Genomic DNA, 144179 nt, shown 5'->3' with positions numbered 1-144179 from the left:
TGTCTGCATTGGACCAAGAAGAGACCAACCTTCACCTCACTTCTCATCTTTAAATATATGTAAAAGCTGGGGGGGGGGGACAGTTGGGTTGGGGACAACATGGAATATGCAAGATGAAAGTGTCTAATGTAACAAAATAGTTTCGTTATTTCATCTTTTTCTTAGACCGGGGAATAACCCTATCTGTTAACAGAGGTTCTGACAGCAACCAAGGCAGGTCAGCTAGTGCTGAGTGAAGTTGGGTCATTAGATACTAGAAGCAGCAAAAAGAAGTTTACTTAAAAGGCCAGAGACTTCAGGATAGACTGAGAAGTCAGCAGCCAATTATTTGACAACGAAAGTCCTCTAATAGAGGGACACCTGGGTGGCTCAGTCGGTAAGCGTCTGCCTTCAGCTCAGGTCATGATCCCAGGGTCCTGGGATTGAATCCCTCACTGGGCTCCTTGCTCCGTGGGGAGCCTGCTTCTCCCTCTGCCTGCCAGTCCCCCTGCTTGTTCCCATAATCTCTCTCCCTCTCTCTGACAAATAAATAAATAAAATCTTAAAAAAAAAAAAGTCCTCTAATAGAGAGATGACTTAACTACATGGTAGTTAATAACTGAAAATCCACACCTTAAAGAAAGATCAGATAGACAATCACTTGTTTTCTTGTTATCTAATCCCAAGATTTCCTGTTTCCAGGTTTGAGGCAAACCTTTGCCACACCAATGAGAAAGCTCAGCTCCTACTTACCTTATGTTTACTTTCCTTGACTTTCCCAAAGACACCAGGATGGGGATAGGACTCATTTTTTTTTAAAGATTTTATTTATTTATTTATTAGAGAGAGAGTCAGAGATAGCGACAGAGAGCATGAGTGGGGAGGAGAGGGAGAAGCAGGCTCCCTGCTGAGCAGGGAGCCCGATGTGGGGCTCTATCCCAGGACCCTGGGATCATGACCTGAGCCAAAGGCAGACACTTAACCAACTGAACCACCCAGGTGCCCCAGGGATAGGACTCATTTATGGAATAAGAGACTGGAAGAGGTTTTAGAGATCATGAAATCAATCTTCCCTTCCTGTCTTTCAAGGTAGAGAACATTTGGGTCTCAGAGCGGTTACATGAGTTGTCCAGAGCACATGGGTCTTTAAGGCCTAGTTCATACCAAAAGCAGAGGTGAAGTCCCAAATGCCCAGTATAATCTTTGGATTAACATGCATACAGTGAAGTGATTGCTGTAAAGTTATCACAGAGGCAAGGAGAATATTATTCATATTTGAGGGAATGATTAAACAAGTTGAGTTGACCACCTTCTGCATTTCAACAATACTTATGCTATTAACTCAATCTTTTTTCAGTTTTCAGCATATGAATCCAATCACTGTTCCTGTTTTTAAATCATGGACTGTAACCTCTTACTTGAGTAATCGAATAAATGGAAGCCTTGAGAGGTAGCATGAATTGTTCAAGGGCACGTAGTTCCAAGCTGACCCCAGAGAACTGAGTTCTCTCTGCAACTTTCTCCCAAAATACATTTTGTTCAGAGACTTCTTAGATCTTAGAAATGCTGGACTTGGGAGTCATGCAAGAGGACAATTGGAGGTCGATGCCGTGAAGCACAATATCTTTCTCTCTGCTCCAGGAGCACCAAGGCTTCAGAAGTTTAGTACCTCTCCACACTTAGAGGGGCCCTTCCAGAGCCAAGGGTTTTACCCCTGTTGATAATGCTTTATTTAAGATAATGCCTGGTGCCAGGATGTTTTGCCAAAAGGCCATATTGTCACACTGCCCGAAGCCTAAAGGTTGTTTTGGAAGTCCCAGTGCTTGCTGAATTTCAGAATAGTAGATGGTCTGGGTAAAGAGAATAAAATGAGATGGGTTTTTTTTTATCAAAGATAAAAAATGTAAGGGCTTGTGTATTCAAATATCCTCTGAACAGGAATCCATAAACTCATTTCTCTGGTTTTAAAGCAAGAAGTACACTGGAGCATATTTCAACTCAGTGCCAGAATCTGACGTGGAATGGCAGAATGAATGCAGCCAACTACAGTAGAGTGCAAGAGGGATCCCGTGGGCCACAGCTACTCAGCATTTAAGCTACTTTTGCAGAGGACTGCAGGTAAGGGACCTGGTTGCTATACACATTGGTGAACACAAATGAATTGGCTCGCAGGAAGTCCATGCTGCTAGATCAGAAGAATTCAGCCTTCCAAGAACTGAAATAGTAATACCTGATGAGCCGTAGTAACTTATTATGGTTTTAAGGCTTGGGTATTTCACAGGCATAAAGTATAATATCATGAACCCTAAGAATTTGCAAGATTCTGTCTCAAGTTAGTGCTATAGTACATCTTGCCACCGTTGACACAGGCATGCACTGTTCTGCCTGAGGCATTAGATGTCTAATTTGATCAAATTCAGATCCTATAATTTGAATCCAAGCCAAACCACAATCAAATCATAAAATTTCCAAATCTGCCACCATCTTGGAAATGTCAAATGCTGGGTAGGGGAGCAGTAAATGGCTACACAGGGAATAAATGGAGCCCGTTTTAATGAATTATGTGCCTGGTCCCTATGTGAGGCCATCAATCCATTAGATATAATTTAAACATCTTGATTAACATTTCATTACCTTACATGACTGCTGGAAAAAAAAATGCGTCTCCATGCACCATGCATACCAAAATATCCTAAACTCCTTTGAGTTTCAAGGAACTAAATATAGTGCTCTCAGGCCACTTAGATGGTGTCTGAAGTCTGCTTGATGTTAAGCTAAAAAATAAACCCAAGAAAAAGGGATGTTTTTATATGCTCAGATATTAGGACCTGCTTGAAGCGTGGACTGCTTTGGCAGTCACTGTCGGACCTCCCTGGTGTCTGAGGAATTGTACGCTCCTTTCTAAATCCTTTCGGAAATTGCCAGTTTGATAGAATAACATTGCAGGAAACCACTCAAATTGAACATATTTGTTGTTTTATGTTCGGCCAAGCAAATGTCAGAACAATGCCAGGAGACCAGAGTGGATCAAAATTGGAGGGGGCAGGAGAGGAGGTGAAGGGAGGGAACCGGGAGCAAAAGAGACAATGAGATTAGAATAAAAAGTTATTTTAATGGGGAATTTTAAACCCATAAAACTACTTCTTGCTTTTGAGAATTAAAAGCAAAAGAGATTGTGTCTTCTCAACTATCTTGTGGTCAACAGCATGATGTCCAATCTGAGAATTTTTGTTGTAGAATTTCATTATTCTGGTCCATAATTTTCTGGTAAATTGCTATCCACCGGTCAATATGTTGCCAACAATGAAGACTAAATTGAAGGCTGACTTGGAGAACTCATTAATGGAGCCTATTCTTTCAGTTTTATGCCATTTATCTTGAATATGAATCTCCTTTACTACTGGGACTTTTTTTCCCGTTTTGCATTTTTTAATTACACAGCGTGTCATATAAATCATCTTAATTAATTAGGAAAATATTTTGCCATAATCATTTCTTTGGTCTCATGTTTGAAGTTCCAGGGAAACTTTTATTTTTCCTATGTCTGACAGTATAATAGAACTTACTGGTAATGATTCCGAGTATTCCTGCAGGAATTTATTTTTCCAAAAAGATCGGTGTGGGGAAAGGCTGCATGAACGACTGTGTTAGCTTTGCCTTTTTTTTTTTTTTTTTCCCTAAGTGGCTGACTCATAAATTAGGAACTTGATTCTCTCTCCCTGGCTTTGGATGGTTTCCTAATGAGCAGAAGGGCTGTTTTATTTATTTACTAACCAATGTGGATTCAAACCCTTGATAGCACTTTAACACCTTAGTGACTGCAGTATATTAGTATGGCAGGCACACAGTGTTGGTTTGGTTACCAGGAAAAACTTTTTGCCTCATCTCCACTCAAGTATTGAACCCAGGGCCAAACATATGCTCTCAATTTTTGCCAGGTTATCATTACATTTTAGCGCATAGGATAATTTTGATACTGAGTAAAATTAAATGCCACTATAAAGTAAATAAATCTTTCTTTTCCACAGCGGTTAAAAATACAAAACAAAACTGTAGCTTCCTTTCTAAAATATCTAAACACGTTTGTGTGGGTAGCAGCCAAATAGTGAAAACGGTATCTTGTTTTCAAATGTGTAATAACACAACCAATAAATTATTTAAAAGTCAGAATTTGGATTAATTACGTAGTCTTTGGACAGTATTAATGTTTGATCTTAGATACACATTCATCTAATTGCTCTGAAATTGGAAATTTTATTGTGATTTGCATGACAAAATACTTTGTGTTCTCTAAGGGTCACTATGGTTAGGTTTGATGTAGGTATTATTTTTACTTAGTGGGTACAAATGGTTGTGTATAGGAAGTAAAGGGAATTGTCCCATGTCACACACACACACACACACACACACACACACACACACACACACACACACACACACACACACACACACAGTTATACCACTGGAGCGAAAGAACATCTAGGAGTTATTGTCAGAGCATTGCTAAATAAACACACACCTGTGATCTTATTTTTTTTCTGCACTCACATGATTGCTTCACCAAAGTAGCAAGAGAATAAGGGAATCATTCGCTGCTTTCACAGGCCTTCAGGCGAAGGGAGTAAAGTGATAATTACACACAGCTTTTATAAAGAGTCAGTCCAGTCTTCCTGGTAGGCAGAGTAGGTGCGCACATGTGTTGTGTGATTTGCGAGAGAGAAAAAGTTTTTTTCTTGTTCGGTGTCCCCTGGGCTGCTTGTATAGAGGGTAGACAGCTTCAACAGAGGGTGAACTCTCTTCCCAGTGTTTTCTATTACTCATCAGTGCACAATCACACAGTGGAACACTCCAGCCCCGCCCTGCCCCCCCCCAACTCTGCCTTTGTCTGGTTTTTGTTTGTCTCCCTAGCTCTCAGGTCAGGTTCACCATCCTCACAAGGTCTTCTGCAATGCCCTAGCTGTGACCTTCAGCCAAGAATGAGTTTTACATTTTTAAATCATTGGAAAAAGGACGAAAAGAAAAACATTTCATGATATATGAAAAGTATAAGAAATTCTAAGTTCAGTGCCCATAAATGTTTTGTTTACACATTGTCTATGGCCATATTTGCTATATAATGACAGACTCAAATAGGTGTGATGTTCTGTGCGGCACCAAAGCCTAAAATTTTTACCATCTGACCCCTTACAAAGAAGAAATTTGCAGACCCCTGCCCTAGACTCCACAATCAAGTAAACTCATGCCCGTAAGTGCCCATAGCACCGTGATGGCTAACTGTATACCTTCTCTACTAGAGTTTACGTTTCATGCGGCAAGCTTATTTTGCTCAGTATAATATCTCCAGCACCTACAATAGTATGCCAGAGCATACAGTAAGGGTTCAATAATGAGATGTCAAATTAACCCTTCCTAAGAATGTTTTAAGAATGACTTTGTAAATAATGTGATTCATAATGAGTTATGAATCTCCTTTATCAGTTAAAAATTATTTTGCAGAGGGCGCCTGGGTGGCTCAGTTGGTTAAGCGACTGCCTTCGGCTCAGGTCATGATCCTGGAGTCCCGGGATCGAGTCCCACGTCGGGCTTCCTGCTTCCCTCTTGTGCTCTCTATCTCTCATTCTCTCTCTCAAATAAATAAATAAAAATCTTAAAAAAAATAAAGTCATTAAAAAAATTATTTTGCAGATAATTCTGTTCCTGGTTGAAACAAACAACAAATCCACCAACAAGAAAGAGCCATTACCTAGAGTGAATCTATATTATTTCTTACCAATGACCAAGTAAAACAGGGTTAATATTAGGTATAGGATTTTTTTTCCATATATTCCAACCATCCCTTTTTTAGGAATGAAGGAAGAACTAGAATTTAGTGTTAGTGTGTATTTCTGGCTATCTGGGAAAGTCTTCAAATAAAAATATTATTTTAGTCCTTAATAACCACAGAGATTGCAACTTTTCTAGATTCATGACATTGGTATTAAGACACAGAAAGAAGATGCATGTGATCTGTAGCTGAGTTGTAGAGATGGTCAAGTGACCACACACCATGAAACCTAAAGGTAATACGTACTAACTGTGTTAGTTTGCAAAGGCTACCGTAATGAAGTAACCCAGACCAGGTGGTTTCAATAACAGAAATCTATTTTCTCACAGTTCTGGAGGCTAGAAGTCTGAGATCAAGGTGTGGCAGGGTCAATTTCTTCTCAGGCCTCTCTCCTCACCTTGTAGATGACCATCTCCCTGTGTCCTCACGTAGTCTTTCATCAGCATATGTGCCCTATTCTCTTCTTATGACACTGGTCATATTGGAACTGAACCCAACCCAATGACACTTAATCTTAACTACCCCTTTACTGACCCTCTCTCCAAATACGGTCACATTCTGGCATTCTTGGGGGTTAAGACTTCAGCGTATGAATTTGAGGGGGACACAACTGAGCCCATAATACCAACCAAAATGTTCAAGCAAATCTTCATCCACAGATTTTTGTCAAGCCCAGGAAAGAGCACACAGTAAACTATGCCCAAATTCTACCACTTGGGATAGCAATCTTTCTAGCAAAGAAGAAATATATCTTGGACTTTAATGTGCCATACACAAATCTCTGTTCACTAATTCAGGTTTATAGTTTTTGTTCATATTTGCCCTCCTTGATCAAGTAACTGATTCTCTGATAAGCGGTATCCTAGTAAATGTAATGGTAGCCTATCAACATGCACAGTATCATACCATTTTCAAGTATCTAAGCAACTTTCGTGCCTTAGTGAGATATTTGGGTTCAGTATATTCAGTCACTTATTCATCATTACATACTTAATGAGATGATCATGTGAGGTCTCTCTAAGGTGGTGATTAAGAGAGGGATTTCCTGAATAACTCTCTACAGTGGGACCTTACTCTTATTGGCATTAGCTCTTTGCAGTGTAGGTATTTTTCCTAGAGGATGACTTCTTTTTCTCTCTGTTCTTCAGTCCCTGGGGCGTGGGTCTGACTGGCACTGAATACTGTAGTATAAACTCAGAACATTCTGAACAACTTTCAACTTGCTAGAATGGCTGCCATAAAGTTTACATTGATACCTGGAAGGTAACCTACCTGTTGCCCAGAGTTTGTGGTTATTTTAAAAGAATAGTGTAACTAAACTGGCGCCTGGGTGGCTCAGTCGTTAAGCGTCTGCCTTCGGCTCAGGTCATGATCCCAGGGTCCTGGGATCGAGCCCCGCATTGGGCTCCCTGCTATGTGGGGAGCCTGCTTCTCCCTCTGTCTCTGCCTCTCTCTCTCTCTCTGACTCTCATGAATAAATAAATAAAATTAAAAAAACATTTAAAAAAAAGAGAACAAAACCAAAAACACCTCTATCTAATAAGGTCCTTTCAAAACCTTGAGATTTAAAGCTTTCTTCTTTCTATCTCCTTTCTCAAAAAAAAAAAAAAAAATCTGTATTTCTTCTCTGTCTTTCAATCTCTCTTCTTCTGTTTGGAGACCTAAAATAGCTTGTAGAGAGAAGAGTTCTGAAGTGTAGATGTTTTAGCAGGCCTCTAAGGTGGATACATTTTCAGTTATACCCAGAAACCACCCACCAATGTGTCAATTGTCAGATGTTTTCTTCCTTCCTCCTTCCTGTCCTTCCCCCCCCCGCCCCCCCGCTCCCCCCGCATCCTTCTTTTAAACAAATCTGTGTTTTTTTTTTAAGAACTCGTGTTTCTTATTTCAGACAATTGTTATTTTATTTACTGATTCTAATAGGTAATTAAAATACATGAAAAGAAAAATGATGGGTAGGATATACACGAATACATGCATGGCTGGTGTAGAGACCATATTGGAATAGTGAAAGTTAATGGCAGTGAAGGTTTGGGATGGGGCTTGAATTCTGTGCTTTTTTGGTTTTGTTTTGTTTTGAATGAGACAGCTCTGACTCAAATATGGCAAAACATGATATCCGTTCAATCTGTGTGCCTATTATATTATGTACTCTTCTCTATACTTGAGTTCTTTAGAGCATGACAGTTGAATTGCATCTTCATTCCCTTTCCTTGACTTTGGGCCGTCTCTACAATCTCTCCTTCCATGCTGATGACTGGAGCATCATTTAGCATTGCTGCTGGACTGAAGGAGTGGTCAGTCCATTTGGGCTTTTTTGTGAGTTGTATTTTTTTTCTTTTGGTCATCAATAATTCCTGCCAATGATAACATTGTGTCTTTTTTAAGTAGAGAGATATGATTTTGCCAGGAGGGACATGGTGGCTCTGGTGAAGGTGGATGAGGTGATTATGTCTCCGCTAGTCAGGACTGGCCACCAGTAGTTATCTTCAGTTCTCAGGGTGAATCATGAAGGTTTTCTAATATTGACTCAAGAATAATCCCACTTTGTTACACAATATTTGAGATGGAAACGGTTAGCATGCATTTCCTTCCATAACAAACATTTCTCCTTCCAGTACCTACAGAAGCCCTTCCTTTGTGGCCTTAAATGGAACCTTCCTTGCAGTCTTTGGTTCTAGACGTGCTACTCTGAACAACCATCTATGCCCTTTCTTCTCCCCTAATGGCAATGACTCTTCTTGTCTTGATATAAGGCGGCAATATGTTGTCAACTTATGCCCAACACAACTACAAGTCTGTAAGGGGGTTGCCAATGATTAGACAAGAAGTGTAGACTTTTTTTTTTTTTTTTTGATTAGCAATGGAGAAAGGCTCCAGGCTTTACCACTTGGGCTTATCACCCTGAACTCTAACTGGCTAATATTCTTAGAGTTATATTCTAAATCTTTTATTATTGTTTTCAATCCTGGGTAGATAGTAGGTCCCTGGAAATATTTGTTCATTGATAGATTCAATATCATAAGTATATGTGTTCGTTCTTAAATAAGCACCAATATTTCTTTGCTTTGTTCATTTTGTATTGAACATATGTGTCATCTTAGGATATTTAACATACAAAATTTAATTTAAAATTTAAAATATTTCAAATAAGATTAAGATAGAAGTACTATTAATTTTGCTTGTGAATAAGTTTCAGTTGTATAAATGTTAAATGTTAAAAGTCAGTGAGTGATCAGGTAGTATATTTATCTGGAAGTTTTCAATTCCAATGGTAATTCTAGAATAAATTTTTCTTTTTGTTGGGAAATCAGATGATCAAATATGAGGAAAATGTGCACTTTTAAACAGTTCTTTTCAAAAAATCATAGAGTAAAAAAGACTAATACAGATTTTATTATTGCATTTTAAAATATTGACTCATCTGTGGTTAAATCTTATTTTCTCTGAATCAGTCCCCTTGATAGCCTGGCATTAGGATTTGTAACAAAGACTTTAAATGGTTTTGCTTTTAATGGATAGGAACATGGAAACTGAAATAAAAGCTTTTCTTCAAAGCCCTTGAAGCATGAAACCATAATAGAATTCAATCTTATTTACTGAACACTCTCTCAAATGCTGATTTATAGGAGCTTACGTTTGTTCAGTTTATAAAATTATGTTTTTGGTGAGCTTGAGTTGTCCCAAAGACTTTTCAAAATCCATGTCCTTTTGAATGAAAAACTAGTCACATGATTGATATTTCACTTAAATGACTTCTTAATGTTCTTAATCACATGAGTAATTGGCACAAGGCTGTCCTATCTACACAAGGCTGTCCTATCTATGAGATATAGTCCTTTCCAGTACTCTTCCTGTCTTGTGCATCTAAAATACACTAATCAATGAGTCAAAGTAAAGTCACCTTTATTTTGCTTTTTCTATTGAACTTCAAAATTATACTAGAAAAAATTAATTCTAGAAATACATTTAACAGATACTTATAAACTCACTACTTGGCTTTAACAAATCTTAACATTTAAAAATATTTGCTTCTGGGGCACCTGGGTGGCTCAGTAGTTAAGCATCTGCCTTCGGCTCAGGTCATGATCCCCAGGGTCCTGGGATCGAGCCCGGCATCGGGCTCCCTGCTCCGCGGGAAGCCTGCTTCTCCCTCTCCTGCTCCTCCTGCTCGTGCTTGTGCTCTCTCAACCTCTCTGTCAAATAAATAAATAAAATCTTTAAAAAGTAAAATAAAAACAAAAATATTTGCTTCAGAACATGTTTCTGATTCCTCATGTTTGTTTGGGGGCTTTATTATGTAGATATATATCTAAAAGCAATCTTTTGCAAGTTTTAAATTTTTATATAAATACATTTGTATATCTTACTGTGGCCTATTTTTTTAATGTCCATTTGATAGATACAGCTCTATCTAGTTCATTTATCCCCATTTTGTAATACTGCCCTTATTTATATAGCACTGATTGTTTAATTTATTCTACTGTTGAAGATTTTAGTAATGTATAATTTTGTGACTCAATTAGTATCATTGTAAAACTTACTTGTACCTGTCTATTTTGTACATGCCGAAGTTTTTGGGGTTTTGGGGGCAGGCGGTGTAGTGGAGAGTCCTATTCCTAGAAGTGGAATTTAGGAGATAGGTGTGTGGGGGTATATATATATTAACCATTGTCAAATTCTTTCCAAAGTAATTGTAACGGTTTCCATTCTAAGCAGTAAACTTTCAAGAATTACCATTTCCAAATATTCTTGACAACATTTGATACTAGTAGGTTTAACATGTTGCCACTTTGAAAATTTGCATCTTTTTATTATTTTCCTATGTGTTGGCCTGATTACTTATTACTTTTGAATATACATATTCTGTCTTTCTTTTTTTCCTCTCTTTCCATATATAATCCAACTTTTTATTTACAAGAATTATATCTATTCAAAACTTTGTTCATTTTATCTTTTCTGGTTGTTTTATGTATTCCTTATATATTCAATATATGAATTCTTTTTCATTTTTATGCTTAGAATTATTTTTTCACAATGACTATTTTTAAGATTTACTGGTAGTTTATTTTGCAGTTCAAAATATTTTTATTTCAGTGCTGTCAAGATTATCATTACTTTCCTCTGATCTTTGTGCTTTTGTGAGTTTTGTGTCTAAGAAATCTTTTCCTCGCCCAACATTATATTCAATATTATCCTATATTTTCTTCTAAAAGATTTAAAGTTTAGCTTTTCACATTCATAGGTTAAATTCACTTGGAACTTATTTTTTTATACAATGTGAAGTATTTTTTTTTTAAAGATTTTATTTATTTTTGACAGAGAGGGAGAGTGTACAAGCAGAGGAAGTGGCAGGCAGAGGCAGAGGGAGAAGCAGGCTCCCTGCTGAGCAGGGAGCCCAACGCGGGGCTCGTTTGTAGGACGCTGGGATCATGACCTGAGCAGAAGGCAGACGCTTAACCGTCTGAGCCACCCAGGCGCCCCGTGAAGTAGTATTTTAATTTACATTTTTCCACATAGAAAAACATTGTCCCAGCACTGTTTATTTAAAAGTTTCCGGTGACTGTTAATGCCGTGTCTGCCCATATAAGCCTACTTGTGTGGGTCTGTGTCTGAGTATTCAAAGGGCAGTGGCAATCGGACTGTCCGCTTAGTCCTTGACATGCCTGAGACTGAACGATTCACTTTCAGATTACTGGTTTGTGGCTGTATTGCTTGGCATTGACTTCCTCATGTGTTCCTCAGTTCCAGCTTGTTCTGTTTCAGGTTCATCTTGTCCATGTCATTTTTGAGCTCAGTTACATTTCTTAATTTTTTTCTTTCATATTTTTGTTCATTGCTGTGAGTCAAAAATCTTGTATTTATTGCTTGAACCCAAGTTATGATCACTTGAGGCTGATCCCAGATGAGTATTGTCATATATTACACCCAGCTTGTTCTGTAAGAACATCTCAAAAATGCACAGGAATGCCACCTCCCCTTCCCCCCACCCCTCACCCTCCTCCTCCTCCTACACATTCCTCCTGTGGCATCAGCATTCTGCTAGACATGCTGTTCTCTGCTGATTACTGCCGTGGCCCTCAGCACCCTTTGGGGGAAGGGACAAACTGCTTTCTTTACTGAGCATGCTCATTTTCTCACCGCATGGCCAAGAGTAATCAGTCATGGTTAATGATACTCTGCGGAAGTTTTCAAGAGAAAGAGAGACTTTCACAAGTCTGTGATCATGGCTTGGGATCTCTCTCTCTCTCTTTTTCTTTTAGAGAAGGGGGGTAGGGGAAGGGCAGATGGAGACAGAGAATCTTAGGCAGGTTCCACACCCAGTGCAGAGCCCAACTTGGGGCTGGATCTCACAACCCTGAGATCATGACCTGAGCCGAAATCAAGAGTCAGATGCTTAACAGACTGAGCTACCCAGATGCCCCACTGGGATGCCTTTACAGGCACTTCTCTGCCTCACTCTGGGTCTAACTAACTCCATGAGGGGAGGGCTGCCTTACTCTCCACTCTACAGGTATTCTGCTTATCTCCATCCCATGGAGTTTAAGATAGGAGCTCGGAAGCCTAGGAAGAGGAGAAATTTGCAATCCAGGCTTGTCCCCTTAGTTTTGTCTTCCTGATCCTTAACTGATTATCCTCTGGGATGATGGTCTTCAGTAACCTGCTACACTTGAAATTGTGTAAGTTTCCCTTTGCTGTTGTAACAAACTACCACAAAGTTAGTGGCTTAAAACAACACAAATGTATTACATTACAGTGCTGGGGGTCAGAAGTCCAAAATGATTCTCAGTCGGCTAAGCTCGAGGCATTGGCAGGCTGCATTGCTTCTAGAGTCTCTAGCAGAAAATTGGTTTCTGCGTCCTTTCCAGCTTCTAGAAGCTACTTGCATTCCTCGGCTTGCAGTTCCTTCTTCCCTGTCCAAAGCCTGCCATGGTGGGCTGAGTCCTTCTCATGTCACACTGCTCTACACTGCTTCCATTGTCACATCTCCCTCTCTGGTTCTCCTGCCTCCCTCTTCTACATTTAAAGGAGCCCTGTAATTTCATCGGATCAACCCTGACAATCCAGGATAGTTTCCTTATTTTCAGGTCAGCTGATTAGCAACCTTAATTTCCCCCTCATCATGTAACAAAACATATTCAAGGGCTCTGGGGATTCAGGCCTGGACATCTTTGGGAGCCATTATTTCACCCACCACAGGGGACAAACACTGCTCTATGCCCAGGATTATAATGACTGTAAAAAGGCATGAGAATATAATGGTTTAGTATCAGTACCTTTACCAAATTCTATGTTATTTGTCTTAAATATCTTTACCTGTGGGACATCCCTAGCTCTGTCCAGGGTGGGCTGAGTAAATGTCAGTCTTCCTTCTATAACACATGGCCATAAGATGAAGGGAACATCAGGTCATTATGTCTTTCAGATTTCAGGGTCTCCTCACCTGTCATCTGTATGTAGCTGCTTTGGCAAGGGAACATACACATAACTCCTGAGAGCAAGACACAATATACATGTAAAAGCAGTCGAGACCCCCTTTTATGAAAGGAAATACGTCTATCAGAAATAAAATTTGCAGGGACCTGCGATTCCTAACAATACAACCAGTTTAGAACTCTAAACTGAACAACCAGCCATTATGTTGTAGGATATATATTTGATTTAATTCTTTGCACCTAGCTCTTCCCCAAGGCTATGAGTGGTTCCTTACTCTTTCTTGCTCTCTTTCTAAACCCTCCACTTCCAATGTTATGTTTTTTACAGAGCAATGAAAAGAATCTGTTCCAAAATGAAATTTAAGTCTTCATTTTAGAAGACAGAAGACAACTTACATTTAAATGACAGTGTTTTTGTGTGTGTATGTGTTTAAAAATTATTGAAGTACTTTTTACAGTGTACTCAATACGTGCATATACTAGTCTTGCTACCTGTAGCTTTGATGTCCATATGAGACAGACTTCTAAGACTTCCGAAATTTTGAAGTATTTGCTTTTATTCTCTATCTACGTCCAGACCTTACGCTCTAAACATGTCATTTATTTCTATCCTACCTTACATTTCTTTACCTTAAATATTGCTAAACAGAACTTGCCAATGAGTTGACACAATTTCTGTCTTCCTCCTCTAAAACCCCATCTAGTCTCTCCTCAAGGTTGGGTAAGGTTCTTCCACACCCTATAAGGTTTCTCTCCCACTTCCAGCTTTTCCTCAAGCAAGCTCACTTTGCTCATTTAAGGTATTTTTTTCCTTTTAACACCCAGCCTGAGCTATCATCTTTTGTCATATTAAAACCAATACGAGGAATACGTACCAAGAATACGTTTGATCTAGCTGCCTTTCTCTTTTTCCCTCCCACAGAAGCTATAAAGAACAGTTTTTTTTTTTAAAGATTTTATTTATTTATTTGAGAGAGAGAGAATGAGAGAAAGAGAGTACATGAGAGGTGGGAGGGTCAGAGGGAGAAGCAGACTCCCCGCCGAGCAGGGGGCCCGATGCGGGACTCGATCCCGGGACTCCAGGATCATGACCTGAGCCGAAGGCAGTCACTTAACCAACTGAGCCACCCAGGCACCCTAAAGAACAGTTTATCTTAATTGTCTAAAAATATAAATTGCATGAGGGCAAGGATTGCATTTTTTTACTTTCTGTAACCTTTAAACAATTGTGTATAGAAAATGTTCAAGTGCTCAATTAACAAATGAATCAAAGCACTACCATTTCTTCCTTAAATGTCACATATTTTTACCCAGCTAAAAATATTTTTCTGTGGTCTTGGCATTTTGCATGTGACATGGCATCTGCTCTAAAAGTAACAATAGAATTATAACAGACCTCTCAAGTGCTATTTTCAGTAAACTATTTTGCCATTGTAAAATCTTTTGTTAAAATGCAAGAAAAGATAATTATTCTTTTTTTCTTAATGCCATTGTGAATAAAAATGCAGTGTACTGACAATAGAAAAATTATCATTGAACTGTCTAATGAGGTTGATGTGGAGGCATTTTTGTAATGTGTTAATCCTCTTGGGACCACTTTATATATATATGTGTGTGTGTGTGTGTGTGTGTGTGTGTGTGTGTGTGTGTGTGTATGTATATATACATATATATATATTTTTTTGCCCAAGTTATTTCTGCCTCAATAACTTAAACATTGCTACTCTGACCATAATCTGTCCCTCAGGCCTTTCTTTTAAGGGGGACAAATACAAAATCACTTCCTTTCCTGTGTAAATAGAAACTTGGCACTGCAGATATATCTGAATAACAGATTACCTAAACTGCCCCTGGGAAGCCTGGCACAACAGAATCAGACCCAGGGACAGACAGTGACATTTGCTGAGATTTTACCAGATTAAAACGCAGGCCCCCAAGTATTTTAGCATTTCAGTTGCAGATCATCAGATTCAGTAAAATCAAACAATGAAAAGTGGTCAGTTTCACTTGTATATGATACCAAATAAATGCCTGGATTGCTTTTACTCCTATAAAACTAATGGGTTGGTTAATTAATTAGTAAGTTGCTTGCCAAACTATAGAAACAGAATACAGTTGATCTCAGAATTATGATTATAGAGATAAGAAAAGTAAATAGAAAATAAATTAAACAGGGTAATTATGTATTTAAAATTGTGATGGAAAAGCAATCAATTTCTTACCTGAATCCTGAGGATATGTCAATATCAATCAAGTTTGCCATACAAGTCCTTGGTTTCTAGTTTACAAAATATTTCATGCCTCTTCCAATTTTTCTCTTTTTAAACAGTAAAACTAGAGGTGAGAATCAATAATTCTCATTTTCTACATTTCAAAATGATAACATCTTTCCTTTGATTTATGTAGAAGTTGTCTCCCTAAAGTGTTATGCATGTAAGACTGTGTATTTGTAATGTAACTTTATTTCTGTTTATTTCATCTTTAAAATCCATGTGAATATTTCACTCTGTTCCATAACTTAATCTTTTTTGGTGTTTCTGTGAAAATATTGGTTTTCCCTCAAACTTTGAGTAAACTTGATCCTCCAGGAGAATGCCCTTATGCTGTGATCTTGCCTTCTACTATCACAATCTGGGGCAGGTGTCTCCTGGATGGGCTCTTTCTCAGCAGAGCCCTCAGCACTGGTGCCTTCTCTCTCTCACGCTGGTGGGGCCGGGGAGTGGGGGTAGCAGCCAAAGTTTGACTGCCTTTGGAAAATGGAGCCATGACAGAGAAGGAAGCTGTCGTTGGTTTTCTATTTAAAGGTTTGCGGATTTCCTTTTGTATATTCAACATATAATTCAAATGATCATTCACACACAAAACAAATTCTTGATTTACCCATCCTTTCAAAAATCTTCTCCTCACCTAGATTTCTCTAAGTCAGTAGAACTACTCAAACCTTAGAGTCTCTCTTTCCCTGACACCCCACATCCACTCCATCTGCAGAGACTGTCATGTCTGCACCCTCACCCACTCCCTTCTCATCGGCCTCGCCGCCACCCCTAATCCCGCAACCTGAAATACTACTTGGCCTCCCTCACTTTGCTTCGGTCCATCTCACACAGTCTTCCTCAGGTATGGCTTCCCTGATTGTCTCTCTGAAGAAGGGCCTGCGTTTTATCTTTTTCTCTGCTCTTACCTTTATCGTTTTTCCTTGGTAATAAACAGCTTCCCACTTTGTCTCCTTGTTTCCAGTTTTGCCCCCTTACAAAACATCGTCTTCTTAGCTTCCACAGTGATCCTCCACTAAATAGAGAACAAAATCCACAGCCCTTGCTGCGGTTTTTGCTGAGCTGACTCCTAATCCTGGTTTTAGTTAGCTGGTTTCTCAGAGAGGTCTTCTCTAAGCCTTCGCTAAGAGTAGTGTCCTTAAGACACCACTCTATCTATGCCCCAAGTAACTCAGTAACACATCACCCTGTTTTATTTGCATTACAGCTCGAATCCTAATCCAAATACCTACTATTTTGTTTTGCTTTATTATTTGGCTTTCCCAAGAGAATAAAAGCCTTACTTGTTTCATTCAATAATGCAAGTCTCATGCCTAATACAGTGTCTGGCCTATAATAGGTGCTTAATAAATATCTGTGGAATGAATAAATGAGTTGATTTTGATTCAGTAATGCAGGTAGAACATGCCCGTTAAAAGCAGTTCAGGAACACAACAACACTCAGTCACAGGAGTAGAAAACAAAGCAGAGAAATGGCATAATCACATGTTTTGGGGGGGTTGTTTGTTTGTTATTTGTTTCACGTGGAAAATGTGGAAGTGCATTAAAAGACCACTAAACTCCGTCAGAGACTTATGCTCTAATCCCATGATATTAAAAATATATCAAGTACCTACATTTAAAGATTACCACACATACAGGTTTTTCATTTGAATGTTGGCAATAGCCTTGTGTGAGCCTAATAATCCCATTTTACAGGTGAGGAAGCTAGGGCTTGGAGAATTGCCAAGGACACACAGCCAGTTGCAGATCTGAGCTGAATCAAACTTTCCTAAAAGCTGTATACCCTCCATTACATCATATACCAACCAGATTTTGATTCTTGTAGCGTGGGAGAGTCAAGATTGCGTTGGGCCACAGCTTCTTCAACAACAAAGATTGGAAACTAGCCTTGTTTTATAGGATGGTACAAGTTTAATCAAGATGAGGGATCTGCTGTGCCCAGTATGTGTTTGCCTGTCCTACAGACACGAATGGGTACAAAATTCCATTGAAATCCATAAGCTACCAGATATAAAATAATGATTACTTTAAAAATAATCAAGATAAGTTAACATAAAAAATTCTATATTATTATCTAACTTGAAGCTGTAATTGAATTTACTGTAAAATCCAGAGTAAATGCAGATGCAACAAAACATTCTGGAAATTGAAAGGCTGGGCTTTCTTTTCTTTCTCTTTTTTTGGCTTAAATGAATCAGCCTGCATATGCCCAAAAAGTCATTTTAGTTTTACAGAAGCCAAGGTGCCTTATAACTGCCATCTGGGCCCAGTGTTGCAGGGGCTGAACAGGAAAGTTGGAGAGCTTTTTGGATGATGTTGAAATATTTCTTGCTCGGGAATATTTGAAATCCTTCCACAGTATTCTTAATAAGTTTGGTGGATATTATGATAGTCCATTAAAGATACTTGATTTTGCTGATAGCAGTCAGGTAGACACCCTAGAATTTCATTTCATTCCCTGTTAAGAGCTGCACAAAGTTGTACTTGGTCGGCATGAAAGAAACTCATCTTTGCTAATAATGTTAACATAATGTCCTTAACTATAAAAGCAAGTGACATAATTATAACCACCATTTCTTGGACACGTAGTGTGTGCCGGATATTTTACATATGTTATTGCCAGTATCCCACCAACCATGCAAGACTTTAACATTATTAAATGTTAAATGATTTGCTTGAGGCCAAACAGCTAGGAAAATCAGAGAACTATGATTTTAACCCAGTCTTCTCTGATTTCAAAGTCTTACTTTTTCTCTCATTCCACTGTATCTCATTCATTCTTTCATTCATTGAACAAGATTAATTAATGCCTGTTATATAGCAGGTACTGTTTGGGCTATTGAATAAAACAAAATCACTGTTCTTGGGCTTCTAGTACAGATGGACAGAACGAAAATAAACCAATATATGACATAATCTAATAGATGTAACATAATATAGCATAACATTAGTATAGTATTATGTATGTAGTTATACCAGGTATAAAATCAAAACAAAACAAGGGAACAAGCCAGGAAAGTATGTTTGGTAATCAGGTCAGAGAATGTCCTCAGACTGGCCCCTTTAGGACTTTGTTGGCCACAGGAAGGGCTCTTGATTTATATATAAAAAGTTCCCTTTAAAAACAGCAACTAATACACCAGAGAATCCAGATATAGTTGTACAGACATCTGCAATAATATAGTCTGCTTTGGACAGAACTAATTAAATCATTAATTTACATATTCTTTCAGGAAAAGTTTTTGCAGAACGTTTTATATATCAGGCATAGAGACAGTGCGGTGGCTAAAAAGATGAATAAGACATAATCCTTTCCCTCAAGAGGAAGGCGGAAAGGCAAACAGAGAAATTCTTGAATAAATTTTATTCAAACATGAAGTTCATTCAGAAACGTTTAATGAGATTCCATTATGCCCAGATCCAACCACCGCGTGAGACACTGAAAACCCATGAGGAGGTATGACCTAAAGAGAAGGGAGTCTGGAGGGAGCTACCGAGCTGTGTTCAGAGGAGACATGCGATGCTGCCTTTAAAGAACGAGTAAAAGTTTACCACAAAGACGGGAGAGATCATCTTGGTAGAGAAGATGGCAAATAGGAAAGCAGGAACTTGGTATGTTTGGGAACAGTGAGAAGACCCAGGTGCTGGAATGCAAGGTTCAAGAGGGGCAGTGACGGGAGATAAAATAGTGGGTGGGAGTTGACCCTGAAAGATACGGTATTTAAAGTGTGGATTCAGTCAGTCGACTGTGATGAGGGACACTTTGAGTCTCCTTCTGTCATGTCTTCAGTGGAGAAGAACTTGACCTGTCCTGTCCCCCATCTCTTTCACACTCCTTGCCAGAAGGGTGTTCATCAGGGGAAGATGAATTTGGGGACGGAACTGAATATGTGCAGTTCCAACACACTGCTCTCTTACAGGTATGCTGTAAAAGGGGCATGCTCTGTCTGAGGCTACTGGCCAGTGGCTGGGTGGGAAAACCTGTCTAATTCAGGGGTGAAGTAGTAGAAAAGCCATTTGCCATGGACCTAAAGTCACATCTCTCACTCGGCTGGATCACCAGTAAAGCTGACATTTCCATGCCCTGCAAACTATCTATAACTCCTGTTCTTTCTTTCTCAGTTGTTTTCTGTTCTGGAAGAAGAGTTTACTTACTAGCGTTCCCAAAACTTCAATACACCTGTGAAGTTGGAATCATGGTTTCCAAAGATGTTTTCGTGCTAATCCCCCAAACCTGTGAGTAAGTGATCTCACATGGCGAAGGGGACTTGGCGCGTGATTAAAATCAAGGATCTTGAGATGGGGAGATTATCCCAGATTATCCTAGATTCCTCCAATCTAATCACGTGAGCCATTCAAAGCCGAACGTCTGTCAGTTGGGTCAGAGAGAGACAGAAGAATGGTTAGAGAGAGGCAACATGGGAAGGGTTCAGCCACACGTTGCTGGCTTGGAAGATGGAGGAAGGGAGCCACAAACCAAAGAATGTGGGCAGCCTCTGGGTGCTGAGAACAGACTCCAGGACCACAGCCAGCAAGGAAGTGAGGACATTGGTCGTACAACCACAAGAAACGGAATTCTGCCAAGTCAGATGGGCGGGAAACTGATTCTCCCCTAGAGTCTAAACGAAGGGATGTAGCCTGGTTAACACCTTGATTTTCACCCTGTGTGACCTGTGTCAGGCTTCTGACCTACAAAACTGAAAGGTAATCATTTGTGTGGTTGTTTTAATCTACTCAGTTTGTGGTAATTTGTCGTATCAGCCATAGAAAGCTAATATAGTATCACACGGAGCCAATGGGTTTTTTATTGTTGGTGGTAGTGTGTTGTTGTTGTTGTTTTTAAACTGAGATATAATTGGCATATGACATTGTATAGGTTTGAGGTATGCAATGTTAGTTTAATACTTTTATATATTGCAATATTACTACAGTGGTGTTTGTAATAGATAGTATTAGATAACACTTTTATCACATCACATGATCATCAGTTCTTTTTTGTGTTGAGAACAGCTAAGATCTAGTCTTAAGGAGCCAGTGGAGGTTTTAACACAAGAGTGATAGCATGCTGAAATGAGCATGGCAATTCCAATAGCCGGTAGAGTCTGAGTTTGGAAACATTTGTGAGAGAGGGTGGGCAGCATGGGGCACTGGGATGCAGGGCTGGGTAAAAGAGAAAGGGTATTCCAGCTTGGGAATTGGATGGACCATTCACCAAGACTGAGACTCCAGAAACAGAAACAAGTTTGTAAGAACAAACCACGAACTCAGTATTGATATATTAAGATGGAGATATGTAAGCCCTGGTAGGACATTGAGGACAAGAAATCGACAAGTTGTTGGGAATGTGTGCCTAAAGGAAAGTAGAGACAGTGAATTCCTTGGGGGTGAATAAGATGATGCAAAGTGAGAAACATTTATAGCTGGAGATCTATCTAGTCATGACTTGGATCATGAAAAAATTATTTTAAACAATTCATGTATTTTTGTTTCACTACTAAACCAATCATCTGGAACACTACATAAAGGAAATATGGCCAAGGCAAGTTTGGATAAATATATAAATGACTTTCTAGAGGTTATTCAAGAAGCCTGTTCCGGGGCGCCTGGGTGGCTCAGTTGGTTAAGCGGCTGCCTTCAGCTCAGGTCATGATCCCAGGGTCCTGGAATCAAGTCCCGCATCAGGCTCCCTGCTCAACGGAGAGCCTGCTCCTCCCTCTCCCTCTGCCTGCCTCTCTGCCTACTTGTGCTCTTTCTCTAGCTCTCTGTCAAATAAATAAATAAAATCTTAAAAAAAAAAAAGAAGCCTGTTCCATTTCATGCCACATGCTAAACATGGCCTGACATTTCTATTTTTATCAACATTGTTTTTCTAGACCTCCAACTCATCCGTAAGAAGTTTAAAACTTTTCACAGAATTCCACTGATAATCCCACCATGCGCCACTCCCAGGATCACACATCTGACACTGTGATTCACGTGAGCGTTTAATCAGATCATTGTCCACATTACGTGATTATCTTATTTTGGTTTTTCCCTAATGCATTCATACCAAGGAAAATGTTAGTAAGTAATTCCCTCTTAGCTTAAAGGCTATTGTCCCCAAAACTGTAGTGTAATCCCATCGTTGTTAGAGAGTATGTTTAGATAACATCTCTTTTCTAATTTTAAGGTTGAAAATTATCTTTATTTGCTCTCTGTGAGGCCTGACTTAGCTTCATATAACCAAAAACAACATAAGTCTTACCTCTGAGTTTTGCCGTACGGAATTGTATCAAGAGCAAAATGATCAGGAGTTCTGAGACAGAGATCACACTTAAGATTGGCTGGATTATTTCTTTTACATAGCTGAATTTGCAAAAGTGACCCAAGACATAAACCTTCTTAAAAACAGATGAATTTCTTTTCTTATTGACATATAACATTATATGACATATAATTGATGCATAACATTATATTAGTTTCAGGTGTGCAACATAACAATTCAGTATTTGTATATATTGAGGAACGAGATCGCCACAATGAGTTTAGTTAACATTTGTTCCCATACATAGTTACAATTTTTTTTCTTGTGATGAGGACTTTTAAGATATACTCTCTTTAGCAACTTTCCTGTATGTGCTGCCATATTGTTAACTATAGTCACCATGCTGTGCGTTACATCCCTGTGACTTAATTATTTTATAATCTTGTACCTTTTGACCCTCCTCAGCCATTTCTCCCACTCCCTACCTCCTAAAAAAAAGAAAATGAAATTTTTAGAGTTTTTAAAACTTTATTTTGAAAAAATTATAAACTCCAGGAGGTTGAAAAATAGTATAGAGAGTTTCCCTGTGCCCATCACCTAGCTTTCCCTAATGGTAACATCTTGCATAACTATAATACATTTTTCAAAACCAGGAGTCGACCCTAAGACAATACAATTAACTAGACTACAGGTTTTACTCAGATTCCAGAGGTTCTTATATGTACTTTTTTTGGTACGTGTGTGATTATAGTTCTGTGAAGTTTTGTTACATGTATAGATTCATATGAGCTCCACCATGGTGAATACAAAGCTCACCACAAAGGAGCTCCCTCGTGGTACCCCTTATAGTTTCACCTTCTCCTTCTCCAACACCTGGCAAATACTGATCTGTTCTCCATTCCTATGGTTTTATCATTTCAAGATGATATAAATGGACTCATACAATATATAATATATATACTTTTTGATGTTGGCTTTTTTTTTAAATTCAACGTAATTATGTTAAGAGTCATTCATGTTTCTGCATATAATAATAGTTTGTTCCTTTTTATTGCTGAATCGTATTCCATGGTATACATTACCACAGTGTGTTTATCCTTCACCCATTGAAGGACATTTGGGTTGTTTCCAGTTTGGGGCTATGATAATTAAAATCACTATGAGCATTATGTATAGGTTTTTGCACGAACATAAATTTTAATTTCTCTGGAATAAAACCCCAGGAGTATGATCATTGCATTGTGTGGTAAATGTATGTTTAATTTTATAAGAAACTGCCAGACTTCTAGAGTGGTTGTACCATTTCATACTCCCACCAGCAATTTATGAGAGGTCAAGTTTCTGGATCTCGCTTCAAGTACTTCCGGTGCTGTCAGTAAGTAAAAAGTACTGTCAGTGCTTTTTTTTTTTTTTTTTTAATTTTAGTCATTCTAATAAGTGTGTAATGAAAAAACAAATAGATTATTAATGGTATTGTTTTTTTTAAAGATTTTATTTATTTATTTGAGAGACAGAGAGCACAAGAGGGAAGAGGGTCAGAGGGAGAAGCAGACTCCCTGCTGAGCAGGGAGCCCGATGTGGGACTCGATCCCGGGATTCCAGGATCATGACCTGAGCCGAAGGCAGTCGCTTAACCGACTGAGCCACCCAGGCGCCCAGTGGTATTGGTTTTTTTTTGAAGATGTATTATTTGAGAGAGAGAGAGAGAGAGCATGAGCTAGGGGACGGCAGAGGGAGAGGAAGAGAAGCAGACTCCCCGCTAGACACAGGGCTCAATCCCATGACCCTGAGCTCATGACCTGAGCTGAAATCAAGAGTCAAAAGCTTAACTGACTGAGCCACCCAGGTGCCCGTATTAATGGTATTTTTGTCTAGACACTTGAAAGAGCTCTCTAAAGAGCACACAATTTCTTACTCCCATATATGAGTGTAGTGCTTTAGATAGCAGGTAAAAGGTAAAAGGACTGGAAGTTGGATCTTGGCCTTCCATATTTGCAAGTGAACATGAACACAAGATTGTAGAAACTTAAGACCAGGGACAGCCACAAAGACCTGTTTATTTGTAACAGACTCCATTTTGGAAACCTTGTGGTCAGTTTCAGGGGAGAGTAGAATAGAAATCATAGCTTGCTACCTACCTTGATGATTTATTTATTTATTATTTTTTAGTTTTAAGAGAGAGAGAGGAAAAAAAGTGCATGTGTGTGTGTGTGCCTGTGAACGGTGGGGAGGAGGCAGAGGGAGAGGGAAAGAGAATCTTAAGCAGACTCTACCCCCAGCAGGGCCACACTCAGGACTTGATCTCCCAGCCCTGAGATCATGACCTGAGCTGAAATCAAGAGTCCAACGCTTAACTGACTGAGCCACCCAGGCGCCCCTGAATGGTTTCGTTCTTGATGTTCAAATGATAAGGAGCCCTTAGAGACCTTTCCAAAGAGCTCAACCTCCTTGCACTAGAGAATGGTTAAGATCTAGGGGGACTTCTTGGTCTGAAAACTCAGTGTTACTTATTTGCCAAAAAAACAAAAATAACTATTGGAAAATGCAATTGAATACTACCAGTTTTCTTTACGAAGGGGTAATTAATTAGAGTAATGAACTCAGAGTCAAAGGTTATGGATTTTAGGTATTCTGTCTCTTTTCACCACATTTATCCCATTTGTTCTTTTGTTTATCTACAAAATTAACACTTAAAACATTACAGCCTATAAAAATCTTTCCACTTGCAAATGATTACACCGAAATTTCCCAGCGCCTGTTCTAAGAAGCAGTAGTTATAGGCAAAGTTAACAAGCCAAAGAATTTCATGACCAAAACTAATTAAACAGAGATTTCTCAAAGTCGCTATTAAACAGATGAATAGATGTATAATATGAAACTCCAAGAGATCAATGGAGTACTGAGAACTTCCCTAAAACTTATTTCCACAGAACCCTTAATGACACTGACTTTTCAAGGGCTAGATTAGAAAACCCTGGACGATATTGATTGAAAATGTGATTTTGGGAAAAGAAAACTTTAGGAAGAGAAAAGGCCAAAAAGCAGAAGTCAAAGGAGCCAGGTTGATGGAAGCCTGGATGTGTTTTCTTCTGACACATAATAATTAAGAGAATAAATTTAATCACAAAGTTGCACTCAAAAACTCAAGCAAGATAGTGACTTCAGAATAATATTAGAAATTTAAAATTATTACCAGCACGCATATAAAAATAATCAACATACTGAAAAATAGAAATTTCATTTTCTTTAAGGAACATTAAAAAAAAGACAAAGAAATCTATGCTATTTCTTCCTCTAAGCTCTAAGACAAAATTCAGAACTTGCAAGCACTAATCCTGGGGAATCCCAAGGCCCCTTAACAAACCACATGGAATGGAAGAAGACTGTTGAAGGCCTCGTATCGGTAGGCGCTTTTGTAAGTCAAGATAAAAATACTTGTCTTTAAAAGGTCTAAAAGCGTTAAGGAGGATATAAAGGTAAGTTTTCTCTTTCCTGGGGAAGATGATACAATATAGTGGAGAGAGTATGGGCTTTGGATCTATACAGACCAGAGACTGGGTCATCTAAACTTATTGTGCCTTAGTTTACTCATCTGTACAATAGGTATAACGATATCTATGTGAGAGGGTGTTTCGAAGATTAAATGAGATGATAAAAGCTATTAACATAGTGGAGAAAATAGAAGATATACAAAAATGTTTGTTTCTTTTCTTTTTCTTCACAGTGTGCTGACAGTAAGCTATCAGCAGTTACGTGAATAACCCGGATGATGCATGCTTTCTCATTTGATACAACCATTAGCCACGTGAGTGGCTATAAGTTTGGTTATCTGTTTTAAAGTGATGTAACTTAGGGGCGCCTGGGTGGCTTAGTCAATTAAGCAACTGCCTTTGGCTCAGGTCATGATCCCGGGGTCCTGGGATCGAGCCCTGCATCTGTTCTCCCAGCTCAGCGGGGAGTGTGTTTCTCCCTCTCCCTCTGCTGCTCCTCCCCTGCTCATGCCCTTTCTCTCTCTCTCTCTCAACTTGCTCTCTCTCTCTCTCTTTCAAATAAATAAATAGAATCTTTTAAAAAATAAAATGATGTAACTTAAACGATATTCTACTAGAGCAGAGTTGAAATAGAGGATTCTTATTTAAACAGATGTTGCCATCTTCCTTCTAAATCTGTTACATATTTGGAGACCCTTTCCAGCCACCGGGAGTTGTAAGCTTAATGCAACTATGGAGCACATCAGACTTGAAGCCACCAGTTAGAGTTTGTAATTTGTTCAGATTACATCCACTTTGGTTGCACTTCTTGCTGTACAATGAGGAAGGGAAATTCGATGTGTGATTTGTATAGAGAGAGAATTGATCCTCAGAGAGAAATGATAACAACAGAAAACAGTCACTTTTAACATTAATCACAGACACAGCAACAAAAATGTTTTTATGCTAGATTTTATGGTAGATTTATGAAGAGAGTAGAAATGATTTGAAAGTGTTTATATGAACTTATGCTCAGCATATATTCTGTTATGGACCATCAATATATAAATGTAAATACACTGTTCTTAAGTGAGCCTGACTACTTACCCAATGGCAGTTTTGAGCTTTGACTTGCTTCTGGTTATAGTGATGGATTATAAATGATTCTTAACCTACATGGAGCCTGAAGAGCATGCCATGTCTCAGGATCAGTGTGGGGGGAAAAAGGGAGAAAACTTCATTACTAGTTACTAAGGAAGTGATATTCAGATTAGAAGGGAGGTTATATGAAAGTAGATACTCTAGAGATAATGATGGAAAAGTCAATATGTGTCACCTAAAAGGGCCAAGGCTCTCCATGGAAGGCAGCATTGGCTTTTACGACCCAGAGCCTTGGGAACTTGCGGGATATGATATACTAGGAGCCAGCATGCTGGTCCTACACATTCTGGACATTTTCCTTTATAAACCACCTGAAAGTACAGCTGAATCGCTTCTGTGAGAAACTCTTACAGGCTAAGGAGCCATTTCAAATCTTTGGAAGTCTGTGTACAGCGACAGGCATATCTTTGCAAAGAATCCTTTCGAAATTGGCATGTAAGCCCCTTTCTCTCCAAATATAACCGAATCATAAGTTCAATATTATTTGGGAATTTGAATTCTTCATATAAATGGTTTAGCCTTTGTGTTTAATTTTTAATTTTCTTCTCTCTAATTTTACTAATTTTATGAAGTATAATTGACTTGTAATATTTCCTATTAGTTTCAGGTATTAGTATCATAGTTAATTCAGTATTTATACATTACAAAATGATGTCTACAATAGGTCTTGTTACCATCTATCACCACACAAAATTATTACAGTATTATTGACTATATTCCCTATGCTGTATATTACATACCCATGACTTACTTATTTTACAACTGGAAGTTTATACCTCTTAAGCTCCTTCTCTTTCACCCATTCTTCAACCTCTCTCTACTCTGGTAACCAACAGTTTGTTTTCTACATCTATGAGTCTGTTTCTGTTTTGTTTTATTTATTCCTTTGCTTGGTTTTTTTAGATTCCACATTTAAGTGAAATTATACAGTATTTGTCTTCTCTGTCTGACTTATTTCACTTAGTATAATACCCTCTAGTCCACCTATGTTGTCTCCAGTGGCAGGATTTCATTCCTTTTTATGGCTAATAGTCGTGTGTGTGTGTGTGTGTGTGTGTGTGTGTGTGTTGATACCAGATCTTCTTTACTCTTTCATCCATTGACAGACACTTAGGTGCTTCCATGTCTTGGCTATTGTAGATAATGCTACAGTGAGCATTGGGATACATAATTTTTTTTCAAATTGATGTTTTTATTTTCTTCGAATAAACACCCAGAAGTGGAATTGCTGGATCATAGGGTAGTTCTATTTTTAATTTTTGAGGAACCTCCACACCGTTTTCCACAGTGGCTGCACCAATTTTCATTCCCACCAGCCACGTGTGAAGGGTTCTCTACACATCCTCACCAACACTTGTTATTTTTTTGTCTTTTTGGTTCTAGCCAATCTGACAGGTGTGAGATAATATCCCATTGTGGTTTTGATTTCCATTGTTCTCATGACTAGTGATGTTGAGCATCTTTTCATGTGCCTGTTGGCCATTTGTACATCTTCTTTGGAAAAATACTTTTACTATTAAGGGAAAAGAATTATGCAAATATAGTCATAATGTATATATGTATATATGAATATATATAATGACTAATATGCATATGTATTGAATATATATTATAGAATACATATTTTATAAACATAACTGAATATATATCATCAAAAAAGAATAATGGAGGGACCCACAGATTGGTTTGGAAGTCTCAAGAGATTGAACGGGTTTATATTAGATTTACTTACGCAAACATTCCCAAGGATGCATTTGCTGCCTTGAGCAAGGGCTGTGTTAAACTGGAAAATTTATCTTTATCTGGACATTCATTATTGTGGACATTAAAAGCCATAATGAGGGGGCGCCTGGGTGGCTCGGTGGTTAAGCGTCTGCCTTCAGCTCAGGTCATGATCTCAGGGTCCTGGGATCGAGCCCTGCATCGGGCTCCTTGATCAGCGGTGAGCCTGCTTCTCCCTCTTCCTCTGCCTGCCGCTCTGCCTAGTCGGGCAACTCTCTCTCTCGCTCTATCTCAAATAAATGAATAAAATCTGAAAAATAATAAATAAAAGCCATAATGACAGTCAATGCTTTTTGTCTTTTCCCAATAGGAGATTAGAGTAAAAGACATATGGAACTCTCTTTTCTTAAAACCAGAAGTGTTTGCCTTTCAATTTCCACTGCTTCTCAGCCATTTAGCCATGCCTCATCTATATTTCTCAGTAATAGGAGTATGACCCAAATCCAATAAAAAAGTGATTCTTTGAAGAAAAAATATGTTTCTTTATTCTATGAAGAAAATACATGTTTGTTGCTTTATAAACAGGATTTTGAGAATTAATCAAAGAAAGGTTGTATTGGGTTAGGAAAGCACCATTTGCCTCAACCACAATGGAACTCCTTTTGGAGACAGTCCCAGACTCAAAGTCCAGTCTGGGTTTTTTATACAGTAGCATCTGGAAGTCCACAATGTGAATTTCTCAGGTTTCCTACTCAGCCTCATCTATGAACTGCATCTTTTAAATAGTAAGCTAATGACCTCCAAGTTTTTCACAAGTCAGGAAATAAAAAGGTATAGATACTTTCTGTTATGTTCTACTTTATTCATCAATATAGCTTTAGTTTAGCTACAACAGGACATTTCTTCTTCCATAAAATATGACAGATATAAATATTGGCATATAAGCACATTTGAACTTATTATACTTTTATATATAATAACATTATAATCATCCAAAGTTAGCAAAGGGCTATGGCTTGCCTTTCTTTCAAGCAATATATATATACATAAACATATACAGGCAAAATATATATATATATACATATATATATGAAATACATTAGAAAACAATTATTCTACAACATGTTGGAAATTTTTTTCATTTGTCAACTAGTGTTAAATTTCATCAGAGCCATAATCAGATGAATCCCATAAATTTTCTCAAGAAATATTTTTATTAGTGTTTAACTTTACAGATGTCAAATAGATAACCCAAGAGTTCTGTAAAGTAATCATATTCATTCTCTGAGACAGATAGGTAAATGAGCACATAATTCTGTGCCAGCAAAGAGCATTTCACTTTTCATACATATTATTAACCATGACCACCTTTACATATATGGTGCTTGGGAAACATTTTACTAACTTTGTCCCCAGATCATCTCACAGGACTGATTTTTTAAGTATTACATTATTTTTTTTTTTTACAGAGGAAAAGGTTTGATCCAGTTTATAGCTCTTTTCCTTTTAATCCCTGGTCTTTTTCCACATTTGCTTCCTTTAGTGCTTATAACACATTTTTCTTCTTTTTTAATCTGGGAAAATTTAGCTTTGGAGCACCATCTGTTTCCTAGTGAAGTGCTTGTATTCAGCTTCCCAGATGGGTTGAATAAGAAAAAAAGGTTAAATGATTTAACTTGAATCCATACTGTGAGTCATCTGCCCTCAGCCCAGTCCTGACAAAGCGAGGGGTTTTCTTCTTCATTACACTAACTTGAAGATCACACAACTTTCAGCAGAGCTTTCTCGAAACAGTAGCAAATATACTCAATATTGTTGGACAATAATTTGGATTTCCAATTTATTCCTAACATAAAGCTTTTCAAAAATTGAAAAAGTAAATGTTTCCTTTCACAAGAAATTAAAACTTAACTTTTTCAGTATCAGTGCTTTCTGTCATTCCAATCTCGTTTCTCTCCCTTCCAGCACATCTTGTAAGTTTCTCCCATATTAATCTTGTAACAACACCCCCCTTTTCCCCATCTCTCCTGAAGAGTAGGCAGTTTCTTCCAACCAGCAGTGCACAGAAACTAGCTTTCCAAAGAGGGACTGAAATCCATATTCTTTAGTACTTTTCTAGTTTGAAGTGTTAGTACTTCCAGATAGTTCCTGAGTTTGTAGAGCAAACTTGCCCTGTTACAGAGTTTGGAGAGCAGTGATGCCTATGTTAATTAAATTCATTACATTTGAATAGTATGAGGAGAGGGTCAAAGTTGATTTATTTAACTTTGACCAAGTTTCACTTGGTCTAATGTTCTAGTCTGGAGGCTGTGATGAAGTTCAAAGGAAGTAGAGATGAAGACTATCCTTGAGGAATTTAGTCTCTAGTAGGAGCCATAATCAAGGTGTCCCTATTTAGGGCAGAGACAGATTATTTCTTTAATGAACTGAATTCTGTGACAATCAATCTAACCCAAATCTGAAGGACTAACTTTTTTTTTTACTGAATTGTTCTTCCTAACAATTGATCCAGTTATGCCTTCCAATGTGATCAATAAATAGGAAGTCACCTTGCCCTTAATGTTTTGTGGCAAGATGTCCTGGTTTCTTAGTTTACCATAAAGTTATTATTTCTACTCAATTAACATGTAGACATATTATAATATTACATACTTGAAACTACAATGATTCAATATAATTTATCTCCCTCTTAAAAAATCTGAAATAAAGTCTTACTTTTAGGATTAATTTAAGTTTGAAAAAGATAAAGTAACTTCAGCACAGAGGGTTTACATATCATCATAAAGTAATATAGGGATAAAACATAGCACTAGGCTTAGCCCATAATTCAGTGACTGTTCATCATCTTCACAAGAAATGTGAAGTCAGATTGACCCCTCCAATGATTCCACAAATCTAGAAAACTAATCTGAATATTTATGTCATACAAAAGTATTAATAATAGCAAGAACATGAAAAGATTTCCAGATTTATTTTTGTCTAAATGAGGTTTCCAGATGTAGTTATTCCCCCACTGAACATCAACTTGAAGTGTAATTAGTTGCCCAATTTTTTTCTTCCCAGTTAGACTGTAATCTTTTTAGGGCAAAAATGATCTTTGCTTATTCAAGACCGTCTCTGCAGGCTCTAGACTAGTGTGTGGAATATGGTAATAATATTTTGTTGTACTGAATTGCATTGGAGACCATCTGCCTTCCATTGTAGGAGCTCACAGATTATAGGAGAGGCAATATTTAAAGAAATCATTTTAATCAAAGTAAACAAGCATTTTTATACCAGTACGAATAGAGTTGTACAAACAATGCAGAGCTGGGGTTACAGAGAATTCACTAAAGAAGCAGCATGTGACTTGGGTCTTGATGGATGACTGAGGCCATCCAGGTGAAAGGGCGGGCAAGGTATTCCAGGCTGAAGGAACAGACTTGATTTTTAAGAAATGGAAATGAAAAAAGATCTCCTTTACCTTATTATCGTCCTCATTTGGCCAAAGAGTTACAAAATGTTGAATACATTTCTTTCAATCACATACAATTTAGAAAGATGCCAGCATGACCAGATGGATAGTTTTCAGATTCACACTTTGGAAACACATGGTGCTTCTCCGAAGCAATTGTGTACTGTTTCTTTTTAAATAGCAGAAAGCATATGGGAACAGGATTGGATCTGTCAGCCACTATCAAAAGAATGGTGAAGCTTCTAAAATAAATTAAATCAAAACCTATAAAGTGACAAAGATTTTTATCATATTTTGAAATTCTAGTTTCACATTTGCAGATACACGGACATTTAAAAAGAAAAAAAAAATCTTTTTGTAAAAACCACAATCCCCGCTACCACTGCCAAATCTGAGGCAAAAAAGAGAGAAAAGGTCAGTGTAATGAGAGTCTGGAAGAATTTCACTGATCAGCGATTAAGTATTTCTACTCTTCACCAGTTTCCAAATTTCTTTTCCTAAGCAAAGCATGTATTTGTCTATTTTCCGCCATTGTCTGTTTTCTGAACACAAACATAAAAACAAAAAAACAATTACAACACCAAACATTGTATGTATGAAAATGCCTGCTTTAATTTAACTAACTTAGGAATTGTGGTTGTCCATTGTTTTGTGCAAAGGCCTCTCTATGTCCTGTTGGTACCATTAAGCAAGTGTAGAGGTGAATGAATTCGCATCAATTCTAAGCACAGTGTTTCCATGGCTGAGTTTTCTAACCAGGTCAAATCTCCCTAATGCTAGACTTACAATTCAACCATATTCTATGTTTTCTATGGCGATGTATCTTTCCCCAAATTATTATTATGGGTTTGGGGATGATTAAACTTCAAGAAGAGTGATTTCATAGGGCTGAACCCAAGGAATTAAAGGAGCTTTAGATAGCAAACCTCTATTTTAAGAAAACATTTGTTTTCAAGGAGTAGGACTTCCTTTGCCTTTTATCCATGCAGAGTCCCTGATCCCAGATAAAGTAAATGGTCTGCTGGTGGCTTTGAAGTCATCAGCTATCCTTCATTCATTCAGGAATGCACATTACTCTTCTTGACCTCCACGTGCATAGAACTTTGCTTCTAAAATCTGCTACGTGCCAATATGAATTTGTCAATTTTAGTTCTGGAATGGTGATAGAGAAATAACGTTGTCTGTTATTCTTATTTATTCATCCACTCCATAAACACTGACTTCTGGGATAGGTGTTATGGGGCACTCAAAGATAGATTAGGTATATATCATGACTTCAAAGTGTTTACAGGCTGTTGGAGAAACTAAGATACAAAGAGCTATAATACAAGGAATAAAATGGTAAGTATTGTAATAAAGGTACAAAGGAAGTATTTTGGGAGTTCAAAAAAGCATTTGGTGGTCATAGATGTTTGTTTAATAGTATTAGATATCTGGCTGATTTTTCAGGGAATTCAGAAAAATCTTTTGACACAGTCAAAATGTTTGCGTCAAAGCCAGCATATCAAATGTGCACAAGTTGCATGAGATTTTATATTTCTACATGACACTAAATCATCATCATCATCCCAGCTTATTGGCAACTCCTTCCTATATTTTATCATAACCATAGGCTAAAACTAGAAAGTGATTACAAGACGACATGTACTTTATTTTTTATTTTTTTAAATGGGGTTGCCTGCATTTCAAATTCTATTTTTATATATCAAAAACTCTAATAAAAACTATTTTTAAAAGAATTAGTGTTTGATCTTGGTCTCAACTTTGGAGACACAGTATCCTCAACATATCTGATTATTAATGCTATTTGGCTCTTAATGGATAAGCTCCATTTATGTTTTCAAATTTACTCTTCTAAATTGCCTCCAAAACAAAAGTTCAAAACCTGGTATGCTAAGAAGCTGCCTAACTCTTATATTAATATGAATGAAAAATACTGAAGGCATGTTTGTTAATTTCTGTGTATTGTGACAAATTGAGATGTTTCCTAAAGCAGTACTGAGTAAGAATGAAGAAACTGAATTATTGCCAGAGGAACCAAGGCAATAGAGAACTGGGCCTAAAGGCCAGATGACCAACTAAGGAGAGGAAGAATCAAGCCTCCAGGTGAAGGGTCAGAATGATAAGAGGAGCAACATCTCATTTGGTATACAGATTGAGAAGGCAGTTCAGAAAGTGGGGGGTCTAAGGGTTTCTTCACACACTGTCTGGTTCCTGTTGTGTGGGTAGACATAGTAACTTGAAAGAATTGCAACTTGGGAACTATTTTCATTTAGTTTCTGCATAAATATATTTCAGATAGTCCTGCCACTAAATAATTATGTCAGACATAAGCATTTGGTGGTCATAGAGGTGATTTGTCATCACCCATGCCATTTCAATTTCAAACTCTTCAGCATATTTCAAGAAATTGTGAATGATCCCAGGGTACTGGCACCAGGCTTAGCCAGCTGTTATTCTCTCACCATGACTTTGCAAAGATAGCACCCCCATTTCCAGAGCTTCCAAATCAAATCATGGTGACTGGTGAATTTGCTAACTCAGAGGCACTTGTGAAAAAATTAAATTAGTATTAGATCAATGATCTAAATTGATACCTAAATTCCAACATTAAATAACACATGGCCCTCAGAAAACAGTAACTTCCAGCATACACTTTGTTCGTAGAAGGAGCATTTAAACTCCAAGTTTCTAGTGACTATGCCAAAAAGTTCAGTTGTGCATATTCAATTATAATATATGCAAAATACAATAGCATAAAGTAAACACAGGCTAATAAATAAACTTGTGTGCCATAAGTAATGCTTTAATTATCTGAGAAATAGAGGAACTCACATTTAATAAATTTACTTGACCATCAGGGATTTCTTTGGTAACCATTCTGTTGTTGACCAGAACGTTATCACATTCCATAGGTTTAAGCTCCCACCCTAAAACACAACCAGAAAACCAAATCTCTTTGCTTCCAAGAATACTGGCCTCTAGGTAACACACACACACACACACACACACACACACACACACACACACACACACACACACACACACAAAAGATAGAAGAAAAAAGATAAAGCTTTTTATTCACAGCAAAGTTAATACTGACTTCCTGTGTCAAATGCCTTTCTCCCTTCCTCCCACATGATCATCCCAAAGTCACTCATGAGCTTTGGTGGAAAGCCACCAGCATTACTCCCTGCTGCTGAGGTTTCTGTGCTGGGACAGAGCCATGGACACCAGCAGTGGACACCAAGCAGTGGGGTTGCTGTGTCTACACATCTCTCTCATCTAGAGATTTGCCTCATTTTGCACTTCCAGATGGTTATTCCATCTCCGGTATATTACACTGCATTAAGTAGTGATGTCCATTTGGATTTCTCTTAGTGAAAACTGTGACTCTCTTGAGGACCAACTTTCTTTTACCTTCTCACCCCCAAGATTCCCAGGACAATGCCTTCCATACTATAATGAAAGAGACGAGTTGTTAAATTCAAATAAATTCTATAAGCCCTGTTTCTAGTAGCAGCCAACAGTAGGGTTGGAATGTCATGTGAAAGAAAAACTGTCTCTTTCCCATCAAGCCTCATGGGATGAACTTAATGAATCTCCCACACACTCTTGCAAGCTGAGGAAGCTGACTTTGTCTCATGGACACAGAGCTATATTAACCTAGCCCAAGAAACCAAAGAGTGAAATCAAAATGTCCATGCATTACTTTGCACTGAGAAATGTGCACACATCCTTCTCACCTCACATTTCTAACTTGGACCCTCTTTCCATCAGATTTAGCCTATAGCATGATAGAAAGATACTCAAGTTGTCTTTAGCACAAAGTGGCATTAATAGGAAGAGGCAACGCATTACTATAATTTAAGTTTAAATTACGTGGTTTCCAGTCACCCTACTAGTCTCAGTATTGTTTCCAAGGAGACAGTATCAATTATGGTTTGAGGAAAAAAGTATTTCCAAAAAATAAATAACTTTTATAGGAATTTAGAATTTACTCATTTGGTCTCTTTTTGTGTAACTTTCTAACTAAATTAATAACATTATCTTATTTGTTACTTAGCTGAGATTTTATTCCATTTGAAAAAAAAAAAAAGCCTTCTAATTTTAATAGTATGACCTGGAGAGTAGACAACTTTCCCAACATAATAATGGCATGTAGGCTTTTATCTTCAGATAAATGAAAAATTATTAGGAGAGTTTTGAGCAGCTAGATAAGAAAAGCTTGGGAGAGGGATGTACCTTTGTACATTCATTCTTATTGAATCTACTCTGCAGCTTGGATCAAAGCCCTTATGGTATCAACAACTAAAGCACAAAAACATTTTTAAATCTCTGCAAATTAACTATATTTTAAAAATATGGGCTAGACATAATTTTAATCACTAAGTTAATCAAGTACATGCTTAAACAATATCCGTTCCATGCCCTATACTGAACAATGGCTTCAGCAACAACTTTCTAATACAGTTATTAGAAATTTTCCATGCTACTAAGACTCTGAGTCACCTTTTTTTAAAGTTTTTATTTATTTATTTATTTATTTACTTACTTACTTACTTAAGTAATCTCTGCAGCTAAGGTGAGGCTTGAACTCAAGGCCCTGAGATCAAGAGTCTCACGCTTTTCTGACTGAGCCAGCCAGGTGCCCCTAGCAGCACTTCTTTATTTTTATTTTTTTATTTTTTTTTTTCTAAGTCACCTTTAATAAGTAGCTCAAAGAGAGTTTTTATCCACTGCCCCATCACTTCTTTGTATGATAATCATCTAAGGATTTAAGATTAAAAGTTAAGGGCCAGAAAAAAATCTGGTTTTTACCAGTGTCCAAGACAGGAACCTCACAAAAGTTATCTTTCTAAGATAAATGTTAAGGACTGAATTGTGTCCTATCCCACCCCCCAAAACTCGTAAGGTGAAACCTTAATCCACATATAACTATATATTGTTTTTAAGATTTTATTTATTTATTTGACAGAGAGCGAAGAAACGGGGAGCAGCAGGCAGAAAGAGAAGCAGCCTCCCCTCTGAGCAAGGAGCCTGATGTGGGACTCGATCCCAGCACCTTGGGATCACGACCTGAGCCGAAGGCAGATGCTTAACCTACTGAGCCACCCAGGCATCCCCATATGTAATTATATTTAGAGATAGAACCTTTAGGAAGTAATTTGGGTTAAAAGAAGTCACAAGGGGAGAGCCCTAATCCAATAGGACTGGTGTCCTTATAAGAAGAGGAAGAAATACCAGGAATGCTCAGGCACAGAAATAAGAAAAAGGCCATGTGAAGATACAGCAAGAAGGCAGTCATCTGCAAGTCAGAGAGAAGCCTCAGGAGAGGCTTGCCATTGCCTTGATCTTAGACTTTCAGCCTCCAGAGCTGTGAGAAAATAGGCTTCTGTTGTTTAACCCACCTAGTCCGTGGCGTTCTGTTATGGCAGCCCTAGCACACTAAGACAATAATGCAGCAGGCGCTTTTTAGGGATCTGTTCAGTCATGCCCCACCTTTGCTAAGAACTAGCCACAAACAGAGTGGATCCCTAAAACCATATATAGTGAAAGACCTCGGCCTCCTGGTTACAGAGGCTCAGTTTTGTGGGGGGTCCCCAGCACAGGTTGGGACCAATCATATTTTCCCTCCTGGGAAATTGAAAATGGGCATCAGAAGTGTTCATCAACCTCTCTAGGGCTTGGACTTGGGTGATATAAAGTGGAGGTTGTGTTGGCCATGCACACAGACTATCCCAAGTGTCAGAGATCCGTACAACAGGAACCACCACCCCCACCACTTTCTTTTTTTTCCAGTGAGTACTTTCTAGATGCTAGATAGTGCCATGAGAGTTTTATATATATTAACTCATTTAATCCTTACAACAACCTTCTGGGAGATAGGTTTTACAGAGGAACAAATGCAGTCACGGAGAAGTTAAATAATTTGCTAAAGACTAACTAGCCGGCAAGTGGTAGAGTGAGTTTCAAGTCAGACAGCCTAGCTCTAAGGTCCAAGTTCCTACCCACCATCTATACTGCCTCTCCCTTTAAGGAGGGAAGGAAGGGGCAAAGGGAGGAAAGTGAGGAGGGGAAGAAGAAACTTCCCCAGCTTTTTCAGTCATAAGTCCTGACCAGAGCCCAAGTGAATCATGGAATGTGGCCATGGTGGCACAATACAGCCTCTGAGTGACATGGCAGCCTCCCCCTACCCACCCACCCCACTGCGTGTCTACCTCAGAGCAGCTTCTTGGTCCTTTAGATCTCATTACTGTAAAACCTTTTCCTTGGCACGATGAACATCAACTCAGAGACACGATTGTGTGAATGCTGGAAAGGAGGCTGCATTTGCAGTATGAGGATAGATGTAAGAAACATGTCAATATGTCGCTGTGAATGAAAATGCAAGTCAGCAGAAATCCTGGAAGGAGTAGCCCAAACATTTTAGTGCTTGGAAATTTAGTAAATTAAGATTGTTTCCAGACAATATTTCTGGAATGTCCAGAGTCTTCCTAAGATTTATCTGATTAATCAAATTAGCTTTGAATGCTTGGTATTTGGAGTTCTTTACTCCCCTATGAGACTCCCCTTTTAACTGAGAGTTTGGGAAACTTTATATATGGGAAACCCAATGTGCCTTAACATGTACTCATTTTTCACTCATTTTTTAACTCTTCACATTTGAAGTGTTTTACTAAAAAAGAAAAAATGACAGAAAAAACAGATCCAAGTATCCTTCTAAGATTATGTAGAAGTTAATATCAGAGGCATGATAAAGTTATATTGGAGAGGTTTCTTTGTTTAGACATTTTATTATACTCAGTAATTTTATGGCTTTATATTGAGGTGCTAGAATAATGTGACAAAGGACACTTCCACAGTGCTTTTAATAGCAATGACTAACAAATCTGTAAACTAAGAAATGCCTGACCATGAAGAATGGTAACCTTCAAACATGTACAAATATCAGCATACTGAATTTGAAGGGAAAAAAAAAAACATGTTTGCAGGATACACGCACCTAAACTAAGGGTCCTTATGTGTCAGGACAAAAAAAAAAAAAAAAAAGAGGGATCTCTTACCCTCTTCCCCAAAAAATCTTAGACCATTCTTTACCTAACACCGTGAAAATGCCAAGTAGACCAACTCATGGGTCTCATAGTCCATCAAGGGTAGGATAGATTTCCATCTTTATGGAGCTGGAAGGAGGTCAGCATACAGAGAAAATGTAAGTGTCCTGGTATTATTTGAAGAGAGAAGAATAAAGGTAGGCTCAGAACCCAGAAAGTACATTTAAATTCTTTGTCAGAGTAGGATAGTCCTCTGTTGGGCTTTTCCATTAGAAAAAAGCCTACAGATTTCTTCAGGCTACTGGAATAGAGCAATTTCTTATTTGTTTCTTTGTTTATCTCTAAAGCTGTAGAATATGCTCTACACTATGGCTTCTTTTTTTTTTCACATAGCTACAAAGCTTACTTGAGTATCTTTAGTCAGTTTAGAGGGGGCATCCTTATGCCCCCAAAAGCAGAGAGCAGTTTTGAAACTAACAGTGAGAATCATGGATCATACAACCGTGGATATATTTAGATCTTGCTTGAACTGTATTTTGTACCAGTTGACCTCTTAAGTCTCCCCCAGCCGTCTAGTCTATGTTTCTATGTGATATTACATTGCAGCTACTCCATAGAATATTTTATAAGGGACTACCCTAGTATATTTTCAACTTGGAAGTTTAATATCCTAAGATAGACGTTACCTATATTGAAAAGGGATTGTTTGCCTTCATATACAATATACTCCTTGAAATTTTTACCACAAGATTCCTATTTTCTTGCTGATGCATTTCCCATAAATTGAGCTTAACCAGCTTACTTTCCTACATGGGATAAATCACTAATGATAAAATATGTTTTGTAGTGTCACAGAAATGACTAGAGCCAGATTGGTTTTAATTTTGCACATGCTTGTCATCTAAAAAGAGCAAGTTAGAGGGAAATAATGAAAACCCAAGGCTGTTGTTAATTCTACCACATCTTAAAGTCTTCCGTCCAGACCATTCCTGGAGTTCTAAACAGCCCCCAGTTTGACACCTCACTTTCTTGAGTTACAGACAGTTGCATTCCTTAAAACCAGTGACTGTCACAATGAAAGAGAAAAGGCTCTCAAGAGGAAGTAGCTGTCAAGGATGGCTAGACTGGAAATTGTACTTATCTTGACAGCGGTTTTGACTGTAATGGATTAACCCCCAGGATTAACATTTGCCTACTTTCGCCTTTTCCTATCTCCCCCTCTTATAAGCAAATGTCTGGATCCCTGTGATGTTGTTCTATTGTCTGGAGACATTTTTGTTTGTCACAATGGGGAGGCGGGTGCTGTTGGCATCTGGTGAGTGAAAGTCAGTAACGATACTAAGCATCTTACAATGTGCAGGACAGCCTCCCTCCTAAAAAAGAATTATTTGGCCCAACATGTCAATAGTGCCAAGTTTGAGAAGCCCAGTTTTAGTCCTACCTTACAAATATCAGAGCATGTGTGTCAATTCAGAGTAGTCATTTTGCCTCAATTTGTGCTGTTTTTCATTGTTGATCTCCTTTAACATGAAATCAATGGACACCATATCTTCTGTAAAAGAAATATCCTTCTGTGCTTAAAATATTATCTTCTTGAGCCATAAGAAATACAATTTAGTGTAGCTGACTCAGGTATGAGGTCAATGAATGAAAATTGCTTGCCACTGCTGAATAACAGTAATTTGGACCCAACTAAGTCATTCTCAGTCCTGGCTGCACAATTATAATCACCTGGGATACTTTCAGACATATTGGTGCCACGGCCCCGCCCCCTGAAAATGCTGGTTTAATTGGTCTCAGTTTGGGTCTGGACTCTGGTGGCTGGCAAAGCTCACCAGGTGGTTGTAATGCACAGCCAGGGTTGAGAATGATTAGTTCCAGCCCGTGCGGCACCACCAGCGGATTCAGAAAATTCACTCGAGTGGTCAGGCTGGGACTCATTTTGGCAATGAGCTAAGTACATTAAACAGTTTCAGAAATTCATTTGTTCTAATCATCTCATCAGTTTTCTCTGGATGGCCAGGGGTTAGAGTGATCCCCAAGATGTTCCTAAAGTCCATCAGTACCTGCTAATAACCATCTGAAAATCTCCCAGGGAGAAACTAAACCGCTGAATGTAAAAGCAACACCATCTGTGAGTGGTGGGTGAGCATACCCTGCTAACTTTCTATGTGTGTTTTTCCTCTCCTTGCATCGTTCTCTCTATAGCACATGAAGTAGAGGGAATCATCACAGCTCTTGCTTATTGACTGCTATCTCAAATTATACATTTTCTTCTTTTTTTGGGGGGGGGCAGGGGCGGAGGGAAAGGAAGAGGGAGAATCTGAAGCAGGCTCCACATCCTGTGCGAGCCACGTTTGGGGCTCCATCTCATAACCCTGAGATCATGACCTGAGCCGAAACCAAGAGATGGACGCATAACTGACCAAGCCACCCAGGCGCCCTGCAAATGACGCGTTTTCAACAGTGAGGATCTGATGCTAATAAAAACCAAAATATTAGGGAATACAAATATATTTCCAAAGACTACTGTTTCTTCTTCTCTTCCCATAACCCCCTGGAATGAAAAGGATAGCTTTTCCCTTTTGCACTACTTCCCTCCTTCCAAATGTCTCCCTCCTCTAGGCTAAGCCTTAACAGTAAATGTAGATATTTTCTCTACAAATCTGGAGGACCCAGTGATGGAGGTCTTCCTGTTATTGCTGCATGTGTGCAGAGAGGACTGCGTTAGAAGGAATTAGGTGAAGCAAGGTCTGCTCAAGAGATTTAGCAATTCCTGGCCTTGCTCTCCACCAAACCGACTCTCGAGTGTATTGCTTTGTTATGGTATCACGTCCCTGTTCACCCCTTTCCACTCCATCATGAATTGATAGGCTATGGTCCAGCCTTAAGGGTGGACTATGCCAAAGAAATTTTACTTAAGGGAAGCGATTTAAATGAATCAATATTTGCAAAATTATTATTCATTTAATAAAAGCATGTATATATACCAAAGTTGAGTCAAATTCAAGAGACGTAACAAGCATTATTGTTCAATATCAATTTGGAAAGCACCAGAGTATTCAATAATAGCTCTTTTATTTGAAGGATGATTTATATCAAGTGCAAGGTATAACATATGCAAATCTGATATTAAAAAAATACAGAAATATTCCTGACTCTGGACAACTCCAGAGAGTGTGGTTGTTCATTTAGGATGCCCTCTCATGGTTTTCATATCATCTCAGGAAATGCTGAGAGTTGAGGAAGCCAATAGAACCAAACCAATGAGAGTAAGTAGTTCTCTAATGGCCAGCTGACACTCTTCCCACGACATCCTCTGCTAGTTTTAAGGCAACTCTCATCAGGAACCTTAGGAGAAATGGGATTGTGTGAAGAACTCTATATTAACTCTCATCAAGCACTTCTATTCCTTCAAATAACTGCGCTAGTTAAGCTTTATGGAAGATTCAGCTGGAAGAGGTAGTCAGTGCAGAACACACATTTGTAGTGACCAAAGGGATTTGGGGAAGTGCTAGTCTATACCTCCGACTTAGCTCTTATGGATCCAAAAGAGAGTAATGATTGTCTCAGCTCGTTCTCAAGATCTAGAGAATAAGGCACATATGTACTCCTCCAATAATCCAGTCTTTTGGTAAACATTTAGATATGATGCATTCGGGTCCTTTTAGTTTTTTATTTGCCAATACCCGCCTCTAAACTATGATAAATGATAGTACTAGAAAATCAGTAAAACTATTAGAGAATAATATGATCAATTATAAAAAAAAACAAAAATTTTGGAGTCAGATCTGTTTAAGTAACAATTCTTGTACTTCCTGGCTATTATCTTTGGCATGTTTTTTAACCTCTCTGAACATCAAGCTCAAAATAAGAAGAACTGGATACCTGCCACCAGCATTGCTGTGAGAATTATAGGCAAGGCACCTGGCATGAACTTGACCACAGAGTAAGCCATCAAGAAATAGAGGCTGCTGTTGTGACCCACACTGCATTCTTGCCCCAAGTTTTACTTCTTTTATCTCCCTTCCAAGATGCTTCAGATCTTCTGCTTTACTGAATGAAATGGGTTTGAACATGCAGAAATAGAACTGGATCAAATGACCCAGAAAGAGTGAGAACAATCACAGGGGCACTGGGAAGTGAGTCTTCATTCATTAGGATAAAGAAAATAAGAGGGATGGGAACCTCAGATTGTGGGTCGATGGGAACCTCAGATTACGGCGCTAACATATCCTCACTTACTCCTTGGCTTTCTTTGCTCATTCTATGATAGGACTCTTCATAGTCCCTAGGAACTATGAAAATTTCCAATTTTGAAGTTTCAGAAGAAATCAATATTGTGTCTTTAGATAAATATACCTTTAGAATTTCCTTGAGGATCCTCTTTCTGACTGGGTTTCACTTTCTAATTTTATGTTTCAATATTGTGTGATATGCTATGAAAAGCACCTTTATCTGTTAAAAAGTGAATAAATCTCCTTTGTGATTGATCAAATTTGAGATGACTGACCTTCCAGACTTTACTAATTACAGCTTTGGTTTGTTAATTGATAAAATTAGGATAGCCATACCTACCCAAAAGAATTATTGTAAGATTTAAATATTTAAGTGTAAGTAAAGCTTGGTACATAGTATGTGCTCAATAAATGGTCACTTGCTTCCATCTTCATACAGTGGTTACTCAAAGTATTTTTACTAGCTGCAAATGATTTGGGGGGAAAAAAGGAAGAGAGCTATTAATATCTCTTCAAACCCACAGTCTAAATTGTTGGTTTCTTTATCTTGCAGACCTGCCTATAACTTAGAGCTGCCATTAACTTTAAAAAAAGTCTTTGAGGCACGAAGCTAAAACTTAGTGCTTTGTACATACAATATGCCTCAACATTTGGGATTTGCTTTCTCAGTAAGTTCTGACTAAATGTATGGAAACCTATTAACATTTGGCGTGGTTTCTACGAAGAGAAACAGCTTTCAAAATTACAAGAAGCTTCTAAATTATATCTATTCTGGAGCAAGAAAAAAAAATCTAGGTAAGCCTGGATTTTATTCTAAAAGGCAGCTATTTTCCATCCTTTAACATAAGCCTCATAGGTATCAAACCGAAGGTCAATTTAGAGGCACTCTCCTTGGAAACAAGCTGCGTGCCATGCTTTGGAAGCAGGCAGTAGCCTCTGTGGGCTCCCACCCCCATGGACTAGGCTACCACAGTGTTTTAACCCTGAGTGGGCATTGTTTTGGGACTGGGGAAAGGACCTACCTTGTATCGAAGGCATGTTTAATATTTTAAGTGAATTCAGTGCCATATTTCTATGCAAACATTCACCACATAACTTTTATTCTGGGTTAAATAAGAGAAAGGCAGAGGCATTGTTGGTGAGACACAGTGGAGTTACTGTTTAGGATGTATAATGGCTCCGGGGCTGATTAGGAGGACATTTGTCCAGGAACCCAGAAATGATAATGGTCATCAAAAGTAGTTCCAGATGTCCCACATAAACAAAATGCATCTAAACGCAGGTACTGTAGGGAGTGGGAGGGGAAGTGGGCAAATGTAAATGTCATGCCTTCACTTTTAAATCCATCTTGACATCTAGAGGTAGCTCATCAACGAGGGCTCATGCACTTGGAAAGAGCATTAGTAGGGTTAAGTACATTATAAGGCTAAGGGATCAGGACTAATTCTTTTCTAGTTTGTGGAAAATTCAATTGCCAGAATATTTACTTTCAATATAAAAGTTAATGAGTTAACCATAAGAATAATAGCATAGAATTTTCCTTTCAGTTTTTATTAGAAACAGATTAAGTTTAATTTTTGACAAATAAATATATCTCAAAAAATAGAGCAGCCAACTATTGCTTTTAACGTGAACATGTACCTATTCCAAAATTGCCGTTAATTAAAATTGCAAAATTAGTATTTTGCAGCTTTAAACTTATGTATAAGGAAAGACTGAATAACACGATAAATGTTGGCTAAAAACAGTAAACCAAAATTCTACAGATGGTTAAGGTCTCAAAAGTCTATTTTTAAATATGTTGGAAGAAGACTGGAAGAAAATAAACTGAAGTGTTCATGATGGTTGCCTTCGAATGGTGGTATCACGGTCGAATTTGTTCAGTTTTGTATTTCTATCTCTGTATTTCATAGAATCTATATGTTTTATTTTTACAATTTTGGGGGGAATAAAACAAACTTTCCATGATGTCATAATCTAGAAATACCATATGCATATTTCTGTTTCAGTAGAGATGGCATTCACATACCCAGGAGTTGGCAGCTTTCTATCTTTCTCTTTTTATAAGCTAAATTAATCAAATCGTGCCAGGATATTTTTTATTTCTTCTGAATCTCAATGAGAATTTTACTTTGAGACAAGGACCTCTAATTTTTTTTTTTTTTTTTTTTTTGGTCTACCCTCACACAGTGTTTGTGCTTTTTCTGGAATCCAAATTAGATGCCTTCCACAAACTAATCTCAAAGGCAGTAGAAAAGCAGCCCCAGTAGAGCCCCAGCCGGCACACTCCCTGTTACTTTAAGAGTAGCACTCCACCTCCCCCTCCCACCCACATACTTGTCCTCTCACAGCAAGTGCCAAGCAGTGACATCGACTATAGTTTCTAGGACACCATGGTCTCTGCTATACAGGGAAAAAAAGGGAGAGCGAGCGAGAGAAAGAAGGCGGGTGGTGAGGGACAGAGAGCACAAATCCAGCTATGTTCCCAGAGGATGAGTCACTTCCTCGCAATAATCCTGAGATGCTGTTTATGACTGGGCTGCTGAGATGCAGCCCAGCTCCATTTCTCAGCGGAGCTGAGGGACACAGCCTCCCCCTGGCTGTCCATTAATCATGAGGGGCTGTTACCCAGTGTACACAGAGTGGGAGTTCTGCCTACGAGTGGCCTCTAGCTGTCTCCAGCTCAATGAAATGACCCTGTGTGAAAACTTGTTTTATGAGAGATTGGTTTATTTGTAACTAAACTACTTCCTCCGTTATTTGATAAGCTCAAATATTTGCTACTGATAGTCTGAGAGTGTCACATTTATTATCCTATTTCAGTGGTTGCCCAACTTCTTTCGACCTGGCTCCATTAACCCTTGCAGGGATAGCAGTAGCTCTTAATAAACCAGCTTCTGTTTTCTTCCAGCAGAGCCAATGCCATCTTGTAGGCAATCTGCATTACTTTAGATCAGCTATGACGTGTGACTCCAAGAGAGGCCTTTCTATTGCAAAACAGAACATAGACAGCTCTAGAAACAGGGGGCTCTGTAGACCGCCGGGGAGGTTCTGAGGGCACCATAAAGATGAAGGGAAGGTATTCTCGCTCACTAACATAAATCTAAGATGTTCTGCACACATTAGTATTTCTGAAATGGCAAATTTTAAATATGTTGCAATGACTTTCTATAGTTTCTTAGACCCCCCAAATATCATTTGTGCAGGGCATGCTGTCTTAAATACTGTAGCATTCTGCATTTTGAAACTTTGCCTTTTGGAGTCTGAGCTCATTTGCATTTGGCAGAACTAGATTTCCTGCTTCTACCGCGGGGGGGGGGGGGGGGGGGGGGGGGCGGGGGGGATGGTGGTGAAAGCCTTAACAGTGCTCCCTCAAAGGGCTTTCTGAACATATTAAACTATGTTTCCAAGAGTTAAGTGAACCAGAATGAGGCAGATTTCATTTGAAATGAAAAAGAAATACAGGCTTTGTTACATGCAATACATTTGAAAAACCTAAATTGAAATATCTTTCCTCACAAACCCATATTGGGACTATTTTTCAGTTCTCTTGCTCTCTGACCAGCTACACAGAACTCTCAGTGAATGCAGAAGAGGCTAAGGAAATAACCACTTATGTGTGGCAAAATGTTCCAGCCTTGCAGAGATTTTCCCAAAATCATTAGACCCACCAAAACGCTTTCCATTGGCTAGGTCCACACCTTCTTCATCAGATTTTCCACACTTCTCCAGACTCCAAGTTCTGTCCATCTGTATTTCCTAAGAGAGCCAGTCATTTGTAGCTGAAAATGTAAGAGTTTATGCTCATAAACCAGAGATCTCCTTGACTGTCAATCAAAAGAAAAAAAAAAGAAAAAAGAAAGGAAGAAAGAAAAGATAGAAAAAGCTTACCTCTTAACTCATTTTAAGAAAGTAATAATGTGACTTTCCAAGAGAAAAGTCATACAGACTCACCATCCCCCTGCCCCAGAAAAGGAGGTGAATTTAGGGCAGCTACACTCTGAGGTCATATAAAGATGAACAGGAAAGGAGCCAGCCAAATCGACCCCACTGGGATGGCAAATGGCAGGCGGGGTGACTGTTAATGGCATGGATCCCACCTCAGGTCACTTTTAGGTCCAGCTCTCACCACGTGGTCTCCTGCATCATCACCCCAACTGCCTGTCAGTGGAGCAAAGACGGGACCTGAGTGATAGTCGGAATTGTCATCTGCAGTGGATTTGTATTCAGAAATAGTCTACTAACTTGTTGACTGGATTTTATATTTCAGAGTTCCCATCCCTTTCTTTATCTTATTTGTTTGTTTATTGTGGTAAAAAAACACATAACATGAGATCTACCCTCTTAACAAATTTTTAAATGTACAGTACAGTATTGTTAACTATAAGCCCAATGTTAATTACAAGCAGATCTCTAGGACTTTTGCATCTTATGAGACTGAAACTTTATACTCATCGAACAGCAACTCTCCCCCCAGCCTCTGGCAGCCACCATTCTCTTTTCTGCTTCAAGGAGCTTGACCACGTGAGATATCTCATATAAGTGGAATCGTGCAGCATTTGTCCTTCTGTGACTGGTTTATTTCACTTAGCATAATGTGGGCTAGTTTCATCCATGTTGTAGCACATGACAGGATTTTTATGGCTGAATAATACTTGTGTGTGAGATACAAACATACATTTTCTTTATCCATTTATTGATGGATCTTTAGTTTGTTGCCTCCTCTTGGCTGTTATAAACAATGCTGCATTGGACATGATAGTGCAAATATCTATCTGATAAGGAGTTAATATCCAAACAATGAAAGGAACTCCTGCAAATCAAGAGCAAAAAAGCAAATAACCTGATTAAAAAATGGGCAAAAGACCTGAGCAGACATTTCTCCAAGGAAAGCATACAAATTGCCAACAGGTATACATAAAGATAACTAACATCACTAATTTTTAGAGAAATGCAAATCAAAACCACAATGAGATATCACCTCATACCTGGCGGGAGGGTCTTTATTAAAATATAAAAGGTAATACGGGGTACCTGGGTGGCTCAGTCGGTTAAGCATCCAACTCTTGATCTCAGCTCAGGTCTTGATCTCAGGGTCTTGAGTCCAAGCCCCCACTGGGCTCCATGCTGGGTGTGGGGCCTACCTAAAAACAAACAGGGGTGCCTGAGTGGCTCAGTCAGTTAAGCGTCTGCCTTCGGCTCCCGTCTTGATCTCAGAGTCCTGGGATGGAGCCCTGCATTGGGCTCTCTGCTCAGCGGGGAGTCTACTTCTCCCTCTGCTTCTCCCTCTGTGTGCTCTCTCTCTCTCTCAAATAAATTTTAAAAATCTTTATAATAAATAAAGAAATAAAAATTTAAAAATTTAAAATAAAAGATAATAACAAGTGTTGGTGAAGATGCGGAGAAATTGGAATGTTTAAACACTAGCGGTGGGAATGTAAAATGGTGCAGCCACTATAGAGAATAGTTTAAAAAGTTAAAAGTAGAACTACCACATAATCCAGCAATCCCACCCCTGGGTATTTATCCAAAAAAGTTGAAATCAGGACCTCAAACAAATACCTGCACCTCCAGTTCATTGCAGCATCTTGGGCTTTTGTTGGTTGGTTTGTTTATTTAGAAAGTCTACCCATGCAGATTTTACATTGTATCAACTGAAGGGAAGTGAGGATGGGATGGAAAAGGAAGCAATTCAGTCCACGCACCTGGGCTTCAGTTGTCCCTTCAACTTTACCGTCAACATGACCTCCCGTAGGTTACTTAAAATGCCTGGGTCTTGATTTCCTTTGCTCTCAAAGGATTATGATACCCTCTACCTTAAGGGCTGTTCTGCTAGTTAAATGGGGTAACTTGGGTAGGAGTTGTAAAAACTGAAGAGTACCAGCAAAATGTTCATTGTTGTAATGTGAATGAACAAAACAAAATTCTGCTTATCCCGTCCCCCTACGCAAAATAGAAAAAAGTCCACTGTAGAATTTAAGTTTTCTAGTCTTCATCAGTTCTGGATTATTAACTGGATAATAACTAACTTTTCATGTCTCTTTTGCCATGTAGATAAACAAATCTTTTATTCTTTTTTATATAAAATTTTTTAAAGATTTATTTATTTATTAGAGAGTATGGGCCAGCAGGGGGAGGGGCAGAGAGGGGGGCAAGTAAACTCCTGCTGAGTGTGGAGCCCCAGGCAGGCTCAATCCCACAACCCCGAGACCCCAGCCAAAATCAAGAGATGCTTAATGACTGAGCTACCCAGGCGCCCCACAAATACTTTATTCTTAAAAAAAAAATGAACCACAAAGCATATGTGGATATTTACATAATATATTAAGTTTTCTTGGCTGTACCTTTCCAAAACTGTGTGCTATTCTTATGTAATAAATTTATTTTCAGGCAAGGTAATTTAAAAAATATATTTCTATGTTAAAAACATACCTGATATTGCTATTACTTATGCTCAGCCAGTGAGTCACAGGTTCTAGGTTAGAGAACTAATAATCAGATTTGAAATAGCTATGAAATGGAGCCGAGGTTCTCCTAGTCAGGGTCTCCAGCACTAACTTTCTGCTGCAAGCACCTGTGCTGGGAAAGGGGTGTCCCAAGATGGTGCCGTTTATTTCACCCTCTACTTTCTGTAGTTCTCTTGCATTACCCATTCCATCACATCATTTTCTTTTTTTAAAAAAAATTATTTATTCGAGAGAGAGTGAGCGAGAGAGAGAGAGAGAGAGAGAGCACAAGCCGGGGGGGGGGGGGGTTGGGAGGGGCTGAGGGAGAAGTAGACTCCCCTCTGAGCAGGGAGCCCGATGTGGGGCTCGATCCCAGGAACTCAGAATCGTGGGCTAAAGGCAGATGCTTAACCTACTGAGCTACCCAGGTGCCCCTTTCACATTGTTTTCTGTAACTTGACATACCAAGTCAGTTCAGTGGTACAACAATGCTTACTGGAATGTTGAGACACCTTGTTGGGATAAGCTACATAGAGCTAAAGCTGACTTCTTGCACAAGGTCATATGGCTTTGTTACCTTGATAGTTCCTTCCAAGCATTTCCAGTTTTCCCTTCACTCCTTTTAGTTCACAGTGCCTGATGCGTATTAGATACTCACACTGAAGAGGTTGTTTTTGTTGTTCTTCTTGCCCTTAACCCTGTTTTCCCTATCCTGGAGATGAACTTGATGCATTGATTAGCACATCTTGATTCTGATGCCACCCTCAGTCCTGTCCTTTCTGGTGTATGATATTATAGAGATTCAGAACAACGGTTAAGATTTGGCATTAAACTTTGATCTGGATTTAAATGCTGTTGTTTTAATCTATAGCTCTGTGACCTTGAATAAATTACTTAATCTCACTAAGCCTCAGGTTCCTCATTTGTAAAATGGCAATCATATTACTAATTGCAAAATGTTTTTATTAAATTTTATGTAAAAAGGCATGTAGAACATGCTTATTATTTGCTTTCTGCAGCATGCATTCTTTATTAAGAAAAACACAGATATTATGGGGAATGATGCAAAATTCCCACTAAGCTTAAAAAAAATGAGAGATTTGAAAGAATTTTTATGCATACTTTGTGCTTCTCTGGGATATACTTTCAAGGTGCCACATATTCATTTTTATTTTCCTCTGCCACTTTAGGGGAAATTTTTGAGAAGCACTATTTGTGGGTTAAGATTTACCTATTACAAATGGCAGAAACATCAACTAAAATGGACATTAAGTAGAAAATGGAATGGGGCGCCTGGGTGGCTCAGTTGGTTAAGCGACTGCCTTCGGCTCAGGTCATGATCCTGGAGTCCTGGGATCGAGTCCCACATCGGGCTCCCTGCTCAGCAGGGAGTCTGCTTCTCCCTCTGACCCTCTTCCCTCTCGTGCTCTCTCTCTCTCTCATTCTCTCTCTCTCAAATAAATAAATAAAATCTTTAAAAAAAAAAAGAAAATGGAATATAGTCATTCACATCGCTAAAACATACAGGTGTAGAATTCAGACGTAGCTGAATCCCAGATTCAAAAAATACCATAAAGTAGGACTTCAATAAGCCTTTGTTATTCAAGATTTTTTCATTAATTATTTCTCTGATCTGGATCAACTTATTTTCCTTCCGTCTGTCTTTCTCTCCTTTTTATTTCCAAGTCTATGTTTTCACTAAGAAATTTTATAAGGTCTTAGTAACTCTGATTCCTAAGTGTCATCTTTTTCAAGTTTGATTTAAATCTAAACTTTATCCTGAATTGTACTGCTTGTTCCATTTTTATCAAGCTAGCGCTAACATCAAAGCACATGAAAATACTGAAGGAAAGCTTTACCTGACAGGGTAGTTGCTGCAGTGTTCTGTGGCAGGTTTAAGTCTCAATCTTCAATCAAGAAAATAGAAAAGAGCCAAGATTCCTGCTCTTCCCTCCTTTCTGCTCTGAGGTAATGAACAGAAGGTAGATCATGGTCTTAAAGCATTACCCTACTCGATCTAAAATATTTCACCTGAATACATTTGCAGATATTTACATTTTATTTATATTTTTCCAGCATTACCTGCTTGTTCTCCTGACTACAGAATGAGTTCCCCAAGGGAGCAGAGTGTTTTCTTTATTTTTACATTATTTCTAAAACTTAGCACAGTGTCTGACATGTAGTGGGAAGTCACAAAATGGGAATATGTTTTATTTTACCCCCAAATCAAAAGTAATATACTTGACCAAGGTTAATTACACATTTTCAAAGTTAATTTCCTAAAATGATACTCTCTTAATTGCATAAAATGTATAAATGAAAATATGGGATGTAAAAATACAGAATTTTTTTTCTTTAAAGAAAACAGTAGTAAGGTCTTTGGCTTTACCGGTCGTAAGATCTGTTTTATCTTTGTAGTGAGAAAGCAGCGATAAACAATACATAAGTGAATGAGTATTGCTGTATTCCAGTAGAACTTTCTTTACAAAAACAGGCTATAGGTTGATTTGGCTCAACGGCTATAGTTTGCTGACCCCTGTTCTAAAACAAAGCATAAGGCATACAAAGTAAACATTTTTTTTTTTTTTTTTTTTAGATTTTATTTATTTGACAGAGAGAGACACAGCGAGAGAGGGAACACAAGCAGGGAGAGTGGGAGGGGAAGAAACAGGCTTCTTGTGGAGCGGGGAGCCCAATGTGGGGCTCCATCCCAGGACCCTGGGATCATGACCTGAGCTGAAGGCAGACGCTTAACGATTGAGCCACCCAGGTGCCCCCAGAGTAAACATATTTTCAAGAGTGACCAATCATTCAAGTTGCCAGGTACTGGAGTTTCCCAGGACAAGGGATTTACAGTTTGAAAAACAGAACAATCCCGGCAAAACTAGAATGAGTTGGTCACCCTACTTGTCCTAGATCCTAACATCATTCATTCATTCGCTCATTGAACAATAAGTACCTACTAACATTAAATCAACACTCAAAGTTTCAAATTAAGCCAGAGCACTTGCAATATTCTGCATTATCTGGTGATCGTATAACATGTAATTCTGAAGCTAATTGTAAAAGGCGTTACTTTTACTTTATTCATTATTTAAATTTAGACAGCTTTAGAATGAACATATGGCAGTAATTATCAACACAAAATAAGATAAAAGGATATTAAAAGAAAAAAATCCATGTAACAATATAAACTTTTTTCAATTTACGTCATATAGAAGTTCTTCACTTAATCTGTTTCACTAACACATATTTTATTCAAGCCATAAATGATGTCTTCCTGTAATAAAAATCCCAAATTAGACTTTTTTATAGGCAAGAAATTTGAAGAGGTTGCCAAACGTGCTTAGGAAAATCCCAGTGACTTCATGATTCATCATTTGTATTGAAAATTAGAAGGTGAGAAAATTGAGAGGAAAAAAAATCTCACTAATAAGGATTAAAAACAAATGATTCATTTCTTAAACTTTTTTCAGAGAAGCAAATTATAGCCAAATTATAGGCCTGACAAACCATAATTAAGGCATAAGAGGAATTAGGGGGAATTGAGAGGTGAAGAAGGCCATGTTTCAACTTAAATATCAATTTCATTTAGCATCGTTAAAATTAGCTCTTTCCTGCTACAAATTCTTTTAGTTTCTGAAGTCACTACTTAATGAAAAGGGAAATGGAATGTTAGAGCCTACCTATATAAATCAAATGGGATGAAGCATGGAGAGGAATTTATATAAAGTTTTAAATAATGTCCATACACAGACATGGATAGTATTTTTACCTGGAAATTAGAAAATAGTCTCCAAGTCCAAAAGTCAAGAGAACAATGAAGTGCACACATTTTTCTTTTTCACAATTTGAATGCTTCAAGAGAGTTTCTGAAATTATCATGGCTCTGAGCAGTGTTTCTCTCTGAATAGTTTTAAAATTTGGAGGAAAAAATGACACTGATTTCTGATTTTCAGTCCAAGCATTCATACAGCAAAAAATGTAAAATTAAAAACTCAATTTATTGGAATATCTTGAGAATGGATGGACAGAATGACGTTAAGATAAATGTTTGTTCAGCTGATTATTAATCAGGAGCATTTTGTTTTTCTACTTTCCATTTTGTTACATACTATATTAAAATGACAGAACCATACTTTGCTTTCAATAATTCAGTAATAACCACAAAAGAAGCTTTCAACTGAACGGCATTTTTATTTTATATCGTTGCGTATTATGAATAGATACTGTGTACAAAATCTAGATGCTTTAGGTGTGCATTAAATGAGGGCAAGAGGGTTTGGTTTTTTGCTTTAGAATTTTAATTGCATTCATTTGTAATCCGGTAGAGGAAGTAAACAGCATACTAGTAACATTCATCAATGCGAATAGGGTAAAAAGTGATTTCAATAGAGTCTGGCTGCGTCAGCCTAATCAAATGAGGCCAGCAGTGTTCATACTGTCTTCCATTCTCTCAGTAATAACAGTTCATTCATGAAAAACTTTATAATCATTTTATTAGCCATCCTTGTCAGAGGTCTAGTAACTTTAAGAGTCTTTGACTGAGGCAGAAATGGACGTATAAAAATGTAAAGAGGGCACTTGTGGTCTGAATGTGGTCCATACAGTTAGTATATCCCCCTTTTCCTGCTGGATAACATCCAAAAGCAACAAGGAGAATGGGAAACAAAAATGAAAACGCCATTTTCAGCAAAAGTAAGAGACAGCTCAAATCTCCAGAGCCCAAAATAGGTGTAAGGGCTGCCAAAAGCCGTAGAGACAGAGCAGGGCAGAGTAGGGGCTGTGTGGGAGGAAGCCGGGTAGAAAATGCCTCGGAGTGAATTCCCTAGCAGCAGGCGGGGGGCCAGCTTCTGCAGCTAGCAGAAAGAGCAAAATGACAACTCTTAGACACGAGCAGTGCGCTCCGGTGGTTAAATCTAGGTCCTCGCTTGCGGCGCAGGATTTGGGTGCACCGGCTGGCAGAAGGAGCCACCCTGGACCCGAATTGATTTTGAGACACTGAAGGGGGAGAGCTAAATAAAGAATCAGTCCTAGAACAGCCATATGTACAGGGAAGCAGTTTGTCTTGTGACTACGGGGTTCAAGATGGTCTTCGCGCTATGTTGCACCTGCCTATACCACTGACGGGGGAGAAGCCGCAGCCACATGAACCAATGTGCAAAAATGCTGCAGCCTGTGACTCGGCTCCAGCCACTCCTCCACGTCTGAAACTCCTGCAGTCCTTGGTCCAGAAAAATGCATCTTTTCAATGATGAGTGCAACAAGAAAAACAAAAATGGGATACGACAAGAAAAAAAATGAAAACAGAAACAGTAAACAATAAATAACAAAGAGCACTCACCTGGAAGGCAGCATAGCTCAGGCATTAATACGATGGAGTCTGGAAGCAGACTGCCTGTTTATGAATCTCTAGAATAAGTTCATTCACGTCTTAGTGCCTCATCTTCCTCGGTTTGTAAAACAGAGTCCAAGGTAATACCTAGTACATGGGGTTATCACAATGATTGAATGATTAATATTTATAAAATGCTTAAAATAGTGCCTTCAGCAGAGTAAATTGTATGTAAATGTTATTTTTTTAAATTATACTATGAAACACATGTAAACTTACTTTGATTTAAAAAAAATAATAATTTGGGGGCGCCTGGGTGGCTCAGTCAGTTAAGTGTCTGACTTCAGTTCAAGTTATGATCTCCGAGTCCTGGGATCCAGCCCCCCACAGGGGGTCCCTGCTCAGAGGGGAGTCTGCTTGTCGCTCACCCTCAGCCCCTCCCTCTGGTCATACTCTTTCTCTCTCTCTCACATGAATAAATAAAATCTTTAAAAAATAATAATAAAATAAATAAATAAAATAATTTAATGTATAATTACCACTGTGAAGCAAAACCACAAAATAAAAATATAAGAATTAAAGGAAGTAACAGTGAGATATTAGGAGGAAAGGAAAAATGAGTTAGGTTTGCTCAGGAAAAGGGTAGGAAAAAATATCTAAAAATAAGGGCAACATCGGACAGATTGCAAGGGAGAGTAGACACTGTCAAAAATACAGTCGTTTTAAAAGGCTTGGAAATTATTAAAATGACAAAATAAAATTAGAGATTTTGTTTTTGATTTTATTTTGGATTTCCTACAGTCAAGTGGGATGCCAGGTATACTGAGGAGATCTGATCAGTCGAGTGAAGTGTGATATCACAGGCGTGGGAGAGGCAAATCGAAAAAAAAATCTGAGTCTCAGAGAAATTAAGTAATGCCCCCAACTTGGGAGAATCTGAGGCCACTCCTGTTGGACTCCAATGGCCATCCTTTGAATGATTGTGAGACATAATATCATCTCTGTCTCACAGGCTTGCTGTAATGATCAGACAAGAGCAATTTTTCCATAGCACTTAAGTAACTATAAAATGGGATACAAATATGTGTTATTATATAATACAGCTACTGCATACTAGGCTTCACTCTAGAGAAAAAGAAGATATATAAGTCAGAGTAGGTACAGCTAATCAGAATGCAATTAAATTTTTCTGTCTTCTTGAAGACAAAAAGCATTTCAGCTCAAAACTATTCCCCAAAAGTCAGCAAATGCATTCAAAGTCCATGCCTCTGATGATCCTCTACCTGAGCTGCTCTATGCCCACAAACCTCCTAGTCTCTCTCAAACATATTCACCTAATGAAACCTACTTCAAAATGTCACCTCACCTGGGAATCTTTTCTGAACCCGTCCAGAAACATAATGGTCGGGCTACCACTTGGCCGCATTTATATCTCTAAACTGATGTATTGTGATGTGGCTTTTACCCCTCACTAGCCTATGTTCTCCTTTGAGCACAGAAACCAAATCTAATTCTTTGTTAAACAGCCAGGCTAGCACAGTGATTAACAACCTATCCAGCATTTGGTAATGGCAGAACAGACACATGACTTTGCCTAGATTATTGGTGCATGTACAGTTTCCTCATGGTTATTTCGGTGGAAGAAACCATACACTGATCCTCTAAATTTTATTAGTTAATATTATACTGAGGCCAAGATTGCCAAGCACTTGTTAACCATTTCTATTCATTTTCTAATTTCGTCTTTCTTCATGTCAACTATTAAAAACCATAAATTGACATATATTTCCTTTTACTGGAAAAAGGAGCTGAGTAAAGTGATGGTATAAGCCAGAGCAAGAATATGGGATGACAAGACAAGAAGGTGAGAAGAAATGGAAAGAGATTTCAGGCAGGATTTCAGGGCTCGGGGTTGGAGGTAGGCTGAGACCAGAGGAAGGGTGCTCTGACCAGCATCAAGACTGGGGAAAGCGATGCAGTTGGTCCTAGGCAGGAGGCCTGGCTGCTCGGTCGGTGATAAGGAGTCTTCTCTCTGTCTTGCATTCCTCTACCGCTGATAAAGAGTATGGCTGACGTCAAACCCTCATATGGACCTAATCCAATCACCACTGAAGAATTTTACCAGAAGACAAATTACAGTTTACAGACCATTTAAGAGACCAGTAATATCATTTATCAAGAAAAAAAATCATAAAAACAGTTGTTAAAAGAAAAACTGAATGTGAGAATAATTCCAGGAAATGTGAAAGCTGAATGAAAGATGCCAAAACTGAAATACGTCATTTATCAGATTTTATTCTTTGATCTTTAAACCCCAAATTCTGTATTCACTTAGATATTCCAGGAATATTTTAACCACAAATTCAAAATGTTTTGTAAATACTTTCTCATGATATTTCATAAAAACCATCTGTGGGAGAGAGCATGATTTGTAGTCATGCCCATTTTATAGCTGTGGAAATACCAAGTGAAAAGGCACAGGGAGGTGCCCTGAGTCTCCAGGATATACCAGGTGGGGTTGTGTTTACTTTAATTGTGACTGGCCAATCTGAGAGGTTTTATCAAATATATGAATGCTTTCTCTCCAAGCAGTGTGCTGACATTTTCATACAAATAGGATGAGTCTTGGGCCCCCTGGGTGACTCAGTCAGTTAAACATCAGACTCTTGATTTTGGCTCAGGTCAGGATCTCAGGGTGGTGAGATAGATCCCTATGATGGGCTGGGCTTCATGCTGGGTATGGAGTCTGCTTAAGATTTTTTCTTCTTCTTCTTTTTTTTTTCTTTAGTTTTTTTTTTCTTATGTTAATCACCATACATTACATCATTTGCTTTTGAGGTAGTGTTCCATGATTCATTATTTGCGTACAACACCCAGTGCTCCATGTAGAACGTACCCTCTTTAATACCCATCACCAGGCTCACCCATCCCCCCACCCTCTCCCCTCTAGAACCCTCAGTTTGTTTCTCAGAGTCCATCCTCTCTCATGGTTTGTCTCCCCCTCCGAGTCCCCCGCTTCGTTCTTCCCCTCCTGCTATCTTCTTCTTCTTCTTCTTTTTTTTTTTGACATATAATGTATTATTTGTCTCAGAGGTACACTCTTCTCTTCCTCTCCCTCTGCCCCTCCTTGCTTCTCCCCCTCCCCACTCACACTGGAGCTCTCTCAGAAAAAAGAAAAACAAAAAAGCCCCCCAAAACTCAGGATGAGTCTAATCATACACAGCATTGCAGATGACTAGAACAATTCTCTGAACTTTGTTACCTGTGACAGAAAAGAAAGGTGATAAGAATAGAATCCTATTAATGTAAAAAAAAAAAAAATTCTAACTCTCCTTGAAAACCATCCCAAAGTAACTCCTCCACAGAACTTTGCCATGTTCCCTCAGTCATTTATGGTCCTTCTTCCTTTTATTCTGCACAGCATTTAGTTTCAATGGGCTTATAGTGACTTACTCAAACATTTATGTCTCTCATATTCATCGTAATTCTTACCTAAATAAGCATATGTTTGCTGATGCATTTACTTATCTGTGTGCCCCATATGGTACTTAGAATGTTTTTTATATGAGAACTCTAAATATATTTTAATTAAATCATAGAATAAACCTTAAAGGTCTTGATCCATCAGTCAGAAAACAATTCCCAATTATGTTAACTCATAATAATTATTTCCTTTTTGGGGCGCCTGGGTGGCTCAGTCGGTTAAGCATCTGCCTTCGGCTCAGGTCATGATCCCAGGGTCCTGAAATCAAGCCCCACGTCAGTTCCCTCTCCCTCGGATGCTCACCCTGTTTGTGCTCTCTCTCTGGCTCTTTCTCCCTCTCAAATAAATAAAATCTTTAAAATTATTTCCTTTTAAGGAATTGAAAAATTAAAATATCCTATAATATAAATAAATAAATAAATAAATCTATAACTAATTGTATTACTTATTCATTCAGCAGATTTTATTACCTATTTATTATGTGCAAGGCTGTGGAAATACAGCGGAGTACAATAAACAAAAGGTTTTAGCATTCATAGTGCTTAAACGGTAGGGAGAATAAACAAGTATATAAATAAAATACATTATTATGATAAATGCTGTAAAGATCGTATCATTGGAAGTGATCAGGTGAGTGGCTACTCAGATAAAATGATTAGGAAGGGCCTCCATAAGGAGGTGCTATTTGAGCTGAGATCTGAATGTAGAGAGAGCCTTGCAAACATGGGTGAGGAGCTCTCTATGTATAGGGATTAGCAAGTACCAGGGATCTGAGGTGAAAAGAGCCTGTGCTCAAGATACAGAAAGAAATCAATGAGGATTGAGGTTATTGTGCTTAGGGAAGTATAATACAAAATGATGTTGGAGACAGAAGTAGAAGTGAATTCATGTGAGGTTTTATAAGCCATAATTAGATTAGGTTTTCTAGTTGTAACATCAACCATATGCTTGTCTATAGAAGATTGGAGTGTCACGTTTGGGAGCGTCTGGGAGGGCCCCGATGACCAGTTCTTACCAGTGGAATGTGACCAGAAATGCTCTGCGTCACTTCCAGGCCAATGTAATAGAAGACTGTGCCTCCTCCACCCTCCCTATTTCTTCTCTTGCCGAAAATAGATGACTCTGATGCCCCAAGCATGTCCGTGGAGGTAATTAGCCTGGAGGAAAGCTTCTCATCAATTAGGAACACAGGCAAGAAATAAATTTCTATCGTCTTAAACCATCGAAATGGTTTGGTTTGTTATAACGAATTATATAACGCAACCAATACAGATACGATGTGACTTGCATTTACAAATGATGACTCTGGCACTGTGGTCATAAAGAATATAGGGCTTGAGCATAGAATCAGGGAGGCCATTGAGGTTGTGGATGTCTTGATGAGCAATGATGCTCATTTGGTTTAGGAAGTAGACATGAAGATGTGGAGGGCTGTGGACCACTTCAGGACATATTTTGAAATTAGACCCATCAGAAGCCACCAATAGGAGAGAAGGAAAGTAAGTAGCATCTCTCACTGGTGTCACGTTTTATGATTTCTCAAAAGAGGATTTATATCTGAACAGTTTTCATTTTCCTCTCTTCACTAGTGTGACAAGGAACAGCTTTGCCCTGGAAAGTTCTTATAAAGTTCTTACTGGTTTTACTCATATTTAATAAGCTTGGGAGAATTATTGAAATTGAAATTAATTTGGAAACTGTTAACATAACCTAATCTTTTCAATGATGGTTTATGTCTTGACCTGAAGAAAATACAATAAAAGTACAATCTTCTTTGGTTTGGAGGATGCATTTCTATTTAGGTAGCCTAAATTTACAATTTAAAATTATATTGCTGCCTCGTCTTGAGCCAACGGTTAATACAATTTCCCAAATCTTTTTTTTTTCCCCCACTAAACTGCTTGGGAATAAGTTTATCCATAAGGGAGAAAAATCCACCTACAAGTTTGTTTGTTTGTTTGTTTTTACTTTTCCTTGAATAATTAGAAACCCCAAGGTAGTGAGTCCAGGGTTGTTCTCAGGAGCAAAGCCTTGCCTAATTCAAATTTATGAATCAGTGTTTTAGTTAATGTGTGCCCATTCATTACATTGATAACCTGGAATGTCATAGGTAGGAAACACAAAACCTAACAGTATTTTAGGCATTGTGAGATGAGGACTATGAATTTTCAGTACAGTATTTTGCTACAACAATAGCATCATAAATGGTTCCCAGGCAGGAAAATAATGATGAAAGACAAAGGGGAAAAATGACATATGCTAGTGTAGTCTATCCTTTTCTATCAGGAAAATAATATTTGCTGGAAGCCCCTCCCAGAAATATTCCATTCATATCTCACGGCCCAAAATGGATCTTACGGCCACCAGTTGTTGCAAGGGAGTTTGAGGAGGTAATGAATTTTAATTGAGCACATAATCATCCTGAACAAAATTGGTTATATTTAAGGACAAAAGAGAGTATATTAATTAGGGTACGGGCTAGTGTGCTATAATAGAAAGCTCCCAAACTATAGAGACGCTTCACAGTCCAGGGTTCACTGGATATTCTAAGGCTGGTAGGTATGTCTGTCATCTTCTATGAGGCCCCACTTATAGACCTAAGATTGCACTCCAGTTGCACAATTTCCCAGGCATCTGCAAAGGGAGAGGAGTCTGAAGGAGGACACATCCAGTTATTTTAAGGGTACACCCCTAAATGGCACCCATTAATCCTAGCCCCAAATTATTGGGCAGAACTTAGTCATATGGCCATATCTAGCTGCAAGTGAGGTTGGAAAATGTAGTGGTTAGCTGAGCAGCCATATGTTTAGCTGGAACTACTAATTTGAAAGAAGGGGAAAATGGAGATCAAGCAGGGTGGGGAGAGTGCAACAAGAAGTTGCTCAAAAACATCTCTCTTCCCTTCAGATACACAGGGATCCTTCAGTCAGCTACCTCTGGACAAAATTGTTCAGCCATCCAATGCATACTACTTCTGTCAACACCTAGCTTGTGGTCCTCCATCTTATACAAATATATAATTAATGAAGAAAGGATAGGTTCATTCACTCCTTTATCCAACCATTGAACAAATACTTATTGAGCCTCAAATCCCTGACTGGAACTAAGATCCAAAGGGAGGAACAGTGCAAAAAGATGAGTAGAAACAGTACAGGAGGGCATGAAAGGTCACGTATGCTCAGAGAAGGATAAGACTGGCTTGACAGGCTCTTCTCACACAGGACAGCAACAAGAGAAAAGTTTGGATGTACAGGGAAACCAGAGGCCAGCCTGTAGAGTTGAAATATATTTCTTTCAACAGCACAAAGCTATGACAGTGTTGTAAATATGAGCACAGCATTATCTGAAGTGTGTTTTTGGAAGATTACCCTGGCTCCAGCACAAGTATTTGCTGCTCAGTGGAAATGAAATTGAGCAGGGATTCATAGCATTGCAATGGTCCACATGGGAGATGATGAGGGATGTCTCTTGGGAGGAAGAGAGCAAATGCAGGAGAAGCAGATGGAGCAACTCGCTGTATCTGAGGAAACAAGAGAAAGGATGGAGAGCATCAGACTGGCTAATCTGTAGGACTAGAGGTTTGGTGCTAAAATTAGCTGGAAGGTAGAAATGCAGAAAGAAGAACACATGTGGGGAAAACAGAGTGAGCTTAGTTTCAGACTACAGTTTGAGATCTCATTCCAGGAGGCAGGGGGAGATAGAGTAACTATGATATGTGACTAATAAAAATAAGCATTTTGTGCTTTGCAACAGTTTGTACTATGGATATTCTCATATTTTTCTGGGAAACTCTCCCAACTCAACATTTGGCTGCAGTCATTCTAAGCCCTTGAGAGTCATTCAGGAAATTCCGTGCACGTATGACTACTTTGAAAGTGCACACCCAGGAAAAGACCCAGTGAGTTATGATACACTTTGTAGAGTCAGGGCTATACTATGCTAACAATAGACCTACAGAAGCCTGGAGCCCTCTAGGGACTTGCTCTAGGAAACACCGTATGGGAGGCTAGATTCCATGGGTGATGCAGATCTAAAGGCAGACTTGAAACTTGCACCCAGCAGGACAAGAAAAAGTGGCCGTTTAAAAAAAAAAAAGAAAAGAAAGAAAGAGAGAAAGAGAAAGGGAGGGAGGGAGGGAGGAAGAGGGTGGAAGGGAGGTAGAGAGAGAAAGGTAGAGAAAGGGAGAAAGAGAGAAAGAAAGAGGAAGGAAGGAAGGAAGGAAGGAAGGAAGGAAGGAAGGAAGGAAGGAAGGAAGGAAGGAAGGAAAGGAGGAAGAAAGGGAGGGAGGGAGGGAAGAAATAAGGACTCAAGAATGCTAAATCTAAAGAACCAGCTGAGTCTCTAGAGACCCAGTGGATAGTTTTGTAATAATATGGCATCAAATGTCAGGACAAATTTTCTCTGACATCAGTCATCCATTAAAATATACTTTTATGTATAAGCCATGTGTCCCTGCCTTGATCAAGTCGCAAATGGCCATCATCTCATGATAAATTATTGATGATTTGTGAATCTTTAACTTAACCTAAATCAAACTCTCTTTATTCCTGTGTCTTCATATACCATACTTTGGCCTAGGCCACACCCCTCCTTATACTCCCTTAACTATTTTTCTGACTTCCCCTTTTCTCCTATTTCTTTCCTACTTGGCGTTTCCAAATTTCTCTTACTGCTGAAATCCTGTTTCAGCTCATCCTGTTCTCTTTTTGTCTGGTTTGCTGCATTTGGAAGATCTTGTTGAAATTGAGCTCTGGCTATGCTCTGAAACTCTTCTCTTGAAAACTTCCCCCCCGGGGCACCTGGGTGGCACAGTTGGTTGGGTGTTGACTCTTGGTTTTAGCTCAGGTTGTGATCTGGGGATCATGGGATCAAGCTCAGCCAGGAGTCTGCTTAAGACTCTCTCTCTCTCCCTCTCCCTCTGCCCCTCCCCTCCATGCTCTCATTCTCTCTCAAATAAATAAATAAATCTTAAAAAAAAAAAAACCTGCTCCCAAGGTCACCCCATCACAGCATTGCCCACTTCAGCACCAGCCAAGATGGAAGAAAAGTAGCAGTGTGTACTTGGATGCCGGTGCACTCCAATTTTTAACATTTGTCACCTTAAGTTTGGAACTAATTTTGTCAATAAAGTATTAATGTCGTACCGTATAGTTAGATTCATCACCAACAAGTCAATAAGTCTGTGGGATATCCTCAGTCTATCTTATTCAACAAATTTTAGGCTAAGGATCCAGGAATGGTGTTGGACAATGAGATCACATTGATTAAAAAAAACATGATCCTCTCAATAGATGCAGAAAAAGCATTTGACAAAGTACAGCATCCTTTCTTGATCAAAACTCTTCAGAGTATAGGGATAGAGGGTACATACCTCAATATCATAAAAGCCATCTACGAAAAACCTACAGCGACTATCATTCTCAATGGGGAAAAGCTGAGAGCTTTTCCCCTAAGGTCAGGAACGCGGCAGGGATGTCCACTCTCACCACTGCTATTCAACATAGTATTAGAAGTCCTAGCCACAGCAATCAGACAACAAAAAGAAATCAAAGGCATCCAAATCAGCAAAGAGGAAGTCAAACTCTCACTCTTTGCAGATGATATGATACTGTATGTGGAAAACCCAAAAGACTCCACCCCAAAACTGCTAGAACTCATACAGGAATTCAGTCAAGTAGCAGGCTATAAAATCAATGCACAGAAATCAGTGGCATTCCTATACACCAACAACAAGACAGAAGAGAGACAAATCAAGGAGTCGATCCCATTCACAATTGCACCCAAAACCATAAGATACCTAGGAATAAATTTAACCAAAGAGGCAAAGAATCTGTACTCAGAAAACTATAAAATACTCAGGAAAGAAATTGAAGAAGACACGAAGAAATGGAAAAACGTTCCATGCTCATGGATTGGGAGAACCAACATTGTGAAGATGTCAATGCTACCTAGAGCAATCTACACATTCAATGCAATCCCCATCAAAATACCATCCACTTTTTTCAAAGAAATGGAACAAATAATCCTAAAATTTGTATGGAACCAGAAGAGACCCCGAATAGCCAGAGGAATATTGAAAAAGAAAAGCAAAGCTGGCGGCATCACAATTCCGGACTTCCAGCTCTATTACAAAGCTGTCATCATCAAGACAGTATGGTACTGGCACAAAAACAGACACATAGATCAATGGAACTGAATAGAGAGCCCAGAAATGGACCCTCAACTCTATGGTCAACTTATCTTTGACAAAGCAGGAAAGAATGTCCAATGGAAAAAAGACAGTCTCTTCAACAAATGGTGTTGGGAAAATTGGACAGCCACATGCAGAAGAATGAAACTGGACCATTTCCATACACCACACACAAAAATAGACTCCAAATGGTTGAAAGACCTAAACGTGAGACAGGAGTCCATCAAAATCCTAAAGGAGAACACAGGTAGCAACCTCTTCAACCTCAGCCGCAGCAACTTCTTCCTAGAAACATCACCAAAGGCACGGGAAGCCAGGGCAAAAATGAACTATTGGGATTTCATCAAGATAAAAAGCTTTTGCACAGCAAAAGAAACAGTCCACAAAACCAAAAGACAACCGACAGAATGGGAGAAAATATTTGCAAATGACATATCAGATAAAGGGCTAGTATCCAAAATCTATAAAGAACTTGTCAAACTCAACACCCAAAGAACAAATAATACAATCAAGAAATGGGCAGAAAACATGAACAGACATTTTTCCAAAGAAGACATCCAAATGGCCAAAAGGCACATGAAAAAGTGCTCAACATCGCTCGGCATCAGGGAAATCCAAATCAAAACCTCCATGAGATACCACCTCACACCAGTCAGAATGGCTAAAATTAACAAGTCAGGGAATGACAGATGTTGGCGGGGATGTGGAGAAAGGGGAACCCTCCTACACTGTTGGTGGGAATGCAAGCTGGTGCAACCCCTCTGGAAAACAGTATGGAGGTTCCTCAAACAGTTGAAATTAGAGCTACCATTTGATCCAGCAATTACACTACTGGGTATTTACCACAAAGATACAAATGTAGGGATCCGAAGGGGTACGTGCACCCCAATGTTTATAGCAGCAGTGTCCACAATAGCCAAACTGTGGAAAGAGCCAAGATGTCCATCGACAGATGAATGGCTAAAGAAGATGTGGTATATATACACAATGGAATATTTTGCAGCCATCAAAAGGAATGAGATCTTGCCATTGGCAACGACGTGGATGGAACTGGAGGGTGTTATGCTGAGTGAAATAAGTCAATCAGAGAAAGACATGTATCATATGACCTCACTGATATGAGGAATTCTTAATCTCAGGAAACAAACTGAGGGTTGCTGGAGTGGCAGGGGGTGGGAGGGATGGGTGGCTGGGTGATAGACATTGGGGAGGGTATGTGCTATGGTGAGCACTGTGAATTGTGCAAGACTGTTGAATCACAGATCAGTACTTCTGAAACAAATAACGCAACATATTTTAAGAAAAAAGAAAAAGAAGAAGATAGCAGGAGGGGAAGAATGAAGGGGAGTAAGTCAGAGGGGGAGACGAACCAGGAGAGATGATGGACTCTGAAAAACAAACTGAGGGTTCTAGAGGGGAGGAGGGTAGGGGGATGGGTTAGGCTGGTGATGGGTATTAAAGAGGGCACATTCTGCATGGAGCACTGGGTGTTATGAACAAACAATGAATCATGGAACACTACACCAAAACAAATGATGTAATATACGGTGATTAACATAACAATAAAAAATTAAAAAATAAAAAATAAATAAAACCTTAAAAAAAAAACACACCAGCAGCAGTCCACAAAGTTAAGTCAGTATTGCCAGTTAAGACAATAAAAAAATATATATATGTATTACAACGTTCCTCCCTCCCTCCCTTTCTCTTTCTTTCTTTCTTTTCTTTTTTTTAAAACTGTCTGCCACTTTATCCTGTCTCGCTGTGTGTAAGTTACAAGTCTTATCACAGTGTTAAGTTCTGTGAGAGTTTGCACAGAGAGGTTTTCTCACCTTGCTGCATATTTGTATATCTGTATATCTAGAGAGCCCGCTCACCCAGAGAGCTAACAGTAGAACCAATTACAAAAACACCAACAAATGAGCTATTTAATTATAACCGATTATGAAGACTTGATAAATAAAAAAATCCAAGCATACTTCTTTCCATTAACTTTATTTACATTGAACAAATATGTTTGCCGGTAGAACATTCATTATACTATAGCAGTGACAAGAATAGCAATTTTCAGAGTTCATACAGGAAACTCTGGGGAGGGAAGGGGTATCTCCCAAATATTGCAGGGGATCTGCAGGTTTAAAACTATTTTCATAATTCTACTAAGACATTTTCTGCTGTTTTCACTCTCCGTCTCTCATTAACGTTGAGAATTTTCTCCAAGGTCACATGAGACATGATATTACAGATTGAATGCAGAAGCAGGTATGAGGCGTTGTCTATTAGCTATACATTAAACAGATTTTTTGAAAATGTTAAACAATACCACGGCATTTTCTCACTGCATTTTTGTTTTCGAAAATATTTTCCTGGAAATACATTATTGATTTGAACAGGTAATGGATTTATTTTTAAATGAATTGATAAACAAATACCTTTCTCAGCTTTAAGACCTAATAGGTTAAATATTGAAAGATATGTCATATAATCAAAAGGGCCTTGGGGTGCTCAGTAATTTTTTAAGCGTGTACAAGGGCTTGAAAACAGTTTCAGAACTGCTGCCCTAGATTGGTTAATGGTTATCAGAAATATATGGAATGACTTCTGCTTTTTTAACAAAGAAAAGGCAAGAGTCAGAAAGTTTGGAATAGAAAATAAAAATTTATATTAGAGAGTGTCACATAACATTGTTGAACAAGGAAAGCATTGTTTTCACATAAGGGAAGGAGTGAGGATAAAATTACATTTCTTGGCAATCTGGAAGAGCTTCAAGGAGGAGGTGAGGAATGGATTCATTTGACCCTTAGAAAATCAATAACTATATATTTTAGTTTATATCTACTTCCTTAGGAACAACATAACTTGGGAAGATTCCAAAATATGAGGCCAGAATCAAATAGATATCCCTTTAAGTTCAATAGTCAAAGAGCAAGTAAGATGTCGATACTGACTCCCCAGGCCAGGCCCCAGTGAGATGCCTTTGATCTGAACAATAACTCTTTTGTCATTAACACAAATGCTGCGTATCTTCCTTTCTCATTTTATGGGCACAGATCTCATGGAGCCAAAGGGACTTCAGTGCTTGTGTCAAAGGAATATCAGCCTGGCGTTCGAGAGTGTATTGATCAAAACCTACTTTTCACAATGGGCTCTATGATGTCTTAAAAATTTATATCACTTTCAATTTTATATTTCAAATAAATTTTATTCTCACATGTCTATCATAAGAAATGTTGCAAATTCTTTTGAAACGAGGCTGAATATTGACAGCATTCAGAGAAATGCTCTATGCATTCACTCCAAGTTCAGTCCCAAGAAATCAATAAACAAAAATTGCTCTTACCTGAGACAGAAACTTCCTGTAAAAGCCAGAACTATTTTAACATCTGGATCATGAAAGTTTATATTAAATACCGTTTTACAGTTCAAATAGTACTTTAAGTTTATATGATAACTTGTACACAGATATTCATGGCAGGTATATTCACAAAGCCAAAACCAGGAAATAATCTAAATGTCCTTCAGCAAGCGAATCGATAAAATTCACATCCATATGATGGAATACTACTCAGCAAATAAAAGAAATGATTCACCTTTACAACAAATGAAGAAATCTCAGAATTGTCACACTAATTGAAAGAAGCCAGAGGCAAATAGTACACAATTTGCAATTTCATTTACCTAAAATACTAGAAAATACAAACTAATCTATAGTGACAGAAAGCAGATGAGAGGTTTCAGAGTAGGGGCAGGGGGCGGTGGTTCAGGAGGAGGAGGAGCAGGAGGGATGGACTGTAAAGGACTGCAAAGATTCTTCTAGAGTGATGAAAATATTCTGTAATTTGATTGTGGCGATGGTTTCACAGGTGCATGCCCTGTCAAAACCTGTAAAATTGTACACTTTAAATGGATTCAGTTTATTGGACATAAAATTATACTTCAGTAAAGTTGATTCTTAACATGCACTGTAACACAAATAACCTCATCAGATCATCTCAAAGAGCCTGTGACATCGCAGAGAAAACTGTGATCTCATTTTGCAGCTGAGGAAACTGGAGCTCAAGAGATACAGTGACCTTCCCAGAGCCAGGAACTCTCTGAGCTTGAGAAAGACAGTTGTAAAGAGTAGTGACTTTCAAACTTTTTCCTGTGAATATTGTCAAATGCAATGTTCTGTAGATCTCCATGGTAGAAAACAGTAAATGCTGGAATGCCGGGATCGGGTGTGAGTGTGGGCCGGAAGGGGTGGAGGTGACGCAGACACCTCTATGGGACCCTAGGGCTCTGACACACCTTGACCACCTGCAAGTGATGGCACAAACATGGATGCTAAACACTGAACACCTTGCTTCAGACCTCTGCTCTGTCATTTACTAGCTGAAAGTTCATGTTTGCGCATCACGTTGACTCTAGTCACAGGATTAGTTATGTAGAATTTTTCAGTGCTTATGCCCCTGAACGTTTCAAATAGTTTATCTGTTGTATTTTAGGTTTCTGTTAATTTGCTTATTAACCAGGCAAGACTATCTAGGTGTCTGATATTTTGAATACTTTCAAGAGTGCAGAGGATGAAGATGATCCCATGCAGTAATGTTCCACAAAAGTAATTACATAGGAGAATTCGTGAACTTTGGGCCAATGGTTTTATATTTGTGACAGCAGGGAAATGACTAAGCAAAACCTGAGCCTTAATCCTTGATTCCAGTCTCTCACACCTCTCAGTCACTGCCACAGATTCACCCAACTGATTCTCACTTGAATAACATCTCTTTAGCTCCAAGGTCAACCACTATAATTCTGAACAACCAAAATCCTTCTTTATGAGAGCAAAGGGCCCGCTTCAACCCCCATCCAGCCTATTCCACACACTGCAGGTGGAACATTCATTACAAAAGTGCAGTCAATCCCCGCCATTCCTCTGTATCCAGTCCTCTCGTGGCTCCCCCTTTCCTTTAGGAAAATGTCCAAACTCCTTCTTAGGGTTTACAAGGTCCTAATGAACTGAATTCTACTTATCTCTCAGCAACATCTTCTACCACATGAAACCCTAAACTCTACCCTTCAGCTAAATGAAAGTTTTCCAGTTTCTCAAACCCAAGAGTGATGGGCTCTCGAACATGCTACCACTGACTCTCCTAGAACACCCTTCCTCCCTCGTTTTCATCTAACGCAAGTTCATGCCTCCTCTTAGCTCTCACTCCTTTTGGAAGCCCTCCTTCACGTCCTCCATCTTGGTCAGATGCCCTTTCTAGAGCTGAGTTTTCCCATCAGAGTGGTTATCACAGTATTATACTGAACTGGTTTTGTGTATATTATCTCAGAATCATTAACTCTGGGACACACAAGTATCTTGCTTTTTCATATCTAGCATAGTGCCTGGCATAGAGGAAGGACTCAGAAATATTTCTGGAAAGAATTGACTGAATAAGACAGCTTAACAAAAGGCTAGAGTGCGTGGCCCTGGGCTGCTGGATTGCACCGGCTTAAGATAGCACATTGGCTGCCGATGGGACACATTGCTTTCTTCCAAAATTAAGGTAACAGAAAATGAGTGTGGGTTCATGACTCAACATCTCTTCTGGATGAATATTATATGAAATGGCTGAATTTAGTTGGAAACCAAAGTTTTTCACCTCTGTAGGAAGCACATGCAGAAACACGGTCATTTTCCAAGATATCATTCTTTCTTTGGCAAGAAGGATCCTCTAGCTTCTAATCCATAAAGCACTTCCATGATTAGGTTTAAGGTTTGCCGTGGGTATAAGGGTCCCGTCCAATGAGACTAATGCACCAAGGTTAAAGAGGAAAAATACTGGTAAGCTTTAAGCATGTTAGGATAATTGGGCCCAACATGCGTAAATTGCTTTCAGATGAAAGGCTCTAAGCAATTGTTAAATTATAAATATTGAAAAAAACAATTCTCTGCATCCAATCTAGAAAAGAAAAGGTTTCCATTTGTACAGCAAATTAGATTCAGGTATTTCTGTAGGTCAGCATTTTTTTTTTTTTTTTTTTAAGGCAAGGGAAGCTCTTCTGGCGCAGGCCGCGTCTGACTCAGAGATGGAAGGACCTGGTAACTGCGGAAGGCTTTTCGCCTTGCACTTGTGCTACAGCAATTACATTGGAAGGGGTCCTAGACCTGCGGGGTGTGGGATGTGGGATAAATTTGGAGAAAGACCACAATATGTAAACAAAACCTGCCAGTTTTCCAAAATACCTAACCACAAGACTTCACATTTTGGCAGCTCAGAAAGAGTCAAATGTGCTTTATCCTGACAACAAGTTTTATTCTCAGCAGGGAGAGTTATGAATCCCGGTTAAAGCAAGCAACTACCAATAACTGGAGTTAGAGAAATTTTAAAATATAGCCTATGTAATAAAACTGAGCAAGCGCCTGTTCAGAGATAATAGACATCAAGAAAACCAAGGGCATCGGTGAATCTTTGAAGTGTATGCGTGTTTTCAAAATCTTTTAGGTTAAGAAATCCTCCAGAAGGAGTGTTATTTCTGAAGACAGATTAATAGCATTAAACTGCTCACTTTATGTAAATTAAATCTTCTAACTTGCAATACCATCTGCTGAATAATAGTGTTTTGAGTCTTAGATAAGGTTTTATTACGACTTTTTAGTTTTCAATGTCCTGAAAGTGCCATATTTCATATTGTTGGTATTTGGCTTTGCCGAACTAGCACACACTTTAAAGCAATCAGAAAGTCAAAGAATAGAAAATCCGTGTCCAAGCTTTGTTGTATTTTCCCAGAATTTCAATATTGCTGTTGCTCAGAGAAAACAACTGCTTCAAATCCCAAGCAGCTCAAAACTTGGACCCTACCCATTGCCAACTCACATGTAAACAGGCCCCAGGGGGCTGTTCATCTTCCCTGCCTTCTGGAGGGAAATGGGGGGCAGGCTTTCGCCCTTGGCCAGAGGCTCTCACCCTCTCCAGAGCTGGGTCTTAGCAAGTCTGGAGAGCAAGGAAAGGTAAACAGCTCAGTAGCCTTTAAGAATGCTGATGACTTTGCTTTAATCAGTTTCCAGGGAAAAGGTAAGCACAGACTACGTGGTCTATGGTCCCTTTGCTAAAGTCTAAGGTTCCGAAGTAGGGGTGGGGGGCGGGCTTGGGAAGCCCCATGAAATAAGCAGAGGATGGGGAGCAGTTCCAGGTACTGTCTCAGAAGGGAGTTAGGAACTGTAGATTTGGACCAAGTAGTTTATTTATTTTTTAACTTTTAAAACATTTATTTTTCTTTAAAATAAATATTCCTTGGATTTTTTTTGTCCAAGGATTTGGACAAAAGTTGTGATTTTATTAACTGGATTGTTGTTTTGTTTTTGTTTCTCAAGGTTCACATTTTCTTTAAATGTTTCAAGTTCTTATTTAAATTCTAGTTAACGTATAGTGTAATATTAGTCTCAGGAGTAGAATTTATGATTCATCACTTACATACAACACCCAATGCTCATCACAAGTGCCCTCCTTAATACCCATCAGCCATTTACCCCTCCCCCACCCACCTCCCCTCCAGCAACCCTCAGTTTTTTCTCTATATTTAAGAGTCTGTTTTATGGTTTACCTCTCTCTCTCTTTTTTCTTCCCCTATGTGCCTCTGTTAAATTAAATTCCACGTATGAGTTAAATCATATGGTATTTGTCCTTCTCTGACCCCTTATTTCACTTAGCTCTGTCTACTTTGTTGCAAATGGCAAGAGTTCATTCTTTTTTTTTAAATATTGTACAGCATAGAACAATTCTTTTTTTTTTAAAGATTTTATTTATTTATTTGAGAGAGAGAGAGTGAGAGAGATAGAAAGCACGAGAGGGAAGAGGGTCAGAGGGAGACGTAGACTCCCTGCTGAGCAGGGGGCCCGATGCGGGACTCGATCCCGGGACTCCAGGATCATGACCTGAGCCGAAGGCAGTCGCTTAACCAACTGAGCCACCCAGGTGCCCCAAGAGTTCATTCTTTTTGATGGCTGAGTAGTATTCCATTGTACTTCTTCTTTATCCATTCATCAGTTGATGGACACTCGGGCTCTTTCCATAATTTGGTTATCGTAGATAATGCTGCTGTAAACATAGGGGTATATGTTTTCCTTCAAATCAGTATTCTTATATCCTTTGGGTAAATACCTAGTAATTTTAATTATTCTCTCATAGGGTAGTTCTATTTTTAATTTTTTGAGGAACCTCCATAGTGTTCTCCAGAGTGGCCGCACCAGTTTGCATTCCCACCGAAAGTGCAAGAGGGTTCCTTTCCCTCTCTCCTCATCCCCACCAACATCTATTGTTTCCTGTGTTGTTAATTTTAGCCATTCTGACAGGTGTGAGGTGGTATCTCATTGTGGTTTTGATTTGTATTTCCCTGATGCCGAGTGATGTTGAGCATTTTTTCATGTGTCTGTTGGCCATCTGGATATCTTCTTTGAAAAAAAATGTCTATTCATGTCTTAGGAACTGTAGATTAGGACTAAGTAGTTTAGATTTATTAAAATCCTATAGTGATTAGATATAAAATACTTTTTTAAAAAGGCACTACCATTCATTTATTTTCCCATTCATCCAAGAAATATTTGCTAAGTACTTACTCTACCCTTGTCTGGTATGAACTCTGCCTGATACTGAGGATGTGACAGTGAATGAAAATGAAACGCTCTCTACCCTCATGGAACTTCCTGTCTGCCAGGTGTATAATTGTGTGTGTGTGTGTGTTTGTGTGTGTGTGTGTGTGTGCGCATGCGTGCATATGCGTGTGTGTGTAGATAAAAATATAGAGATAATTAAGTGCAAAATTCAGAATTTAAATACCCTTTTAATTTTTTTGACAAGAAACCCCAAAGGGTTGGAGCAGGAAGGGAGGGCCTTGCTTAACTGTGGAAGTTGATGAAAGATAGCCCTTCCTTTCTCATCTCCTAGCAGCCAGGGTCAGATGTGCACTCTCCTAGGAAGGTGAACTTTGAAGGCACATGACAATGGCTCAGAAACAATTAGAAATCCATCAAGAATGCCGTCCCAGCAGTGTTTGGAATCCACAGCGCAGAAGCAGTCTCAGCGGTGAGGTTCTAAGCACACAGTAACCCTGATGTGTGGTGTGATCTGGCTCAGCATTTAGCTGCCCGGCCTCCGGGTTCCTACCAATTTCCTTTCCCTGGTTTTTCTGTGATCTCATCAATCTGTCTCCTGTACCTTTTAGTGCTCCAGTTGAACAGAGTGCATGTCTGTTGGTTGCCACAAAGAATAGCGACTGGCTGAAGGGGAGACATTAATCAACGAGGGCTGGCATTATCAATTAATTACAGCCACGGTTAAGTGTTGTAAAGAAAAGATATTATTTGTCCTTTCGGATAGAAAGCAAAGAAGATATTTGGGAAGGGTGAGACCCATGTCACATCTAGGCTGGAGAAAAAATTTCCCCGAGAACCAACAAAATGCTAGAGTTACTGGAGAGGAAGCCTCCCAAATCCCAGGACCCATGGCAAAGGAAGGAAATGCCGTACTGCAGTCCAACAGGAGTCTGGGAAAATAGAGGAGCAAGACCTCTACAGGGTTACGACATTCCCATTTGGGTCACCTTTGCTGTTCATAAACAGCAACTCCAGAAAAGCCTCAGAAAAGATTTATACTCCTCTTGGCACTTCACACAATTCCTGTGTCCAAATGCTGACAGCTTTATGTCTGTTCCGTTCACACTAGGCTGGTCCAGGGCAAGCCCCCTTGACCGCTCCCAGTTTCTTGTGTCCCACCTGTCAGACCTCTCCATTTCTTGGGCATCCAGGTGATTGCTCTAAAATGCTGTGCGATTATGGGAACTCTCTTTCTTAAAATCCTTCCAGGCCATTCCACCATCCCATCACCAAAAGGAGGAAGCACGTGCTCCTTAACTGACATAAAAGCTCTCTCTAACGTGGTCCTGACAATCTCCCCAGCCTTACTCCCACCTCCCTCTTCCCTTAGCTTTGTCTTCTAGCAACTTACAATTCTCCAAACATACTAGTGGGTTCCATTCTTCTGTCCTTTTGCTCGTCTCCTGAATCTTCTAAGCCTACCTCTCCTCTATCCCTTACTTCTCTGCCTTCTCTTAATTTTAATTCATCTTTTTTTTAAAGATTTTATTTATTTATTCATGAGAGACAGAGAGAGGGAGAGAGAGGGAGGGAGGCAGAGGGAGAAGCAGGCTTCCCGCTGAGCAGGGAGCCCGATGTGGGACTCGATCCCAGGACCCTGGGATCATGACCTGAGCCGAAGGCAGATGCTTAACCATCTGAGCCACCCAGGCACCCAATTTTAATTCATCTTTAATGAATGAGCTCAGTTATCATCTTTTCCTTCAGAAACTTTCCCTGAAAGAACTTTTCATGGGTTGCATAAAGAGCTCCTGGTAGCAACTGTTTAGAGATAAAGACAGAGCTAAAAGTATCTGTCATGATACCGCATTTTATTGACATTTTCTTTTTACATCTCAATCTACCCATTGTCCTGCCAACTCAGGCTGCTTTGACAAATTACCACAGACTGGGGGCTTAAATGACAGAAATTTATTTCTCCCAATGGTGGACCCTGGGAAGTCCAAAATGAAGGCGCCAGCCCCTTCGGTTCCTGGTGAAGGCCCTCTTCCCAGCTCATAGAAGTCTGTCTTGTCATTGTATCCTCTTGTGTCAGGAGAAGATAGGTCATCTCTCTCATGGCCCTTCTTATAAGGACACCAATCCCATTCACAAGGGCTCCACTTCATGTCCTTATTACTACCCAAAGGACCACCTCTAACGTGTGAGTTTGAGGATGATAAAAACATTCAGTCCTTAATACCTGAAAAGGTTTGTGTCCGGTTTCTTTTGATATCCCCAACCCCTAGAATAGTTTCAGCCAAAAATTAGGTTCTTAAAAAATATGTTGAACAAATTCATGTATATTATGTCCTCATTAATATCAGTAACAAAATTATAACCTCTGGTTTTACTGAAGACCTTGACCTTTTTAATGTGATTTCTTTTGTTTCCCCAAGAACTGTCTCCTCTACCTTATTCTCTGATAATTTCAATAATCAATAGACTATTTCTAGAAAAGTTAAAAGACAGAGTTGATGGAGAAAATAGCAAGACAAGAAAAAGAAATATGAAGGAGTAGTGTTGCTGCAAGAATGATGAGTCACAGTTGGAGACATTTGCAAAATGAAGAAGGAAAGAGTGGGAAATTAGAAGTCTCAATTATGGTGCGTGATTCAGCCACAGATTAGAATGCTGTATCTTACTTCCAGTTTCCTTCACTTCTATTTTAACTGTACAGATCTGACTTCCTGAAGTAACCTATTTCTAGTAACATATATTCAGCCCTGACACATATAATTCCTGTCATGGGCCACATCAACCTGTGAAAGACAAAAACTCGATTCCTGACGTTGCTTGGTATGGGAGCCCTTACTTAATTTCTGAGCTGATCAGGAAGTAAGTATGGCAAAGGCCTTGGTGGAAGGCCATCTCCCTAGCCAGTCACAAATCCCCAAGAGTACTGGCCTTTTCCCTCTTTGCACAAACTCCATTAATACCCCTCTCTCTTTAACTGAGGATGAAGAAGGATCAAAAAGCTGAGAGCAGAGTTTAGATGATAGACAGCCTGGATTAACCCCCCATTCTATCACTTCCCAGTTTGTGTGACCTTGAGTTTATTGATTAAATTCTCCAAGCTCAGTTTCCTTATCTCAGAAATGGGAACATAATAGTGCCTAGCACAGGGTTTTGGTGACAAGTAAGTGCTGATAATGTATCTGTGATGCTCTTAGCACTAATGCCAAGAACACAGTGAGTGTATTCAATAAATGATACATGCATTAATTCTTTCCAGCTGTCAGGAATTCATTTTGGCCCATGATGACTTACTGGCTCATGTAACATGAGGCCAGACACCAATCTCCTCCATCCAGGTGGCTTCTGCTGGGCCTTCCAGGTAACCGAGTTTGCAGCAAACTCTGCCACAAAGTCCCTAGTTAACTTCTTAGGAGATGATGAGGCTCTCATTCTCTGGCCTGAAGCATCACTACCTCTTTGGAGGACTGGGAGGATCCTGTTACCACCCTGGAAGATCCTTCTCTAAGGCATGCTAGACTCATGGCATTTGCACTATCAACCTTTGAGAGTTTGGCCATATCTAGGTGTGCTAACACATGGTTCATGTGTGGAAACAAGTACTTAGCCAGTAAGACTGACTGATTATTCAGTCTCCATATCTTAATTAGTATGTGCAAATTTAGGTGTTCTGGAACATCTCAAGATATTTCCTTTGCAAATGTCAAGGGCATACCATATATGTAGAGCCCCATTTCCAAGAAAAGTGTCACGCACCAACTAGAAATAGATGTATCTTTTTTTTTTTTTTTTGAGAGTGTGGGTGGGGTGTGGAGGGGCAGAGAGAGAGGAAGAGAGAGAATCTTAAGCAGATTCCATGCTCTACAGAGCTGGACGTGGGGCTTGATCTCATGACCCTGAGACCATGACCTGAGCCAAAATCAAGAATCGGAAGTTTAACTGACTGAACCACCCAGGTGCTCCTAGAAGTAGATGTATCTTAACTGAATGCAGCTTGGAGAGTCCTGTATGAGATTTCCTCAAGTGGGTTTTAGACCCACCCTTTGAGGTACACATCAAATGCCACCACCTCCTCTGTGAAGTCCTCCCTGACTTTTCTCAAATATGTTTGCTATTTCTTCTTCTTTGCTACCATAGCATTGTATGCATAATCCATCATAACATTTTTACTTTACAGTTGATCTCCTTAAGTAACTTGAGAGCAGAGACACTACCTTTGTATTGCTAGTACTTACCTATTACAGTTTCTGACATATAGTTATCTCTCAATAATTGTTTTCCTATAAGAATGAGCCATGGAAGGCCATACTCATTCTGTGGTGGCAGCTCTACAAATCATACACCTATGGAATTTGGTTACACCTGCTGTTTCTGCTAGACTCAATTGGTCTGTCTTTACTTTAACTATGCAATGTTTTCCTGGGCTCTTCTGCTACCATATAAGAGGATTCCATCTAGACTATCCTAGTGTACCTTAGATTGGTATCTCCCAAGGCCTTGGATCCTCTGGCAAAGTTTAACCTTGAGTTGTAACCTCTCTGTGCCTCCTATTGCTGGTAGATGCCATAGAAACTGAACTGACAGCTAAGCAGCACACTACTAAGACTGCCAGAGCAGGCTTTATAGAAGAGAAATTTTCAGAGATAGGAGTAATAGTAGGTGTGCAATTTTCCCACTGCCTAGAGCATCCTGGAGCAGTACACAGGGACTCCAGAAGGTCTGGGTGCCAGTCTCCAGAAGAGAAACCTCAGACCTTTGAACTGGGTGACAGGGAAATAACAGCTCCTCCCCCGACACAGTCAGGGACTGAGATCCAATAGAAATTTACTGGGTGAAACCTTAGTTCCAGCCCTGGTTCATCAGCCAAGCACTCATGGTTAGAGAAGCAAACATTTGAGGGTCCCAGCTGTGTGGTTTCAGCTCTATGATATGCCTGGGTGGTGCCATGCCTTGTACCTCAGCATTCATGGTTGGGGTAACACCAGCCCTTCCCTGGCATAATCAGGGGGGTTGAGGTCACAGCTTACGTAACGTGGGAGACGAGTGACGTTTCTCACCGCGTCAGCCCTCTATCAGGATCCAGGACCTGAATCACTCAGCTATTGCTGCTTTCATGGAGATTTGCAGGAGGAAAGCCTGTAGGTGATTAGGCAGGACAAGTTAAAACCTGATCTTCCAATGAATTTAATCCTTATATGGTTCTGACTCATTAACATCTGCTGGGCCTAAGTAAAATTGATGAATTAAATTCAACCAGACTGACTTACTTCTTATAGACAAAGCCACTGACACTCCTCTCTCTGAAATAAAAGTGATCATTAAGCCCAGGAGGGCAGGGGCTCCATCTAACACCCTGATGCAACCCTAGCGCCCGCGCTACTGCTTTTGTTGAGTCAATGAATGAATGAACCTTCAGTTACGGGATTTAGACTTCATTCTTGGTTGATTTTGACATGAAAGGGGATTCAAAATGCGTTTATTATTTGTTTATTGTTTCTTGAAATCATTATGTTACCACAATAAGGGCTAGTACTATGTAAAAGGATCATCCTTTTTATACCATACTTCTCTACAACAGCTGTTACACAGTATGCTAATATCTACTTGCTGCCTTTATAGAGTTCCTTTAGAAAATATTGTCATTGATTTGGTGAGAATTTAAGAAACGACTGCAGGATGAAGGCCTGAGTGCTGGCTGGACTTAGTGGCTCGCTTAGTGAGTAGAATATGAAAAGGGAAAAATAGTAGCCTTGCATGGGAGAAACCTGGCATACATGACCTTAACCAAGTGATCAAGGGAAACATCAGTGTGGTAGAGCACTTTGATGTCATATACCCTCTGATATACCTCTGTGACATTCTTTTCAAAACCCATAACCCCACTCTATGGCAGAAATTTCACATAAACCAATATTGATGAACATTCTACAAAACACTTTACCAGGACTCATCAAAAACGTCAAGGTCATTAAAAACAAGGAAAGTCTGAGCAACCGTCACAGACAAAAGAAGCCCAAGGAGACATGATGACTACATGTAATGTGTCCTGAGTGAGATCCTGAAACTGTAAGAAGGACCTTAGGGAAAACAAGTGAAATCAAACAAAGTGTGGAGTCTAGTTAATAGTAATGTCTGAACATTGGGTCCTTGGTTGTAACAAATGTACCATAGCAATGTCAGATACTAACAGTGGGGAAAATGAGTGAAAGCTATACGGGAACGCTGTTCTATCCTTTCAACTATTCTGCAGTTCTAAAACTATTATATGCTTTTTCAAAAGTGAATGCTACTTGAGTATATGTAAAGGTGTTTAGAGCCACTTGACTGAAAGCCAGCAAGAATACAGTGCCCAAAACAGGGTCCAGCACACAGTGGGCAGCCGACAATCCCTACTGAATAAATTTAATGGCTATAAAATATTTATGCATCATAGAAGCTATTTATTTGCAATTAAAAAGAGTTTTAAAAATCCTTAAATTGTAAAGTTATGGGAGAAGTTACCCAAAAGGAGGAAAAACAATGTTTTCATTTACTGAAAGTTTCCAAAAGATATTCAAACCAGGGATAATTTAAGGAAAGTTACAGAGGAGGTGGCATGTGCAATCGGTTAGTGAGCTGCCCAGCCAAATGGAACATTGCTGTGAGGGAAAATGGAGAGGATCTGATTAAAAGTAGGTATGTTTTCTTATGTGAACTTTAAAAATTGATACCATTTTCTCTTCTGCCATTTGTTTGTTGTGGTGAACTCGTCTTCTTGCTTTCTATATATATATATATTTTTTTTTTCCCCCTTGTGGCCTTTCTCACATTTCATTTTTCTTCTTTCTTACTCCTCTGATTATCTTCTGTCTTTCTTTTTAATTTCTCATGACCCAGCAGCCTCAGGATGAAGGCTGATTCCCTTTCACGTGAATGACTTAGCTCCTGGTCTTCTATTCTCAGGCACCTGGCTTTGGGTCTTCCCATTGCTTATTAGCATTTTCTTTAGGGACACTCGCATACATCTAGAAAGTACTTTGATTCATTTTTCTTAGGTTGTCTATATCTGAAAACAGATGCCTCTCCTCAGGTTTGTTAATTTATAAATCTGGAAAACAGTGTAGACTTGGTGGCAGAACATATTTTCCTAGGAGTAAAGTAGCAATAACAGTGCTATGCTCGCTTAAAATATACTCAAAGCAGAGTTATGTAAAAAGACAAATACATTTTTATCCCTTTCATTGAAATATAATTTTTAAACTTTCATCAGTTTTGATATTTTATTACCCAACGAATCAGAAAACTCAGTTTTTGCTCTCCTACCTGGGAGACTCTGGACAAGTCATTTAATTCTTCAAGTCTCCCTGTGCCTAGTGGTAAAATGGAAATGATCTATGTAACCCTTGACATGCTCAGAGAAACAGTCAATCCTGATGCCCTTTCCAGATGTAAAATCTATGATTCTATACTTGAATCAGTATTTGAGGGGCACTTCTATGCACATTTTACTTTGCAAGGCAATGAAGATGGAGATGCCACTGAGAATTATAGAGAGTCCAAGAGGGCTTGTCCATTTGACAGACAAGGTGTGGAAAGATGAGGGGAGGGAGATGCTGGAGGTTTCGCTGTGTTTCAAGATCAAGCACACCACTAATGTACCAGTTCATATGGGGATGGGGCTGTCCTGCCAGTTACTCTATGGACAAACGTGATTACGTCCCTCTGAATCTCCTAATGAGAAATCCCTAATCATATATCTATGTTGATCAATAATTTGTATACTTGAGCCAGATTTTTAAAGAAGATAGAAGTATGTATTTAGCTTTGCTTATATAATATATGTTGCTGCTAAGGTGTAAGTCTAACCATTTACTGATACATTGTTATTTGTATGAAAAAGATTTAACTCTTCTCTTTTATTCTCATTCTCCCTGCCAAGCAGCCCTGGGACTGCATAGTTACAATTTCACAATCTGTGGTTATCCCTTTATTTTATTATTATTCTTTTTCATAAACCAACTATGTAATTAGCCGGCATTTTTGGCAATCTGACTGTTTCATTTTTAAACAAAATGACAAATTTCTTACATACTTCTGTTTTGGATAGTAAAGCATAGAACTCACAGTTAATGGAGTGGAACAGTAAAGAATTTTCACAGTGTCAGTGCACAAAATGACCATTTCATTTTCCTACTGCCTGGGCATATCTCCTTCCTGAAAGGAGAAATTATAGTAGTACGTTGCTTCCCCTGATTGGACTTACTCTTAAGTATTACTTGATTCTCTTTTTTTAAAGATTTTATTTATCCATTTGAGAGAGAGAGAGAGAGAGAGCACGAGCCGGGTGAAGGGCAGAGAGAGAAGCAGACTCCCTGCCGAGCAGGGAGCCTGATCCCGGGACTCTGGGATCATGACCTGAGCCGAAGGCAGATACTCAACCAACTGAGCCACCCAGGCGCCCCTATTATTTTTGATTCTGTCCTCATACTAACCCTATGATGGATAGAATACTACTATTATCCCCATTTAACATAAGAGGGACTAGAATAAGAATTTTATATAGAAATAAGTGGCAAAAATTTGAGATCAATGTATTTTTTGTTTCCTTTTTTTGTAATTTTTAAAAAAAATTTGAGTATAGTCGACACAGAGCATTACATTAGTTTCAGGTGTACAACAGAGTGATTCAGCTTCTCTATATAGTAGGCTATGCTCACCACAAGTGTAGTTGTGTCTGTCACCATACAATGCTATTATAACATCATTGACTATAATTCTCTATGCTGTACATTTTATTACTGTGTCTTATTCATTCCATAACAGGAAGCCTGTTTCTCCAAATCTCCTTTACCCATTTTGCCCATCCCCTCACCCCTCTTCACTGTGGCAACCATCAATTCTCTGTATTTATAGGTCTGATTCTGCTTTTTGTTTGTTTATTCATTTGTTTTGTGTTTTAGATTCCACATGTAAGTGAAATCATATGGTCTTTGTCTTTCTCAGTCTGACTTATTTCACTAAGCATAAAATCCTCTGGGTCTACCCATATTGTTCCATATGGCAAGATCTCATCCTTTTTTATGGCTGTGTAGTGTGTGTGTGTGTGTGTGTGTGTGTGTGTGTGTGCGTGTGTGTGTGTGTGTGTGTGTGTGTACCACAACTTCCTTATCTATTTGTCTACTGATAGACATTTAGGTTGCTTCCATTTCTTGGATATTTTAAAAAATGCCGCAATAAACATAAGGGTGCATGTATCTTTTCCAATTAGTGTTTTTATTTTCTTTGGGTAGATATCCAGTGGTGGAATTATTGGATCATAGGGTATTTCTATTTTTAATTTTTTGCGGAAACTCCATGCTGTTTTCCACAGTGGTTGCACCAGTTTGCATTTCCACTGACAGTGCACAAGGAGGGTGCACCTGGGTGGCTCATGTGGTTAAGCAACTGCCTTCAGCTCGGGTCATGATCCCAGGGTCCTGGGATCAAGTCCCTCATTGGGCTCCTTGCTCAGCGGGGAGTCTCCCTCTCCCTCTGCCTGCCACTCCCCCTGCTTGTGCTCTCTCTCTTTCTCTCTCTCTGACAAATAAATAAATAAAATCTTAAGAAGAAAATAGTGCACAAGGGGTTTTTTTTCTCCACATCCTTGTCAACACTTGTTATTTCTTATCTTTTTCACTTTATCCATTCTAACAGGGTGTAAGGTAATACCTCACTGTGGTTTTGATTTGCATTTCTTTGATGATTAATGATATTGAGCATCTTTTCATGTGTCTCTTGGCTATCTGTATGTCTTCTGTTGAAAAATCTTTATTCAGGTCCTCTGTCCATTTTTTAATCAGATTGTTTGTTTTTTGGTTCAACATGAATATTTAAACTTAAGGTAGTCTACAAATCATGACAACCCATTTATTGGAATACTATATAGCCATTAAAAATGGTTCATAGAAAAATATTTGTGACTAATGCATGTACACTGATGTGGAAAGTTTCAGTATGTTATCATAAATTCATTTGTCCAGTATTCTCTGTTTTTAAAATGTGCATTTATATATAGACATTTATGCCTAGAAATAAATATTTGAAAAGATATCTTGGGAAATGAGTCAATACAGCAAATTGATCACAGGAATGAATTTGCAATAAAATAGATCAAATTATGATTTCTGGATTTAATGACATGATCATTGACTGTATAATTTTGAATCAATTATTTGTTCACCCTAAGTCTGTGTCTTACTCTATATAAAGTAAGGATAAAAGTAACCTCCTTCTGTGAGGATCCAATGAGGCGGTTCATGTAAAACCAAGTCTAGTTGTCCACGCATAGCAGTCATTCAATAAACTTTGCAACGTTAACGTAACATCCCTGGGTCACTGGTTATAAATGGTTTTGATACTGTTTCTCTTCTACGCATTTTCTGGTTCCTTAAAATGATTTAAAACTTTCATTTTATCTTGTTTTGACTTTGAAGAACACAACCAGAATAAGACTCTGCCTCTTGGCTCTGAATATGGTCTTATTTCTATATCATTCATGTCATTCAGCTGAAAATGTGACTGGGGATCTGGGAAGTGGTTAAGAGCTTGGGCCCTGGAGGCAGCCTGCCTGGGCTCCACCATTCTATCTGTGCGACATTGTGCATGTTACTTAACCCCTCTCAGCCTCAGATTGCTCATCTTTAAAAAAGTGATAATAGCAACTTTATCATACAATTACTGTGAGGATTGAATGAGATAAGGTATATAAAGTGCTCAGCTGAGTGCTTGGCATGTAGTAGAATACATTATGACTCCAAAATATTTCTCAAGTCTGTTGAGTCTGCATTTGAGTATTATAACATTATTTTAGTCATTGGTAGAAAAAAAACAAATACAAATCTGTGGCTTATACAGCTCTTTTTCTATGACCTGGATGCTTCCTTATGCTGCTAATGGGCTTAAAAACAGATGTTATGAGGCATCCCAGATATTTAGATAATCTTGACATGATTAAATATATGTATTCATGAGCACTTCTATCTTTCACCTTTCTTAAAGTCAAAACTCCATTATAAAGTCCATGGCATATATTATAAAACCCCTCCACCTATCCCTCAGCATTGCACCACAGGCAGCCCCCCAATACCTACATTCAAAGCCTCAACTCTGCAATTCTTTCATATTCTTCCTTGCTTCTGAGTTTGTATACATATTTCCTCTACCTAGAACACTTTTTGTCATTTTTTTCCCTCTCCTGTACCAACAACTGGTGGTGACTTGTATACATTGACAGGTCTCCACTTAGATGACACTTCCACTGGAAGTCTTCCTCACCACCAAGCATGGATCCTGTGACTCTCCTATGTTTTCCCATGGCGTGGCTTGTCTCTTAGTCCTCCTCGTGTATTATTGAAATGTCCTTTCTCCTTTCTGATTCCACACTAGCCTATAAATAATGACAGTGGGGTTTCTGTCTAGGCCATAGTTGTATCTACATCAGTCACAGTACTTTACACCATATTGGACATCCAAGAAATAGTTATTGGATGTGTGATTTTTAGCTATTTGTTCTTCATTGGTTCTGTGCTGCATAATAGCATTTCTGATGGAGACAGAAAGAAAGAGCAAGGAAGGAAGGAAGGACGAAAGAAAGAAAGAAAAAGAAAGAAAGAAAGAAAGAAAGAAAGAAAGAAAGAAAGAAAGAAAGAAAGAAAGAAAGAAAGAAAGAAAGAAAGAAAGAAAGAAAGAGAGAAAGAAAGAAAGAAAGAAAGAGAGAAAGAGGAGGGGAGGGGAGGGGAGGGGAGGGGAGGGGAGGGGAAGGTTGGTTATGTATGAGATTGTTTTGCCAGCAGAATGATTCTTTTTTGAAATTTTAGGCATGAATTCCATTAAATTTTACTGAAATTGTTTCAGTGGAAGAATTAAACACTGTTATTCATCTTTGTTTCTCATATTTAGAAGCATATTTCTATAACTAGATATGCTGGTTACATTGAATATAAGAGGCTCCCAACATACAAATAATCAGGTAAATTATGTGGATGAATTATTGTGTATGTGTGTGTGTATCAGATTATTGTATAATGTCTTTGAAGAACAAGTTGATATTTTTTTCTCCATTAAGAATTCTTTTGAAGAGTCTGTACTGTACATAAATGTGTACATACATATAATTTTTTACAGCTGTCTCATATTTGAAAGTAAAGCCATTTCCTTTCAAAATTAGACATCTATTCAAGACAGACAACTACTTTTAATGGTAACAGATTTTGGAGTTATTCTAAAGCACTATTATTGCATTATTGATGTTTGACTTGTAAGAAACTATATAAGATTGTTGAAAATATCAAATAGCCATTTCCAAGCCTAGGCTTTCACAGAACATAGCACTGCCTTTATTACTGATGACACATATTCATCACTGAGACTTTTAAAAAGGTATCTTTTGAGACTATCTGTGGGGCCTGGAAGTGTACTCCTTTATTAGAGATTTAAAAATGAAAGGCTTAACAAGCCGGTTAATAGTTCTAGAACTAGGGATAGGTCTTTGGCAACATTGTAAAGAAGTGTAATTTGCCTTTGGTGCTCTTGCATCCTTCTTTGGAAGACTTCTAACATCTCTCCCAAGTGCCGGGCACCTCTCATTGCCCTCTGAGGCCATCTCCCCCTGGTCATTCTAATGGACTTCCCCCATACCTTCACTCTCCACAGCCCATCTCCTCAGCATCAAGGCTGATGCCAGACAGAGCTGCCACTCCTACCTCCCACTGTCAATTTCCATAGAAAAGAGTCCAGGAGGGTCCTGCTTTTATTGATTCCTGCCATAGCAAGAAAGCATAGTGAGACTGTGGGAATGATACAGAAGCTGGCCTGACTCACTAGGATCTAGGTTTTGGCACCCCACGTTTGTTCTCCGAAGTGTGTTTTCTTTCGGCTTCAGTCCTGTATTTTCTCTAGGTTCCTATTGTTCTGTTGAATTTCAGGCCATCAGCATTTGTGTCCTCTGTTTCTTGGCTGTCTGCTTCCCTTGTCTCTGACCATACTAGAGATTTCCCTTTGTCCCTTCTGTGCTTGTCTTTCTGTTCCTGTCCCATGGCCTTAATCAAACGTCTGCACCTTACATCTCAACCCTGGAGTTATACCTTGACTCTCAGTATCCAAACTTTGTGTTGGGCCGGACAACTTCCATTTCTAGTCTATATTCCTTGTCACTAGACTTATTAGCACTGATCCCTTTCTCTACAATTCATACACTTCACGTTAGGTCAGCTAAATCAATGATCTGATTTTTCCAAAGTCTTATGTGATCATGTGTCATTGCTAACATCATATCATGCATCTTTCCAGGAAATCAATGGTGGTGTGCCATAAACAAGTGATGGGTGTGAAAAAAATATTTTTATCTGTTTCTACCCTGCTAAAGCCATTGATAGAAAGAGAGTGGTTTGAAGTGGAAAAATATGTGGCTCAGAAGCAGGGCAAAGACCTGATCCCTAGTTCCTCTGCTTCAGAGCAGGGCATCAATTTAGGGAAATGTAAGTGCCGTTGTTCCATTTTTCCCACATCCCAGTGAGAGCATTCAAGTGACTATATACACAGTATTGGTGATGGTCGGAGTTGCAACACTTTTGCTCTCATCTGTATCTCCTTTTGTTTATATCTATAAATATTTACAAATTGAATATTGGTAAGTGGAAATTCTTGTGTATTGAAACCCTATTTCTATTAGCCAAGCAACTCACCTTTTAGACATCGTCCTAAGACATTTGGCTATCTGAATGCTCTGCTCACAGCTTAGAAATAAAAAAATAAGAAGTAGAAATAGTAAAAACAGAAGAAGAAGAAGAAGAAGAAGAAGAAGAAGAAGAAGAAGAAGAAGGAGAAGAAGAAGAAATAGTATAACAAATAAACATGTTGAAATGTGGCACCAGACAGCTAAAACACCCTGGCCTGGGGAAAGGGATGCAGAAAAAAAAAAATGAATAGAAGTTTGGTGTCATTTTATATAAAGACAAAAAAAAAATCGACTATGTTTCTCAAAGGACGATGAGGGCATTACAGCATTGTAGGACAATTCAATAACAGATTAAATTAGGTTAATGCTCTCTCTGAGGAGACAGACGAGTTTGCAGTAGTTTGGGGATTGTCTCCAGCTTCTTTCCTCCCAAGCCCTCCTCCATCCTACAACCAGAGCTCAGTTTCTAAGACACATATATCATCCCATCATTCCCCTGATTAGAACTTTCCGGTGGTTACCTCCCCTTTGTCTACAGGATAATCTAAACTTTTTAGCTTGATGTACAAAGCTCTTCAGTCAGATTGTAATTTATATTTCTTAACCATTTCTCCATAGGATAGAGCCTAGGTAGATTTAAGACTTAGAGTAGGCCCTGGAAATAACAATCATAATACATACATTATTGGACTGTTTGCTATATTCCATGGATGAGGCTAAGAGCTTTTTGAACACTGTGTCACTTATATAATATAAAAAATATGGATGTTGATTATTTTATAGATGAGGAAACTGAAGCTCAAATTAAGGTTAACAAACACATCCAAGAGTTGATAGCTAGTAAGTAGACAAGTAAGTCAATGTTAAGTCCAGGCCATCTAATTCCTAGAAGATAGTGGTCTCAAGCCTTTGCCTGTGAAACCCATGGGCATCTGTGGTCACTCTCCCACAAAAGAATGGCCCCCACCTTGCCGTCGTGTAAATCAGGATTTAAAATATATATATATATATAATTTCAGTAGGAGGGATTAAGATGGTTTCTACAGGTTGCTCAGCAAAATTTACAGTTCAAAGGGGCATCAGGTAAATGTGTAACAAAATGTGTTGTCTTTTTGATGGGATAGACAGCAAACAGAGGTCCTGATCCACTTCAGGTAATTAAAGGGTCTGTGACACATCTTGAAAGTGAAGAGGTATGAATTCCAGGGCCCTGGAGGAATTCCAAACCACATAATTATACCTTGTACTTTCTACCTAAAAATTTTCCTCAGAGTTTCAGCTGAAAAATAAATTCTTCCCTTCCCCTTCTAAATATTGCCGCTGTGGCTTGTGAGGCATCGTTATGCTTCTTTAAGCAGACCCTTCCTCTATTTCATTGAGGTTTCCCCTGCAAGGTGGCCCAGAATAAAAGGTACTGTTTTACAAATCTTTCCTTACCCTGTTGGACCAATATAGTAAGCATGGCCAGCTCAATCCCAGGAAGGAGGTAGATAGGTGATAGATAAAATAGATTGATAGATAGATATGCAGGCATTAATATACAAAAGTCAAAGTAATAGAAAATTATAAGTATTGTATTTCTTTTAATTATTGTATGAATGGTTCATTTAAACTACAACTCACCTCTTGCACAACTGGTAGTTCTAACCTGTCAGGATGGTTGTCAGCATGAGGAAATAGAAGAATTATTTTAACTGTAACTGATTGAAATAAAGATCAAGGGTCATTTGCAAGTGTCTTTCTGAACTGGATTATGCTTCGCTTTCAAGTGTAATTGAAATTTGTCTCAAATAATTATGCTAGAAGTGTTGTGACAAATGGTACATAATGTAGATGTCTCTTTATTAAAATTGATTGCATCGTTTTTACACTCTGTAAATGTAAGTAGAATCCTTGCTAAATATTCATAGAGATGAAGCATAGAAACAGGGAAAAAAAAAGAAATTAGTATGATTATACTGTCATTTGAAATGAACCACTAATCAAATTTATTAAAATTACATACTTTATTAAATTAGTGAACTGCTAGCATTTATTGAACAATGTCTTCAAACCTATGCTAAGTGCTTTACACACATCATTCTGAGAAGAGGACTCTGGGCTTTGCTGAACTGCCAAAGGGGGAAAATGGGTCAAGAGCATCCATTCATTCTACTCTTAAGGAAGAAGAATCAAGTAATTCCAACATTACTTTTTAATTTCCAAATAAACACATTGTATAATGGCATAGCTTCAAATTTTAAATTAGTTTTTGAATAAAATAACGTTTCAAAGGAATGTTGTAGTGAAGCTGTTTAGTAGAGGAAGAAGGAAAACAGATGATCAGAGTAACCACAAGTTGAATGAATGATCTGTGGACAATAATTGCTTTGATACTATAAAGCCGTATCTCATTCCAGGTCAAGAAATCTCTAGGTTTTCAATCTTTTTTTTTATAAAATCTGAAATTTTAAAGTGTGCTAATCCACATTTTATAGAGTTGATTCTCTCAACCATAGCAAGACTCCTTGTTGTTATGAATAGCTCAGTCTATAAAAAGCATAGTAAATATCTATACCAGGAATTAAACTCCCAATCTAATCATTATGCAAAACCATGCAAAATGATCTATAGGGGTTTCATTGCAGAATGTGTGTTGTTCATACTTGATCTGCTGTGTGTACATGTGTCCGTATACTTAACTATTACACTTTTTCCCAAAGGAGCAAAAAAGCTAGTATTAAGCAGTTTCCATTTGTGAACTGACATTTTGATTTTTTAAAAATCAGTCTTTTAGGATTTCATTGTTCTGTTTCATTTCTTTCAGTTCACAGTTATCTTTTTATGATGCACCTTGTTAATTGTTGTTTTCTTCTTAAGGTAAATTACAGCTTTGTGAAATGGTCAGTGCTACTCACAAAATGCTGTCAAACTGTGAATTACAGAAGCCTTTGATGGAGATAATAAAGATCAAATAACATTGCCTTTCGTTTTCCAGACTGCATTTCTTTCCAAGATTTGGTTTCAATCAATACCATTATTGCTACCCATGCATTTTTGTCATTCCAACAAAAAAATAAAATTCTTCGTCTTTTTCTAACTTGTTAGATAACTCTGTTAGCCATTAGAATCTTTTTCAATTTATACTTTTTAATGGAAAGATATTAATTTTATAACCACTATGCTTTGCCCAACAGAGTCATTGTCCTTGGGTGTAAAGATGGTAAGTTGTTTGCAGCATTACTGAAGTAGGACCAAAACACCAAATCTTGGAAAGAGAATTAGTTATTCTACTTCTTCAGCACGTTTTTCCTTGTATACAGCACCTTGGTAGCATGAACCATTTTAGAAACAATCCGCGATTAACCATAAGCCCTAAGTCATGTCCCAGGGCCGACCCTAGGCAATCCTGGGGAGACCTAGAAACTCAGCTTACATTTATTGAGGAACATTCCATGATGCCCCATCAGGTTGGGTCAGCAGATTCAGAGTCCCAAACAGTCAGCATTTCAGGTTGGGTCAGCAGATTCAGAGTCCCAAACATTCAGCACTTCTCCAGCATGTTACTACACATCATATCATATCATATGCACTTATCATTATTTACACAATATCTGTCTTTCCCTTTGGATTGTAAGCCCCATGAGAGCAACGACTGTAACTTATTCAGGTCTGTCTCCCTAGGACTTAGCAGAGGAGCTGGTGGCTATACTGGTTGTTTAATTAATATGTGTTGAGTGGATACATGAAATGAAACAGAGTATGCCTTCCCAGTTTAGATCACTGTTTTCATTTTTCTCATTCTTGTCTAGAACAAGCCTACTTGGTTATAAACAGCTGTCAAAATGTGGAGGGCATGCTGAAATTTCTACAGGGTCCAGACAGGGCTGGACAGAGAGTTCCACGGTGAGTCCTGACAAAAGAGTTCTACTTAGTCCCGCCTGTTGTAGCCATATGGCAATGCCCTAACTAATTTATTTTAGAGAAACCAGATCTTATATTTTTACATGAAAAAGCATTTTCTGATTTTTTAAAATTCACTTTAGGCCACAAGAATATGTCAGCTCTCTATCTTCAGCATATATAGCAAATTTATAATCTCTGATCTATGTCTTCTGTTTTTCTCTAGTGTATAAATTTGTAAAGAAATATCTCTTGGTGGTTAACGAATTCCATTTGCTAAGATATCTAGTATGCATATTAAAAATCAAGACTATTACCAAATTCTGCCATGTTCCTTTCCATGCTGTCTGGTTCTTTATTTCAATTTCAACTTCTGTCTCTCCTCCACCAGTGGGGTGGGGTTCTTCCTATGATAAATGTCGCTACGGTTCAGCCCCAGTGGAGTCATAGTTTGAATGTCTTCAACTGTCTTGAGATCAGCCTGAAGTAGCTACTTCCACACTGAAGGTGGCCAAAGACAGGCACAAACCCGATTCAACTTTGGGGTCTTTCTCTCCAAAGTTAGTACATTCACTGTCATCCTACAAGTCATATCAATAAGATTATGGTTAACTATAATCAAAGCTACATCAGACTTCCATTTCTGCCCCCATTACTCAATTTAAAGGTTGTTCATGTGGACTTTACATGAGTTCTAGCCTGCCTTTTGAACCCTATTCTTTTCCTATGGGAGAAAAAAATCTTTAGTTGCCTCTGATCAATTTTGTTCTAACTCTGACATCAGCATTCAGAAGCAAGAACTTCCCCTCTTCCATAGATCCTTCACAACTGGCATCAGTTATAAACCCAAGGCCCCAAGCCCCTAGCCAATGAACACTTCCTATTGGGCCTCATTCTAGAATAACAGCTGCATCTCTACCTGAGAGGTACGCCCTGCTAATCCCACGCAGGGTGTATCTCTGTTCTTCAGTTCTGGCCCTGAAGAGACAAATGGCCTCTTGCAGTGAATCATGTGCTCCTGTTGACCACAGTTAAAATAGTTACTGCCTGCTTTCTTCAGGCATTCTCATTTCTCCAGCCCCCTTGAAATGATTTGTTTTTTTCCTCTCTTCTGGAACAAGTTATGTGCTACATTTTTTGACACTCATATCCTAGGCTTTATTCATTCCACTGTAAATTAGTTAGCTTTGCTTTTGATTGCCTGAGACTTATGTCTTGATTCTTTCTCTAATGCCCAAAGATATCTGTGATGGTAATGTTGACCATGCTCATTCTAAACCACTTGTTTTCCTCTTATATCTGCTTTGGTTTTCCTTATCATCTATTCTAATGTTCACACATTTTAGCTGCAAACTATGATGGACTGCCTGACCATTTGTGGATTTAGACACCAGAACTTCTGTGCAAAGAAATCTGAAATTGAACAAAATAGTTTACATTTTAGCAAATTAAAAGGAGCAATGATCTGAAGTCAAAGACTCTAGTGCAGCAACTTAGAAGCAGATTGGTCTTTGACAAATTAATTAATCTCTCTACAGTTTAGCTTTCTTATTCGTGACTTGGATGTGATTTTTGTGGTGTTGCTATGAGGATTAAATGGGATAATATTTGTGAAAGTACTTGAAAACCTAAAAAGTACCACCCAAATATACAATATTATCAAATAATGCAGCTTTATGTTGTACATTTCTTACAGCCTTGAAGGATAAGTCATGTACAGCTGCAAGTGTCTTGATGCACAGATAGTACATATTTAATGCCATATCTGCTCAGTTATATAATGTCTCCTCAGGGAAACCAAGACATATATGTTGCTTTTGGCTATAATCTAGAAAGTGTGTTGTGGTCTGGAGGGTAGGTTGTGAGAGGAATAAAGAGACAAGGAGATTTACTTTTAGCTGTTTGCTTTAGGTCTGCTCTTTTCTCACTTAAGCTGCTTTCCTACATTAATAGTTTCTCTGACTCTATGTCAACTGCTCTGGTGTTTGGTCAGTGCATGGTACCAGGCTTCTCCCCACCAGGCACACTGATTTGGCTGGACTTGGGGTCCAGCCAGCCCTTTCTCTGATCATATCTCTGCCCTAATCAAGGACCCCTGGCCTCATAAGATATTACCTCACTGCCCATGGTATGAAATTCCCATACCTTACATGCAATTCCTTGTATATCGAGTCTCACGCACACACCCCAGGCATATGAATGCTCTGTGCCTACATCTCAGCTCTTATATTCCTGTCCCTCAGGGACTCTGACTCAATCTGCCTACTTGGACCTTACCCACACCATGTACTAACTGTCTAAATTAATGACCCTTTATACTTTTTCGTTCTACACGGTCATGTTAGTCACCTGCTTCTCAAACTTCCCCCTCTAGACTGTGAGTTCCTTGAGGACCAGTTCCATTACTCACTCATCATCTCATCCCCAAATCCTTCCCTAGTGTCACTGGCACACAGCATTTTGATCAAAACTTTGTGCAGCTAGTACCTTTCTGGTAACTGCCCTGCTGCCAAGACATGCTCCACACCTCTGGATATCTAGACTCTGGACTGTCCTGAACTATGGGGTCCTGGAACCTTTGGTTTATACCTGACTTTCATGCAACTGGACCACTGACTTGCTTGCTCAGTCTGCTTCCTGTTGGCTTGCTCCATATCCCAACCCAATTTGGTTGTCCTTGTTTCTCCACTCTTCTAATCTGGGAGAAGCTCAGATGTGGAGATTAAACTTGTTGTAGTTGAAAATAATTGAGGAAGCCAGATTTGAACTCACATAAAGCCTCACAGCATTGGCATCCCCCGGGAAATGGTTAGAAATGCAGAATCTCAGGCCTCACTCCAGACCTACTGAATCAACACCTGTATCTTATTAAGATTCCAGGTAAAATGATGCATATGCAAATGAAAGTGTAAGAGTCACTGACTTAAAGCACACACACATACAGTGTATAATACAATATATAATGTATAATAAAGCACAGCTAATATACTTCAAGATTTATAAACTATATAAATAATATATTCCATAAAATGAAAATAGAGTGTAAAAATATTAGAGTACCAATTGATTTATTTAATTTTCTTTATGAAACTTATAAACTACACAAAATTTTTTTAAAATCTCTGAAAAGTAGGGGTGCCTGGGTGGCTGTCAGTTGAGTGTCTGACTTTTGATTTTGGCTCAGGTCATCACCTCACGGTCCTGGGATCAAGCCCCATGTCAGGCTTCTCGTTCAGCGGGGAGTCTGCTTGAAGATTTCTCTCCCCCTGCCTCTGTCCCTCTGCCTGCTCATGAACACACTCTCTCTCTCTCTCTCTCTCCCTCTCCTCCTCTTCCCCTTCCCCCCGTCAAATAAATAAATAAATCTTAAAAAAATAAAATTTCTGAAAAGTAAAAACAACAAGCATTAAAGGCAGCATGAAGTAGTAAAATATCAGAGAATTCAGTTTTGTAAGACCTGGTTTCTAGTATAGCCTTGCTGTGGGTTAAGCAGTCAACTCTTCTGGGTCTCATTTCTGTGTTAGGAAAAGATGTAATGCAAAATTAGGTGAACTCAAAATGTTGTCTAACGTTTGTGTTTCTTATAAGTAATTCTCTATGATTCCTTCAACTCACAACATTGTAGTTAGATAATTACTGAAGCTCATCTTAGCAATTTAAACTTTTATCAACCTATTTATTGGTTCTTATCTTTCTTCTGTAAGTGGGATTTACTCTAGTCAGGGTTCTTTCAGCTGCAAGAGATAGAGACTAACAGTGACCAACTGTCCCAGTTTCCTGGGGAGGGAGAGGTTTCCTAATAAAACCAAGATGGTCACATGCAAACTGGGATGGTTAGTCACCCTACTCTGTCCAGATTATGCCAGAGAAAGGAGTTTATTGAGAGAACATACTGGCATAGAATGCAGGAAAGCTTAATAAAACCTCAAAGGAACCATCATCACTCAGTTCTATAGCCCAGCCACCCAATCTTCTCTCTGTCTCTCTGTCATGGTGTCTTTCCTTTTTCCATATATCAACCCCATTCCCCTCTGTCTACTGACTAGCTTCCTTTGCTTAATATTTGTTTTTTGTTCCTGCACAATTTCAATCTTTATGAAGATGTAGACTTTGTGATTACATCCTGTCTTTAGAGCCAGGGCATAGATTTTTAATTCCAAGTGAGCTATAAACAGGCTGTTCTTAGATTCAAATGGGCCATGACCAGAGGTGGATAAAGAAGTTAGGTCACGTGTGACTGAATACTGGGATTTTGGAGAGCAGAGCCTGTGTGTTTGGACTAGCCCTTAGATGGAAACTTGAGTAGGGAGTGCTTTTCAATTTGTATCTAGTATACCATTTTCATTACTCCCCATTTTTGCCTCTATTAGTTCAAGCTTATTCTCTGATGCAAGTTCACGTACAAGTGTGAAATACAAGCATAGCACTTCTCACTCTGTAGCCAAATGCCTTTAAATGATCTCAACATTTCATAGCACAGCCTATTCTTCTAGTAGTTCATTGTGAAGCCTTCCTTGAGTATTCAGCCATCTGGTTCCAAACTTCATGATCTGATCTTACAGGCTTCGAACTGCCAACTTCAAGGAGAAGCATATCACAGTCTGTCCCAGGTTTTCCTACTTCATTCACAAGCCTTATGCCTGCACCAATAAGGTGACTTGTTTGTATATTTTAACATTCTGATTTTATAAAGTGCAAAGCCTTTTTCTCAAATACTTTGGAAAAAAAGTGCAACATGGTTTTCCACAGTTAAGCTTAAAATCTTACATTCCTCAAATTATCTGTAATTACTTAGAAAAATTTAAGATTCATAACAAATTTCTATGAGTCAGGGTAAGAAAAATCATCATAATTGAAACTTCTGATTTGGTAGCTTTTTCTGTATTTGAACTCTACAATAAAACCAAACAACAAGTTCTATGCCTGCCAGAAAACCCTCTTTCTTGCTATTTCTTTGCATAATGTGATTACTGATCCATTTCAGCTTCTCATCTCAGAGCTTTAATTTGCTTTGACTATTATGTAGATTAATATAGTAGAATCAAATTTCAGGAAATACTATTTCAATAGAGATTCATTTCTATTACATATAGGAAGGTATCCAGAAAAAGGAAAGCTGTAATTATAACTGATGTATTTTAACCTTTATAATTATCAAAACCAATAACATCTATCTTCGCAAGAAATGTTTCAGATACCTTTTCAATTTCCATTTGTCAAGAAATCTCCTTTAAACAATAAGGCCTACATTAGGCATAAGTGATAATTTACTGGATTTCTACTGCTGTTCTAAAATAGCCATCAATAATAGCCTTAATAAAATGTATGACTTACACTCTGGCATCCAGTTAGAATTTATTAAACTAGAAGAACTGAGGTGACTCATTGATTCACAGAAAATGCCCTCTGAAATACTTATTTTATGATCAGCCAGGTACATTCAACCTTCAGACATACACATCATCAATCATTCAAAAGATATAAATAAATAAGAACTATTCATTTATTGGGTGAATATAAACATTCATCTGTAAGTCTGTGATGCAGTTTTGTAAGCTCAAGACCACAATTCATAGACAGCTTAGAAATTTTCCTGAACTGGTAAATGAAAATCTCCTACTGGTTGCACTGACTTTACCATATATCCATTTTATTTAGGTAAAAATTGATTTGCTTTGTAATCAATATGTTTCTCATTTGTCCTTTGCCCAACAACCCTAGATAGGCCTTCATCACTCTCAACTAGATTATTTCCCTCATAAATAATAAAATTCTCTACAGTTTCTTCCCTCCATAATCCACACAGTATATTCTGCCACACTGATTTTCTTAAAACCCTGATCTTAAAATGGAACTCCTTTCCCAATGGCCTCTAATTTTATATCCAAAAAATCATCTTGAAATACTAAAATTGTGAAATCATGAACACCTTAGACGGAAATAATCCTCCCAAAGCATATATGCTTTATTTATAAAGTATATGCTTTATTTATCCTAGCATATGCTTTCTTTATCCAAGCCACAAATATTTATTGTGTATCTACTATGCTTTAGACATGAGTATAGGCCTAAAGATATGGTGGTGAACAGAACAGACTATAGTTGCTTTTTTGGAATTTACATTTGGGTGAGAGAGAGAAAAATCAAGGAAACAGGAAAAATAATCAAGCAGTGATAAGTGCATTGAAGAAAATGAAACAATGTTGGTCAGTGCATGGCTACTTTATTTTTTAAAAAGATTTATTTATTTATTTTAGAGAGAGAGTGGGGGGAGGGGCAGAGGGAGAGGGAGAGAGAGAATACTCAGGCAGACTCTCTGTTGAGCTGGAGCCTGATGCAGGCTCCATCTCATGACCCCGATCTCATGACCTGAGTGCAAATCAAGAGTCAGATGCTCAACTGACTGAACCACCCAGGTGTCCCTACATGGCTACTTTAGATGTTCAGTGAAGATGCATTAGTTTCCTAGGGCTGCCTTAATGAATGGCATATACATGGCGGCTAAAAAACAACACTGTCTTATGGTTCTGGAGTCAAGAAATCCAAAATCAAGATGTCACCAGATTTGTGCCCCCTCTGAGGGTTCTAGCAAGAAATTCTTCCTTGCCCCTTCCAGCTTCCAAAGATCAGACATTCCTTGACTTGTGATTGCATAACTCCAATCACCGCCTCAGTTTTCACATAGCCTTCTCCTCATCTCTCCATGTCTCTCCTCTGCATGTCTCTTTGAAGACACTTGTCATTGGTTTTAGGTCCACCTGGGTAATATAGTTCATCTTATCTCAAAATCCTTACATACATCTGCCAACACCCTTCTTCAAAATAATTCAAATACAGTTTCCAAGATTATGACATGGACCACCATTCAGTCACCAAAGAAGATTTCTCTAAGGAAGTAATAAATTTAAGTTGAAACCTAAATCAAATGAAACCATCTCTGTGAAGATTAGGGAAAGAGATCCCAAGAAGAGAGACCAGCCAATACAGGGAACCTAAAGCAGAACGAAGCTTGACATATTTGAGGAAGCAAAAGAAAACCAGCCTGGCTGAAGCTTCATGGTGGAGAGAAAAAGTCATACACAATGAGTTCAGAATGCTAAGCTGATCATGGATATCATGATAGATATTTAAAGAGTGCCCCTCTTGCACTGTTGATGGGAATGCAAACTGGTACAGCCACTCTAGAGAACAGTTTGGAGGTTCCTCAAAAAGTTAAAAGTAGAACTACCCTGTGATCCAGCAATTACACTATGAGGTATTTACAAAAATACAGATTCAAAGGAGGTACATGAAAATGAGGATACAAAAATACAGATGCAAAGAGGTACATGCACCCTGATGTTTATAGCAGCATCATCAACAATAGCCAAACCAGCCAGACTATGGAGAGAGCCCAAATGTCCATTGACTGATGAATGGATAAAGAAGATGTGGTGTGTATATATATACTGGAATATTATTGAGCCATCAAAAAGAATGAAATCTTGCCATTTGCAAAAATGTGGCTGGAGCTAGAGTGTATTATGCTAAGTGAAATAAGTCAGAGAAAGACAAATAACATATTATCTCACTCATATGTGGAATTTAAGAAAGAAAACAGATGAACATATGGGAAGGGGGGGAAAGAAAAAAAAGAGAGAGGGAAACAAACCAGAAGTGACTCTTCATGATAGAGAACAAACAGGGGTGATAAAGGGAGGTGGGTAGGGAATGGGCTAGGTGGGTGATGGGTATTGTCGTGATGAGCACTGGGTGTTGTGTGTAAGTGATTACTATTTCCTGAAATGAGAAAGACTGACAGGAGCACGTTTGCAGTGGTGAAATTAGGGGTTTGATTTTGGCCATTATCCATGTGGAAATGTCAAATAGTTGGATATAGGAATCTAGCATCAGGATAAAATCTCAAGAGCTGAAAATATAACTCTGGTGGTTACCTTACCTCTGCTTGGACAGTACTGATTATTACTTAATTTTTAGGAAGTCAGTTGTATTGTTGACTTGTAATTAGAACCAGTTTATAAGACATACAAGCTCACTGCTCTCTTTAAAGACTACGTGCTCTCTCTACTATGCTGCCCCTGATCATTAAGCACAACAGAAAGAGATTTACCTAATTCCTTTGCTTTGTCCCCTAAACTCAAGTTTTCACTGAAATCACAAGATTTCTGAAAGAGACTCCAAAAAGGAATTGAAAAAATTGAAATTATGGTAATATAGTCATCATGATTTATATGGCTTTCCACAGTATCAAACTACTCTGAAGGAAGCTGTGCTCATTTGGATATGTAAGTTCAGGGGTATTTTTAAAAAGACTCTTTGCATTCAAATATTATATAGATTTCTACCTATGTGTATGTGTATATGCAAACACAAATATAATACATATGTAAGACATGATCTAAGTGTGTGTGTGTGTGTGTGTGTGTGTGTGTGACAACAGATACAGGTGGAAGAAAAGAAGAAATACATCACTGCTTTAACTAAGAATGCTGTAGTAATTATGTGAAGAGCTTATACCCATTGACTTAATGTTGAGAATAAAATTAAGTTTAGTGATTAAACCATCTAAGTTATCAGATTTGGTCTGGGACCCCTCAGTTTTACTTCTGTGTCAGCAACCATGAAGCACAGTTGCTTCCAGGATAGGCGAACTGACAACATAAAAATGCGCAAAGAGCTGTGAAGCACCAGCGTGGAGAATACTTTGATATAGAAACAAATAAACCTGTGTAACTTATCTGTCCCCAGGGCCATCACTGGAGAGTGGCAATTGCAATCTCCACAGCTGCTTAATCTCTCTGGGAGACCCTGTGATATTTGGGCTTTGAACCAAAATACCTGGGTTTGCATCTGGCTCTACCACTTAGGAATGTGTGACTTTATAAAATTCATATAATTTCTCTGAATCTTTTTTTTTTAAGATTTTATCTATCCATTTGACAGAGAGAGAGAGAGAGAGAGAGAGAGAGACTCAGAAAATCTGAGTCCACTGACATCAGTTTTAGGAGCATTGTTTAAAATAAAAACTGTGGGAAATGACCCAGGGAAAGGTGTTGGATCACAAAAAGAGATTAAAAGCCTCTCCACCCCCCACAGGGAAGAAGAGATGGGAAGAAAGATAGGAAACCCTCAGAAGAGGGAAAGTACAGACTTTGAAAAGAAAGAGGAAAACTTTAAAATTCCCTGCTGAGGGTGGCTGCTCTCAAGTGAACTGGGCCACTAAAGATGCAGTGCATTGCAAAGTGATCAAATACAACCATAGAAGACCAGACGAAGGTTGTCTGCTTAGGATTCAAAGAACATCTGTCCACAAAATCAGCTTAGCTTTGGTCTGCTCTGTGTATGGATATGAAAAAGTAAGCTAGTCAGAAAAGAAAGAAAAAAAAGTAACATAATGGTTAGCTTGAAAAGGGGCAAAATGTGGACTCTTCTAGATTAATTAGGGTATTTTGGACCTCATCACTCTGTTTGAGTAAGTTGAGATGTACACTTTATACTTACCTCAAGTATCTCTGTTAGGTACCTGGGGATTTTTTCCACTATAAATATAGACTAGTTGTGAATTTTTCACCAGCTAATTGTGTAGCCTATAATAATATCAGAACACCCTGAGCCAAAGGTACTTCAAGAAAAATAAATAGGAAAATGGTACAAATTAAAGACTTGTGGAGGAGTCATTGCCCTGAATCAAGAAATGAACCAAACAACCAAGAACCTACCTTAGAAGTCTTCTCTTTGGAAGACTACCCAAAGAGGAGTGAGAGAGGTATTTATTCACAGGAAGAAAAATAAAGAAAGTATTTGCAGAGGGCATCAAATTTTTTGGCACCCAGAATTTTTATTGGTCCATCACTGTTGTGTAGCATAGTGCCATTAGCTAACTTCAGAGCTAAAGGTGGAAAGAGTATTGTGCCTACTTAAAATTTTAGTGCACTGAGGCTCCAAATCCACTAAAGAAGCAGAACCAGTCCTGTCTCAGAGACAGTTCAGTAATTTGAGAAAGGCCAGATGAAATTCCAAGTGAAATAATGATCACAGAGGAAGGAGGATGAAGCAGACTATAGCCCACAGCTAGGTTGGTTTGTTTTTCATATTATCAGTGAATTCACGATGCATATGTATCCAAATCGGAAATCAGCTGCCTCCTTTCCAGCTACTTACAAACTCTTAAAGAAATAATGGAAGTAACAAAATTGATTATTCATTGGCCCAAGATGAAATAAATTGTATTAAATGACCACAGGATAGCAGTCTAATTCTACAAACATTGGGTTATGACTTTGGTACCAAGAGCTGCAACTTTGATACACCCAAGGCCATGGCTGCTTAAAATACCCTCATCCTATTTGGTGTAAACTTACATGCCTTCTCTGAGAATGGTTTCTGAAGCCTCATTTTCTTCTTCATTCTCTGAGTCCCTTTCCTCTTGAGTGAAGAAAAGGACACAGGCAGCATCCATCTCTTTTAGTGCCCTGATTCATACTTATACCTGGACCCCATATCCCAAAGTAACTTGAAAATCACTGTTCTTCTCATTTTCGTTAATTATCATTTACCTTTGATTATGTGGAAAGAGCCTGAGCTATCGAGTAATTTCTAACTGTGCTGGGATACCATTGCTCTCCTCTACTGGCTATGTGGCTTGAGATGTTTTCCCCTTTCTAGGTCTCCGTGGACCTTTGGTAGGTAGGCTCTATTGCTCTTATCCCAAAAGTGCTCTGTTGGTGGTTGTTGCTGTTCTCTCGCTCTGATGGAGCAAATTAGAAAGAAGATGGACATTGTCTCTGAGGGGAAATAATGAGTTAACGTTTGGACACACTGGGCTTGAATAGGTAGGAATGTAAGGACCAGGTGAGCCCCTTATTGTTTCCAGTCTTACCTGAGGCTCAGTTGAAGATCTAAAGCCAAGTAGCCCTGGAGTGGTAGGTACATTATCTGAACTTGTTCAGTGCAGAGAGCCCTAAGACCTTCCGTGGCTCCTAACTTTCTTCAGGCCCAAGTCCAAATACAGCATGAAGTTTAAAGCTGTCTGTGCATCCCACCTCTTCTCTCCAGGTGTGATGCTGTGTATACACAGGGTTTGAGATGACTCTGCCTTGCTGGAGATTACAGTGTAAAGCAAATAATACTCCCCTGGGTACGCACGCATAGACCAGAGATTAAGGGTCCATAGGTATCAAGGAAAGCAACCTGAGGGGTGACCCAATCCTTAATTTTGGAGGGGAGAAAAGTCTCTCATATTATTCCCTTCAAACAATGAAATATATGTCCTTTGTATTCAGTATCTTTGAAGAAAAATCCTCAACATGCTGTGTATGCAGCTCATTGTTGATATGCTTCCAGGTATAATGCTTTTCTAGTGTCTAAGTCCCTTGCTATAATAGAGGCTTCCTCCCTACTCTACTCAGTGAAATAAGAAGTCCACTTAAACAGCATTCCTCTGTGTATGTTTACATTATTTGCAATAGTCTTTTTCAATCTTCTCTTCTGCAAAATCTGCAAACCCCATTCCTTTAGCTGCTCTTAGTAATGTAATAGTTCTAAAACTTTTTTTAAATTTAATTTAATTTATTTCTAAAACTTTTTAGTGGAAGTGTTTCTCTTTATCAGAAGTCTCTATCAGAAGCCAAGGACTATTTCATTAAAAGTAGATATCACATATTACAGGTAAACAAGCCTCTGTGAAAGTAACAGAATGACCACGTTCTGTCAAAAAAACAATATTCTGGGAAAGATTCATCATCCCAGTGGAGTCGGTATTTCTCTTGTGCTTTTTTCTATCGTGGTCCTGCTTTTCGGTAAAATGCAAAACTTCCATATTTGTCTTTTCTTAACCTAATTTTCACACATTTCAAGAAAGCATTAGTCAACCTTATCTTCAAATCTTACTCTTTACATTACTCAAATGATACAGATGACATTTGAGTTCTATAATAATCTCATTCTGGTTATTTTTATTATTTAAAACCAAGTTATTTTAAAATCCATTCTGTAATTTTTAAATACAGGCTAAGAAAAGAGATCTTGTCTGAGAGGGATCATTTTCATTTCTTCCACTAATATTGAAAACTTCAATGATTTGTCTAGGTCACTTAAGTGTGTGTGTTTCCTAATTCTACTTGACCTTACAGGAGTCTTTATTTACTCTTTTAAAATATTGTCTCTAAATTTATTTTGAACTGCCTTATATTCACAACACATCCATCAATATTTTTGACCTGCTCCAGTATTTCCAATAAATTCTTTACCCAGGCAGACATCAGTATTGAAATGAGGTTTTGTGAAGGCTTCCAATAGGCCTGATTTTCTTAGGGATAATATGTGATATGGTAGTAAACATCTTGCTTTTGCTTATGTGGTACTTCTGGGAGCTGAGCAGTCTGCCCTCAGGCAAATGCATCCCACGCCAAGGAGGGATGCACCCTCATATTCTGTTAATTGATTGAAAGGGCAAATGATCTATAGGAAAAGTTGCATCATTAACTTAATTGAGGGCAAAGCCTAATTAGAGGGGAAATGAAGTAGACAGTGCCAGAGACCCAGCAGGCCTTCATCTGTGATGTCAACAAACAGACCTTGTAACTAGAACCAGACAGAGACTGCAGGCCTTCATTTACATCTTCAGTTTCAATGTGAAAACATTCACTCTGTGTGTATGTGTGTGTGTTTGGCCAGGAGAAAGGCAAAAATTTACATAGTTAGGTAGAAATCAGTTTCTTCTAGGTGGAGCTGCCTAGTGGGGAATCAATAGGTTTTAAACAAGTTTAACTGGGTTGTATGTGTTTGAGAGGGTAATCTGAAACACATTTGAACTTTAAATTTGGGGAAGGGGTTGATCTTATTGTCAAGAATGGCCTTAGAAGTAAATCAATCAAATATAAAGTTTTTTTTTTTTTTTTCCCCCAACTTGAGTGTAGGCAGATTACAGTGGGAATTTATTTGGGACCTGATTATATTACCATAGGAACAGATATGAACTATTTGAACACATTTTGATTGACACCAATTTATCCTATGATAAATAGCCTTTCTGAAATAGGTACAAAATTATAGTCATTACAGAACATAAGAGAGATTGATTCCACTGCGATGTGAGTTGGAAGTGAAGATATCTAGCTTCCTCTGTATTCTGTAACTGAACTATTTTCTAGCAAGTCCTGGCAACTTGGGTATCTTCTTAGAATCAGAAGCTGCTGAATCATAAATTAGCAATATTAAATTTTAGATGCTTCTTAGGTGTTTTAAATTTAGGATTCAAATCTGAACTGAGACAGGTGGTGATGGTCAGAACATGTGCTTTTTATTCTTCCAGGAAACTTTCCATGTCCAACTTGCCATTGAGTGCACTTTTCTCTGACTGCGGCAATACAAAGAAAATCTTTCACAAGAAACGCCACTTAAAAGAAATAAAGAATGCAGGCAGACATAGTGTGGCTGCAGACCTAGTTGTTTAAATACATAGGTATTATTTCTCAATTCAGCTATAGTCCTTGACTATAAAAATTGGGACCCATTTCTTATTTCTCATGCATAGACAGATTTCTATATTTAAATAAGAAAATTAATAACAATGTTAATAATTAGAAAGGATGGCTAATAAAATAGTTCAGCCAAGAAAGAGAAAAGTCACACATTCATTCACTAAAAGTTTATTTAGCTGAGCATACCGACCAGATGAGCAATAAAATCAGACCTTTGTATATGTATTTAAAAATCTTCATGACATTGCGCAGGACACTAGTAATAATTTGCACCCATAGGGACTTAAAATTGTATCGATACATTGTCTTAGAAATCTAGATTGATAATATTTTCAGACTAGGAAATTCTCTTTTTCTTCTACCATTTATTTCTCTGAATACTTATACTTCTGCTTTTCAAGTTTGATTCATGCACAAACTGCTGAAGATTTTCAAATTGTCAAAACTGTATCAACAGAAAGAACTAATCACAGACAAGATTTGATCTTACTGCTCATGTGGTCATAAAGAAGGAATCTAGTTGTAGCCACTAATCATCAGTAGAAACATGCATGCTTTATCTTCCACAATCTTTTCCTTATAAATGCTAAAATCACAAATTTCATCCAAAAAATAACAAAGGAATCAGTGGTCTATGTTTTGATGATTTCTTTCAGCCATAGAGTTAGACTCAACAACTGAATGTTGCATTTCGTTGAAACTCAGAGATAATCTCCTTTTCCTCTCAGATTGCATTTACTGAAAGATTGTTGTCAGATAATACAACAGGTAATTTTTAAAGTAATAATAACAGCATATTCATTTTCTCAAATTGAAATCCAAGGAGTTCTTGGCTTGTTATGTTTAGTAGTAATGTTTTTGCTACAAATCCATAAAACTCATGATATATTTTTAGCATTTTTCTCATCATGTCTTTAAAAGAGAAAATGCAAATCTGGGATAATAATTCAGACCTCTGCCAGAGTAGTAGTTCTGGACTAATTAACGTAGGTTCCACATCATACTGCATTTGCTTCTGGAGAAACATTACTGAAGGCTTTTGCTACCTAAAGGGCATTGGTGAGGAATGGGAAGGCCAGGTCTCCTTGTGGCTTAGATTCTATTGCTTGAGCTAATAATAAACACTGGCTGGAATTGGGCAATGAAGAATACACAGCGTAGACCTTCCAAATCATAGGACTCAAATGCCTCCCAGAGTTTTGGATTCCACTATTAGAGAATCCAAATGCCATCACCAACCAGTACTACATAGAAGACCATAGCTTACATTTTTAAAAATTCATGTAGTAATCCTAGTAATTTGTCTACACAGTGTCAAAATCTATATGATTAATATTTTTATTTTCTTCAAAATGCTTAATATTAAGTCATCATAATGTTCATCCTCATATTGGGTCCTTCAAGGAAAGAGTTGGGAATTCTTTTTATTAGGAAGACCTGAATTTGAATCTGAATGGTATTAACACTAGTCATGTGTTCTTGAGCTACCTCTGAAACTTTAGCATTTTTCATATATAAAATTGGAATAATAACATGTACCTTATTGTATAATTGTAAAAGTTCATGAAAGTTAAATGAGACAGGGGTGGGGCCAACGTTTTTATCTAAGCACAACTATTCTGTCAGGAGTCACAACCTTTGTTTCCACTTCACAATGAAATGATTCCAAGTAAGTGGAAAAGGGAATAAACCGATAACAACAGAGGGAAGATCAAGAGTGGGTGTAGTCAAGAGCAAATAAGAGATTTCAACAAATTCTGGAAAGATAGGAGCAATGGACATCTGCTGACCATGGAAACAAAGGGAAAGAATCCACATTCCAGAGAGGCCTGTGAGGAAGCTTGATGGGGGCTTCAGAGTTGATAGCATGGAGAGCAGGAGTGAGGAATGGAGCTAAAACAGGGGGATTAAAAGAACTTCTGCCTACAGTTTGCTCCACCTCCCCAACCCCAGTCCTCAGCCTTGCTGCAGGCAGAAAGATTGGAATTGCAACCCAGCATTTATTTACCTCCAGGCTAAACAGTGTAAGGCTTTATGAGAGCAGGGGGAGTTGGGGTGTAGTTCACAAACTTCCCATCTAAAGCTAAGACTTCCAGTATGGATAAGGAAGATCAAACACCCCCTGCGCTAGCCTTTGAAGGCCCAGCTGACCTCTGGCCTTCCTCCTGCACACAACACCACACTGTAGTGAGATGAAGTCTGCCACCTGAGCTGGAAAACCTCATTTGCATCTTGAGGAGCTTTCATATTTGGGGGAGAATTGTGGAAACTGACCTATCTATAGCATAGCTACCTCTATCTCCACTGGCCACCTATAATAAATCAGGCCTTCATTTTTCAGTAAGAACAGAAAAACATGGATCACTAGGGCAATGTGGAGAACCAGTAATTACAACTACGACGGATTAGTACTTATTATATGATAGATACCAGCAGCCCATGTCTTTACATTTTTTTACTGATTTAATCCTTTTAGAATTAAAATCTCTGTTAGATATGTACTATTATAATTACTATTTTACAGTTGAGGAAACTAAGTCACATTAGAAGCATAATCACTTGTCCAAAGCCACATAGTTAATAAATGATAGCGCTGAGATTTAAAGCTAGAAGTCTAACTCCCAGAAACCTACATTCTTAAAAGTTATAAAGCACTATCTAGCTCTCTTTTTCAGTTTGTTTTAGAAGTTTTTTAAAAGAGTAAGATAAGGAAATATAAATAATTTAGAGAATAGAAAAAAGGTTTATCTTTAATTAGAGATTTGAGTGCTTATTTCATGAACACAGAAATAGAGAAAAAGCAGAGTTCTTAGAAGCTAAAAATATGATTGCCAAACATAAAAAAAAATCGAGCAAAAGCTAAAGTCAAGAAAATCTTATATAATGTAAAGCAACACTGAAATAAATGAAATAAAACATTAAAAGAAAACATTAGCAACATAGAGAACCATTCCTGGAAATTTAAAACTTAGTTAACAGTTGTTCCAGAAAGATAAAAAATAGAAAAATTGGTGACAGGAAATTACATAAGGTTTATTAGAACAAAATTTCCAAGTAGTGAATATTTCAACTTTGGGTTGAAAAAGCCCATTGTGTTTCCAGGAAGATGAATGGGGGAAAAAAAAGACTCTTATCTAAAATATATCTTTGTGAAATTTTCAGCACAAGTTAAAGAAGAATGTTGAAAAGTTCTGGACAAAAGTTCTGCTTATAACAGAAGAGGGACCATGACACTACAGACTAAGAAATTTTTTATCACCTCTACTAGGTGCTAATAAGTCTTTGGAGCAAACTCTGTCAGGTGCTGAGAGGAAATTTTCTTGAGATCAGAATGCAGTATCAACTCAATTATAAATCAGGGATGGGGGCAAAAGGAAGATATTTTCACACTAAAATTGATGAAACAAGATATAGTGGTATAAGCATATCATTTATATCTATGTATGTAGCCACCAGAAAAACTAAAAATATCAGTAGTTGAAGGTGTACATTCTTAGAGGTGAGTATGGGGATAAGAATGTATGAGTCAGGAGACAATTTTATTGCATGCCATTTTGTACTCTGATTTTTTTAAACCATTTTCAACTATTAATTTATGTTATATGCTTTATTAAAATTGAAAATTATATTGAAAGTACCAAGTCAATTCTTAGTATAGGTATAGATAGCCATTACATGTTGGTGACTCATGCTATATACCAAGGTACCATTTACATACACTAGGTCTATCACATATTTGCTGTATGAACTTGAGTGAATTACTTAACTTTTCTCCACCTCAGTTGTGCCTTCTATAAAACTGGAAAAAAGGGGTGGTAATTGTACTTACATGCGCTTAGAATGCTTTCACCATTCAGTAAATTTTAACAATTACTAATACCATCTATTTTCCTATGTACCAAACTCACTCTGTTCTTTATGATTTTACAGAAATTTTACATTAGCCCATTGCTTCAAAACTGGATTTACAAAGATGCTTTTTAGTTATGCAGTGGGGTTCTAAACCAATTCAGAGAAACAAGATTTTTAAATGTTAAACATTACCTGCTTCTAATTTAAACAAATTAATGCCATTTAATTTAAAATTTGACTTTACCCTATCTAAAAATTTATATCCATACTAACATCGAGATTTCATATATTTTATATTAATAGAATGTAGTTATTAAACAGTTTTTGAGTCTCAAGAATTTTGACTCTTACCACATTTGCTTTATAATTTTCCTAAAGATTGTCTTATAGGATATGACTCTTTCATACATAAGGATTGGCACACTGTGGTTTTTAAATTGTATTCATAGCGGCGCCTGGGTGGCTCAGTCGTTAAGCGTCTGCCTTCCACTTAGGTCATGATCCCAGCATCCTGGGATCGAGTCCCGCATCAGGCTCCCCGCTCTGCGGGAAGCCTGCTTCTCCCTCTCCCACTCCCCCTGCTTGTGTTCCCTCTCTCACGGTCTCTCTCTCTCTGTCAAATAAATAAATAAAATCTTTTAAAAATAAATAAATACATAAATTGTTTTCATAGGTACTTATCAACCTTGGAAGAAAGTGTCATCGTGAGAAACCTATTTAATTTGTGTCTACAGTATCACTGCTCCAAGGATGATAGTTTAAATAGTAAGGCAGAAGATATCCATGACCTGAAAGAGTTACAAACCATTAGTCTTCATTAAAGTACTGGCAACCTGAAGTTTCCATTTGAAATATGATTCTAAAAAATTATCAAGGTCTTTACCAAACCTACATCATTTTTTCAGAGATGACCACATACAAGCTACAATATCTTAGTGAAATATTGCTCAATCAAATTTGTATGAGGATTTGCTGAATGTATTAGTTCCCTATCACTGCTATAACAAATTACCACAAACTTAGTTGTTTAAAACAACACTAATTTATTATTTCATAGTTCTGGAGGTCAGAAATCTGCAGTGCATTTCATGGGACCAAAACCAAAGTGTTTGCAGGGCTGCATTCTTCTAAAGGGTGTAGGAGAAAGGGGCCTGTTTCCTTGTTTTTCCAGCTTCAAGAGGCCATATACATTCCTTGACATGTGGCCCCTCTCTCTATCTGCAAAGTCCATTACATCTCTTCTCTGGCTCTCATCCTCCCACCTCCCTCTTTTAAGGACTTTTTTGACTACATTGAGCCCAAGCAGATAATCCAGGAATCCACCCCCATCTCAAGATTCTGAACTGAATCATATCTGCAAAATCCCTTTCACTGTGTAAAGTTCAACATATTGGCACGTTCCAGGGATTAGGATGTGGGTATCTTTGGGAGACTGTTATTCTGTCTACGACACTGAAGTACGAAATTAATCTCAATAATAGTAATCTAAAGGCAGCAGTCATCTTGAAAGAAACCAACAAATGTAGTCAAAATGAATAAACAAATGATACACATTAGAACCAACCTTATTCTAAGACTAACACCAAGAAGAGAAAATACTACTTGACATATAACTATTATATTTGATTGGCATGGTGACTCAGGAGTTCATATTTTTAAAAAATACTTTACCTTCCTGGATGCAATGTATTAATGAATTTGTGGGAGGTAAGAAGAGGATGGGGAAGTTGGGGGGGGAGGGAGTATAGCATGACTCATTTATCCTTTTATATCTAAATGACTCATGAAAGTTATAAAACGGAAACTTTATTATCCACTAAAATAATTGCTCAATGAAATCCAAAGTAAAGGTCAAGAAATCAGATTTTGAATGGCATTGGGTGGGAAGAAGAGCTTTGGATCCAAGACCTGTCTCTTATACATGACCTTGAACAAGTATCCTAACTCTCTAAGCTTTGTAGCCATTTCAATAAAATGGTGCAGTGATATCTGCCAGGTAGATAGGATTAAGGGTCTAATGGTGAACAGTCTCATGGTGAACAGTGAGTTATGGTCTCCTCAGTCTCTACCAATTCATTAATCCTCAATATATAACCATCCAAGTTTTTTATCACATCAATTATCTGTCTTCAGATAAACTACATCAGACTACTCTCATTTAGGAGTCACTAAGCTGGAGAGTCATTTATTATTTTTTATGGTTTCATTGAGTCTCAACAGACATTTCTGAGGTTAATTCTAACCAATCATCCAAAATTAATGTAAAAGCCTCCTGTCCGATTCAGACACATATATAACTTTATTACATTTCTGTTTTGTACTGGTTGCACCAAAATTTAGGGCTAAGTGATTTTAAGTAGCTGAATGACATGATGTTTTCTCTGGTGAAATACTGTTCACCATCATTTCTAGGACTCCCTCCAATTGTCTAACTTACATTAGTATTTCAATAGAATACAATATATACTCTATCTAATGTAGTATGAAGTACAAAATCTTTACTTTTTTTCTCTTAAAATTTTGCAGACATATGAGCATTATTTTTTCTACACGCTATAATTGGAAATTGCTTTCCCTCTATCATTGGTTTTGACCTCAGCATCTGAACCAGATATTCAGGAAAAATAAAGCCACATGAAATTATAGAATCTCAGCATTATAAGTCCCCTTGACAGTCATTTAGTACAACCTCTTAACAATGTTTAAATTTTCCATGGGCTAATGGTACAAGTATCCATTTTTTAATGAAACGTGTGATAATTAAGGCTTATTGAAGACAAAACCTTCTGACATTGTCATCTAACACATAGAAAACTGTGTGGTATTTTAGAACTTCTCAAGTCATACCCAACATATGGCATACAACCTACATGCACATTTCAAAGCTGATTGTAATTTGAAATAATGAAAAAACAGATTTGCAAATAGGGTTTGCATATCTCTCATGAAACCTGAAATTGTTCCCCATTTCATAAACCTGAGTCCTGGAAAGCAGCCCATGAAGTTTAGTAAATCATCCTTAATTAGACAATTGCTTGCCCAGATCCAAGGGAGACTGACAAATGATCAGGTTTGAAGGATTTTTACCATTACATCTTGAGATATATATATATAAAAACATATGTAATATATTTAACTTTCTTTAGATATTAGATATTAATATACATAAATATAAATAAAATATATATTTAATTTTTTGTTACCTACAGATAATTACATTCATATAGTCCAATGACATTTATACACCCTCTGCTCAGAAGACAATTAATTCAAATATCAAGGTGGATTTTTCAATATTTGTTTTATATTTTAAGCAATGTCTACACCCATTGTGGAGCTTGAACTCACAACCCTGAGATCAAGTCACATGCTTTACTGACTGAGCTAGTCAGACGCCCCAGATTTTTCAACATTGGAAAAATAATGAAGGCACTGCAATTTTTTTAATCAAGCATTAATTAAAATGTATTTAAGGAGGAAAATTATCAGAGAAGTTTTAAAGAAATTAAGAAACACAGCAGTTTTTCCAGTGAATGGTCTGAGGACTGCCAGCATCAGGTGGCCAAGGGAACTTGTTAAAAATGTACCTGCCAACTCCGCTAAGTCAGATTAGGGGGTAGATATCAGGAACTGCTGCTTTAATAAGTGAGTATGACTCCAAGTACACTGTAGTTTGCAAACTATTCATTCAACCACAAATATTTGTTGAGTACCTACTATGTACTAGGCACTGTTCTAGACTGGGGATTAGCAAACTACCACCTGAAGACCAAATCCAGACTGCCACCTATTTTTATACGGTTTATGAACCAATAATAGGTTTTATGTTTTTAAGTGGTTTAAAAAATCAAAAGAAGAATATTTTCTACCACATAAAAATTATGTGAAAGTGAAATTTTAGTGTCTATAAATGAAGATTTATTGGCACCCAGCTACACTCATTAATTTCAATACTGTCTGGAAGGGGGCACTGGCTGGTTCAGTTGGTAGAGCATGTGACTTGATCTCCGGGTTGTAAGTTCAAGCCCCACAGTGGGCATAGAGATAACTTAAGAAAAAAAAATCTTTTTTTAAAAAAGTATAAGGAAATCAATATTGTCTGCCTGTGTTCATGCTACAAAGGCACAGGTGAGTAGTTGTGACAATCTATGACACATTCTTTCACTTCACACTGCTGCTAAGCACAGTGCAAATAGTGAGTTATAACATAACTCAACAGCACTGCAAGTATCATACATATCCCCGTACTGAGGCATTTTATTCTGATTTTTATTACCAACATAAATCCATCCTGTCAAAACAAGACAATAAAATAAAAGGGGACTTTGAATGTCACACATTTAAGGCACAGTTGAGTGTGGGTTATTTTGTTATGAAATTAAATGGCAGGGGCACCTGGGTGGCTCAGTCACTAAGCATCTTCTTCTTCCACTCCCCCTGCTTGTGCTCTCCCTCTCTCTCTCTCTCTGTCAAATAAATAAATAAAATCTTTAAGATCTTTAAAAAGAAAAAAAGAAATTAAATGGCAAAGCACTGTTTTGTTATTCAAAGACAATATAACTATACTAAAAGAATACAGTATGCTTCAACATTACTAGACCAAGTACTAATTACAATATTTTCAACTTGCAGGAGAGCAGAAGGCAGGAAAATTAGAAAAGTTAAAATACCTGATCTTAGCAGAAATTTTTCACAAAATAAAGTATTACAGTGAGCTGCAACCAAAACGTTATATTTGTTAACCATGCAAGAAAACATATTTATTGAGGATGATGTAATTAAATTGACTTTGATACAATAGCCGAGGTAACATGTCTGGAGAAAACAAGCTTATTTAAGAGTAGTAACCTACTGGTGCGAATGCTTAGTCAAAAACTTGAGAATATTGAGGTAGCATCAATAGCCAAATAATATACAAAGCAAATGATTTTGAATAATTTTACTTGGCTCTTGATGAATTGACAGATGTTAAAAATGTTGCTCAGCTGTTTTTCATTTAAGGAGGCAATGCTTAGTTTGAAGTGGCTGAAGAATTAGCCTTTATGAAGGGTTAACATATAACAACTATAGCAAGAATATTTTCAAAGATGTTGAGAAAACACAAATTCAGTACAACCTGAATTGGAATCTGCTAAGATGTGTTAAAACCAATAGTGGTAAAAATGTGCATGGAGCAGAAAATGATTTAGTTGAAAAAATGTGGAAAGTTTGTGAAAATGTAAAATGTTTAAAGCCTATGTTTATTCATTGTATTATTTCATCAGCAGAGCTTTGCAGAAAATTAATCTACCATATGCTTCTGAACCAGTAGTGTCAAGCAAACTTCATTCACTCTTGTGGGCTAACCATCATTATCAGTTCTATGAAATTTTTGTCATAAATAGGAGATGAATATTCTGACTTGGCCTATCACACAGAAATCTGATGGTATAGCAGTGAGAAAGTTTTATTGTGATTTCTTTTTTTTTAAGCTCAAGGTCAAGATTTTAAAATTTTTCTGAATGAGAATTACCTTCAACCACTATTTTCAAACACTGAATGGCCTCGGAGGTTAGCTTTTGCTGCGGACTTGATGTTGTTTCTTTATGAATTCAACCTAAAATTACCAGGTCAAATAATACCGTATGAGAAACTTGTACTGCAATAAAGTCATTTTGACAAAAACTAACACTGTTTGAATCACAAGTCATGTCAAGCTACTCTGTTCACTTCCCATTCTATCAAAGGTTAAAGTAAGGAGCAAGATCTCCATTCCTACACAAATGTGTAGTAGATATATCTTCTGGACTCCGTAACATTTCTGAAACATGACTTAAGTGTGAGGAAATTTCCATATTTCAAAAATCCATTGAAATGTGTAACTGGGGAGCTTCCAACATTCAAGTGGAAGTTAATAATCTGCAATGTGATCATATGCTAAAATGAAAATATCAAGAGAAGAATCTAAAAGAATGCTATAAATGCCCTCCAAATGATGAATATGCTCAATTAAAGTCAGATGCTAATGGATAACTTCTGTCTGAAAGGACATTTTTAAGGGAGAAATATATAAAATCTCATACACATTTTACAAATCAGCATTAGCAAAAAAACATTTACAATCATTTTTGATGATAGAGAACTAATTTTTTTAAAGATTTTATTTATTTATTTGACAGAGAGAGAAACAGTGAGAGAGGGAACACAAGCAGGGGGAGCAGAAGAGGGAGAAGCAGGCTCCCCACTGAGCAGTGAGCATGATGCAGGGCTCGATCCCAGGACCCTGGGATCATGACCTGAGCTGAAGGCAGATGCTTAATGACTGAGCCACCCAGGTGCCCGAGAACTAATTTTGAACTAATTTTTAACCCCAAGTGAAATGTTATCACCTCCCCAAAAGAATTGTATTCTTATTAGTAGATCTATATTACAAAAATTATACTTTGTTGTTATTATCATTTAAAATTTTATCAATGCAAAATTTGTGGAAAATTTTACTCTCTTACATAATATTCTTGATTTTGCCCCTTTGCCCACAAAGCCTAAACTATTTACTATCTGGCCCTTTACCGAAAAAGTTTTCTGACCTCTTCTCTGAATCCCCACTGACTATAATCTCTTTGGGGGAAAGGACTGGGCCCTACACATTTTGCTTCTTCCTCCGTGACCAAAACAATTGTTGTCACTCGATGGATGATAATGGTGTCTGTAACTAGACAGAGCTTTGCAATGAGTTGAAAAAGCACTCTTTTGCCTGTTATACTGATGATAATTATTATGATTTTGATATAATATTAGGTAGGAATTGCTCTCTTTAATATGTTTTTGGAAATAAATTCAAATTAAATTAATGATAAATCATTAATCAAAGCAATTGCAAGCAATTTCTAACAAGTTAATTCTGTCACCTTCTCCACAGAGAATTAGTGGATATAAGGGATATATGGATAATATGCAGAATTTGATTTAGTCTGTTTGTTTTATACAAAGGAAAATGATTTCCACCAAATGTAACTTAAACATTGCATTTTAAAGGAGCTTATTTTATGGTGTATGTTTATATTTCGAGTGGAAAATTCTATTCTAGAAATCCAGTAGACAGTGGATTTCTAGATGTCTAGAAATCCACTGTCTAGATGTCTAGATCTAGAACCTGGTGGTATTTGCTTTTTTCCAAAAGGCACTGTTCATTTAGTAATTTTTAAAAATAATAATAACTAAAGGCAGAGCAGAACAACAAAAAGTTGTTGCTAAATTAGGACAGGAAAAATAAGGCCTGCTTGTGAAAAGAAAGGAGGGGTGCTAGGAATAATGCTATTTCCATACATTAAATTTACATAATTGAGCATGCGCACTGAGGATATTTGAAGTACTTGCAAATTATCCCCTTTCTCCCTCAATCTTATACATATTAATCTATTTCATAACTGATTGTTCATCCCTACTTCCACTGCCTTTTTATTTTTCTCATTTTTCTCCTGTCTTGGTCTCTGAATCACTTGACTGTACTCAATAAATATTTATTAAACTTTCAGTGACCAAACCTGAACTGGGTCCCTGTTGAAAGTACGGTTATCAGGTTGATCCCATTCACTGAACTCTTCCCTATCCATCCACCATACTCAAAATGATCTCTCTCAAATTCAAAACAGATCTTGTCAATCCCTGGCATAATGATCTTTCCTCGGTGCCTTCAGTTTAAAACCCTAAATCTTTAACATGATATATAAGACCTTTCAGAATATGACCCACATCTACTTCAGCTTAATTCCAGCCACATCCTGTACAGTTTTCCCTTGTACCTGTTCTCAGTGTTCCCAAAGCATCAGGATTTTCATTTTTCCTTTAAAATGCAAAAGCAAAAATGCTTTTGCTCATGTGGTTCTTTCTATTTACATTCTTGCCCCGCTCTTTTCTTGTTCACTTTCTGCATAGTTCTTTATTTTCAAAGGTCTTGTCCTCTGAATATATTTCCCTCAGTCCATGCTCCCTGCACCCAAGTTATGTGCTTGCCCATAGCTCCTATCACGCTAATGCATAAACATGTGTTTATTCATCTGGCTCACCTATCCAACTTGAGCTCCTTGAATGCTCCAGTCATTCCTTCATCCATCCATTTATGTGTTGTGTTCTCATACTTATTATAATGCCTGGAATATAATCAGCTCTCAAGTATATATCTTCTGAATCGAAGCCAAGCCTCGTAGGAAGTAAGGCCCTGGGCTTAATGGAACAAAGAAAGTAACTAATATTTACCAAGTGCTGTCTATGATTTAAAACAAACCTTTCATATTTTATCCTCACAGCAACACTCTTAGGTGGGTATCTTTGCTCCCTTTTCACAAATGAAGGAACTGAGATTAAATTATGGACTCAAAGTCATAGCAAGGGAGGGTTTGAGCCAGGTTCCAAGCTTAGGTCTGTCAATTATACTTCCATGCTCTACAAATCCGCCTACTGGGCAATGGACTTTGACAAATATGTTACTTTTCCCCTTGGTTTCTAATTTGCTAAATCTGGCTAATCTAAATCTGAACTAACTCCTACCATGATGTTAATGGGTTCATATGCTGGCACTCATTATCACTTCCCAGAGAAAATATTTTAACATCAAGGAAATACTCTACAGACGCTATTTTCAGCCTAACTGGGGAGATATTTGGGGGGTCATGATCTTTCCAAGGCTCAAGGAATCAGGGAAGAAGTTGCCTGGTTCAATTAGTGGAATGCAGATATGTGACTTTACATAAAAATTAACACCAAGAGCATATATTGACACTGTTACTTATAAAGAGTAATAAATGTAATATACAACCCTCAGGTATAGTATATAATCCACACAGCTGGCCCCAGAAACAAAATAAAGAAAGTACCGGATCCTCAGACTTGTTTGCTAAAATCCCAGGGAAACTTACATAAATATATTAAAAAAAAAAACTATCCATAGCTGCCATTTGTAACATTAATATCTTCTTCATTTACTGAGTGCTGTGTGCTAGGTAAGGTGGTAGGTATTTATTTTTTACACAAACCTATAGGAGAGGTACTATTACATAAATTACCTTAACCCTGGCATAGGCAGGTTTTGCGTGCTAAAATGTCTAAAATTTATCTAAGAATACCTCTCATATAGGGTTATATAAACAGGAAAATGTCAAGGTTCAAAGTCAATGCCCAAGTTCTTTCCACCATTTCATGCTCTAGGGTCCTAGACTTCTTAGAAAATAATGCACCATCCATCTCAAGACACACTCAACACAAGAATCAGATCAGGGCCTTTGCAGGACTGGAAGAGGAATAGGAAGGAAGTGGGGGGTGGGGCGGTGAATGTGAGTGTGGGAGGGTGTGTGGAGAGGTAGAGGGATGCATGCACAATGAAAGAGCTCTGGAAGTAATGGAGTGTGATAGGCCACTGAGGGGATACAGTTTTACCTCTGTGTACCCCAACTTCTTTCTGACCCCTATTCTGAGTGTAAAGGAGACACTCACATGCCCTCAGAAGGTCAGGGTTATTTGCTGCTGTGGAATGTAGCCAGCATTCTCAGTACCCATCTCCACTTTTTACTGGAGGGAAATAAGGAGTGAAGGAGGACTTGGGCCATAGTCGGCCATTTTCCACAGACCATTCCGGAGAGGAGATGTGTCCTCAGAAAACATCCCCTTACGGGTTTCTAACACAACAGAATCAATATATTTATTGAAGAAATAAAAGATTTGCTGACACCCACCAGCAGCACAAATCAAAGGTGTGTGGGTCTAGAGCACATTTTCTTTTTGTTGTTCTGCTCTGCCTTTAATTATTATTATTTTTAAAAATTACTAAATGAACAGTGCCTTTTGGAAAAAAGCAAATACCACCAGGTTCTATTAGGCAAATAGTGACAATGGCCTCCTTATGTCCTTTACTGTGTCCTCGGAAACGGCCTGCTCATGAGCTGGTACAGAACTCTCCAGATTTCTTCTGTGTATACAAACATTTATATGGGGTTTTGTTTTTTTAATGACATTTTTCTATACATATTATTTGCTACTTAACTCTTTTCATTCAAAAGTGATCATGGTCATCTTTTCACACATTATAGACCCACCCCTGTCTTTCTCTGTTCCTTCCTTCCTTCCTTCCTTCCTTCCTTTCTCTCTCTCCTCCTCCTCTTCTTTTTAATGGCAATGTGTATCCCATAGTTTGGTTATGGTATAATTTATTTAACCAGTGCCTGTTTTTGGTTGCCTACAGTACTTTATAATGAAAAAGAAAAAATCTGGACAGAACATATGTGGCTCTGGATGAACTTTTCTAACATAATTTCAGGGACAAAGGGTATTTGCAATGCAGATAGATTCTCAAAGTGTTTAACATCATCTAAATGAATTATTAGAAAAGATCTCTGAGAAAATTTTAAAGCCTGACAAGGATTACTCCTGTGAATTCTTGCAGATGTAATTTTGACAACAATTTTTAAAGAAAGAGTGAATAATGAAGATGTGCATGCAACCATTAAAAACTGAGGAGAAAATGGAGTAAATAACCTGAAAATCAAGCCTTTGTAATCATTCTAACCTTTCTCCTCATAATCTACTTTGCTCTTCAAAATCTACCGTTTCCATAAATCTTTAATATTTGATTTCTAAATCTGAGAATAGCTTTTGAATATAGTGGTTAAATTCTTGAATATAGTAGCACCACAAATCAAGAATACTACATTTGTATCTTGGAGATTTAGAATAGTACAAACCAAAAAAAAAAAAAAAAAGGACAAACTATCTTTGCAAAAGTTTCTCTTAGATCATTCACAATACTTGTATTAATTTTATTTGAAGGAGAATTTGTATTTAAGGTGTAATCCAATTTGCTTATAATGCCCATCATATCAAATATTCTAGAAAATGTTTAGTTGGATTTCTACTGAAAGAATTTCATTTTTTAAATAGCTACTATAGTTTTTCATTTTACTATAGTTGTGATAGTTTGCATAGTACATTTATTTATGAGTATATCCTTGGTAAAGTGTAAATTATCTTAACGATTGCTATGTCTTACTTATTTTTACCACTCCCCATCTCAAGCACTGACCTCAATCAAGTCATCAAAAATGGGTTTCATATATCTTTTTGGAGCAAGAACTGTAGAAATTGTGTACGATGAAAGGTTTTAACTACTGTTAAAGAGAAAAAGAAATGGCATGGTTTATTTTTAAAGTGCGCACTCACACACACAAAGTAGTAGAGTTGAAAGGAGAGAAAAAAAGAGTAAAAGTTCATTGGAACCCTGTGATTTATAGGAAAAGGCTCAGCGAGCTCACATAAAAACCAAAGGGGGGAAGTGGTTGGACATTGGGTCAAATCTCCATTCAATGTTGTGTAATAAAAGGCTGACTGTAGCCTTTCAGCCTTGCTTCTAGTCATAGACAATGGCAATTGCAGAGCAAGACTAATAACAGGATTTAGCATAAATCCACCACAGGAAGTGAACAGTTGTACTGGCAAATAATTAGCCAGGAAACATTTTATAGCAGCATCAGGATGCGTCCATGAGCTTTCAGACTCTCAATGCAGTTGTGATCATGAAAACATAATTAGTTCTCAGTGATTGTAATTTTTGTGTGTGTTTGTTGAAGGATAGTTCTTTTCCCCTCCTTTCTTTTCACAAGCAGGCCTTATTTTTCCTGTCCTAATTTAGCAGCCCCAGTGAGGGTTTTGAAGTCTCAAGGGAGGGGTTTAGAATGTTCTCTTTTTTCTCCTGCTGATGCTTTTTTATTGCAAGGTGGATGGTGTTTATTTTGCACGGCTAACAAGTGAGTTCAAAGCAACACGTTGCTCTTGAACTCCTGCCAGATTCCCAAAGCTGAAAGCCCCCCTGCTTGGTAGAGCCGACCTGTACTATCAAAGTCTGACTAATTTGCAAAGGAATGTCAAAATGACTGGTGCACCGCATTTTCCACCACCCGCTTCATTTGACACTTAAAGGAAAGCTAAGTGGGAGTGTAAAAGGAAGGAAATTCATTCAAGGCAGCACACCCTATAATGTGAATTAATTTCACAAGAAAAATGGGAGCTCTCTGCTGAGTACTTCCCGTTTTCCCGTTTTCATCTTCTTTGCTCTTTCTTTTAGCTATTGTTTTCATAAGGGCTGCTAATAAACATTACGTTTCTGTTCTCACATCATCCATATTAAGAGTAAACGCTGTCATTAGACTTGGCTCTGAAATTCTCTGTGTCAGAGTGCCTACGTGAGGCTGCTTCATCTGAGTCAGTCACACCACTTAAGCAGCAGCCCCAGACAAATGCTAGATTGAGGCCAATGTTTTCTCCTTCCAACACTTAAAAAAAAAAAAAAATTTCAATCAGAATCAAGAGATCTATGTTTATGAGCAAATACAAATTATTGTTGGAGGAGGCAAGACTGGTGAAACAAAGTCTGAAGGTGTAATTCAGACATGATTGGAAATTCAATTCAGCTCCCATATGTATTGATGCTAAAAGGAAGGTCAAGAAAATACAAGACTTTGATTTGGTTTAGTCAGATTTTAATCTGTGTCCTGATTGCACTTTATAATCTCAAACTTTATTTAAAACTTGTATTGAAAATATGATATTGGCATATTCTCACCAAGTAAGATCATCTACAAATCATTTCCTTGGCATGGGCCCTAGAACTTCATTCAAAACTGATTGTTTTCCCAATGCATTTGCATGATTTCTATAAATTACTGTGGTCATCACCTCGGTGAACAGTAATCTCACCTTTAGATTGTCCCCCTTGCTTGAGTTTTAACCATGTATTTCTTTACTGTTACCCTGTGCCTGACACTGAACTCTGTATCTCCACATGTCTTCTCTCTGTTATCAGAATGTGAGGTAATCTGGAGGTGAATCTTCTGGCAATGCCTCAGTTGCTTGGAAGTGAGTTACTGAGGTATGGTCATGCTGTAGTTGTCTAAAAGTGAGCGCATGTCAAACAGAGTACCATGCGCTAAAGGATGAAGGCTGTAGTCCGACAAACCCAGGTTTGGATTACAACTGAAGCACTTAATAGTTATGTGACCAAGACTAATTAATGAAATTTTTGAAGCCTTAGCTTCCTCATGTGTACAATAGGGCCAATAATAGCCCCTACCTTGTGGTTTATTGTGCTCCATACTGTGCATGTCAAATAGTAAGCACTCGATAAATATTAGCTATTGCAAAATCATAGCAGTTCGGAAATTCTGTGCTGCAAGAATCAGGAATTTCCTCAAGTGGGCTTTAAAAATAAGAAACACCTTATCTAATGGGACAGGAATCTAGAAGTAAACCAGGCTCCAGGTCTGGTGCAATCAGATCTTCAGTTTTATCTTGGCCTTCTTTTTGGGGTGAGTTTCATCCTCAGGCTGGTTCCCTTGGTGGTTGCAAAATAGCTGCCAGCCAAAACTAGGAGAGCCATCTCCTTTGTTCAGGTTCAGCAGAGGAGATAGGAGATAAAAGTGCCTCCTCAGCCATGAAATAAAACTTCTCCCTGCCGTATGACTGGGAATACCTTAAGCTCTATGCCCAGCCAGTGTGGCATGATGGCAGTCATCAGGTACCCTGATTATTTTAAGCCTGGTTTCCCAGGCTCATTTCTAGTAAGGGGTGATGACCTATACCAGTAAGGATCTCACCCTGGAGCTGAAGATGGAGGTCATCTTTTCCTGGGTCACATGAGCTGGAGGCAGAAGTGTGGAAGCATAAACCAAGTTGGAGTTCTATTGGGATAACTGAAAGGAACGATGGGGTCTATCAGTCTGCATTCCAGAAGGACAGAAATGGTACACTAAACTGTGTAATGTAATCACGTTCTAATGATAAAGATGAGAGAAGGGTGTTTGTTTTAGTTAGCAACAGACAGGAGCTCTTCCCATCCCTAAGCCTGAAGGAAGAGGGAGAGAAGTAGGGCTAGAACTACATCATTTCTATTTTTTCTACAGTGAGTATGTACAGTTTTTATAACCAGAGAAGGTGATAAGTTATTTTGTAAAGGCTATTTTCATTTGTTGAATCGTTGTGTTAATTTTCTATGAAATTTATGTGTGTGTGTACATATATACCAACTTATTCAGCATTTGATCCTTTTATTTTTTTTAAAGATTCATTTATTTATTTTGGAGAGAGAGAGAGGGAGAGCCTGTGCGAGCGGGGAGAGGGGCAGAGGGAGAGAGAGAGAGAGAGAGAGAATCCTGAATTAGACTCCCCGCTGAGCATGAAGCCTGACAATGGCCTGATCCCAGGAACCCCAGATCAGGACCTGAGCCAAAATCAAGAGTCAGACGCTTAACCAGCTGAGCCACCCAGGCACCCCTATATTTGATCCTTTCAAAGATAGAAGGCCCTGAGATAATTAGGAAAAACTGTTTTCCTATTTAGCTAATATAATAAGGGAACTAAAAGTGCCTAATGCTGTTCTAGGAGACTTTTTTTTTTTCCTGGACATACTTAATAATACTTAAAATCACCAGTTACAACTTAAGCTTCAATTATGTTTAAAGTTCACGGAAGTGCTAGATGATTTTTATGGGCCAGCAATGGGACAGCAAGATGAAAAAGATAATGCAATTATCTTTGAAGGGCTCACAAAAATGTGAACACAGATGTAGACGTGCACATACACATACATGGCTGAATTGGGAATGGGATGAGTGTTCCGGAGTCAGGGAAAAAAAAGGTCAGAGCAGCACAGAATGGCATCTGAGTGAACCTTGAAGGCCGAGTAGTAGCTCATGATACTACTGCATACTCAGCATACATGATGCGTGCAGGAGATGCTGTTAAGTTTGGTGAGAACTTGAGCACATGCGAAGGTGTCGAATGAGATGAGCCTGTATTGTCATGTTGCAAAGTTGGGCGTAAGCTCTGTACTCAGTGAAGAAGCATTACCAGGCTTTACTCACCAAATTAGATGATCACACAGATTGTCATTACAGAAAGACAATTCTAATGGCACTAAAGGAGGAAACTGGGGGCAGATAATGTTTTCAGGAGGATCTCTGAGATGGAGAGAGCCAAAGGCCTGAATCAGGATCCTGGGATGGGATAAGGTAATAAAGGGCACCCATTTGAAAGATGTTTCTTGGTGAGCAAACAGACTTGATAAATAAGGGTACCAGAGAAGTTAAGGGTGCACTGCTTTCCCACTCAATCAATGCTTCGTAAGAGATGTCCTTCACATATGGTCAGCTGTCACGTATCCGCTTATATCCTCCGGACTTCTGTCTTCAGGACTGATGTACATTATCCAGCATCTACCCGTTATAATCACCTGGCTGTCCCATAAGCATTTCAAAGTCAACAGATTGGATTAAAGCAGAGATTATAAACTTCCCTTCTAAATACACTCCGTTGCTCAAAAGGAGTCTCCATGAGTCTTTCATTTGCCTCCACCCTTCCACTTAATCAACAGGTCTGGCTGACATTTACCCTTGAAATGTATTTTTCCAAAGCTGCCCTTGTTTCTCTGTCAATACCATTGCTATGTCCGAGTCATCCATTTCCTTGAACATCCTCCTTACTTTATTCCATCCAATTCATCCAAACCTTCCAGTTTTGTCTCCTGAAATTCATTTTACTTCTGCCTCGGTTCAGGCCACCGCCATTGCTAGCTATTATTAAAATAATAAAATAATAATTAGAATAATGCTTTGTAATCTTCTCACCAGTTCACTTCCTCAGCACATTTCACCTAGCCCATTAAGGCATCTATCACCAGCTCCTCTGCTTCTCATTCAGGCCATCTTCCATCTTCCACCACCCCTCCCTCCCTCCCCCTCAGCGTGCCACCTAAAACACAATCTGCCTACACCACACCTCTGCTTACCACCTTTCACTGTCTGCCACCAACACTAGGCCAAGATTTGTAGCAGGGCTGACAGTGTTCTTAAAGCCTCCACCTCCTTCTCCCCACCAAGTCCCACTGCTCTTGGTTTCACTAAGTAGTTTCTAATTACATACATTAGCATAACCATAAATACAAGTTTCCAAAATCAAGGCTATTTAGTCATTTCCTGTTCTTTTATGCACAACCTGTGGTTCTTCAATACCTCTAATTATTGAATTAGAATATATTACCACATTCTGTACAGAGCACACAGTAGTCCAGTATTCTGGGATAGTGATAATTACAAATGTAGTTCTAGAATTCTGTATTAAGATCCTGAAACTTTAATGGCAGTTCCACAATTGAATTATGGCACAAGCACTATGGTTCAAGTTTATCTGGTTTATTTTTCACCCTGGTAAATAATAATAGCAATAATAATGATGATGATAGCTACCATGTATTGAGGACCAGCAATGCCCCAGCTGTTGGTAAACACAGTTTACTCAAACAGTGCAGGGGTTGTGGCACCAAGCCCCGTGCAGTTGAAAATCTGTGTATAACTTTTGACTCCCTAAAAATTCAACTGCTAGTAGCTTATTGTTGACTGGAAGACTTATCAGTAACATGACAAGCTGACTGGCACATACTTTGTATATTATATGTGTTACATAAGGTAAGTATGGAGGAAAGAAAGCTGGAGGAAAGAAAATGTTATTTTCATTAAAGTAAGCTGGAGGAAAGAAAATGTTATTAAGAAAACCAGAAAGGGGGCACTTGGGTGGCTGAGTCGGGTAAGTGTCTGCCTTTGGCTTGGGTCATGTTCCCAGAATCCCAGGACTGAGCCCCAGAATAGGCTCCCCGCTCTGCAGGGTGTCTGCTTCTCCTTTGACCCTCCCTCTTCTCCTGCTCTCTCTCTCACTCTCTCAAATAAATAAATAAAATCTTAAAAAAGAAAATCAGAAAGAAGAGAAAATGCATTTACAGTGCTCTACTGTATTTATAAAAAAAAAAAATCCACATGTAAGTGGATCCATGCAATTCAAACCCATGTTGTCTAAGGATCAACTATACTTTATGATATCTCAACAACTCTCAAAGTATGTATTGTTGTCTCCATTTTACAGATGAATAGACTAAGTCTCAAAGAGCCTCAGGTTCTTCCCCAAAACAGTAATGCCAAAATGAAGATTCAACCCCAGATCTCTCAGATTCCAAGGCTCATTCTCTTGCTACTGTGAGACAATATTTAACAAAAGTTTATGAAATCAATAAATAAGTACATTAATTATAATAACAAAGTATATTAATTTATTTTTACCTGTTTTTGTTGAACAGTTGGCCAATGCTTAATCACTTACAGTAATGTTCAAAGGATAGCAACATAATATCTGTAACTTTGCACTTGGCTGTAGAATTCCCACTTAAATTAATTGCATGTCAAAAAATCAACCTTAAACATACCTGAGTGTCTGCCTGCATCGATCCGCAAGTAAGGTTCTGGCCATTATAAAACCTCTTCAGGGAAGACTGGGTCAAATGCTCTCCCCCCATGCACATTAAGTCAGAACCCCCTCCTTGTACAATGTTGCAACCCTTGGTCTTCTTCCGACATACAATTTTTTTAAATTATAATCCAGTAAATTTTTCTATAATTATTTCTTCAGGAATATCTCCCACAGAGAGGAGGGAACTGGTCTGCCTTCTCTTTGTCTCCTCTCATCTAGCCCTATGCCTGGCACAGTGCATTTGCTTTGCATCTATCAGATGAGTGAATGCATGCACAAAAATGACAAGGAATACAGATACGTGAAAATCCTTTCAATGTTAGGAATCATCAAACATGGGTCACAGGTACTGAGGAATGGGAGCTGTTGAGAGAGGTAAATATTCAATTTCAGAGTGCCATGCTAGGTATAAACAATAATTAGCAGGAAGTACAGTGACTAAGCCAGTGTGTTGCCCATAGCAGTCTTATGATGGAAATGTAAATGATCAATTTGATTACAGTCAGTTCCTATTTATATGAGCTTGTTCTTTAATGGCTTCACTGAACGATTCAGAAAGTTCTCCTGATAATAACTACGTATTTTTTCACTTACTGCTTTGTAGGTAAAAACATTAACCACATTTAAGCTCCCTTAAAGACACCATTCACATTGCTCTCTCGTATAACTTAAATATCTCTGCGCTCATGACATAAAGGGCCTTTGCAGTCACAACCTTCCAATCGTATAATTTCTGGCTTGGCTCATGTATAAAATGAAACTAAGGAGGAGAGTGTGATCCAAAATTAAACAGGAGGTATTACATTTTCTATCTAAATGGTGTCCTAGCTCAATGTCTGACTGGGAAGAATGGCACATGTACAGCAGACCTCACTTTGTTTCAAAAACCAGCCAGTCAGAAATTTAAAAAAGTCTCATGGAATCCAGTAACTTAATTTTTTAACTGGTACCTTTTTATCATGATGTAGAAACCAATGATTATTGGGGGGGGGGGGATCTTGTGAAGAACATGAGCTTCTCATGTAGAAAATTTATTGCTACAGTCAAAGCCATAAAATTATGTGTATGATCTACAACAAGGCAATTGCTTCCCAGGGCCGCAGGTGGTTTATCTTTATAATGTCTGATTGCTTTTTGTGGTAGCCAGACTCCCAGACGACCTCCAGTGATCTTCACCTATTGGAGTTCCCACCCATATAGAGCCCCCTGTCATATCATGCCAGGGCAGGTCTCTGACCAACAGCATTCAACAGAAGTGATAGTATGTTCCTTCTGAGATTAGGTTATTAGATGATGATGCCTCTTCTCCTTCTTAGAAAAGCTGCTTCCAGATTGCAGACCCTCAGGAATTCTGAGATAATAAATGGTTTAAGCTGCTAAGGTTAAGCATAATTTCTTACACAGTGCATATCTCAGAAAATCCTTAGGAGGATAAAGTAAGAGAAAATGCTTAGAAAAATGATAATAAAAGTGCTATTCGGCAGCCAACACATCATCATGGCTAATTCCACCTCCCACTAACTCTAATAGTAGAGACAGTATCTCAAGTGTCTGAAGAGAGATTTCAGTGTAACAAATTTCAGCTATGAATATGTTCTCCTCCTCTCCTAAAATAAAAGAAATATCACAAGCTGTGTTCACTATTTTGGACAAACTAAAATTTACTTTTTTCTGCTTTCACAATGAAAATTATAGTGATTTGTTTCTCTAAGAAATTTTTTTATGTTTATTTTTCCTCAATAAAAAGATAGTACTCTTTAGCACTAAGAAGATAACCCTGATGGAATAAAAAAAATACTAACATTCCATTCATAATTTTAACATTCACTTTAAAATAGATACAGTGTGTGACCATCACATATGTATAGCCAGAGATATCCCCCAAGAAATGCTTATCTTTTAAAGCTAACATCTTGGCATTGTTCTTCCAAACTGAAACTGGTGATATCCCCAATAGTCAGCCTGTAGGAAAAAAAGATAAAGGAGACAAACATACCATTATCTAAAGTAACTTTAGGATGAAAAATTATGATAACAGTTCATGCTTCATGGCTTTAAATTCTAGGATTAATATATTTCAGAAATGATTTAAACTCCAGGATTAATATAATTCTGAAAGTAGTTTAAAGAAAACTATTTCTGGCAAGAGATGGTCTACTAAAATATTATGCTTCATTTATGACTCATTTTCCACATGAAAAAAGTTTTAACAAATACATTTAGAAGAAGGAAATTGTAATAAATAAACCAAAGAAATGCAAGTGCTTTATAAAGCTGTAAAATATCATATAAATAACAGGTATTATAATATTGGCAACGTTATTATGAAAGAAAACCATAAAATGGCATTTGGAGAAAAACATGGACAGTGAGAAAAATAAAAGCTACATAAAAGAACAAGGGAGGAAATTTAGACTCAGTCGTGTCAGGAGCAATGTGCTTCTTAACCACTGAAAAAAAGCATTTCCATTAGAAGGACAGATTTAAGTGGTTTAACATTGGAAGACCATAATCTTCTGAAGGACGGAAATCTATGAAAAGATCTGTGAATAATAAAGGAATTGGAAATAGAATAAGGGGCAGAGGGAGGACAAGGAGGAGAAAAATGAGTAAAAGGATGCTTCTTAACAATATGATTTGAATTTAGAACTGAGAATGTCTGCTTTTATAAAAATTTGAGTGTATTGGCTTATAATAATTAGCATCTTCAATTGCAAGGAAAAAATAAAAGGGCTATTAGGGAAAAAAAACCACCATCTTGAGGACAATAAAGTTTTCTCTGATTCAAAAGGGGAGCTTCATACAGACCAGTAGCAGCTGTATGTACGTCTTTCAAAGGGCATTCTTCTGAAAGAATTTAGATCAGACCGTCCATTCATTTTTGGTAATAAAAAATTATATCTGTGAAATGATATTTGTTCTCTATTTGACCTTCTTTTCCAATCTTACCATCATTTAAGAACTCTGCACAATAAAAAGAATGATCTCTTCTGTTTAAAAAAGTTAAATTTTTAATTTCATAAGCTCTTCAAGCCTTTCAAAGAATGGTTAGAAATACTCCTTATCTAAAAAAGAAAAATCAGTTTTTTGACTTCCCAGTTTTATTTCTCATTCAAGGAAATGAATTCTTCTTTTGGCAATAATTGCTAATAGAGTATTTCCTTTCTGTAAAGGCAACTTTTAAACTGTGTTTTCTGGGAATTGTGTGATTTATTTTTATTAATTTCTGGGAATAAAATACATTACTATAAACTTATTTAGGTTTTGGGGAAAAAATACCTAATAATAATATTTACTTCCTGAGAATATAGTTTTTCCCTTCTTGATGTAGCAAAATTCTATTACCCTCAGACTCTTATTGGTTTTCTACATCTGGTTATATTCATCTTTGATTTTATATGTGTTAAAATTATTATTTTCTAGCTTGCTTTTACAAATCACCATGTTTATAATATGCCTGAATCCCCTTCCAGATTTCATATAGTTTAGAAAAACAACAGGCCTTTCTAGTATTTGAATATTTTGTGATCACATTATTTTTCATGTGCATCAGGTAAGCATAACCTGGAAAAAAGGATCTAATTAGAAGGAAATTGCAAGACAAGAGGGTCCAGACAGAGCAATCTAACCCATCAAGTGCAGATGCATAAAAGTTTTTATCTTCACTCTCATCAGTCCAGCCAGGCCTGCAGATTTCCAGCTACCCTACTTAATGCAATGGCTTGAATTGTCTACTTTACTGTCCAAATGATTGGCTACTTAGCAAACCACAACCTTGCTTTAGAAAGAACTCCTTACGTAAAATGGGGAGTTAAGAAATTATTGAGATAATTCAGGGCAAAAGAAATGCACTGAGAAAAACCTGCCTTTTTTTTTTTTTTAACACACAAGTCTCCCAGAGAATATATTAGCCAATCATGGTCTCCATGTAAGTTGTTAGTTCTGTAAAAAAAAATTTATTGTATGATTTTTTTTTAATTCATGTAATAGAGCTTACTCTATGCTTACATGTTAATATAAATCCTCACAATTATCTATGAGATAAGAACTATTATTATCACCCCACTCCTTCACCAAATAGTAGTGGTGGTCACAAATGGGCCATCTAATGCTCATCCTTCTTGGCACATGGTAAGTTAGGAACAAATGAATGACTTCTTTAGTCAAAGAAATGTGTGCAAAAGTAGTCTCTGTTATTTCCATGAAAAAAATTTATGATTTTTTTCAAAAAATTTATGATTTTTTTCCAAAAAAAAATTTTCAAAAAATGTATGATTCTCAGTGTCCCTTTCACTGCCTTAATAATCATGGAAACTCTTAGGATGGTATTTTCACTAACCTGAATCCCAGAGTGATTACCATGAGTAAAGGCCCCCTGAAGAACAGTTTAAACATGTAGAATAATTATGGGAGGGAAATGTTTTCTGTGGACTTACAGGAATTTGGAGACTTGTTTGTTGCTGCACATAACCTAGCTCTTTCTGACTGATACACCAGTTATTTCTTGCAACTTCCCATTGTTAGTCTGGAACACATAAAGCTAATTTTGCTTGTTTTAAGAAAAGGTTGGAAGAGAGGTGATGAGCAAGGAAGGAAGAAAAAGGGAGGGAGAAATGCCTTTATGATGCTTCTTCTCACCTTTTCCTTCTTTCATTTTCCATCTTCCTATGATAAATCCTGAGCCCTAAAATGGAATTTTATTGATTCAGGGGCAGGAGTGGAAAGAGTTTGTTTCTGGATATGGAAAAGAAACATGGAGTCTTCCCATTTAGGACTCAACAGAAATATTCTTATTTGTTATGTTAGACATATGATGGGAAAAAAACAGCTGACTCTAAAATATCAAATATCTTCTCTTTCCTACTATCAAAAACTCTGAAGAATTAGCTTGCACCATGTGAAATTAGCATTCATATGAGTCAAGATGATTAAGTAATGGTAAAAGAACTTCAAGATAGTCACCTGTGAGCCCTTCATATAACATTGGAAAGAATACAGATTTCATAAGATAAACTTAGGAATCACCTCAACTGAGAAGCTGGGTAAAGGAGATTCTTTTATTACTATTATTTCCATAAACATATACTATTTCTGTAATATTGATATCTCCATAGAAGCCTATTATCTTATGTCATTGTTATAACAACTCTGTGACCTAGGTAAAATAAGGATTAATTTCTCCTATTAGTGAGGAAACTGAGGCAGATGATGAGACAAAGATCACACAGTAGAATTCAAGAGAGATCCCAGGTGATTAGTACTAAAACATCATGTAGTACCCAACAATAAAAGGTTACATGTTTCCTGATGGGACAAATATGTTTTATTTTTAAGTTATGCACAATGCCAAAATAACTATTTAATGTAAACAGTCTCTTCAAGATAAGAAGAAAATGCAAGCCAATTATTTACTGAAGTCTAGTTGTTTCAGTGAATTGACTAATTCAGTACAGATGATATGCTATATAGATACTATGTCAGCTTTATAAAGTACATAGTCCCTCCTTCCAGACTGTTTCTGAGACAGCTTCATGACCTGAAATTTCAATTTCAATTTAAAATGCTCAAGATTAAATGTAAGTTTATGGGGCATCCTGTATCTGTGCCTAATGATGTTATATTTGTTAGTATCACTGTAGTCTTGCTGATTTCACTTTCATCACTATTTTCCACGACACACGCTATCTTGGTTCTCCTAAGTTGGGGCTGCATTTTCTTAGTTTCTTTTGCTAGTTTATCTTCATCTTTCCAACCCCTAAATGTCAGATGGTCCCAAGGCTCATTCCTAGAATCTCTTTTTTTTCTATCTGCACTCATTCTCTAACTGATCTGCATTCTCATGACATTAAATACTGTATATAAACCCACAAATTTCAGTTGCAATCTGAACCACTTCCCTGAACTTCAGACTCATGTATCCAATCACCAACTCATCTTCATCATTTGTGGATTTAACAGGTATCTCAAGATTAAAATGTCAAAAATCCTATTTCTGATTTCCTGCCAAAACGCTCCTCCTCCATGTTCCCCACCCCTCCAGTTGTCTCAAGCTAAAAACTTTGGAATGAGCTTTGACTTGTCTTTTTTCATGCCTCATAACCAAACCACCAGGGAATCCTCTTAGTTACATTTAAAAAATAAACCTACCATCCTATCATTTCTTACAACCCTACTACTTTCCACCTCTACCACTTTGAGCCACAGTATCTAACGCTTGGATGTCTGTAATAATCTTCTAACTGCTCGCTAAACAACGTTTAGTGTGTATACCACAGGCATGGGCATCACCGGGAAGCTTGTTAGAAATGCAGAATCTCAGGGCGCCTGGGTGGCTCAGTTGGTTAAGCGACTGCCTTCGGCTCAGGTCATGATCCTGGAGTCCCGGGATCGAGTCCCACATCGGGCTCCCTGCTCGGCAAGGAGTCTGCTTCTCCCTCCGACCCTCTTCCCTCTCGTGCTATCTCTCATTCTCTCTCTCGCAAATAAATAAAATCTTAAAAAAAAAAAAAAAAAGAAATGCAGAATCTCAATCCTCATTCTTGATCTAGTAAAACATAATCTGCATTTTAACAAGATCCTCTGTGATTTATATGCACAATAAATTATGAGAAACTTCATCCTAACTGGTCTCTCTGTTCCTGCTCTAGAACTTCTACAGTCCATTTTCAACACAGTAGCAACCAGAGGAATTCTTTTAAAATTATGAGAGTAATATTCTATCCCTGCTCTGCTTAAAACCATCTTATCTTCCTATCTTGCTACAAGTAGTAGCCAAAGTTCTCACAGGGGCTGACATAAGCACCAGCATACCTGCTACCTCTTGGCACTCAATACCTACAATTCTCATTCATTAAGAACATGTTGATTGGATGTGGAAAATTTCTAACTCTTCTGGGCAATTCCTTAGCAATCCTCTCACTATATCTTACTTCTACAGACCGATAACTTTATTCTGAACGTTGGGTTTAAGAGTCCTTAGCTTTTACAGAGATATACTGAAACACAGATGTAAAGATACAATGGCTAAGATTTGCGTCAAAATAATATGAGAGGAGGGGAAACAGATATGGGTATAGACGAAACAAGATTGGCCACAAAGGAAGATGGTTGAAAGTTATAGGAAGATTGCTTATGTTTCCCTATCACTTTTTGTGTATGTTTGAAATTTGTCATAACCAAGTATTTTTAATGTGTATACATTATACAAAAACAAGAAATCATTTTCTTCCTTTTCCTGATACCAGAATAAAATTATATGATGTCCAAATTTAGCTCTGGTGATAACAGTGAAAAAATATGTAATAAGTAGTACTCTAATAATTATTGTCCTTTGTGTTTATGATTTTGTCTCTCCCTAGGTTTGTCTAGATTATATATCCTTGATAGAGTTTTCTAACAGCAGATGACTTTAATGGAAGATTCTATCCCCTGTGGAATTAGGAGAAACAAATAACTATAGCTACTTTGGCAGCATTAAACTTGGAGGAAACTACTGTATATAGTTTCTTCTGGAAGAATACTAATATATTATTATTTAATAAGCAGCTTTAGACTTTCTCATTTATTTGGCTATTTTCCTGGCACAGAGTCTGGCACGTGGAGGTAGTCAGCAAGTATTAGAGGAGCAAATGAATAAGTGAGTAAATTAATGGTGGTGATTCTTAAAAATAAAATCTAATCTAGTTTTTCCAGCTGTCAAAATTGAATTATGGCAAAATTGTCGTTTCTCAAATGATTATATCAGCAAAGGAATGTGTATTTCTCACCTGGTTAGGATTGTAACTCAATATTTGTTTTAGGCTGCATTCTCAAGATAACAGATTCTAAGGTATATATCTGCATGTAGGAGGTTTGTTGGAAAGGACATGAGAGAAAAACACTTGTCAGAGTGAAGAAATCAGGGCCCAGCAAAAGGAGAAATGGAACCAGGGGAGAGTTGTAACAGAGGCCTCAGCCAATCCTACCTGGAGTTTTGGAGCCGGGTGGCCCTTCAGTGTCCCAAAACAAGGCAAGGGAATCAGCTGTTTAAATCTAAGGGTTTTTATGAGATTGTTGGTGGGCTGTTTTAATCAATTAACCCTCCATGCGCCTAATCACCCAATCAGGTTTTGGTTGACATGCTCATCTATCTATCAGGTAGTTGTTTACATGGGAAAGGGTAGAGGGCTATTTTCGGGGTAGTATAGAATAACAAGATGGGGTCTTTTTCCTTTTAAGTGTAGTTTCCTCTCAGGACGGGGGCCCCTTGCCCCCGCCTGTCTTTTTTCCAACTATCCTCCATTAGTGGAATATCCTGTTCAGTGTTGTAGTCTCTGTATATCTATATGCAAGTGTGTGGGAGGAAGAGTAGAAAAAATTATGGTATCTCCTTAATTAGTAAAAACATTCAATGGATTGGCAGACTGGAAGTTGGAAAGGGAAAAGTTAAGGAGGAACAAAATTTGAAAATCATTGGAATTTCAGAAATAGGTACAAATTACACATGTTCAGTGACAGCCAACAGGGTAAAGAACAGGATTGTAGACTAAAAGGTTATAGGACAGGTATGTGGAATTTAAGAAAGAAAACAGAAGATCATAGGGGAAGAGAGGAAAAAATAAAACAAGTTGAAGACAGAGAGGGAGACAAACCATGAGAGACTCGTAATCATAGGAAACAAAATGAGGGTTGCTGGAGGGGAGGGTGTGGGGGATGGGGTAACTGGGTGATGGATATTAAGGAGGGCACGTGATGTAATGAGCACTGGGTATTATATAAGACTGATGAATCACCTCTACCTCTGAAACTAATAATGCATTATATGTTAATTAATTGAATTTAAATTTAAAAATAAATAAATAAAATGTATAAATTAAAAAAAGGTTATAGGAGAGGTATAAAACAGGAAATTATAGACATAGAAGAGAAACTATTAATAAAAGATTTTTAGAAGCAGAAAAGGAATTTTGACAGATCAGTCAACACTTTCTCATAACTTTCCAGCATTGCTCTGCAACATGGGGGCCAGAGCACAGAAATTGTTTGTAGAAAGTCGCTAATAATGGGGATAGAAGAAGGGAGCATAGTAAAAAGTCAAGGAGATGAGAGATGTTAGAGTGCCAGTGAAGAGATTATTGTAACAAGTTACTACTGGAGGTCAAAGGATGTTTATATGACTTCACGGATCAGAACACTTTATTCCCCTGAACTACCCACCATTTTGGGGTTTTACATGAGGGAGGCAACTGGATATGCGGGCAGACAGACTCTTTCTTTTTTAACTCTGTTAAAGCAGCCAATCCAATGTTTTAATCTAATTTATTTAATTTTAATTTATTTCTGCCCCCCAGCAAGAGTTTTGCTTAGGGGAGAAGGCGTGAAGCTAACTAATATGGAGAAATAGCTAAAAGTATTTAATTTTTTCTATTTTTTAAATTCTTTCTATTTTGGAACAGAAATGGAAGATGAAGGCAATTCGTATTAAGAGTTTTATAAGTTGAAAACAGGCTTCCTGTGAATCATGTGCAAAGTGGCTGTAAAGAACAATTCAATAGAAATGGAATTGCCAAGTCATAAGAGATTCACAAATTGCCCTCAATTGGGCTGCTGAATTGATCTGTGGTCTCCACATCCACAGAGGAGGATGTTTGCTGTCCTTGGCACAATAGAAAAATCCTATCCAAATCACTACATCCAGTCCTCAATGCATTCTTTTAAGGAACATTGACATTTTGTGCATGTAGAGGGCGATAATGGGAGGGTACAGATGAGAAAACTAGAGTTTTGCAGCTTAAACAAAACAACTCTTGAAATATTTCAACTGTCACTAGAGAGAAAGAGATTTGATTCAGTGCTGTAGCAGAGGGCTCTGCATATTTCATTTAACTTTAAGAATCATGTTAGGGCTCTTCACTCCTCCCCATTGGACAGACAGCTACATCTTCTGGTGCAGTGCCAGCTGCACCCCTGAGACAGGGTGGTGAAGGTCAGAGTAAATGGATTTGGCCGTACTGGGTGCCTAGTCACCAGGGCTGTCTTAACTCTGGCAAAGTTGATATTGTCGCCATCAGTGACCCCTTCATCGACCTCAACTACATGGTCTACATATTCGAGTATGATTCCACCCATGGCAAATTCCATGGCACAGTCAAGGCTGAGGACAGGAAACTTTTCATCAATGGAAAGCCCATCTCCATCTTCCAGAACTGAGATCCCACCAACATCAGATGGGATGATTCTGGTGCTGAGTATGTTGTGGAGTCCACTGGGGTCTTCACTACCGTGGAGAAGGCTGAGGCTCACTTGAAGTGTGGGGCCAAGAGGATCATCATCTCTGCCCCTTCTGCTGATGCACCATGTTTGTAATGGGCATGAACCATGAGAAGTGTGACAACTCCCTCAAGATTGTCAGCAATGCATCCTGCACCACGATCTGCTTGGCACCTCTGACCAAGGTCATCCATGACAACTTCAGCATCATGACCACAGTCCATGCCATCACTGCCACCCAGAAGACCATGGATGGCCCCTCTGTGAGGCTGTGGCGTGTTGGCTGAAGGGCTGCCTAGAGCATCATCCTTGCTTCTATACTGGCACTGCCAAAGCTGAAAGCAAGGTCATCCCTGAGCTGAATGGGAAGCTCACTGGCATGGCCTTCCATGTCCCTCCCCCCAATGTGTCAGTTGTAGATCTGACCTATTGCCTGGAGAAAGCTGCCAAGTAGAATGACATCAAGAAGGTGGTGAAGCAGGCATTGGAGGGCCCCCTCAAGGGCATCCTAGGCTACACTGAGAACCAGGTTGTCTCCTGTAACTTTAACAGTGACACCCACTCTTCCACCTTTGATGCTGGGGCTGGCATTGCTCTCAATGACCACATTGTCAGATGCATTTCCTGGTATCACGATGAACTGAACTACAGCAACCAGGTGGTGGACACTTTGGTCCACATGGCCTCCAAGGAGTAAGAGCCCCCTGGACCACCAGCCCCAGCGAGAACAAGAGGAAGAGAGAGGCCCTCAGGTGCTGGAGAGTCCTTGCCTCAACTCATCCCCCAACACGCTGAGAATCTCCTGTCCTCCGCAGTTTCTATCCCAGTCCCCCTGAAGAAGGGGAGGAGCTTGAGGAGCCCCATCTTGTCATGTACCATCAATAAAGTGTACTGTACTCAGCAAACCCCCCCCCAAAATCATATATATATATTTTAAAATATATATATTAAAAGAGCATTCAGAACTTCAGGGGAAGATGGTGGAGTAGGAGGACCTTAAACTCAACCTGACCCAGGGATGCAACTAGGTAACATCCATATTTGTGTAAATAACCCAGATAGTGAAATGAAGACTGGCAGAATAGACTCTCCACAGCTAAATGTAGAGAAGAGGCCACATCAAAGAGAGTAGGAAGGGCAGAGACAGTTGGTAGCTAAAAAGACCAGCAATACTGTCCATGGAAGGGAGGGACACTGTGGGCACAGAATGGGGAGAGAAAAACACCCTTGCATCAGGACCCCAGGCACAGGGAACCTCCACAGGGAGGAAAAATCCCCAGAACATTTGGCTTTGAAAAGAAGAGGGTCCTAATTTCTTGAATTAATTTATTTTATCATTTATTCATTTATTTTAGAGAGAGTGAGCAAGCATGAGCAGGGGCAGGGGCAGAGGGACAAGGACAGAGAGAATCCTCAAACAGACTCCCTGCTGAGTGTGGAGCCTGATGCAGGACTTGATCCCAAGACTCTGAGATCATGACATGAGCTGAAATCAAGAGTCAGTTGCTTAAGTAACTGAGCCACCTAGGCATCCCCTAGATTCTGGAATTATTACAATCAGATGGGCTTAACACCTGGAACTTTAAAAATCAGTGAGCTTGGCTCTGGGACAGCCAAGAGGGTGAAGTCCCCATGCTTAAAGAGATAGCACAACAAACAGCCCCACAGAGATACAGCACAGAAGCAGCAGTTTGAAAAACACCCGGGGTATACAGGATGATTTGTTAACTAATCTCAGAGCTTGTGGTAGGTGACCAGGGATCACTGGGAGACTTCTCCAAGAACAAAGGAGTTGACAGGCACCATTTCTCTCCCCTCTCTCTCAGCCTAGGCACACAGACACCTGCAGGAACTTGTGCTGTGCCTAATTTGCTAACTGTGCACCCCACCCACACGTTCTCCTGTGGTACTACCCCCTCCAATATGCTCTTGACCAGAGCCCATCCAAAGTGATGCCACAAGCCTGGCAGTGTGTAAGCAGCCCTGACAGGGAACAGCACCACTCTAAAGTGACTCCTGACCCAGGGAGAGGGGAAGATAACTACACACACCACTTTGATTGTAGCCCCAGTAGTGGGTGCAGAACAGACAGCTGGTCTGACTGCAGGCTGCACTGACCAATGAAAGCTCTCAGGGTACAACACAGGGAAAGCACCTGCAGTTTGGTGCTACTGCATCTCTGGCAAATGCCTGGTCTGACTCAACTCAAGCCCAGGGTGGCACTAGATTGGCCCACTAACAACATAGGGACAAAACCATGCCCACAACAGGCAAAGAAAGACCACTGCAGACAACTGGAGTGAAGGTAGAAGCAGCTCAGTCACAACAGAAGGGTGCACACAGCACACATAGGAGATACCCCTGAAGTACCAGGTCTGGAGAACAGGGAACAATTCACTGCAGGGCACTACTTTCAAAAACAGGAGTCAAAGCTGACTTTCCTAACACATAGAAACAGACACAGAAAGTAAGACAAAATGAAGATATAAAAGAATATGTTCCAAATGAAAGAACAGGAAAAAATCATGGCAAGAGACCTTAATGATAGGGAAATAAGTATGTCTAATAGAGAATTTAAAGTAACGGTCATAAAGATACTGACTGGACTTGAGAAAAGAGTGGAAAACATTAGTGAGACCCTTAACAATTAGATAGAAAAGATAAAAAGGAAACAATCAGAGATGAAGACCAAAATAACTGAAATTTAAAACACACTAGATAGAATAAATAACAGACTAGAGGAATCAGAAGAATGAATCAGTGACCTGGGAGGACAGAGTAATAGAAAGGAACCAACTTGAACATAAAAGAGAAAAAATAATAATAATAAATGAAAATAGACTTAGGGAACACAGCAACACCATCAAGCCTAATAACATTTACATTACAGGGATCCCAGAAGGAGAAGAGAGAGAGGGGGGAACAGAAAATTTATTTGAAGAAACACTAAATGAAAGCTTCCTGAATTTGAGGAGGGAGACAGAAATCCAGATCCAGGAGGCACAGAAAGCCCCCAATAAAATCAACCCAAGGCAGTTCCCACCAAGACACACAGTAATTAAAATGGCAAAAAGTAGTGATAAAGAGAATTTTAAAAGCAGCAAGAGAAAAGAAAACAGTTACATACAAGGGAAACTCCATAAGGCTATCAGCTGATTTTTCAGCAGGAACTTTGAAGGCCAGAAGGGAGTGGCATCATATATTTAAAGTGCTGAAAGAAAAACCCTACAGCCAAGACTGCTCTATCCAGCAAGACTATCAATCAGAATAGAAAGAGGAATAAAGAGTTTCCCAGACAAACCAAAGTTAAAGGAATTCATCACCACTAAACCAGCCCTAAAAGAAATGTTAAAGGGGACTCTTTGAGTGGAAAGGAAAGACCATATAGTAGGAGTAAGAAAAGTAGGAAGCACAAAAGTAGTAAAACTGAATATATCTATAAAAATCAGTCAAGGGATTCACAATTAATGGGTGTAAAGTAGAACACCATATACCTAAAACATGGGGGGGAGGAGTAATGTATGAATTCAAACTTCAGCGACCATTAACTTAATATAGACTGTTATATGCAAAACATGTTAAATAAAAATGTAATGGTAACCACAAATCAAAAAGTAATAGATATGCAAAAAGTAAAGAGAAAGGAATCCAAATATATCACTAAAGAAAACTAACAAACCATGAGAGAAGAGCACAAGAGAAGAAAGGAACAGAACAACTATAAAACAAGTAACATATCTATCAGCAGTTACTTTGAATTAAAATGCTCCAGTCAAAAGACATAGGGTATATGGTTAAAAAAAGCAACACCCATCTATATGCTGCTTACAAGAGACTCATTTCAGATCTAAAGACACATGCAGATTGAAACTGAAAGGATGGAAAAACATTTATCATGCAAATGGAAGTGAAAAGAAAGCCAGGTAGTAATATTTGTAAGGGACAAAATAGACTTTTTTTAAAAAAAGATTTTATTTATTTATTTGACAGAGAGATAGAGCAGGAATACAAGCAGGGGGAGTGGGAGAGGGAGAAGCAGGCTTCCCGCTGAGCAGGGAGCCCGATGCAGGGCTCGATCCCAGGACCCTGGGATCATGACCTCAGTCAAAGGCAGACACTTAACAACTAAGCCACCCAGGCACCCCACAAAATAGACTTTAAAACAAAGACTGTAACAAGAGACAAAGAAGGACTTTATATAATCCTAAAGGGAACGATCCAATGGACCCAATATGGGAGCACCCAAATACATCAGGCAGCTAATAACAAACATAAAGGAAGTAATCAAGGGGTGCCTGGGTGGCTCAGTTGGTTAAGCACCCAACTCTTGATTTTAGCTCGGGTCATGATCTCAGGGTTGTGAGACTGAGCCCTACATCAGGCTCCACACTCATCGTGGAATCTGCTTGAGATGTTCTCTCTCCCTCTCCTTCTGCCCCTCCCCCAGTGGTGTGCACTCTAAATAAATAAAATCTTTTAAAAAAAAGAAATAATTGATAGTTTAACAATAATAATAGGGAACTTTAACACCTCACTTACATCAGTGGATACATCATGCAAACAGAAAATCAAAAAGAAAACAGTGGCTTTGAATGACATGTTGGACCAGATGGATCTAACCAGATGGATTCAGAACATTCCATTCTAAAACAGCAAAATAAACATTCCTTTTGAGTGCACATGGGACATTCTCCAAAACAGATCACATATTAGGCCACAAAACAAGTCTCAACAAATTCATACTATACAGCTTTTCTGACCATAATGCTATGAAACTAGAAATCAACCACAAGAAAAAAATCTGGAAAGAACACAAATACATGGAATTAAATAACATGCTACTAAACAATGAGTGGATCAACCAAAAAAAAAGGAAATAAAAAAATACATGGAGACAGGGATGCCTGGGTGGCTCAGTTGGTTAAGCAGCTGCCTTCGACTCAGGTCATGATCCCAGGATCCTGGAATCAAATCCTGCATCAGGCTCCCCACTCAGCAGGGAGCCTGCTTCTCCCTCTGCCTGCCACTCCTACTTGTGCTCTCTCAATCTCTGACAAATAAATAAAAATAAAAACCTTTAAAAAAATACATGGAGACAAATGAAACTACAATGGTCCAAAATCTTTGGGATGCAGCAAAAGCAGTTCTAAGAGGGAAGTTCATAGCAATAGAGGCCTACCTCAAGAAGCAAGAAAAATCTCAAATAAACAACATAATCTTAAACCAGAAAGAGCTAGAAAAAGAACAACAAACAAAACCCAAATCAGTAGAAAGAAGGATATAATAAATATTAGAGCAGAAATAAATGCAATAGACCTAAAAAAAAACCCAAAACAAACAAACAAACAAAAACAATAGAACAGATCAATGAAACCAGGAGCTGATTCTTTGAAAAGATCAACAAAATTCATAAACCTTCAGCCAGATTTACCCAAAGAGTGAGAGGTGGGGGGAGAGGGAGGACTCAAACAAAATCAGAAATGAAAGAGGAGAAATAACAACTGACATCACAGAAATACAAAGGATTATAAGAGAATATTATGAAAAATTGTATGCCAACAAATTGGACAACCTAGAAGAAATGGATAAATTCCTAGAAATATATAAACTCCCAAAACTGAATCAAGAAGAAACAGAAAATTGGAACAGACTGATTACCAGCAATCAAATCAAATCAGTAATCAAAAAGTTCCCAACAATAGAAAGTCCAGGAACAGATGCCTTCACAAATGAACTCTACAAAACATTTAAAGAGGAGCTAATACCTATTCTTCTCAAACTATTAAAAAATAAATAAAATAGAAGAGGAAGGAAAGCTTCTGAATTCATTCTATGAGGCCAGCATGACCCTGATACAAAAACAAGATAAAGACACTCCAGAATAAGAGAACTGCAGGCCAATATCTCTGATGAACATAGATGCAAAAATCCTCAGCAAAATATTAGCAAACCGAATCCAACAATACATTAAAGAAATCATTCACCATGATCAAGTGGGATTTATTCCTGAGATGCAAGTGTGGCTTAATATTCACATATCAATCAACATGATACATCACATCAACAAGAGAAAAGATAAAAAACACATGATCATTTCAATAGATGCAGAAAAATCATTTGACAAAGTATAACATCTATTCATGATAAAAAAAAAACCAAAAAACAACTCAAAAGTAGATTTAGAGTGAACATACCTCAGCATAATAAAGGCCATATATAAAAAAACCCATAGCTAACATCATACTCATTGGTGAAAAACTGAAAGACTTTCCCCTAAGATCAGGAACAAGACAAGGATATGCACTCTCACCACTTTTATTCAACATAGTACTGGAAGTCCTAGCCACAGCAATCAGACAAGAGAAAGAAATAAAAGGCATCCAGATTGGTAAAGAAGAAGTAAAGCTTTTATTCTTTACAGATGACATGATACTATATATAGAAAACTCTAAAGACCCCACCAAGAAAATTACAAGACCTGATAAATGAATTCAGTAAGGTTGCAGGATACAAAATCAATATACAGAAATCTGTTGAATTTCTATACATTAATAATGAAGTAACAGAAAAAGAAATTAAGAAAACAATCCCATTTACAACTGCACCAAAAATAATATAATACCTAGGAATAGACTTAACCAAAGAGGTGAAAGACCTGTACTCTGAAAACTATAAAAAACTGATCAAAGAAATTGAAGATGACACAAACAAATGGAAAGATATTTCATTCTCATGGATTGGAAGAACAAATATTGTTAAAATGTCCATATTACCCAAAGCAATCTACAGATTTAAATGTAATGCCCATCAAAATACAAATAGCATCTTTGACAGAACTGGAACAAACAATCCTAAAATTTATATGGAACCACAAAAGACCCTAAATAGCCAAAGCAATCTTGAAAAAGAAGAACAAACCTGGAGGTATCCCAATCCCAAATTTCAAGTTATACTACAAAGCTGTAGTAATGAAAACAGCATGGTAGTGGCACAAAAATAGACACATAGATCAATAGAACAGAATAGAGAGACCAGAAATAAACCCACAAGAAGACACGAAGACAAGAATATGCAATGGGAAAAAAATCTCTTTAACAAATGGTGTCGGGAAAACTGGACAGCTACAAGCAAAAGAATGAAACTGGACCACTTTCTTCACCATACACAAAAATAAACTCAAAATGGATTAAGGACCCAAATGTGAGACCTGAAACTATAAAAATCCTAGAAGAGAGCACAGACATTGGCCATAATATCATTTTTCTAGATATGTCTCCTGAGGCAAGGGAAACAAAAGCAAAAATAAACTATTGAGTCTACATAAAAAAAAAAAAAAAAGGTTCTACACAGCAAAGGAAACAGTCAACAAAACTAAAACACAACCTACTGAATGGGAGAATATATTTGCAAATGACATATTCAATAAAGTGTTAGTATCCAAAATATATAAAGAACTTATACAAGTCAGTACTGGAAAATAAACAAACAGATAACCCAATTAAAAATGGGCAGAAGATACGAGCAGACATTTCTCCAAAGAAGACATCCAGATGGCCAACAGACATGAAAAGATGCTCAATATCACATTTGTCAGGGAAATACAAATCAAAACCACAATGAGATATCACCTCACATCTCTCAGAATGGCTATAATCAAAAGCCCAAGAAACAACAAGTGTTGGTAAGGATATGGAGAAAAAGGAATGCTTATGTACTATTGGTAGGAATGCAAACTGGTGCAGCTACTAGGGAAAACAATATAGAGGATCCTCAAAAACTAAAAATAGGACTATGCTACTACCCAGTAATCACACTACTGGGTATTTACCCAAAAAATACAAAAACACTAACTCAAAGCGATACATGCACGCCTGTGTTTTTTGCAACGTTACAATAGCCAAACTGTGGAAGCCACCCAGATGTCTACGGATAGATGAATGGACAAAGATAGAGAGACAGAGAGAGATAATGCAATATTACTCAGCCATTATGCTTGTGCTTTCCTTTCCAATCCTTGAGCCGCTTTAATATCCTTTGTTAATTCTACTATGTCTGCCATTTGGGGTCTCTTTCTATTGCCCATTTTTTTTCCTGGCTGTAGGTCACATTTGTCTACTTCTTCGTATGCGTAGTGATTTTTGTGGTTGATGTTGAATTCTGGATATTGTGAATTTTATATGGTAGCTTTTTTATTTCCTTTAAAAAATTTTATACTTTGGGGGGCGCCTGGGTGGCTCAGTCATTAAGCGTCTGCTTTTGGCTCAGGTCATGATCCCAGCGTCCTGGGATCGAGCCCCACATTGGGCTCCCTGCTCAGCGGGAGGCCTGCTTCTCCATCTCCCACTCCCCCTGCTTGTGTTCCCTCTCTTGCTGTCTCTCTCTCTCTGTCAAAATAAATAAATAAAATATTAAAAAAAATATATTACACTTTGTTCTGGTGGGCAAGTTACTTAGAATCAATTTGTGCCTCTCCAGGTACATTGTAATGCATCTTAAAGAAACCTCTTGCAGTGCATGGTGGGTTTGGTCAGTAGAGCATGTGACTCGATTTCGGGGTGGTTCGTCTGGCATGGAAACTACTTAAAAAAAATCTCTTTTCCAATGCCTCTCTCTTCTCTCTGGTAACTTTTCTCCTTTTTCAGTGCAACTTTCTTTCATCACTCTGCAGGCTTTGGTGTTTTCACATCAACTCACCCCTAAGAAAGAGAGCCTGGAAAAACAAATTCATTCTAAAAAACGAAGTGACCCTAACCCAGAGGAATGATAACCCAAGTGACTAACCTCAAAATGATCAAGTTTTGACACTGGGTTAACTGGGTAA

The 144179-nt window shown here is 38.2% G+C and overlaps 1 pseudogene; it reads left to right on the top strand.

Moving 5' to 3' along the window:
- Nucleotides 1-73798: 73798 nt before the first annotated feature.
- Nucleotides 73799-136055, top strand: LOC113920482 (annotated as a pseudogene).
- Nucleotides 136056-144179: the final 8124 nt, after the last annotated feature.

The sequence above is a fragment of the Zalophus californianus genome, chromosome 3 (assembly GCF_009762305.2).
Source record: "Zalophus californianus isolate mZalCal1 chromosome 3, mZalCal1.pri.v2, whole genome shotgun sequence".
In the NCBI taxonomy this organism is placed as follows: domain Eukaryota; kingdom Metazoa; phylum Chordata; class Mammalia; order Carnivora; family Otariidae; genus Zalophus; species Zalophus californianus.
The sequence above is the reverse complement of the archived record's forward strand: the minus strand, read 5'-3'. Positions and strand labels throughout refer to the sequence as shown.